Source organism: Microtus oregoni, unplaced genomic scaffold (genome assembly GCF_018167655.1).
Source record: "Microtus oregoni isolate MIOR12 unplaced genomic scaffold, Mior012 000028F_ref0000031, whole genome shotgun sequence".
Classification (NCBI taxonomy): Eukaryota; Metazoa; Chordata; class Mammalia; order Rodentia; family Cricetidae; genus Microtus; species Microtus oregoni.
Genome location: NW_024543087.1, coordinates 13741210 through 13876511, shown reverse-complemented (window position 1 = coordinate 13876511; position 135302 = coordinate 13741210). Strand labels below are relative to the sequence as shown.

The window sequence follows — 135302 nt, the reverse complement described above, 5'->3', positions numbered from 1 at the left end:
GATCGAAGTTGATTTCCAAGTTTCTACCTGGTGTAGGTGGGTGGCTGCCAGGCTGTTAACTGATGTGGGAAAATTGGGAGAAACAGTTTAAAAGGGAAAGCAAAGATGCCGCTTTAGTCCATGTGAAAGTGGAGATAGATATATGGAGAGACAATGCAGAAACCAAGAATATGGAATCTGGATTCATAGACAGGTTTCCCCAACCCAGGCAGGGCTTACAGCCTCTTAGCCCAGAATACCCAAACCTTCCATACTCAGTAAATGGCTTACTTTCACGCTAAGTGGAGACAACAATAACAAAAAGAATTTAACAAGCATATATTTGGGACTAGACAGATGGTTCCATGATTAAGAACATTGACTGCTCTTCCAGAGGACCTGGATTTGATTTTCAGCATCTATGTGGCAGCTCACAACAGTCTGTATCTCCAGTTCCAGATCTGATGCCTTCTGGCCTCTGTGTCACTGAAAACATGTGGTGCACAGACATACACATGCAGGCAAAACACCCATACACATACAATAATAATAAAATAAAATTTGAAGAGTTTGTTAGGCTGGGTGGATGATTCAGTGTGTAAGGTGTTTGCCACACAAGCATGAGAACCTGAGTTTAATCCTGGGACTCCAGCTAAGATTGAGAACCTGAGTTTAATCCTGGGATTCCAGCTAAGATTGAGAACCTGAGTTTAATCCTGGGATTCCAGCTAAGATTGAGAACCTGAGTTTAATCCTGGGATTCCAGCTAAGATTGAGAACCTGAGTTTAATCCTGGGATTCCAGCTAAGATTGAGAACCTGAGTTTAATCCTGGGATTCCAGCTAAGATTGAGAACCTGAGTTTAATCCTGGGATTCCAGCTAAGATAGAACGATTGAGAACCTGAGTTTAATCCTGGGATTCCAGCTAAGATTGAGAACCTGAGTTTAATCCTGGGATTCCAGCTAAGATAGAACGATTGAGAACCTGAGTTTAATCCTGGGATTCCAGCTAAGATAGAACGATTGAGAACCTGAATTTAATCCTGGGATTCCAGCTAAGATTGAGAACCTGAGTTTAATCCTGGGATTCCAGCTAAGATTGAGAACCTGAGTTTAATCCTGGGATTCCAGCTAAGATAGAACGATTGAGAACCTGAGTTTAATCCTGGGATTCCAGCTAAGATTGAGAACCTGAGTTTAATCCTGGGATTCCAGCTAAGATAGAACGATTGAGAACCTGAGTTTAATCCTGGGATTCCAGCTAAGATAGAACGATTGAGAACCCGAATTTAATCCTGGGATTCCAGCTAAGATTGAGAACCTGAATTTAATCCTGGGATTCCAGCTAAGATTGAGAACCTGAGTTTAATCCTGGGATTCCAGCTAAAATAGAACGATTGAGAACCTGAATTTAATCCTGGGATTCCAGCTAAGATTGAGAACCTGAGTTTAATCCTGGGATTCCAGCTAAGATTGAGAACAGGTGATACAAAGTTGTCCTCTGGCTTCAACATGCACCGTGGCCTGCACACCCCCATACATTATGCACACACATAATAAAAATAATATTTTGAAAGTAGGAAGCCAACTGGTGCAGGTATTCACTCTCTTTCTCTGCTTCCTGGGTGCTATGACGTAGACTGTTCCTCCACCGTCATGATCCTCCCTACTATAACGTGCTGAAACCTTCCAAGCCAGGAAGCAAAATAAATCTCCCTTTAAAATTTTTCAGATGTTCTGCCACTGTGTGGCTCTGCTCAGCACATGGCGTTGGTGCATGGCTCTGGCGGCTGGCTCCAGGCTTCAGGCAGTGACCGATAGCAGCGCCTCTGTACACTGAGCACCAGCACACCTGAGAGACTGCAGAGCTAGAAAGCCACATCTAATTCCTTTCTAGAACCTTTTTTAGCCTTCTCAGGTCCTATCTTTGGATATTTGACCTCCCACATTGAACACCATATGTAGCAGGCTTTCTTGGACCACCAGCCCCCAAATCATGACACAGAGACTTATTAATTTTGAAAGCTTGGCCTTAGCTTAAGCTTGTTTCTAACTAGTGCTTATAACTTAACCCATTTCTATCAATCTCCATGCTGTCACTTGGCTCATGGCGTTACCTCTCCTCCTGCATGTCCTGTTTCCTGTGTCTGGCTACTGACTCTGCTTTTCTTCCTCTCTGAGTCTTCTGTCCCCAGAAATCCCACCTTACCTCTTCCTGCCTAGCTATTGGCCATTCAGCCCTTTATTAAACCACCCACAGTGACACATCTTCCCACAGTGTAAAGGAATAGCCGTAACGTGCTAGGCAAGCAGTCTTATCACTGAGCTCCATCTCTTGCCCCCTCACCTCTGTACAATGGCTACCTCTGGCCCCACATGGCGCTTCTCAGGTTAAACTACTACACACACAGGTGTGATTCTAGGGTATATTGACTTTCTGTGGTTGCTATCACAGAGTACCATAGACTGAATAGTCAAATGGTAGGAAATCAGGACTGGAGATGAAGGGCAACGGGAGCATACTTTCCTAGCAAGCGTGAAGCCCTGAGTTCAAGCCTTGGCTCTAGACCAGGTGAGGTTGGAAGTTGATACTTTGTGTCACATTTCTGTAAAAGCCCAAAGCCAAGGTGTGGTAGGGATGGTTTCTTCTTAGCCTTCCCTGACTTCTCAATGGTCATCTTTTCTGTCTTCAAATGGTCACTTTGTTTGTTTTGTTTTGTTTATTCCAGACAGGGTTTCTCTGTGTAGCCCTGGCTGTCTTGGAGCTCACTCTGTAGACCTGGCTGGCTTCTAACTCAGAGAGATCCTCCTGCTTCTGCCTTCTGAGTGCTGGGATTAAAGGCATGCACCACAGTGCCTGGCCAAATGACTACTTTTTATCTCAATATATAGTCATATCCTTGGCAAGGATTTGGGGGAATTGCAAATAATTCACTTACAATGGTTACAGTAATTGGTATGAAAATATCAGAGAGCAGAGATCTTTCATAGATACCAAATTCTGAGGCCAGGGGTAGGATGGGCTGGGGAATGAGAAGCAGCAGAAGAGACGCCCCCAGTGCAGAGATGTCCTCCCATCCTTTCCTCCTTTGTACCCATTTCCCTGGCAAAGCAGGAAGTTAGAGGTAGTATAAATATCAGTGGTACAAGGGAAGAGTCGGCCCCACACAAGCACCACTCATAAGCCAGGTCAGTTTGCCCTCCCTGAGTCTCAAGTCCAGGCCTCTCAAAGACACATAGATACCCTTCCTTGTGTTATCAACGTGGAAACTTGAGTCTGGCCTTGGGGAACTAACCAGCCAAATTTCCCCAGCAAGAGCCTGGGCTGGAGGTGGGTCTTGGGCCTTGCAGTTCACTTACTTAGCCGATTTTACTTGACCCCTTCAGGGTCCCACAAATTGTTCTAGGTGCTATTGGACAAAACAGGTGAACATCTCTGCCACTGAGTAAGACAGCATGTGGGGGGAAGGAAGGAGGGCAGCAGAGAAAAATATATAGCTCAATAAAAACAATAAAGAAAGACAGCCTGTGCCAGGCGGTGGTGGCGCATGCCTTTAATCTCAGCACTCAGGAGGCAGAGAGAGGCAGGCAGAGCTCTGTGAGTGAAAGACCAGCCTGGTCTACAAGAGCTAGTTTCAGGCCAGTCAGAGTTACACAGAGAAACCCTGTCTCAAAATTAACTGGAAAATAAAGAAAGAAAACTGGGCCGAACGTGAGGTAGTGGCACTGGAAGGTGGTAACTCAGCACTGGAAGGCTGAGGTAGGCAGCTTGTGAATTTGTGGCCAGCCTGGGCTACTTAGGAGAACACTATCTCAAAAGAAGCAATGGAGAAAGGAAAGGAAGAAGATGAAAAAAGTAGAAGAGAAAAAGAAGGAAGTGGAGGAAAAGCAAGGAACACACACACACACACGTAACACACATGCACACATGAGAGAGAGAGAGAGAGAGAGAGAGAGAGAGAGAGAGAGAGAGAGAAAGGAAGAATAAAAGTGTATATACAGTGTGGATAGAAACTTACATGGACAGTCAAAACCATGTGGAAAGATGCCCATCTCATCAGTAACCAAATTAAGGATTGGTGGCTATGAGCCAGTTAATAACAAACACATACAGTCCTTGACAGGCATGAGTTACTTTCATAGCACAGACGAACTAAACTGTTTTTGTTTCTTTGTATTTTTGAGAGAGGGTTTCTCTGTGTAACAGCTCTGGCTGTCCTGGACTTGCTCTGTAGACCAGGCTGGCCTCGAACTTACAGAGAAGTGATAAGAAAATGAGAGTTGGTGGGGCTATGGGAAGACAGGAGTGTGTGGCAGATGGGGCTGTAAATGATGCCACCTTTTATAAAACATCTACTATCTAGTCAACCTGGCAGCTGTTTGTTTCTTCAAGACAGGATTTCTCTGTGTAGCTCTGGTTGTCCTGGAACTTGAGCTGTACACCAGGCACCAGGTTCTCCACACTTAGGAGAAAGACTTCTTACTAAAAAGAGGGGGCTGTGCCCTGGCAGGAAGGAAAAGACTGGCTGCTCTCTGCTCTTCTTTCCAGACAGTCCTGCACCTTTCAAAAACTACAGAATGTTGAGCACTTTCCCCTGGAAAAGACTCCAACATAGATTTTCAAGGACCTTTGAGGCCCATCCAGGGAAACCATAACATGGTCCTGGTGCCTTGGACCACTTGGCCAGCAGATGGCGCAAAGGCCACTGTATTGCCATAACTATGGGCTCAAACACTGTATGAAAAGTCCAACAGATTCCAAAATATGTCTGGTTGGGTTTCTTTTTATTTTTAGCTTATATTTTGAACTGCATTTCGTGTGTGTGTGAGTGTTTACATGTATCACAGCCTGGGTGTGGAGCACAATTTGGGGAAGTTGATTCTCTCCTTCCACCATGTGCATCCCAGAGACAGAAAGAACCCAGAACCCAGAGCAGCCAACTTGGCAAGCAAGTGCCTCTTTTGTTGTTCGTTTGTAGACTCTGATCCTCCTCCTTGACTCCACCTCCCGAGAGCTGGGATAATAGGCATTGCTTTATTTATTTATTTATTTATTTATTTATTTATTTATTTATGGGGGGACATGCACACCATAGCCTGTGTGTGCAGGTCAGAGGTCAGCTTGTAGGACTCAGTTCTTTCTTTCCTTTTACCTTGTGGATCCTGGGGATCAAACTCGGGTTGCCAGGTTTGGCATGAAGTGTCCTTACCCACTTAATCATTCCACCAACTTAAGATCCACCCCATCCCAGCTTGATTTGGTATAAGGGGTGCTTTTGTACTAATCTCGGCATGGAAAGAAAACAACTGGATTTATCCTTCTCCTGCCTAGAACACATTCACAAATTTAAACCATTAACAGAGAGGATCTTCGAGTTGGTTAGTACCCTGTGGGGGTGCCAGAGCTATTGGGTCAGGGCTGGGGTCAGCCTGGGGACCTCTAAGATCTAACCAAGGCCTATGCCTGTTGATAGTGGCACAACTTATGCCCATACACTGGTTTAGAACACCGGGTGTATACGGTGGAAGGAGAGAGCCAACTCCCACTCGGAGTTCTGTGATCTCGACAGACATGCTATGGCAAGTGTGCACCCAACACACAGTACATGCAGCGTGCGCACACACACACACACACACACACACACAAAAAAAGCAAAATGAGGAAAGTGTTTGGGTGGAAGCATCAACCCAGCCCCTGGCATCCATATACCCACAGAGTCTGGGATGTTTGGGTTAAGGCTTCACTTCAGCCCCTGGCACCCAGATATCCAGAGTCCAAAATGTTTGGGTGGAAAGTTTCATCCTAAGCTCCCCTCCCCTGGGAGTGGCCTCCAGACTCCACCTTCAAGAAAGCCAATCAAATGGTGACCCCTCCTCAGAGATGCTCAAGACCACTCCCACAGAGTATTTAAACAGCAACTCAGAGAACAAACACATGGTTTCCTGTCTTCCTTCCCATCTCCTGGCTGGGGAGCTGGAACAACACCCGGGAGCCCTGGCATCCATTAAACCTGGGCTTTATATAATTCGGTTTGGTTTGGTCTGATTCGGATTATTGTGTTGGTGGAGAGGTTTGTCAGGGTGCAAAAACTTTTCAGAGAAGAAAAAGAGGAACATGTCTTCATGGGAGCACTGTGGCCATGGTCACCACCCCATGTGCCTTGCTCAGACCACTTTGGCAAGGGTTCTAGAATCTGTACCTCCTGATCACCCACTACAGCAATGGGAAGGAGAGGCCTAAGAAGGACAAGGGCTTTCCCAAGGGCCCACAGGAGCTGAGATGGGTCTTTCTTCACAATTCACCAGCCCTTAGGAAATCTTTGGCTAGGCCTGCCATTGTGTGCTGTGTGGAATAGATGGGTATACAGAATTCTGGAGTGGGACCGCCTCCATGAACTTGATCTTCTGAAGTGCATAGGTGGCTGACTATCTTCTGGGAGGTGAGGGATGCACTTTTTGCAAGTGTCCATAACCACTGAGGGTTTCTTCAGCCAGAGAGGCCTTATTTCCTTTGTCAGGTTTGAGGACCATATGAGTGTCTCAAACTTGTGGAGAGCCATGTCTTAGGAATCTGCAGACAGCAAGAAGTCTAAAGCCTTGACTTTCTCTGTGGGAGCTGGGGATGGGAACCCAGTATCCACACAGTAGGCAAGTGCTTTCCCACTGAGCTGCATCCCTGCCCCCCAAAAGCTTTGAATGTACTGAATTCTTTACCCCTGATGGCAATATTATACTTTTCAATTTTTTTAAGATGTCTTTTATGTGTATGTCTGAGTATGTATGTGTGATGAATATCTATGGGTGTGGATGCCCTTGGAAGACATCATTCAACAGCAGTGTGGTGAAGACCTCGGAAGGGTGTCAGGTGCATTTTTGGCTGCCGTGTGAATGCTGAGCATGAACTCGGGTCCTCTGCAAGGGCAGCAGTGTTAACCACTGAGCCATCTCACCAGCCAATTTACTAAACCCTTTAATACAACATATTCTGCTCATATTTCCCCCGCTCCCAGATCCTCCATGCCTCCCTACCCATTCAACTTTATGTTCTTTTTCTCTTTCCTTAAAAAAACAAAACAAAACAAAACACCGGGGTCCCTTGTTAGCCCCAGAGCCGTGGATGTCCTTAGACTACTGACCCTCCTTGTGTCTCACCAGAGCAGGCGTTACAGGTAGCTGCCACCACTCCAAGCTGGAAATATGAAACATGTTAGTGTTAAAACAATTATGTTCATTCATATAATGTATTTGAAAAGGCTCAAACTGAGTGTGGAGGAGCTCTTTGCTAGCCCAGCCAGTCAGGAGGCAGAAGCAGGAAAACCACCCAAACCGCAAAATTAAAGGCCACCTTGGGTCACACAGCAAGACTCCATGTCTTAAATCTTTTTTTTAAAAAAAGGAAGAAAGAGAGAGAGTGTGTGTGTAGGCAATTGTTTACAGATATTTACTAAGTCTTCTTCGCTTTTCTTATTTATTTATCTATCGATTTATTTATTTTTGAGATAGGATTTTTCCTGCGTAATAGCCCTGATGTCCTGGAACTTTCATGTAGACTAGGCTGGTCTCAGAGATCTGCCTGCCTCTGTCTCCCAAGGGCTGGGATTAAACATATGTGCCATCATTGCCCACTTTCTTCCCTTTTCTTAGACTATTACTTTGTCTTCTAAGTGTTTAACCTATATGTATATTGGTACCGTATGCATTCCTGGTGCCTGAGGAGGTCAGAAGAGGGTGTTGGTGTCCCTGGAGTTAGAGACAGAATCCAAGCCTTCTACCTACAGGGGCAGCCAGGATTTTAACTATTGGACCATTTCTCCAGCCTCCAACTGTTCGCTTTTCTAAATTGTAACATAAAAGCCTAATTTTCCCCTTTCCATCTCTTCTTTGGATACTAGCCAAATCTTAGGCATGTGTGCCCTGACCCTCTGCCTTTCTCAGGGTTTTCTGAAGGTTCATTCCAACACACATTTTCTACTGCTGCTTGCAGACCCTAACTCAAAAGACAGTTTCTTGCCTCAGACTCCCCTCTCTTGACAGTTGCTAGGATTAACAACTTGCCTGCCATGCTGTTTTTCTCTCAAACACCAGCTCTGAAAAATTAATTGATTAATTAATAAAAGAAAATAGGAAAGAAACTTTACAAGGGTTTGGATAAGCATTTCACTAAAGAAGATCTATAGTCAGGCAGTGGTGGCACACGCCTTTAATACCAGCACTTGGGAGGCAGAGACAGGCAGACCTCAGTGATTTCAAGGCCAATCTGCTCTACAGAGCAAGTTCCAGAACAGCTAGGGCTACACAGGGAAACCCTGTGTGGTGGTTTGAAAGAAAATAACCCTGAAAGGAAGTGGCACTAGTGGGGGTGTGGTCTTGTCGGAGGAAGTGTGTCACTGTGGGAGTGGACTTTGAGGTCCTTATGTTCAAGCTACACCCAGTGAGACAGACCACTTCCTGTTGTCTGCTCAAGATGTAGAAAGAACTCCTTAGCCAAGGGCTGGTAGGAAGACTGAAGGCCATTCCCACTAGCAAGGGAGTCTCCAGAAGAAAGGTGAGGAGGACTGATTTGGTCCACTTTCAAGTTGCTTCCTAGAATGACCTATCCCCCAAACTAGGATTTGTGTTCCTTTGGGCTTTTAGCTGCTAGAAGCAAAATACAGTGATGCTAATGTCAAAGCTGGGAGGGACTGGGGGGGGGCACGGATTAGCACATCTTAATTTTTCAAGTTTTATATTGATCTTAACAAAAGACCAAGAAGGGCTCAGTGGGAAAAGGGCCTTGCTGTGCAAGCCCGTATCTGACTTTTATCCTGGGACCCACATGGTAGAAAAAGAGAACCAATTCTACAAAGTTGTTCCCTGACTTCCACACTCCTGCCATGGTTATGTGTGTGCATGTGCACACACTAAATAATAATATTTAGTAAGTTTATTTTATTTATTTATTGAGACATGGCCTCACTGTGCATTTTTGGCCTTCCTGGACTCACTAGGAAGACCAGGCTGGCCTTGAACTCACAAAGACCTTCTGTAAGTCCCTTAATTGAAAGTGGTCAGGTACCACATCAAGAGCCAGGCACAACCCCTGGAGGCACAAGTGACCCTTACTTCTGGCCCCTACAGATGTTGGAAGCCAAGCTCTGACCTACAAGGGGAAAAAAGCCTAAGATAGGGCCAAAGAATCCCACTAACTCCAGCCCACCTGGAAAGTTCTGCTCTCCACAAGAAACTCTATATAAAACTTACCTCCTCCTCCTCAGATCTTTGCTGCTTCTCCCCCAAGCAGAGGCAGCCATTTCCTTGTCTCTTTCCCAATAAATCTCTTGTGTGACTTGGCTTCCTACTACCAGGGCACCTTTCTCCTCAGCGCTGTAACATTTATACCTACCTGCTTCTGCCTCCCAAGTGCTGGGGTTAAAGGTGAGCACCACCACACATACCTTCATTTTATTCTGAAAGTCAGGGTCTTACTGTGTAGCTCTGGCTGGCCTGAACCTTACTTTGGAGACCAGTCTTGCCTTGAACTCAGAGATCTACCTGGCTCTGTCTCGTCTCCCAAGCCCTGGGATTAAAGATGTGTGCCACTACACCCAGTCCATAAACAAATATAAAGACCAAGAAGCAATGACGTTCAGAGTTTTATAGTTGATGTGTTTTTAAGATGTGTGTGACACTGTGGGTATCCCCCTGAACCTGGAAGGAGGAGTCAGTGTGGAGTCCATGGGTTCTGGGCAGCTATTCTGGGGATCAAAGAAGAAGAGGCAGGAAGAGAGAGAAGAGCTGTGATTGGGCAGGTCTGGAGGGGCCCGGCATGGACAATGAGGCCCAGAGTGAACAGCATGCCCGGTCTGCCAACAAGTCTCTTGCTTCTAGCTCAGGACTCACTTCAAGGTCCTGGTGTATTGCCCAACCTCCTTGCCTCTCTTGGCCAACAGTGTTTTGTAATATGGACCAATACTTGATTGATCCATACTCTAGCCAAATGAAGAAGGGGCCCTCTTTCTGGGGCCATCAGCCATTTATGTCACCAGCAGTACTTGAGCAAGGCAGCCTAAGCATCATCTAAATAAAAGGAGTCAAGGGTGGCAATGTGTCAGAGACAATGGCCAGGCTGTGGAAGGCATTTGTGCTGGTGGTGGCCTTGGCTGCGGTAGCCTGTGAGGCCATTAGCCAATCAAGATATGAGGATATTGTTAACCAGGCCATAGAGGCATACAACAATGGGCGTCCAGGAAAGCCCCTCTTCCGCCTGGTAGATTACACCGTGTTATCTTTTGTGGTGAGTGTTGGCCACCCCAGCCAGGGAAACAGGCAGGGTAGCAGGTTTCTTCTACCTGGGCACTGGGAATGCTGACCCACCTTGTAGAGTTTGTGCCGGTAGACATTGCTGCAATGAGTTTGTGGGTGACGTGGCCATGTCATGTCCCAATGACAGAATTTCACATCACTCCACCCCATCCTGAAGCTCTGATATTCATTCCACCGCTCTTCAGTGATGTTCCCTGTCAAGATACCATGACCACAGCAATTCTTATAAAGGAAAACATTATAAATAATTGGGGCTGGCTTACAGTTTCAGAGGTTTAGTCCATTATTGTCAGGGTAGACTGCAGGTAGACACGGTGCTAGAGAGGTAGCTAAGAATTCTGTGCCTTGGGCTGGAGTGATGGCTCACTGGTTAAGAGCATTGCCTGCTCTTCCAAAGGTCCTGAGTTCAATTCCCAGCAACCACATGGTGGCTCACAACCATCTGTAAAGAGGTCTGGAGCCCTCTTCTGGCCTTCAGGCTTACATACAGACAGAATATTGTATACATAATAAATAAATAAATATTTTTAAAAAAAGAATTCTGTGCCTTGATCTGCAGGCAACAGGAAGTGAACTGTCTCACTGGGTGTGGCTTGGGCATATATGAGACCTAAAAGCCCGCCTCCACACTGATACTTCCCCTAATAGTGCCACACCTCCTAATAGTGTCACTCCTTATGGGTCAAGCATTCAAACACATGAGTCTATAAGGGCCATATCTATTGAAACCACTACATTCCATTCCCCGACTCCATAGGCTTGTAGCCATAATAGAAAGCAAAATGCATTTAGTCCAACTTTGAAAGTCCTCATAGTCTATCACAGTCTCAACAAAAGTCCAAACTTCAAAGTCTCTTCTGAGATTTATGCAATCTCTTAACTATGAGCACCTATAAAATCAAAATAAGAAAACAGAATACAGTTGGGTGGTGGTGGTGCATGCCTTTAATCCCAGTACTCAAGAGGCAGAGACAAAGGCAGAGGCAGGCGGATCTCTGTGAGTTTGAGGTCAGCCTGGTCTACAGAGCAAATTCCACGACAGCCAGACAACCCAGAAACCCTGTCTCAAAAAAACAAAACAAAACAATAAATCAAACCTAGATTGCATACTTCCCACATATAATGGTACAGGATATACATTACTATCCCAAAATGGAGGAAAGGGAGAATCGTGAGGAAATACTGGACCAAAGCAAGACTGAAAAGCAGCTGGGGAAACTCCAAATTCTCTATCTCCGTGCTGAAGTCAAATTCCTCTTCAGGTCTCCAGCTCCTTTCAAGTTTGTTGATTGCAACACACTTATTTCTCTCTTGGGCAGGATCTACTCCCTGTTAGCAGCTCTCCTTGGCAGGTATCCCACAGCTCTGGCATCTCTAACATCTTGGGGTCTCTAAGACAACCCAGGCTTCATCTTCACAGCTTCACACAATGGCCTCTCTGGGCTTCTGTGCAGGGACAACCCTGCCACATATCTGGCCTCAGCAGCTTTTCTCAGTAACAGAAAGAGATTCCACAACGCTTTTCTTCTACCCTTGACTCTAAAGCCAGAATCACAGGGCTGAAGCTACCAAGTTCTGCAACTTGCTGGGGCTTGAACATGGCCCCCTTGCTCAATTACAGCTTCACTAGTTCTTTGTTTTCCATGGTTCCTTTCCATGGAATGCCTAAGCTTGGCTTTGGGGAACTGGATCTGTAGACCAGGCTGGCCTTTAACTCAGATCTGCACGCCTCTGTCTCCTGAGTGCTGGGAATAAAGGTGTGCACCACCAGGCCTGGACCTAAGCTCTTTCATTCCTTTGCACATGTTGGAAGCTTAACTGTGTGGTATCTTGCTCTGAGGTCTCCACTCCTTCATTCCATTTAACACCAGGCTTTCTTTAGTCTCTTTATCTCTTTGAACACCGGATTTAGTTCCATTCCACTTACCAGTGCCCCTTTTCTCTTAAAATTGTAAACTTTGTATTTTTCCTTGCTCAGTTTTTTCCTTTTCATCATAGATCTTCATGGGAATAATCACACAACAGAGTCTGCACTAGGCCGTCTTGAGATTTCCTCTACCAATGGGATTAATCCAAAACTCTTCACTTTAGTCTCGGGCAGACTTTTCAGACAAGGGCAAAAAGAAGCCACATTTTTTATCAAAACATCACAAGAACAGTCTCTAGGCCATATTCTTCTCTTAAAACCTCTCGAGTTGGGCTCCCAGAGTTCAAATCACCCTCAGAACTACTGTCTTCCATACTCCTACTAATATGGCCCATTAAACAGTGCTTAAAGCATTTCATTGCTTTCTTTCTTTTTTTTTTTTTTTGGTTTTTTGAGACAGGGTTTCTCTGTAGCTTTGGTGCCTCTCCTGGAACTAGCTCTTGTAGACCAGGCTGGCCTCGAACTCACAGAGATCTGCCTGCCTCTGCCTCCCGAGTGCTGGGATTAAAGGCGTGTGCCACCACCGCCCAGCATCTCATTGCTTTCTAAACCCCCCAAAAAACAAAGTCTAATTTCCTCCAAACAAAAGCATGGTCTAGCCTATCACAGCAATACCCCAGTCCCTGGTACCAACTTCTGTCTCATTTAGGATTTCTGAGACACTATGACCATTGCCACGGACCGGCTCAGGGAAGCCACTTAGACCGTGGGAGAAGCAGGGTCTTGGTACGCAGGAAGGCACAAGTTTGGCGAATGACAGACAGACACAACACACAAGAGAGTGCTTGGAATCTGCTGTGATTTTACTAAATTTACGTTTTTATTATATAGTAATCAAACAAAGAACAAATCAGAAGGTCATGTGTCATCAGTTGGCACAGTATGAAAGCTTCTTTTAGTCACATTACCAGGGACAGGTGTTAGACATAAAACATCCCTAGAAAAGGAAATCCTGTCCTTGGGAACTTAAACCTCAGACAAGTGGTTTTATCTTATGAATAGAAAGTTTCTGAATCATTATCGCTATCATGGCCCTTCCTCTTCCTAACCCTTTATTTCATCTAGTGACCAAATATACCTCATCAGCTCTCTGCACCTGCTGAAATATACTTTTTAGTACTTTCTTATGCAGCAGACACCATGGGGGTTGGGGTCTAGCAAGCCTATCTGTTGAAATAGGAGCAGCGGGCCTGCGTCCCCGGCACCCGGCAGCCCCCACAGCTAGCTTTACCCGAAATAATTACACGGACACTGTATTCTTTTAAACACTGCTTGGCCCATTTCTATCTAGCCTCTTCTAGGCTAACTCTCGCACCTGGACTAGTCCATTTCTTATAATCTGTGTAGCACAGCTGGGAGGGCTTACCGGGAAGATTTTAGCCTACGTCCATCCTGGGTCGGAGCTTCATGGCGCCCGGGAGAGGAGAGGATGGCGTCTCTGCGCTCACTTCCTCTTCCTCCCAGCATTCTGTTCTATTTACCCCACCCACCTATGTTCTAAGCTATGAGCCCAAGCAGTTTGTTTATTACTTAGCCAATGAAATCAACAGATTGATATATGACACTCCCACATTACCTATCCATAAAGTTCAGAGTATAATATAACAGTCTTTGTCCATCTATTCCCTTGCTCATCATACACCCTGTGTATGACAAAAGTTCTGCTATAGTCTTATACATTCCCATACTTTGCTTCCCTATCTCGGAGCTGTTCCTGAAGAGATAATCCTTGTCTTGTATATATAAAGACTATCATTATTATGAAAGAGATTGTGCAAAACTCATACCCCGCATAGCCAACTAATCAAAAAACCCGTCTATGCCTCAAGGGCAGCTAATACCGGGCTGTCTGCCATTGACCTCCAGGAAGCCTAGTCCCATGGGACATGTAGCTCCCGTCCGGCATAATGACATATGTCATGTCACACAGATGGCACTGGAGTTGGTGTGGCAGACCATGGCAACTCTTATAATGGAAAACATTTAATTGAGGCTGACTTGCTTACCATTTCAGAGGTTCAGTCCATTATCATCATGGGAGGAAGTAAGGCAGCATGCAGGCAGACAGTGCTGGTGAGGGAGCCGAGAATTCTACATTTTGATCTACAGGCAACAGGAAGTGAATGGTGTCACTGTGCATGGCTTGAGAATACAGGACACCTCAAAGCCCACCTCCACAGTGACACATTTCCTCCAACATGGCCACACCTCCTAACAGTGCCACTCCCTATGGGCCAAGCATTCCCTGAGACTTGGGTGTGGTGCGGTGATATAGATTAGCTATTTGTGGCTGAGCACTCAATAGACACTTAATCTCAGCACTTTGACCAATTGTGAATATCTGTATTAATTGCTCACCATTGCAGAGAGAAGATCCTCTGGCCAAGGTTAACAGCAGCACTAATCTATGAGTATAAGCACAAATATATTTATATTTAGAAGGCAGTTTGATAAAAACATCATTTAGAAAAACAACAGTAGAAGGTTCCTCTCTAGGGCCTGTGAAGTGCTGAGCCACATAGGCTTTGGTCTCAGACCCAATCCAAAAGCAGCTAACTGGTTATACCCATATCCTTTCTGTCACTATTGGACCAGAAGGCAGATCTTGCTTGGTGGGCCAGTACTGCAGCATGCAGGGTTGGATGCAAGGATGCCATTGATGTCTTTTCTTTTTCAGTGTCCTGCACGGTACTATACTGGCATTTCAATCGTATTTTAATAAATAAAGGCTGTCTGAAGATCTGAGAGTAAACAGTCCCACTGGTCAGCCTTACAGACCAGGTTATGGTAACACACACCTTTAATTCCAGTAGCAACCCTAGTTGCCATAGAAACTGGGCTGTGCTTGCCTTTAATCCTAGCCCTAGAGAGGAATATAGGATGGGGAAGGCAGCTCTCAGACGCGGACTCCTTCTGAGATTCTGGTAGGCAGGATCGCCATTTCAGACAGTGGTTGAGGTAAAAGCCAGTGGCTGTTTTGCTTTTCAGATCTTCAGGTTGAACCCCAATTTCTCTGATTTTTTATTTTATTTTTTTGGTTTTTCGAGACAGGGTTTCTCTGTGGTTTTGGAGCCTGTCCTGAAACTAGCTCTTGTAGACCAGGCTGGTCTCGAACTCACAGAGATCCGCCTGCCTCTGCCTCCCAAGTGCTGGGATTAAAGGCGTGCGCCACCACCGCCCGGCCTCTCTGAGTTTTTATTAATTGTGCTTCACAGCACCTTCTGGCACTATGGGAGGAAGTTTTAAGATCAGTTCCAACTTTATTTCTCTGTGTCTTGCAACCAAAGTGTACTGTCTCTTCAGCAATGAGGGTTTGGGGCCTTCCTGACCAGTAACTTATAGGGAGTTGGTGCCTTGATTTTCATTTAATAACCCTTGTCTCTTGTGGGGATCATTATCCATCCATTCAAGAGCATCTGTGTTCAAGTTACTTCAATTTTTTTTAAAATTGTAACTTTAGGTTTTTCATACATTTTTCTTTTCTTTTCTTTTTTTTTTTTTTTTTTTTTTTTTTTGGTTTTTCGAGACAGGGTTTCTCTATGGCTTTGGAGCCTGTCCTGGAACTAGCTCTCTAGACCACGTTGGTCTTGAACTCACAGAGATCCGCCTACCTCTGCCTCCCGAGTACTGGGATTAAATTTTTCATATTGGTGAATCCATCCTTACCATCTCCTTGCCTTTCAACACTTTTTTAAAGTGTTTAAATCTTTCAATTTTAATGTTATCCAACCCACACCACACCTTTATATTACGTGCTCTATCCTCTTCATTTAAAAAAAAAAGTGTTCACTTGGTTTGGATGACAAATGAATCTTAAGAAAATTGGTTCCTAGCCGGGCGATGGTGGCTCACGCCTTTAATCCCAGTACTCGGGAGGCAGAGGCAGGCGGATCTCTGTGAGTTCGAGGCCAGCCTGGTCTACAGAGCTAGTTCCAGGACAGGCTCCAAAGCCACAGAGAAACCCTGTCTCGAAAAACCAAAAAAAAAAGAAAGAAAAAAAAAGAAAATTGGTTCCTGTCAAGCTCTAAGACCCCTGCCAGCTAACTCTTGCCATGTCTGTAAAGCAAGTGCTTGAACTGCTCAGCCATTTCCTCAGCCCATGAACCCTTAAAACATATTTGAAAATTTAAAAACCAAAGTTTTGTATATGTGTGTATTGGTAATAGTGTATGCCAAGTGTGTGACACCTCCCAAGTACTGGGATTAAAGGTGTGCGCCACCTCAAAGGGCCTCACACATAAATCTTAACACTTTTTTCCCCAGGACTTTTTTGTGTGCCAAAGTTAGACTCTCCGGCTGGACATTAACAAGGAGCTAAAGTGGCAATGTTGACTTTAGGAAGTTGACATGGGGAACTAAATGTACTTTTGTGGGAGTTGAGAAAAGGGAAAAACGTGAGGGTTGTGGCCGTCTGGACAGGATCAAATATGCATCAGCAACAAGTAAATACAATCTCTGCATATTTCTCATCAGTTTTCATTTGCATGAAATAAAATACACTGGCCTCTTGTATTAGCTACTTTTATATTGCGATGATAAAACACTATGACCAAGGCAACTTATAGAAGGATTTATTTGGGGTTTAAAGTTCCCGAAGGATTTTTCCCTTATATTCATGAAAATATTTATAAATTGTCCAATATACTTTTCTTTTAAACCAAAACAAATAAAAATTTACTTCTAACATTTAAAATTAAGCCAGGAGAGGTAGGTCTGATTCAACTGGTTAAGTGCTTGCTGTGCAAACTTGAGGACCTGAATTTGAACCCTAGCACCCAGGTTAAAAACAAAACAAAACTGGATGTGGTAATGACAAGTTGCAATCCCAGTCCTTGGGGCCACAGCTGGCAGATCCCTAGGGCTTACTGGCCAGCTAGCCAAGCTGAATTGGAGAGTTCCAAGCTCATGAAGAGACCCTGCCTCAAAATCCAAGGTGGGAAGCAATTGAGAAAGATGCTCAGGGTTGCTTTGGAATAATACTTCTGTTTACTGTGAAGATGTGTTGCTCTCACAGTTAACAGAAAGCTGATTGGCTGATGGCTAGGCAGGATTTTTGGGGGCAGAGAGAATGCTGGGAGAAGGGTGAGACACAGAGTGACAGGATAGGAAGTGTGTACATGAGGCAAATGAACCTTGGGGCAGCACACAGATGAACAGAAATGGGTTAAGTTGTAAGAGCTAGCAAATAAAAGAGCCCAAGCTATCAGCCCAAGTATTTAGAATTAATTTTAAGTCTCTGTGTGGTTATTTGGGGAGTGGCTGGTGATATAGATATGAATAATTTACATTGGTATAGATTTTAAGGTCAATTTTGTTATATGTATATGTATTTCTGATCTTGATTAAGGTATTGTGATTTTGTAGTTCATTTAAAAATGTAATGTATATAGGTTAATGGATAATCATCGATAATAGTCAAGCTTGTAGTTATGTTAGTTTGATTTTCTAGATGTACATAGATATGTTTTAGATAGACATTCTTCATATCTTTCAAAGATTACAGAATAGGACATTTAATGTTTTAATAACTTAGCGTTTTTCATGACAATGAGACATTCTGCTCCTGGCAGCACCAATCTACTTCAAGAGGAAGATGGGCATCGAAGAGGCTCCTTATGGAGTTGGTTAGCTATTTGGGTAAGAAACTGCTCTTGACTGGACTATTGCATAAACTGGACACAAAGAACCCACAGAGAGAGGACTGCTGAACTTGCCTAAAGGTGAGATGATCTTTCGGGGTTCCTGATTCATGAAAGAGTCTGCGAGACATTCTGCAGGACACGGCAGATAGTGACTGAACTGCCTTTGAAATTTCCTGCTTCATGGAAATGTCTGCTGGAAACTATGGGCCTGTAGGCTGAAGATGGATGTTCCAAACCGTATAGAGGAACTTTGGGTGACTGTCCAGGCAGCGAGATGTCTCTGTCATTTCTAGAGTTTGGAAGTTGCTTATTTCTTGTTTGCTTAGGTAATATTATATCCTTCTGGAGTCTTTGATGGAGTTAAAGAATATATAGATAGTTATAATTTTCCTTAGTTATGATAAAAGATAAAGTAGATGTAAATATTGTAACTGTCATTCTTGCTTTATAACTGTTTTGTTATATGTAATTTTGCTATGTTAAAGTGAAAGCCTTTCCTTTTTGTTTAAACAGAAGAAGGGGAAATGATGGAGGAAGGTCATTGGCTAATAAAAAAACTGCCTTGGCCCATTTGATAGGTCAGCCTTTAGGTGGGTAAACAGAACAGAATGCTGGGAGGAAGAGGAAATGAGCTCAGACTCGATAGCTCTCCTCTCTGGCGCAGATGCGATGAAGCTCCAACCCAAGATGGACGTAGGCTAGAATCTCCCTGGTAAGTCACCACCTCGTGGTGCTACACACATTAATAGAAATGGTCCAAGCAGTGTTCATATGAATACAGTTTGTGTGTTGTTATTTCGGGGTATAAGCTAGCCAGGCGGCCGGGAGCAAGGTGGCAGGAATGCAGCCCGCAGCTCCTTCTACAGGCTGGCAGGACAGAAGTGATCAGTTGGTCTAGACAGAAAAGGCCACCTACAAATGGCACCCAATGTGGGGTACCTACATCCACATAAGACTGGAGAAAGCTTTAAAAAATTTCTAAAACACACAAAAACAGAGCCAAACAAGGCTTCCTGGTCTTGTGTCTCATGCCAGCTACAGTACAGAGAGGTATCTCCCAGCAGTTGCCTGCGGGATGGAGCCACTGCCAACTGCCATGCACTACTGCCATGCACTAAGCTGAGCAGTGCCAGCAGCTGAGAGCAGTTTAGGATTTGTCTCATGCAATCAGAGAACAATGCTCAGTAAGCACAGATTCGCCTACACAACGTCAACCCCTGGCCTCTATACACAGGAATAGACATACACACAGAGGAATGGACATACAACCACACCCACACAGGAATGGACACACACAATCAGGAAAAGGCGAGAGTATTAGGAGTGTTCTTTTTATTTTTCTTTGGTTTCTTAACACAAAAGACATGCGTTCTATAAATAAAAATTTCCTGTGAAACAACTGTGGGTGAAGAGGGACAGGATTCCTATTTATTTCCATCTTTATGCTCCACCAGGAAGCTGGTCTTCAGCTCTCTTCTGCTTGTGATCTTTGATGAAACTTAGAAGAACCATGCATGGGAAATGAGAAAGGACAGTGGCCAACCCTGTGTCCACCAGGTATGTTTGACCTATCTCCTTGTTACATCCTTTCCACCCTGTCCTTTGCTGATGTCTGTTTTCCCATGATCCTACTGTTCTAATGCTAAAGAGTCGGCCCAGCCACCTGCCCTCAGACTGGGATGTATGGAAATGCTCCTGTTTGCTCAAGTGTGCTCAGAGTCCACGTTAAACACTGACTTGACCTTTCTCTACGTGCACAGTGTATGTGCTGCGCTAGGAGGTGGGAGTGGACTCAGGACGGTTAATCCAACAGCAGCAGATGGGGGAAGATGATGTGTCGTCTCCAGGGATGCTGTCTGCTAGCATCACAAGGAGCTGTCCCCATGTGAGCTCACTGACCAGTTCTCAGCACCTTCGCAGTCACGGCTGTACGGTCCATTCACAGAAGAAAGGACTTCAGATGAGCACAGATACACCCCTGCTGACAGGACCAACAGAAGACCGAGACCCGTAGCCCCCTCAGACTCTATTTCAGCAGGCAAACTGAGGGGCGGGAAGAAATGCTGGCATTCCACTGTGAGCCTAGTTAAACGTGTATCAATTATCAGATTGTTCAGTCTTTAAACATAAAAACATGATTTTCAAGTGCTTATAGCAGAGGCCCAGCTCTTAAGTCGCAGGGAACAAAAGTCCTTCCTCCTGAATCCATGGCAATTGCACACACTGGTAAACTGGACCGTCTGGGGTAAGGGATGCCCCAGGCTTCACATTGTGCCTTCAGGACTGGCTTCTAGGCTGCCCCAGGCAGGCAGCAATGGGCAAGAAACCAATCAGGTGGAGAGTGGGACCCTTAGGCCCAGTTTGGGGCTAAAAGTAATTGTACCCTTCTAGTCTCTACTGGAAGAACTTTAGAAAAGCAGATTTTGGCAGCAGCAGTTGAAGGCCAGCCCCACTGCCCAGTGCACTGGTAATAGAAAAACCTCCTCTCTGGGCCCTTCTGTGCTACGGTAAGGTCCCATCCAGAGGAGGAAGGAGCATGGAGTCTCTTCACGAGGTCGTCTGCCAAGATCAGAGGAAGAAATATAAAATATCTTCTTTGCAGCAGCAAAAGACTTTTTTTAGTCTTTAGGTCTTTATATCATAAAGCCAGCGTTGCTTGAATGTAGAGGCCCACCTTGCTGGTCTGTCTGCTAAGGGATGGGGGAAAGGTGCCCCCCCCACCCCAGGGCAGGCGAGTGGATGGAAAAGCAGGGCAATGGCAGGGCACACAAGTCACCTGACCAAGGTAGTCCATGGCTGGTAGGAGAAAGCCCCTGGTTAGGTCTGAGAGGTACAAACAGCCAATGTGCCTCAGAAACATCAGACGAGTTATTCAAAGACAGTTGATGGGTAAGTGCGGATCTGGCCAGACAGGCGATTTCCTGCTGGCCAAAGAGGGAAGGAATGGATGTGGGAGTGGGGATCTGAAGGAGCGCTGGGTGGCAGTGAAAATAATCACAGGGGCGCCTATAGAGATGGGTGCAGTAATGCAGCCAGATCCCTAAGCCTCTGACACTGGGTGAGCACCTTATCAAGGTCCAGTCAGGAATGTCCTGACTTTAGACACAGTGGGGGCTCAGAGGGAACCCCAACTGCTTTAGGAGGGCTCGGGACCCTGGGACCTGAATGTGGGAGTGGATCCCACTGCTGTCATCTTTGATGGTTTTCCATTTTAACGTGTAATTGATTTTAGTATCTTTTGTTTTCTTTTTGTGAAAAATGTTCTCTTACAAAAGTCTTTTTCTTCCAGCTTTTCTCGAGTATTTTTGGTTTCCATTTCCTCCGGTTTCTTTCAAGCATCTCTATTCCCCTCCTGGTTCTCTGGGACAAGCAAAGAAAGACCTCACTGAGTTCCCAAAACATCAGGCACTGGGAAGACTTCTGCCTCCCTGCTTGCTGAGACAGGGACGACATCCCCTGAGCCCCACGACTGAAGGAAGAGCGTATGCGCACACAGCATGCTGCTGTAGCTGCCCTGTCACCGGCAGTCACAACACCAGGGCGTCCTTCCTCTCCCAGCCTTACCCCGGTTTCCAATGGGCTTCAACACTGCTGCTTCCGATGGCAAGTTGGCCACAACATGGCTGCAGACAAGCAGGTGAGGAGGAGTAGGCTGGAAGGCCACCTGCACGGGGGCACTCACAGCGCTGTGGCAAGTGGGAGCTGGGCCAGCACTGTAGCTGTGCACACTGGCCTTGGATGGAACCTGTGTACACACAGACCAGCAAAGCACTTCCGTGTCACTGGCTGTGGGACTCAGAGGGCCTTCTGTCCTGTGCTGTGCATCTTGATAACCTAAGGTCACAAGGCAGCACAGTAAGGGAGGACGTAAGCACCTGAAGACACTGTCCCTCTGGCAGGCTCGCATTTTACCCCATCTTCTGGTCCACCACTGCCTCTTCTGAGAGGACTTTCCCCTGGAAGGAAGCGCCTATGCTTGTACCAGATCCCTAACCCACCACATCCCACCCTCTCCTAGATGGTGAGAAGAGGGATGCAGCCCACACCAACCCCTCCCTCATGGCACGCCATGGGGGCCATAAATGTCCAGCGGTCCGTCTCTGGGTCATACATCTCCACCGAGCTTAGGTTTGACTGTCCATCATAACCGCCCACTGCATAGAGGCGCCCGCAGCTGGCCACGAGGGAGACCCGACTCCGGCGCGTGTGCATAGGTACTATGAGGCACCACTGGTCTGCCACAGAGCTGTACATCTCAGCAATGCTGAGGAAGCCAGAGCCATCATAGCCCCCGCACACAAACATCTTGCTTCCCAGGGAGGCGGCGCCATGTCGGCAGCGCTTGTTGAGCATGCTGGCTGCTGGGTGCCAGGTGGCCGTGTGGTGGTTGTAGTGTTCTACCTGCAGGGAGAGAAGTGCGGGGATGAGATGGTCAGAGGAAAGGCCTGGTCCATGGGGTGGCCCTGCAGGACTCAGAAACCCACATGGTGCTAGACTGCGGGAGACCAGGGAGAGGGAGCTCAGTTGACATGCGCCCTAGCTCTGATGCCACCTCTTCAGAGCTGTGTACCTGCCTGCTGACACCTTATATTGAGCTGAAGCCTTCTGGGCATGTGCAAGGAAATGAAGACTGGGCCTCTTCTAGGCGATGGCAGAGCTGGAAGGAGAGTACTACTGTCTCCTGGGACTGCCCCAAGCACTTCCTATCTCAGTACAGACTGAGTCGGAACCACTACTGCATGGCTGCCGAGCCTTTTAAAAGAGTAAGTGTCCAGAAGAACGCGATTGATGGCATTAACTTCTGGCATATGACTGAGCTCACTTTGGTAGACCTTTCAAAAGGCTTTCCAGCATTTCAAGGAAACCCAAATGGGGCAAGTTCAAGATGACTACACACAACACTTCCTTGTGTGTATGGGCTCTCTAGAAGTGAGTTCTAGATGATGCAGGTGACACCCTGGACCTTCAGGAGATAACTTGTGTGCAACAATGGCAGGATTCAAGGGTTTTTGTTTGGGTGGTGCTGGGAATTGAGCCCAGGGTCTTGTGCATGCTTGACAAGCAGTATATAACTGGGCTGTGCCCCCAGCCCAGAATAGATTTTGGGGAAAAAAAAAAAACCCAAGGCTGGAAGAAGTCTCCCGGGGGGGGGGGAGGGGGCAGACTCACAGTGCTGAAGATTTGCAAACCATCATGGCCACCTGACACGTATATCCTGCCCTCGAAGATTGTAACCCCAGCAGCGCTGCGGTTTGAGCTCATTGGAGTCACCACCGTCCACCTGCAGAAGACAGCAGAAACAGGAGGGGGGATGAGAGTCAGTGTTCATGGCCTTCCCAGACAGCTTAGCCAGGCCCAGGTGGCTGTCTCTATGCCGACCATGTCCTGATCATCTAACGCCTCATCACCTCTCCCACCACCTATGCAGCTGCGCTGCCGCTGTGCCTCTCACCCAAGCCAGTCCCCATGGGCAGGCAAAACCAGCACATTTCAAACAAGGCCCCCACACACATCTGCAATGGCTCTGCATCTCTGGGTCTTGTTAATAGGACATCCAGCCACCTAGTTACTCTGCTTATAAAACCCAAGTGCTCACTTGGTTTCTCCTCCCTCTCTCAGCATTTATATATATATATATTTTTTTTTGTAATTTACATGTTTTACCTACATGTATGCCTGTGTGAGGGTGTCAGAGCCCTGGAATTGGAGTTACAGAAGCTGTGAGCTGCCATGTGGATGCTGGGAATTGAACAGAAGAGCAGCCATTGCTCTTAACCGCTGAGCAATTTCCAGCCCCAGAGATGATCTATTTATTTATTTATTTATTTAATTTTTGAGACAGGGTTTCTCTGTGCAGCCCTGGCCGTCCTGGAACTCACTCTGTAGACCAGGCTGGCCTCGAACTCAGAGATCTGACTGCCTCTGCCTTCCAAGTGCTGGGATTAAAGGCTTGTGCCATCATCACAGGGCATGTATGTATGTTATGTATATGTATGTATTTATTTGTTGGCAGAGTCTCACTACTTCATCACTGCTAGTCTAGGACTCTCTATTTGGACCAGGCTGGTCTTGAACTCAGAGATCCACCTGCCTCCTGAGTGCTGCAACTAAAGGCATGTGCCACACCTCTCTTGGCATTCTTGTGGTCCACAAGTACTTACTGGTTTACTTCCTAGTACTTACTTGTTCCAGCTCCTACTACCACTTGCCCAGCTCTGCCTCCCACCTAGAGCAGTGCATGGACCTCCTTAGATGTGGCCTTGCTTTTAGGCCATCTTTACCCCAATCCCACACTGTCAGTGGAACTGGATTGCTCTTCCAGCAGCTGTACCACGTCCCTGAAGTGACAAGTACCTCGGTGTGATTTGTTTGTTTAGTTTTTTTGAGACAAGGTCTCACTCTGTAGATCAGGCTGGTAATGTGGGATACCTCTATGTATTAGTTGCGAATGTGTCTTATTATCATTGGTTAATAAAGAAGCTGCTTTGGCCTATGGCAGGGCAGAATATAGGTAGGAGGGAAAACTAAACTGAAAGAAGGGGAAAAAAAGGTGGAGTCAGAGACGCCATGTAGCTGCTGAAGGAGAAAGATGCCAGAACCTTACCGGTAAGCCACAGCCTTGTGGTGAAACACAGATTAATAGAAGTCGGTTAATTTAAGATATAAGAGCTAGCTAGGAATATGTCAGAGCTGTTAGCCAAACAGGGTTGTAATTAACATGGTTTTTGTGTGATTATTTGGGTTTGGGTGACCAGAAAACAAAAGTGCAGTCTCTGGGGCAATCCTCCTGCCTTAGCTCTTGAGTGCTTAGTTCATCAAAGGATGAACTTCTAGGCCTGGCTCTTGGTGCGCTTCTTTCCCATGTGGTTTCCCTGTCTTCTAGCTTTGCCCACAGCACACAGTGAGGACTTTCTTATTTGAACCCCTCCCTGCCTGCTGTCCCTTTGTCTGGGATAAGCATTTACCACTGTTTAACCTCTGCAAAAAAAAAAAAAAAATCCGTGTGTGGATTTGCTTATATGTGTGAGCTCACATACAAGTGTGACTGTACACATGGAAGCCAGAGGAATGTTGGATATTATCTCCAGGACCATGCTTTATTTTTTGAGACAGGGCATCTCATTGGCCTGGAGCTCATCTATTAGGCTAAACTGACTGGCCAGAAGCCTCGAGGAATCCTCCTGTCTCCACCTTCTCTGCTAGGATTCTAAGTGTAAGCCACCATGCCTGGCATTGTTATGTGGGTTCTGGAGATTGAACTCATGCTTGCTAGGCGAATTCTTTATAAACTCAGTCATCTCCCAGCCTCACAGTCTATCCGTTATGAGTCTGACCTTGCACCCCTGCCCCAGGGAGAGCAGTGCTCACCACTCTGGGCCAAGAGCTCCAGACACAGGCCTCCAGGGCAAGCTGAGCATAACACACTTACGGCCTGCCAAACTGAGTACTAGGGAGGACCAGCCTCTTTTCTACCTGTTAATAACCAGGCAGTCAAGGGTTAGGTAACAGAATGTCATCTTTAGAACATCATGGGTCCTTTCAGCCCATTTGTTGACATTCTGTCACCTAAGATGGGAGGAATCGAACCTTAGGATGAGGAACCCGGCCTAGCAGTGCCAGTGTGTCCTAGTGTCCCACAAAGATTGCAGTGGTCTTACAGAAAACCCAAGTTTAGACAGGATCCCTCACTGACAGCTTTTCTAGAACTCCACAATGTCACATACATGATAGGAAGACAAGGACGATGAGGAGCAGATATCAACATTCCCCAAGCTTTCTGGCCATACATTTTATTTCTTTCAAACAGGTCTCCCTGTCTTGGGATGTGCTGTCCAGCTACTTCTTAGCCACGCTGTTTGCACTTACACTACAATGGACTGATTTAGTGAAGAGACAAAGACCAATAAATAAATGTTTCTAAGTATCTGTACCTTCTCTTTGTTTGAAATGGGTGCATATAGCCTTGAGCTCCTGAGGGCTGGAATTATAGGCATGAACCACCATGCCTGGATTCAGTTCCTTTGAAATTTAACCAAAAGATTCATTTAACCAAGGATTTTATTTTTTTTTGTTTTTGACACAAGGTCTCACTTTGTAGCCCTGGCTGGCTTAGAATACACTATGTAGATCAAGTTGGTTTTGACCTCACAGAGATGTCCTTGCCTCTGCTTCCAAGTGAAAGGATTAAAGGCATGTGCCACCATGACTGGCCTTTAACCAAAGATATTTAAATCTATGATATGCCAGTATTGTTAAGTCACTTCCTACTCAGAAGAAGCGTTAAGCTAGGTGCCACAGCATGACTGAGATATCAGAGTCTTTGAGTTTAAGACCTCTTCCCCCACAAAGCAAAGCAAAACTAAGCAAAAGGTGTGTGGGGGGGATCTAGCAAGCATAAAGACAGGTGTGTGTGTGGGGGGGGATCTAGCAAGCATAAAGACAGGTGTGTGTGTGGGGGGGGATCTAGCAAGCATAAAGACAGGTGTGTGTGGGGGGGGGGGATCTAGCAAGCATAAAGACAGGTGTGTGTGTGGGGGGGGATCTAGCAAGCATAAAGACAGGTGTGTGTGGGGGGGGATCTAGCAAGCATAAAGACAGGTGTGTGTGGGGGGGGATCTAGCAAGCATAAAGACAGGTGTGTGTGGGGGGGGGATCTAGCAAGCATAAAGACAGGTGTGTGTGTGTGGGGGGGATCTAGCAAGCATAAAGACAGGTGTGTGTGTGGGGGGGATCTAGCAAGCATAAAGACAGGTGTGTGTGTGTGGGGGGATCTAGCAAGTATAAAGACAGGTGTGTGTGTGTGGGGGGGATCTAGCAAGCATAAAGACAGGTGTGTGTGTGGGGGGGGGATCTAGCAAGTATAAAGACAGGTGTGTGTGTGTGGGGGGATCTAGCAAGCATAAAGACAGGTGTGTGTGTGGGGGGGGATCTAGCAAGCATAAAGACAGGTGTGTGTGTGTGTGGGGGGGATCTAGCAAGCATAAAGACAGGTGTGTGTGTGGGGGGGATCTAGCAAGCATAAAGACAGGTGTGTGTGTGTGGGGGGGATCTAGCAAGCATAAAGACAGGTGTGTGTGTGTGGGGGGGGATCTAGCAAGCATAAAGACAGGTGTGTGGGGGGGGGATCTAGCAAGCATAAAGACAGGTGTGTGTGTGGGGGGGATCTAGCAAGCATAAAGACAGGTGTGTGTGTGGGGGATCTAGCAAGCATAAAGACAGGTGTGTGTGTGTGGGGGGGATCTAGCAAGCATAAAGACAGGTGTGTGTGTGGGGGGGGATCTAGCAAGCATAAAGACAGGTGTGTGTGTGGGGGGGGATCTAGCAAGCATAAAGACAGGTGTGTGTGTGGGGGGGGATCTAGCAAGCATAAAGACAGGTGTGTGTGTGGGGGGGGGATCTAGCAAGCATAAAGACAGGTGTGTGTGTGGGGGGGGATCTAGCAAGCATAAAGACAGGTGTGTGTGGGGGGGGATCTAGCAAGCATAAAGACAGGTGTGTGTGTGGGGGGGGGATCTAGCAAGCATAAAGACAGGTGTGTGTGTGGGGGGGGGATCTAGCAAGCATAAAGACAGGTGTGTGTGTGGGGGGGATCTAGCAAGCATAAAGACAGGTGTGTGTGTGGGGGGGGGATCTAGCAAGCATAAAGACAGGCTGTGGGAAACGGTTTACTGCGTATAATGGTTTATGTCTGTAATCCCAGAACTCAGGAGGACTGCTGAGAGTTTAAGGCCAGCTTAGGTTACATTATGAAGCAGAAAAACCAACACACACACACACATACACACACACACACACACACACACACACACTCAGCTTAAAGATCACGCCGCAGTTCTAATTTTCATGTGGTGAAGTCACCCTTACTTGTCCGTCTCAGGTGAGTAGGTCTCCACAGAGTTGAGGGAAGAATTGCCATCGTAGCCTCCACAGACGTAAATCTGTCCGTCCAGCACGACTGTCCCCATGGCACTGAAACAGACAGAATGGTCATCTCAGAAGTCTGTCATACCCACCGAGAACTTAACCAGCCAGCTGCCTCTTTCTAGAATAGACCCAACCCCAGGGACACAACCAGCTAGGGCAGAACACCAGGAAGATGTTCCGTGGTTCCTCTGCCTGTGCTGGCTCCCAGCTGGTCTTCGGCTCAGTGGCAGGTTACCTGCCCTCCAGGACTTCAGTTCCTGATCTGCCTGAAACTCTCATCTCACTGGAGGAGGGTTTAATTTACTTTTTTGTTGTTGTTGTTTATGTGGGGGAGGATGGCTCTGAATTCCTAATCCTTTTGCCTCTACTTCCTAACTGCTGAGATTACAGGTGTGTATCATCACAACCAGCCTGACTTACTCAAAAATATGTCTAGGGCTGGTGAGATGGCTCAGAGTTAAGAGCACTGGCTGCTCTTTCAGAGGACTGGGTTCAATTCCCAGCATCCACAAGATGGCTTACAACCATTTAGAACTCTAGTTCCAGGCAAAACACCCATGCACATAAAAATAAACAATAAAAAAATTGTATTGCCATTATTAGTGTCTGTGTGCCAGCACACACACATCCCATGGCATGCATGTAGAGGTCAGAGGAAAACATTTGAGAACTGGCTCTCTCCTTCCATTGTGGGTTCTTAGGACTGAACTCAAACCATCAGGACTACACAGTAAGCAATTTTACTCACTGAGCAAACTCAGGGCCTCAGCCCAATCTAATTTGGCCTAATCATACTCAAGGAAGGGCCCACACGCTTCAGAATTACTGTCTCCTAAACAACCCATGCCGGGAGTGGCTTCTTTATTAGGACATATGTTACATGCATTCATTCACCAGATTTTCATCAGCCATGTGCAAGGCCTGCTGCTCGAGATACGAGCTTATGAGCAGAGACTGGGAATGGGCATGGCGGTGCACACGTGCGGTCCCAGTCTGAGGAGGCTGAGGCAGGGAGAGCTCAAGTTAGAGGCCAGCCTGGGCTACAGAAACAAGAGTCTATTTTTAAAAAATCAAACAAAAAAGGAGTAAGTGAACAGGCAAAGTTCCTGATCACAGGCACTTATGTGTCACCACGAGGTGCTAGGACGCTCTCCGTCAACTCTTAATGCACAGGGAGCCTTTGGAACACAGGAAAAGGTCTTTATTGTGACTTCATTAGTGATGTGCGGTGTCTTCTACACAACAGGTCTGAGCCCCATGTGCTTGTGTGTTTCCTCTGACCTCCTTAGTGTTTACAAGTGTTCCTACTACACACGGCCCCACACAGCCCCTCCGTCTTGGTGGGTGAGCCGCTAGCTTCTGTTTGGTGTGTACTTACTGCATGTGCTACCCTTACCATAGCCTTCAAAGGAGCACCACTGTGATGGCCGGCTGGCTGAACTGCTTGGAGAAGACATGCCCGAGAGCTAAACAATACAAGTCCAGAGTTCCCTGTTCTACACATAAGTTTCCCTAAAATCCTGATTATCCAAGGCTCTAGATCATAATTTAACCTTCCGTCCTACGTAAATAAAGCCTTATGCAAAATTAAGCAAAAATGCCAAGCCGCCAGACTCAACGGTTTCACATCTGACACTACAGAAGACTAAAAATGAAGCTGGGGTTGAACAGGAAAGAGAAAAATACCAGATAACTGCCACTTTCCAAGTATACATAGCAAATCAAACTACAGTAACAGACCCCTGAACCTGCCCGAAGGGGAGAGGGCCTTGTTTCAGGCAAGGTCAGTAAGAAGATGACAAATTTACTAGGCATAAATCCCTTTCTAGAATGGACAAAAAACAGACATGAAGTAACTACATTTCCTTTTTCTTGGTAGTACTGGGGATTGAACCTAGGCCCTCGCTCTTGCTAGGACAAGCATTCGACCACTGAGCTACAGCCTTAGTCCCAAACACAAGGTAACTAAGTCAGGAGTTGAGGAATGATATGGGAGTGAATCAGGAGGTCCCAAACTATAAGAGTTTTTTTTTTTTTTTTTTTTTTTTTCGAGACAGAGTTTCTCTGTGGTTTTGGAGCCTGTCCTGGAACTAGCTCTTGTAGACCAGGCTGGTCTCGAACTCACAGAGATCCGCCTGCCTCTCCCAAACTATAAGAAACAATCAAATGAGAATTAAAGACAAACGCTGAGAGAGGGGAAGTGCCGACCAGAGTGGGCTGGGGCGATATGGTACAAGAACCCGGAAGAAGGCTCCTGGCCCACAAGACAACAAGATGGAAAGAGGACGGAAAGGAAGCTGCCACTCACTGGCAGGATGGAGAGCTATGTGGGATGTTAGAAGAGACGTGACTAAGACTATTTTAAGGTAACCTGCAATTTCAAAGAGACAAATGGAACTGGACCCATCTTGCTAATACCAGGGCATTAACCACAGCGAAGGAGAGGAATACCCAAAGGATTTTCCTTCTCAAACCCTCTGACATCAAAGTAAGAAAGTCTCTCAGAGTATACACACAAGGAAAGCCAACTGGCCTCAGCCAAGGTAAAAGAGTCGCTTGTGGTTGGGGATATGGGAAATGATCACAACAAGCTACAAAATGTTCAAGAGGTGAGGGGGAGGGGACACAGCAAGGTGTGGAGGGAAGGAAGAGAGAACTCAGAGAGCATCCTTGGAAGAAGTACATCTCATGCACACACTGTTTCTTCTAAAATGAATGTGCAGAGACCCTCTGTAACTCTGGTCTGCTTGCTGCAGAGCACATTCCTCTGGCTCATGGTCTCACGCTAACACTGCTGAATGAGGAATGTACGCTTCCCTTTATGCGGCAAAGCCCTCCACACTAACTACTTCCTCGCCACACAAACCATCACTTGGCCTCTTTCCCCCCTTTCCCAGTCACGTGATCTTCTAAGTAATGACACAGAAGTATGGAAAAGAGAATGGGTTTGTGAGGCAAAAGTTAGATCACAGAATTATACAGAAAGACCACTAAAGAGCAACCTATCCTTTAAAACTGCACACAATTCTCCTTCCTAAAATTGGGCCATGTCACAGACACTCAAAATGCAGGCCAATCTATTCTAGTGAAACGTGCAAGGGCCTTGAGCTTCTTTCCCTCTCAGTCCCTATGAGGAGAGCCAGAAGAGTAATATTTGCAACTGACAGGGCACAGTGTGGAGGAAGCTAAGGACGCCCTTGTAGCACGGGCCCCTACCAGTGCAGCACATGCCTGACGTAAGGAATGACGCTGTCTGTCATCTCTGCACTGAGAAGATTAAACACAGGCACTACCATGATGTCCTCCAATCACACTTCTCATTCTGGAAATGTGAGCAGGCAAGGGGTGGAGGATGTGAAGAGCTAGAACATGTTCAATGATGTGCAAGTTCACTCTACCTTGCAGATACACATGTGCTCACATCTGGAGAACGTGTGTGACACTGCCTAGTTCGTACACTTCCCGGGCAGCACGCACGTAAGTACAGAAAGAGAGCACAGAGAAAACGCTTTGGGGTTTTTACTACTAATGAGGTTAAATCTCCTTATCCTTCAGGTTTCAACTTTAATCCCACCTCTTCCCTGAGATCTTCCAGATGGTCCAGTCCAGTTTCTCGCCCTCCTGGAATCTTCCAGAACACACATTTTCAGTCCTTAGCTGGCACTTATATAACAATACAACTTCCACATGTCCGTGTCTTGGCTCCCCAAGTTCCTCAAAGGACAAGGCAGGTATTTTAAGTTTAAGCAGGTGGGGGCTTGCTCCCAGGAGGTGCTGGCAGTGGCTGGCCTGGCAGCAGGATTTCCCCAGGCCAAAACTTGCATTTGCTTTATTATGTGCCCCTACATGGGGCTCCCCAGATGCTCAGTGTGCGTGTTCAGCCTGCACGTGGCTTCCAGAATACCTTCGCTTGCTATTCATGCTCCCCACTCTGGTCCATGTGTCCGTCTCAGGATTGTAGGCCTCCACAGTGCTCAGCCGCAGCTGACCGTCATATCCTCCGATAGCATAGAGAAGCCCGTTCACCACAGCCACACCCACACGGCTGCGGGCTGTGGTCATGGGATGGCACTTTTCCCAGCGGTTGGCGATGGGGTCGAACACTTCCACCACATTCAGGGAGTCACCTGCATAAAAATTTGCTACTCAAATTAAAACAAATGAGACCACTTGTTTAGATTACAGCTACTGGGTATTGATTATATGGGTATCTGACTGGGTTCTGCTATATCTTCCCATGAATTACTCAGAGCAACTGGGCCCACTACAGACTAAAGATTTCAGAATCAAATGCGAAACATTTGCTCTTCAGTAGTTTTCATTATAATCATTATAATCAGGTAAGCCCTTTGCTGAAATTGACAATAAAGGCAAATGCATGGGATATTTGCCTGATGCAGGAAGCATGCTAGAGCCAAGGGTCCTAATGCTAACTGCCACTTACTCTAACGACCAGACAAGCTGCTCTGTGTCCTCATCATGTTTTGATTTTTGTTTTTTTTTTAAGATTTATTTATTTATTATGCATACAACATTCCTTCCATGTATGTTTGCATGCCAGAAGAGGGCGCCAGATCTCATTATAGATGGCTGTGAGCCACCATGTGGTTGCTGGGAATTGAACTCAGGACCTCTGGAAGAGCAGTCAGTGCTCTTAACCTCTGAGCCATCTCTCCAGCTCCCCCCCCCCCCCATCATGTTTTGAATGTGAACTTTAAAGCTAACAGAGCTGCCATGAGGATTAAATGACATAATGGATGTGGCACCCAACGTGGCTCTAGAACATACTTAGAACTCAGTAAGGTAGTCATGGAGACCAGGAATGGCAATTTGCACCCTCCTGCTCTCCTCAGATGATGATTAGCAACTCACAGGATCCTCCTTCCTGGTGGCCTGGGAGCCTAAGCACTCACTCCCCTCTCATATTTATTACTAAAGACTTCCCTTTTCTAGGCCAAGCTGTTAACAAGCAGAAGGCTGCCGCCTACCTTTTAGAAACCTTAACTGAAGGCAAAGCTGTGAACTCCCCCTGACCCTCAAGAGGTTTTCCCAGAAATGTGACTGCATCTAATACAAGAACTACTGAAAATGGCAGCTTCTATTGCTTTGTTCTGGAAGCTGAGTCTCAGTACCTATAACCTGAGCTGGCTTCAAACTCAAGACCCTCCCGCCTCAGCCTCTAAGCACTGGGATTACAGCGTGTAATCAAGCTACTGATAGCAGGTGAATGTAAACACGCAAGGGCTCCACAGGAGGCAGTGTGAAGAATCAGAAAGAATTATAGACCTGGGATATTAGCAGATCTGGGGTACTGGATTATCTTAGTCTGATCCAGACTGCCAGGGCAAATGTGAACACCTGATTCCTTACTGTGCTCTCTCTAGAGTGAGTGCATGCTGCAGATAATAAACACTAGGGCTCAGTGCCTGTCCTGGCTCTGACCACAGCAGAGCGTGTACACTGCCCAAGCTCTCTGGGTCTCAACTTCCTCATCTGTAGATTTCAGTTGTGGTGATTCCCATGACTCTGAGACAGAATCCCACTATGTAGCCTAGGCTGCCCTGGGCCTTGGGAGCCTTCCCAGTACTGGGATTACAGGTGTGTGTGCCACAGTGCCCAACCCCACCCCCTTTCTGTTGCTGCTGAGACAGGGTCTAGCTATGTGGCCCTGGGTGGCTTGGAAGTTGCTATGTAGATTGGCCTTACTTGCAGTAATTCTGCTGCCTCTTATTCTCAAGTACTAAGACTATAAGCATCACCAAGCTTTTTTCTTTCTTTCTTTCTTGAGACAGTCTTACTGTGTAACTCAGAGTGGCCTCAAAATCACAATCCTCTTATTTCCAAGACCCAAGCGCCGGAATTCTAGGCATCTGTCAGCACTCCGGGACTATCAAAATTAATTCCTTAAGGACCTTTAGCACTGACAATAACTCAATATTATGAATAAGCTATACTCTATGGCAACTATATTAAAAGAAGAACAGCATAAAGAACAGCATAAAGAAGAAGAATTAGAAAAGCCCGGCTAGCCTAACTGTGCTTGTTCATCCAGAGTCCTAGGAAGGGCTCTGCAAAGGGGAGTTGCAAGATACCTGCTGAGTTGAGGCCCCCCACGGCATAGATGAGCCCAGCGATGGATGTGCAGCATCGGGGCCGAGTCCTGAAAGCTGGCAAGTGGGGCCGGCGCTCTGGCATGAGGTGATAGTCCTTTGCTTCATCTACCAGGTCCCTGAAATAGAGAGCAAGAAGCTAAGGGAGGAGACCTCCCACCTTGTTCCACATTTACACTGGCTCCTCCATACCTAAATGTAGGAATATCTGGGAAAAGTCTTCTGGAAAATATGACCTACAGTGTCTGTCTGTCTGTCTCTCTTATGCTGGGGATTAAATCTTGGACCACACACATGTCAGAATGCTCTACCTCTAAGCTATATCCCCAACCCTTATGTGAGGCGTAGTGTCAAAGAATTCAGGTGAGAAGACGGGAAGCCATGCAAGGTTATTGAGACATGCTCAAAAGTGAAGACACCAAAAGAGCAGAGGCCAACCCAGCTACCGTAACCAGAGCATCTCCTTCTAACAGGCACCAATCAGGTGTGATTTGAAAACCGGTGTGGGGGCTAAAATGGAGGTGCTGGGGGAAGCTCCACAGCCTGCTTCCTATCGGCATTCAGCTCTCCCTTCCGACCCCTAGGACCATCCCATGGCTTACATCCTCCAATCAATCACCCATCACCTGCACTGTGGCAACTGCTGCCAGGTGCTCCAGACGGACTTCCCCACCTCCAGTCTGCCTCTCCAGCCCCTACAGACCACATGGCTTCTTCTAAGAGCCTTCTCTGATAGCTATGTACTACTGACAAGATAGTTCATATGCCTCGCTATCACCCTTCAGGCTGCTCATCACAGGGCCATCCTAGCTCCCTCCAGCCACACACCCCCACTTCCTGTCACACAAAGCCTGCGCCATGCCACGAACTTCCCCCGAACCCGCTGATCCCAACTATGGGCAAAATAATGCAGAACTCAATATATGAAACATCCTGTCAGCAGAGGAAAAACCAAACCGAGCACTGCACTGTGAATCTAACAAGCAACTGGAAAGATAGGCCTTTTCTCTGTTTTAACTGAGTAACAAACCCATCTTCTGAGCTGTGATGGTGGTTCTGGGTGGAAACTGCATACACCAGCACACAAGACCCTCCTTTTCAGTCACCCACTCATCAGAGGTTACTGCTTATTGAAGAAAGTGAGGAGCCCCAGGAAGTCCTACTTGTACTATCAAGTCAGCTGCTGGTGTGAGGAAGGTCCAGCCAGGCAGCGCAGACACAGGACACTCATGGACTCAGAAGATGAAGAACACAAAGATGACTCAGGGAAGAAAAGGTCCCTTCTGCTCCCGCGTGAGTCCTGTGCAATTCATGCACCATGAATTAAGACTGACTGCTTCAAATCCTTCCTTTCTTGAGCTAAGTCAGGTGGCCAACTCCTCTTTATGCCTAGACCCTGGGTAGTGTCCTGGACAAGGCCACCTACACTCACCTGCACTGGTGGCAGCAGCGCACCAGGTCAACTTGCTGCACTAGGTCTGACAGGAACTGGGGCCGGCAGAGAGGCAGGCGGACATTGGATAGGAGCTCCGGCAGGCATGGTCCCCTCTGCTCCCGGTCGTATCTGACCCAGGCCAATGCAGCTTCAAAAACCTATGAGACAGAGATCAGATGCTCTGGCAGCAACAGAGACCACACTCCTGCTTAGGCTCAGTTTTCCACTGCCTGTACCAAAACAGGTCCTCAGGGGACACCTCTTTCCTCCTGCTCATGTCTGTGTCCACTTCTCCAGCTCTGCTCTTAGGTCCAGCCTTGTTTTCAGACAGGGCTGTCTGTGCAGTTCAGGCTGGAACGACAGATGTGGGAGACCGTGGCAAGCTTAGGTCGAGTCTTTTGTAATGTGGGCCTAGGTTACTGTAAAAGCTTCCTGGCTTTCACCATCACAGCAAAACGTCTATTTCTCCTCCTTCCTGCTGCGCTTACCCCCCCAGTTCTAAATTCTCTGTACCAGGCAGGCCAGGCCAGTTCCTCTGCCCCACAATCAAAGCCAGGTGGCCATTTTCCTCCTTCTCTGTATTTAAGCCTCTACCCTCTAAAGTCTAGCTGAAGACGTATGTTCTCCTAGGAGCCTTCCTTAATATCTTTAACCACAAAAATATTACTTTCTGAAGCCCCTCAGACCTTACAGATTGCCATTCAAATGAATGTGGACCACCCAAGACACACTAATTAGCAGAAGAGTATAGGGGCAAACACTCCACTCTTAGGGTAAGGTCCATGCTGAAAGGCCAGGACCCGGACCCATTTCTCTGCTGATCACCGATATTCAAGAGTGGGGAATCTTCAGATATTCAAGAAATTTAGGCGAGTTTGTGCTAATGTCCCAGTGACTGCTTCCTAAAAAGTCCTAGCCAAGCCAAGACTCTCTCAGAGGCAGAGACAAAAGGATAAGGTGAACGCTGATTCTATTCCTTGCCTGGGGCAGACTTGCAAAGGTCCAGTATGAGGCTGGGGCCAGGCCAAGGTATTCGGTTTTTTGTCCCTGGGAAATTAACTTTCCACCCTAAAAGACTGGTTATCATTCCTGAAGTAGCTGTGTCTGAGGTAGCCTGTGTTATCTTGTCAACACTGCCGTGGACCTCAAGCCAGAGCCCCCACCCCCAGGATGCCCCACCCCCAGGATGCCCCACCCCCAGGATGCCCCACCCCCAGGATGCCCCACCCCCAGGATGCCCCACCCCCAGGATGCCCCACCCCCAGGAAGCCATTCTTGTTCTTTTCTTTTTTCTTTTTTTTTGTTTGAGATAGTGTTTCTCTGTGTGGCTCAGCCTGCACCAGAACTCACTCTGTAAACCAAGTTAGTCTTATCTAAACCCAAGTGCTGGGATTAAAAGCATGCACTACCACTGCCAGGTAGGATGCTACATGTCTTAATAAATTCATTGACATAAGCTATGCCAAACTAAGACATGGTTGCTCTTTCCTGAAAAAGGCAGTATAGAATCATCTGCACATAGGTTACAAGTGGGGGCATGTCCTAATCCTTGAGAAGCAGAGGTTTAATCATAAACAACAACCAATCTAGTTTGTCTTTACGAGAAGATGGCTTTTAGCTTAAGATGGAGGCAGGTTGGTTCATCTGCTTTCTGATCCCGTTTAGGAGAACAACAGTTCCTTAGCAAAGGGCTGGTAGGAAGACTGAAGACCATTTCCACTAGCAAGGGAGTCTCCAGAAGAAAGGTGAGGAGGCCTGATTTGGTCCACTTTCAAGCTGTTTCCTAGAATGGCCTATCCCCCAAACAGGGATTTGTGTCCCTTTGGGCTTTTTAGCTGCTAGAGGCAAAACACAGTGAGGATGATGTCAAAGCTGGGAGGGACTGGGGGGGGCACGGATTAGCACGTCTTAATTTTTCAAGTTTTATATTGATCTTAACAAAAGACCAAGAAGGGCTCAGTGGGAAAAGGGCCTTGCTGTGCAAGCCCGTATCTGACTTTTATCCTGGGACCCACATGGTAGAAAAAGAGAACCAATTCTACAAAGTTGTTCCCTGACTTCCACACTCCTGCCATGGTTATGTGTGTGCATGTGCACACACTAAATAATAATATTTAGTAAGTTTATTTTATTTATTTATTGAGACATGGCCTCACTGTGCATTTTTGGCCTTCCTGGACTCACTAGGAAGACCAGGCTGGCCTTGAACTCACAAAGACCTTCTGTAAGTCCCTTAATTGAAAGTGGTCAGGTACCACATCAAGAGCCAGGCACAACCCCTGGAGACACAAGTGACCCTTACTTCTGGCCCCTCCAGATGTTGGAAGCCAAGCTCTGACCTACAGGGGGAAAAAAGCCTAAGATCAGGCCAAAGAATCCCACTAACTCCAGCCCACCTGGAAAGTTCTGCTCTCCACAAGAAACTCTACATAAAGCTTACCTCCTCCTCAGATCTTTGCTGCTTCTCCCCCAAGCAGAGGCAGCCATTTTCTTGTCTCTTTCCCAATAAATCTCTTGTGTGACTTGGCTTCCTACTACCAGGGCACCTTTCTCCTCAGCGCTGTAACATTTATACCTACCTGCCTCTGCCTCCCAAGTGCTGGGGTTAAAGGTGAGCACCACCACACATACCTTCATTTTATTCTGAAAGTCAGGGTCTTACTGTGTAGCTCTGGCTGGCCTGAACCTTACTTTGGAGACCAGTCTTGCCTTGAACTCAGAGATCTACCTGGCTCTGTCTCGTCTCCCAAGCCCTGGGATTAAAGATGTGTGCCACTACACCCAGTCCATAAACAAATATAAAGACCAAGAAGTGATGACGTTCTGAGTTTTATAGTTGATGTGTTTTTAAGATGTGTGTGACACTGTGGGTATCCCCCTGAACCTGGAAGAAGGAGTCAGTGTGGAATCCATGGGTTCTGGGCAGCTATTCTAGGGATCAAAGAAGAAGAGGCAGTGTAGTAATAAGGGTGGCGGGGCTGCGTTCCCAGCACCCCGGCCGCCTGCTCAGCTAGCTTATGCCCTGAAATAACAACACACAAACTGTATTCTTTTAGACACTGCTTGGCCCTTTAGCTCTAGCCCTTACTGGCTAATTCTGATATCCCGATCAACCCATCTCTAATAATCTGTGAGCACCGGTCTTACCAGGAAAGGTTCAGCATGTCTAACCTGACGGCTTGCTTCATCGTGTGCGTCTGCCCGGGAGAGTGGAGCATGGTGTCTCTCTGAGGCGTCTGCTCCAGAGAGGAGAGCTGTGGAGTCTGAGCTCACTTCCTCTTCCTCCCAGCATTCTGTTCTGTTTACTCCTCCCACCTATCTTCTAACCAATGAGGGCCAAGCAGTTTCTTTTTATTTAACCAATGACCTTCCTCCATCAAGGCAGGAAGAGAGAGAAGAGCTGTGATTGGGCAGGTCTGGAGGGGCCCGGCATGGAAAACGAGGCCCAGAATGAACAGCATGCCCGGTCTGCCAACAAGTCTCTTGCTTCTAGCTCAGGACTCACTTCAAGGTCCTGGTGTATTGCCCAACGTCCTTGCCTCTCTTGGCCAACAGTGTTTTGTAATATGGACCAATACTTGATTGATCAATACTCTAGCCAAATGAAGAAGAGGCCCTCTTTCTGGGGCCATCAGCCATTTATGTCACCAGCAGTACTTGAGCAAGGCAGCCTAAGCATCATCTAAATAAAAGGAGTCAAGGGTGGCAATGTGTCAGAGACAATGGCCAGGCTGTGGAAGGCATTTGTGCTGGTGGTGGCCTTGGCTGCGGTAGCCTGTGAGGCCATTAGCCAATCAAGATATGAGGATATTGTTAACCAGGCCATAGAGGCATACAACAATGGGCGTCCAGGAAAGCCCCTCTTCCGCCTGGTAGATTACTCCGTGTTATCTTTTGTGGTGAGTGTTGGCCACCCCAGCCAGGGAAACAGGCAGGGTAGCAGGTTTCTTCTACCTGGGCACTGGGGAGGTAGCTCAGTTGGTAGAGTGTTTGCCTTGCATGCATGGAACCCAGCACTCCGCAGGTGGAGGCAGGAGGGTCAGAAGTGCAGGGTTAATCTCAGCTATGTAATGAGTTCTAGGCCAGCCATTTCTTCTACTCACAGGAAGGACAAGTCTGTACTGTCAGCCGTCTCCTGGCCTGAGACCCGAAGGGAAGGTATTTTTATTCCTATTTTATGCAGGATGGTATTCAGTATAAGGGCAATTAAAGAGTGTCATACAGCTATCTGTGTTAAAGACCACGACTCCTCCCATTTTTGGACAGAATGGCAAGCAGCCCAGGCTGCTTGGAACTAGTAATGTAGCTGAGGATGACCCTGAACGCCTGATCCTCCTGCCTCCACCTCCCAAGTGTTGAGACTACAGGTGTGGGCCACTATTCTCAGTTGTACTCTTTATTTTATTTATATCACCCTGGCCTGCAACTAGCTCTATAGACAAGGCTGACCTTGAACTCACAGAGATCTGCCTGCCTCTGCCTCCTGAGGGTTGGGATTCAGGCATGTGCCACCACGCCCACTGACTGTGCCCTTTGGGTTTCTGTTAACAGGCATTCAGGGAGCCCCAGACTGTGGTGGACAGTGTAGGCCTGGACTAGGCTGACACAGCAGTGTCCCCTAAGCCCTCTGTGCTTTGCTCCCCGAGCCTGGAGGAGAGACAGACGGTCATGAGTTCTCTGTTGCTCCCTTAGGATTCCACCAACAGCGTCTCATTGAAGTTCAGGATTAAAGAGTCAGAGTGCATCTCCTTCCTGGATAGTTAGCATCCAAACTGCAGCTTCCTGGAGGATGGGGTGAGTCTCCTTCTCCCAGCACCCAGACTGCCTTGCGGGGGAGCAGAAGCTCACTCCTCCCTAGGCTCCCTCCACATCACCAGCAGCAGTTTTAACTGGAAGCTCTTGAGTGCTCAGTGCATAAAGGAGCCTGGAGCTGACATGGTGATGACAGGTGACCCCACAGTTGCCCTCTGACCTCTATAGGCCTGCACTCTCACACACGCCCACACAATAGTTAGAGAACAGAACAAAAGTAGACCTCTTTAATGCATTTGCTTACTATACATTACTGTAATGACTTACGAAACAGCAGTATGTGGCTCAGTGGTAGTCTCGCTTAGCATGTCAGGACCCTGGGTGTGAATCCCAATGCCACACAGACGGTGTGGGAGGAGGCATTACATGCTAAAAATCTACTAAACATAAAAAAATAGCAAAATGACAAAGTGTGTCTGCAACTCACCTAGAGATGTTGCTTTTTAAAAACAGAACCAGAGAGTAACTTGTTTCAAATGTTCTTTTACCAGTCAGATTTAAAGCACTGGTTACATTTACTGACTCACAACCTCATTTCCCAGGGGCAGGCATCAGCTGTTCTTGTCTTCTTCACCCAGGACCTTCAACAGACATGGTTCTCTCTAGACATGATAACTTCTAATAATTTATATGAATATTTACATTACTGGGTGTGCATCTGTCCCTCCTGTCCACTGTCTCTCTCTTCAGAAATGTGACATGACCCCTCTAGCTCCTGTGTCTCCCCCCACCCCACCTATAGGAGGAGCGAAACTGCATAGGTCAATTCCTCAGAAGGTGGTGGTCAACCTCCTTGACCTCGATCTGTGACAGGGATTGCGGTAGAGAGGTGAGCAGCTCGCTGCCCCCCACCCCACGTCACTCCAGGCTTCCCACTGCGTGGTCCAATCCCAAGGTTCCCCATCCTCTCCCGCTGGGCTCCTCTTGGGCCCTGGAAGACACTGACTGGCTGTGTATGTGCTGCACACACGTGATCTTCATCTGGATACAGAGCCAGCAAGGCCTTGGCAGCAAGTGTGTGGGAAGGTGTGGCGTGTGCTGTCAGCATGGCTTACACTTTCCCGCTGGGAGGAGAGGAGGGGCCTGGAAGAGGTCTAGAGGGGCCTGGTGCCCTACAGCACCAATTCTCTGGCCATGAGGCAGCCAGTGCGAGCCCATTTCCTCCAAGTTCAGGTCTGCCCAGGCCCTCTGGGTTCTGGTGGATGGAGGCTAGGCCTCCATCTCCCACCATTCCCTGGTTGCCTGTCCCTCTCTGTTGTGACAGGGCTGACTGTCTGCATCTCCCTGCAGGCTGCCCCGCTGTACAGTTATTCTGATTACCCTGTGGAAGATGTCCCTGACGATGGCTAGTTCAAAGATCTTCCTTCTGAGATCAGGAACATGTACGAAAACGCCCAAGTTTGACATCATCAACAACATCCTTCGTAATTTCTAGGGCTGGAGAAGGGAGGGGAGGCTCTACCTGCCACTAAGCCCTCCTCTCCCACACTATCCACCTCCCTCTGCTGTCTTCAGGACACTGCTTACTGCACTTCCCAGGAAGGTCTCAGGAATCCGCCTGCCTCTGCTTCCCGAGTGTTGAGTACAGGCGTGCGCCACCACCGCCAGGCAGGTGTTATATTTGTTAATAAACTCACTTTACATAAGTCATCTGAGTCCCAGCTTTTTATCTTCTTTATATTCTCAGCCCATGACAGAAGAGGAGCATGGATTTCCTGGAGCTATAGCTACAAGCAGTTGTAAGTCACCCAACATGAGGAAACCAAACTTGGGTCCTCTGGGAGATCTGCCCAATCATAGCTCTTCTTTCTCTACCTGCCTCTTCTGCTTTGATCCCCAAAATAGCTGCCCAGAACCCATGGACTACACCCTGAGTTCTTCTTTCAGGTTCACAAAGAGATGACCATTTGGAGGCTACACTCAGGGGGATACCCACAGTGTCACACACATCTTAAAAAGACATCAACTGTAAAACTCTGAACAGCTTTTTTGTTTTAAAGTTTTTTGTCTTTAAAACTGTTTATGGACTGGGTGTGGTGGTACACATCTTTAATCCTAGTACTTAGGAGAAAGAGCCAAGTAGATCTCTGTGAGTCCAAGGCCAGACTGGTCTCCAAAGTAAGGTTCAGGCCAACCAGAGCCACACAGTAAGACCCTGACTTTCAGAATAAAATGGAGGTATGTGTGGTGGTGCTCACCTTTAAGCCCAGGACCTGGGAGGCAGAGGCGGGTGGGTATAAATGTTACAGCGCTGAGGAGAAAGTGTCCTGGTAGTAGGGAGCCAAGTCACACAAGAGATTTATTGGGAAAGAGACAAGAAAATGGGTTCTTAACCACTGAACCATCTCTCCAACCCACAAAATCCCACCTCTTCAAATTCAGTGTGCTTCTTATTCTGTACCTTCATCAACAAATGACATCCCCAGGGACAGTCATCAGGGCCTACTCCCTAGCAAGCCCTTCCCACATCCCAACACTGTCTGTCTCATACACTTCATTCCGCTAAGATGTCACGCTCATTCTCAGCGTGACAATCAGGGCAGAATGTCAAAAGAGACATCTCCTGGCACCTCCCCCATAGGCTGCATGCACACCAGCTCTCGCGGGGGCTCCTATGGGGCACATGGCTTTTGTTCCAATCTAAGGCTCAGCCCCTGTTGCTTAGACTCTGATTCTTCTCACTTCAAAATACCATCCAGTCACCATTTTCTCGTTTCTCTTGCATCACCAAGTCCCCCCTCCTGTGGAAAGTCCCACATAGAATTTTTCTCGTGTTAACAATAACAACAGTAACAATGACACTCCAACTCTAAGTGCTTGATTTCCAGTTTATGGCAATATTATTTCTAATAATAAACATTGGACTTAAACCAAGCTCTAACAATAAGGGAAATGTAGCTGATAAATATACTGTTATTTAGAGATACTAAAATAAAGTCTTTAGGAAAAATATATGTAACAAAGCAAACCCCACAATACATAAAAATTGTATATTCATCATTTGTTTAAAAAAAAAAAAGGAAGGAGAGAAGGAGGGAGGCAGGGAGGGAAGGAAGGAAGTCCGGACAGACAGCTGCTGTGCTCACCCACCTGCTCCTCTGACTTCACATTCAGCTCATCCCGAGACACCAGCTCAAGCACATCTTCCAAGGGCAGGGCCAGGAACTCTTCAGACAGAGACACCTCCACAAAGTGCTGGTGGATGAAGCTGTTGGCTGCATCATACAGCACAGCGCACATCATCGTCTCGGCAAACTGGCGCACACCCAGGCAATTTTTGGGGTGAAGTCTTTTGTTATAAGATGAAAAAAAGAAAGTTAAGAGGAAGTAATGCTATCTTCAATCATTCTGAAAACGGTTTTGAGTACAGACATGGAAGAAAAGCTCTGCTTTGTTCCCAGCTTTCTAGGAACCCCTATGACATCAGACACCCCTCTCCACAGTTCACTTCTAACGGTATTACATTAAGATGGGTTAGCCTCAAGTCTTTGCTTCTTGGGGCATGGCCCTCTGCATGTTGAAGTGGAGGGACTCTCGGGAGTCAGATGAGAAGACAGGGAAGCACGGACTGGGAAACCCTGTCACCACATCCCGCTGCTGTGGTTTGGAGGGTACCCCGGGCACTAGTCCACCTCTAGGCCCCAGGAAGGCACAAAGGCATAGAAGAGACACCTTCTTCAACACAGGGAGCATTATACATTTCCTTTTCTACGTAGGCTCCATGAACCTACGAGCTCAGCCCCCCTAGAAACAACATAGCAGCTATTAATAGTTTATCATTTTAGTGACTAAGATACTTTGCTAGACTTTTTATACCCATTCTGCAGGATCATTCTACCTTAGAAGGATTTAATTTTATCACCTGTAACTATGTATATGTGCGTGAGTATGTGTACACATGTGCAGATGCCTGCAGAGGCCACAGGAGCAGGATCCCCGGAGCTGGGTTACAGGCAATTGATGGCTGCTCTGTGTGGGTGCTGGAAATTCAACTCTGGTCCTTTGGAAGAGCAGCAGGGGCTCTAATTGCTGAACCATCTCTCCAGTCCCTGTTTATACTTCTTTGAGGTGCCAGAAATTAAATACAGACCTTGTACATGTAGGCACACACTCTACCCGTGAACTCCATCTTCAGTTATTCAACAATGTTTTTTAAGCGCTGGAGAGACGGCTTAGAGGTTAAGAGCATTCACTGCTCTTCTAGAGAACTTGAGTTCAGTCCTCAGCACCCACATTCGGTGTCTCACAACCTCTTGTAACTCCGGTTCCAAGAGATCTAATGTACTCTTCTGGTCTTGGAGGGCACACACATGGCACAGGTGCACCACACGCATACACATGTGTGCACACACACACATACATGGAAAGAGTCATATACAAAGAATCTTTTTTAAAAATCAACCCTAAGGCTGGAGAGATGACTCAGTGGTTAAGAGCACTGGCTGCTCTTCCAGAGGTCCTGAGTTCAATTCCCAGCAACCACATGGTGGCTCACAACCATCTATCATAGGATCTGATGCCCTCCTCTGGCACGCTCTTATGCAGATAGAGCACCATATACATAAAAATAAATAAATCTTTAAAGAAAAATCAACCCTGCAGATTGCTCTCTTTTTACAGTTGAAGACAGAGGCCCAGGGAAACCAAGAAATGTGTTCCCAGTACTTTGACAATAAGTAGAGGCACTGAGGTTGAAGTCAGGCCTCTGGATTCTGTGGCTATAAGACCATGGCAGGCCTGTACTCTCAGAACCTGGATGGTCCTGCTGCTGTCCCTTTCTGCGGAACCTGGGCATGTTGGGATAGTAAGGCAGGAGAATGACTTGCGCTCAGAAGTTTGAGGGCACTCTGGGCTACATAATCTCTACAAACAAACGAACAAACAAACAAAGCCAGGCACAGTGGTACACACCTGTAATCCCAGCACTCTGTAAGTGGAGGCAGGAGGATCAGAAATTTCAGGTCAACCTGGACTACATGAGACCCTATCTCAAAGAAACAAACCATGTCCAGGGCTCAGTGGATAAGACTGAGGTTGACCCCCAGGACCCACAAAAAAAGTTGTACGTATCCATTGGATATCACAGTGAGATTGGAGGGGGAGACAAGAAATCTGACCATCATGGGCCAGCTAGCCTGGAGTTCTCACCACAGTAGCAGAAACAAGAGAGACCCTGCCTTAACGGGGTGACATGAGGTTCATCCCATCCTGAATGCTGTTCTCTGACCTCTGTTCATTTGCTGAGGTATGTACGCCCCACTCAAAATAGATAAGTAACAACAGCAAACACAAAAAAAAAAGATAAAACTTTAAAAAACAGTGTTTTCAGGCCGGTGAGATAGCTCAGCAGATAAAGGAGCCTGTTTCCAAGTCTGACAACAACCTCAATTCAATCCCTAAGACCTGTATGATGGGAGGAGAGAACCAACTCCATAAGCTGTACTCTGATCTCCACATGTACACCATAGCATGTGTATACCTATGTAAACACATAAACATACACACACAATAAAAATGTAAAAACAGTGTTTGCTTCAGCAGCCTGTATAAATAAAACAGGAGCGCACAGAGATTTGCACAGTCCTTGTGCAAAGATAACATGTAAAGCCCTGGTGTCCTTTCCAAAAGTATCTAAACACGTGCGCGCCCGCGCGCGCGCGCGCGCGCGCGCACACACACACACACACACACACACACACACATATTGGTAGCGCTAGGTTTATGGGAGCAACCTAGTACAGAAACAGTAATTACTGGGGAGAAAACAGAAAGTAGGTCAAGCCTCTGGGGCTTATGGCTGGGGAGGAAGGCAGTAATGACGAAGGGGCCTGGGTCTCAGAACAGGTCCTGCAGGAATGAATGAAAACACTCAAAACAGACTCGAACCAACCATCAGGTTTTAAGCTTAGGGACTTGTTCCTTAGATGTGACTACAACAAATAAAAACTGCACTGATCTGATTTGGCCCAGGTGAGGTGGAATACACCTATAATCCCAGCACGTGGGAGGTGGAGGCAGGGGGACTGCCATGAGTTTAAGGCCATCCTGGGTCACATGGTGAGTCCTAACTCAAGAAGAAAAGAAAATAATTGTTTGGCATCTTTGTTGTTGCTTGTTTGAGATAGGGTCTCAAACTGTGCTGACCTGGCCTGAATTCGATATGTAGACCAGGCTGTGCCTGCCTTTGCCTCCTGAGTGCTAGGATTAAAGGTGTGTGCTACCAAGTCCAGCTGCTCCGTGGTGGTTAGTGCCTTATGATACGGTGAATTTGAGTGATGACCTCAAGAGCCCCTAGGTGGAGCTGTCCTCCCATGATGAAGCCTAAGAACGGTGACTGGAAGAACCCACTCCATCTGAAAGCCATTTCCCAGAGAACAAAGACATCAATCAAGCGTCCTCCCTCCGTGTGTGTGTGTGTGTGTGTGTGTGTGTGTGTGTGTGTGTGCGCGCGCGCGCGCGTGCGATGTGTGTAGGTGTCTCCATCTGTCCGTCCTGGTGTGCACCCCTTGCCAGGGCAGGGACAAGCCTGGCTCTGGAGCTGCACTGCCACTAACTACAAGGTTTCCATTTGCAACACCGAACACAGCCACTGACTGACTGTGCCTCAACATCTGAGGCGTCCTACCATGATGGTGTGTGGGCATGCACACAGCAGTGCTCGGTGATGTCTACGGGCACCACAAAAGTAGGATGAGGTCAGCCTGCAGGGGCTGCAGCCTCTCAGTAGGATGGTAGAGTGGAGATGGGGGAGGGGAGGTCAGCTCGGAGAGGATGATGTCCTTGAGGCCAGAGCTGAGGAGGAAGGGATGACCGTGGACCCTGGGCTAGCAGGAACAACATATCGCAGGCATTCTTCTGGCTTTTCTCTGCCTGTGTATGGTCCAGCGCTAATTCTCATCTCCAAATCTCTGGAGATTAAATGACCTTTAGTTTATGACAGTGCTGTCCCCAAGGGGAAGGAAGAGCCTTATCTGATCAGTTAAAGGTCACAGGAAAACTCAGGAAATTCTTTGCTAAAGGGCAGAAATAGTGGGAGCATAGTCCGTGGCCACCACTCTAAAAGAATGCACGACTATTGCCAGTGGACAGACAGGACAGAAATATAGGTGAGCTCTCAGTGAGCTGCAGTATAAGAAGGTCAAGAAACTCACAGAGGGTTAAGATGTAAACACAGAGATGGTTATGAAACAGTTCAGGAGTGTCAAATAAATTACTAAATAATTTTGGTGAGAAATTAGCTAGATTATGAACAACACTAAATGAACTCAGCAGACTGTATTTAAACATACATACAAATAATAAAAGAGAGGGAGTTGGGGGGCAAGGGAGGAGTTGCAGTGGGGATGGGAATGATGTAAACAAACTGGGCAGAGGTGGCACATGCCTTTACCCAGCACTTGGGAAGCAGGAGCAGGCAAAGTTCTGTAAGTTTGAGGCCAGCTTGACCTACAGAGCAAGTCCAGGAGAGCCAAGTCTACAAAAAGAAACCCTGTCTAGGAAAACAAAAAACAAAACAAACAAAAAGATGTAAATACAGACCTCATATTAAAAAAAAAATAAAAAAATTTAAATTTAAGGAAAACAAAAGAGGAAGAAATGAACTAAATTAACAGCTGGTGAGTCAGATTGGAGAAGGATGGTCAAAAAGGGTCTATGCCATGCCACAAGAGGCAGGGCTATGGAAATGCCCAAAGAGATGGTCCCTGCACAATACTGATCCCAAGAAATGCCATCTCTACAGAGTAACATACCCAGCTCACTGTTCAGAAAATTCCAGATACACTACTGACTCAGCAGCACAGCAGAGGGTGCCCGACTGAGCATGATCCCCATCATCGGCTTTGCTCACCTTTCTCGGAGGAACGTGCAGCAAGCGTCTTTGATGCTCTGCAGCTGCAGGAAGCTTGCCCCCATCAGCAGTGACTGCACATTTTGCTGGTCTATAGCAAGGTTGCCATTGTAAGCAAAGTTGATGAGAGCCTCCAGGGCACTGGAAGGAAGACAAAAAGCACGAGAAGTTCTTCAGAGATGAGGCTTGGCCACAGGAGTCACTTGGTCCTAACTGGACTCATATGACTACCTGTGGTGGTTAAAATGGCCTCATAGGCTCATATATTTGAATGCTTGGTCTTCAGGGAATAGTACTATTTGAACGGGTTTAGGAGGTGTGTCCTTGTTGGAGGAACTGTGTCACTGGTGGTGTGTTTTGGGGTTTTAAAAGACCAAGTCAATACCACCAGTGTCTCTTTCTTCCTGCTGTCTGCAGATCTGGATATAGAACTCTCCAGGACCATGTCTGCCTGTGTGCTGCCCTGCTTCTGGTCATGACGATAATGGACTAAACCTCTGAAACTAATAAGCCCCAGTTAAATGTTTTCCTTATAAGAGTTGCCATGGTCATGGTGACTAAGACACTACCTGAAGAACAGATGTGCCCTGTGCAAAGATTCCTTTAGAGGCTGAGAGTGCTTACTGTGCAATCATGGCATCCATAGAGCAAGTCAGTGTAGGAACCTGATTCCCTCTTCCGGCCTCCACAGGTGCCTATTCCAGGCACACTCTCCTGCACTTACATACAAGTGGTTAACTTAAACAGTCACACACACATGCATATAAAAAATCTTTTAGGGGCTCAGCGGTTAAGAGCACTGACTGCTCTTCCCGAGGACCCGGGTTCAATTCCCAGCACCCACATGGCAGCTCACAACTGTCTGAAGATCCAGTTCCAGGGGATCTGACACCTTCACACCAATGCACATAAAATAAAGTTAAATAAACCATAAAAAAAATTTTTAAAAAAAAATCTTTTAAAAAATCCATGTAGGGCTGGAGAGATGGCTCAGAGGTTAAGGGCAGTGCCTGCTCTTCCAGAGGTCCTGAGTTCAATTCCCAGCAACCACATGGTGGCTCACAACCATCTGTAATGAGGTTTGGTGCCCTCTTCTGGCCTGCGGGCATACACACAGACAGAATATTGTATACAATTTAAATAAATATTTTTAAAAAATCCATGTAGCTGAGTTGAGTGTGGAGCACATGCCTATATTCTAACATTGTGAGTTTACGGCAGGAGGATCCCAAGTTCAAAGTCCAGCCTAGTCTACAGTGAGACTACATTGGAAAACAAGCAAAATCTATTCTAAGAATATATTTAAATGGAATAACTATTTCAGAGATTCATCCAGCCAGGTGTGGTGTACACATCTTTAACCCCAGCACTTAGGAGTCTAAGGCAGGTCAGTCTGCTTTACATAGTGACACCCCATATCAAAACAAACAAACAAACAAAAACCAAGAACTAAATAACTGTCAATTCACATAAGATTGGACAGATCATAAAGTGATTTATTAAGCCCTTTCTCATTCTGCTACACAGGTGTTATGCTTACTGTTTTGGGTGACTGCTATATGGTAACACTGAAACACATTCTAATGTATTGCCTTTATTAGCAGGCACCATAACTATTATTCTACTGCCATTATAATTTTTAAAAATTATTGTTGTTTGTGAGTAAATCTTAGAAAGAAATTTCTAACTTGGTATTTTTGACTGCCCTTTCTCTTGGAGAATAAAATCCAAATTCCAGTCAGAGAGTGCTGGCCTCTCCATCTCTCTGATCTCTTAACCTTTAACCCTGCCTTATCTCACTGTGTCCCAACACACTAACACACTCTCACCTTTTGCCCTGGCAAGTAAGCAAACCTCCTTTCATTTAACCCTCCCTCAGGTCACTGGCTGAGGCGCTCATCCATCTATGGAGTCGTCCTGTTGCATACTGTACTCTACTGCAGACCTTCATGTGGTCCAGAGCTCAGGTGGGAGCTGGCCCGGGGAAGCACAATGGCAGGGGGTTTAGTACCTTGGGTCCATTCCTTGCATTACAATCTCATCCTGCTTGCACTCCATCATATCATTAGTAAACATAGCATGGAAGTATGGGATGGAGGCTGCTAAGACAATCCGGTGGGCACTGAACTTGTGGTCCCCGATCTGTGGGTCAAAGAAAATACAAAGGTAAATATTGAGAACACAAATAATAGAGCCCAATCTGCCCCTTCCACAGTTTACTCCTCTGTTTATGGCAGTGACAATGTTGGCGTCCCAGGTATGACAGACAAGGCTTATCATAGAGATCTTTGAATATTTAAATGTGGTGGTTGCATTTATTGATTCAGTTATGGTGGCCGAATGCAACCACCACATTTCAATGAGGTGTTGTGGAATACTAGTTTAATTTAACTATGTAAAGATGTGTTGCAGGGGCTGGAGAAATGGCTTAGTGGTTAAGAATGCTTACTGCTCTTGCATAAGACCAAAGACTGGTTCTCAGCATCCATATCAGACAGTTCACAACTATCTGTAACGCCAGTGTTAGAAGGATTCAATGCTCTCTAATGACCTCCATGGACACCTGCATCCTCACATACACCACACACACACACACAAAAAAAAAAATTTAAAGGGGCTATTTTCAGAAGTTAAGAGAACTGGCTGCTCTTCCAGAGGATCTGTGTTCAATTCCCAGCACCCACCTGGCAACTTACAACTGTCTATAGCTCCAGTTCCAGAAGATCCAGCACCCTCACACAGGCACACATACAGGCAAAACACCAATGCACATAAAATAAAAAAATTAAAGATATATTTGTTAATGTTGTGGAATATTAGTTTAACCATGTAAAGATATGTTGCATTTGCTTACCTTGCCTGCCTAAGACACCTAAGTTGAAGGCCAATAGCAAAGGAGGAGGTATTGGTAGGATTTCTGGTCCGGGAGAATAAGTAAGAGGAAGAATCTAGGTTTGACAGAGTCCAAGGGAGACAAAAGGAGAGAGGAAGATGCCAGGGAGATGCTAGGGTCTGGCCAGCCAGCCAGACACAAAGGAAGCAGTTAAGTAGGACTTACAGAATGAAAGAAAGGCATAAAACCCCAAGAGAAAATGTGGATGAATAGAAATAGGTTAAACTAAGTTAAAAGACCTAGCAGGACAAGCCTAAGCTATAGCTGAGCACCCCTAAATAATAAGTTTCCATGTCTTTATCTGGGAGCTGATTGGCAGCCCAAAGAAAATCCCAACTACATATGGTGTCCAGGGTGGGGCCTGAGAAAGCTAAAAACAAACAACAACAACAAAAATGGATGTATCTCTTTTAAGAGGCGTTGTTGTATAGCAGAGCACTTGAACAGCTGCACACTAAGGAGAAACAGAGAGCTAAGGAAAAACACCTGCCACAGTGCAGGCACCAGCTTCCTAGAGCTGGGATAGTTAAACGCAGCCCCTCAGCCAGGCCCACAGGCTTCATGCTTAGTTCTCACAGACCTGAGAAGGGGATGAGCCAAACGGCAGAACTGCACAGCGGAGGGCATAGTTGCTGCTTAGCAGTGTAAGGTTTGGCTCACATGGTCAGAGAACACTAGAGATGCACAATAAAACAGGTCCAAATTTAAGAAAAAAAAACTTTTAAACAGATTGTAGTATACATGGGTGCTTAAGAAAGAGAAGAAAGGGCTGGAGACGTGGCTCAGAGGTTAAGAGCACTGACTGTTCTTCCAGAGGTCCTGAGTTCAATTCCCGGCAACCACATGGTGGCTCACAACCATCTGTAATGAGATCTGGTGCCCTCTACTGGCCTATAGGATATATGTAGACAGAATACTGTATACATAATAAATCTTATTTAAAAAAAAAAGAAAGAGAAGAAAATGGGTACAGACAGTCATAGGGAAAAATAAATAGTTTAAAAATAAGTAATGTCTTGCCGGGCGGTGGTGGCGCATGCCTTTAATCCCAGCACTCGGGAGGCAGAGGCAGGTGGATCTCTGTGAGTTCGAGACCAGCCTGGTCTACAAGAGCTAGTTCCAGGACAGGCTCCAAAACCACAGAGAAACCCTGTCTCGAAAAACCAAAAAAAAAAAAAAAAAAAAAGTAAAAAGTAATGTCTTTAAAGAAAGAGTAAACTAATATAAAAAGAATAAGCCACATTAGGATGGAAAATACATAGGGAGTCTGGATCCCATATGGTGCTTTGTAGACTTTGGAGTTTTTGAATGCTGATGAGTGAATGGCAGCTGCTGAGAGGCATGGGATTGTAAAAGGACTGCTGAATTAAACCAGCCTAGATACTTTAAGGATGTCTTAACTTTAAAATGGAATTCATAAAATGTATTGCTTTGAGAGAGAGGTTATGCTTTTGTCTCCACAGGAAGTGAAAGGCTCTGGATTCCTTCAAAATTAATAGAAACCAGATTTGATTGGCAGAGACCCCCTGAAAATCTTGGCTACAGACATAAAGAAATAAACATAGAAAAACTACAAGACAGGTGACATATATGTTAATTCCTTGACATGGGAACAGCTCTGAGAATGGATGACACATGGTAAATCTTGTTGGTTACAGAATCCTCATGACTTATTATCACATGCCACTCTTTCATATAGCATGGCTAGAGGTTTGGTTATAGAGTCCAAACAAACTTATAAAGTTAACAGATGTCTTTTACCTGCTCAAATATAAAACAAAAAGTCATCTTTGGTAGGCTTGTGATAATATGCACTTGTGTCTAATAACTTGTGTTAATGCACAAATGTGTACTGTCTTTGAAAGCTTGTGTTTTCAGAGCAAGAGAACCAGACACCAACAAAAACCAAGTGATCCAGTCTCTCAGATGCCTCTGTTACAGTTTCCTCAGTTCTGCATTCAGAACAACTTCAAGGCTGCTAGCTGAGATGGTCCAGCCTCACAGACTATTCCAGACAGGACTTCAGCTAAGCCTTGCACTTTCCCGGTACATAGAGACTGAACAACAAATGTTATAGCGAGTATTCTTCGGAATTGACCATTATCTCAATTTTCTCAGGGTCCCCTGGGGATTCCATCATCCCCAGACAACAGGAAGCAGTCCTGAGAACATAATGCCCACATTCCCAAGAGGTGGGGTGGGTGGTTTTTAGTCATTCCATGGATCAAGGATGATTGTTAGTGGGGATGTAGGAAAATAGGGTAAAAGACAACTCTTCATCTCAAATATTTTACACTGTTATGGATTTTTTGTATATTGATAGAAATTTATGTTATTTTGTATATATGTTTATATTCTTGTTTAAGATATTGTACCTATGCAGCTCATTTAAAAATATAACAAAGTTCTAGTTCTTGAAAGCTATTATTACAAACTGTTTAAGATAATTTTTTAAATGCAGGTTAGTAGTTAGTCTTCTATAGCAATCAAACTTGTAGTCATATTAGGTATGTTTTCAAGGTCAAACACACACACACACACACACACACACACACACACACATATATATATGGTCTCCAAATGATTCAGAGACCTACAGAACATGGCATTTAAGATGTTTAGTAACATAAGGCTTTTCGTGACAGACATTTCTGCTCCTGGTAGCACTAATTTACTTCAAAAAAGGATGATGGGCACCTCCATATGGAGTTTACTTTCTTTGTGGCAAAGCTAGCTATTTGGACAAGAAACTGCCTTTGTCTTGACTGCTGACAGTATGCTGTCCAAACTGGACCAGCAGGACACAAAGAAAAGTGACTGCCAAAATTTGTCCAGACAGGGTAGGACAGTCCTTCAAAATTCCTGCTTCACAGAAAAGTCTGTCAGCTATTCTAGGCCTGCAGGCTGAAGAAAGATGCTCCAATGTTGCAGAGGAGCCTTGGGGTGACTGTCCAGGCAGCGAGATGTCTCTATCATTTCTCAGTTTTGAAAGTTGCTTGCTCTGCATTTTCTGTTTATTCAAGTACTATTTTATCCTTCTTGGATCTTTAATGGGGTTGAAGAATAGGGGGTAACAGTTGTAGTTTTCCTTAGTTATGATGGAAGGTAAGTTAGGTACAGAGCCTTGAACTCATCAAGATAGAATAAATAATGGAGTATTTTTCCAAATATGCCAAATACAAATGGACTAGACATTGTAAATGTAATTCTTACCTGATAATTGTTCTTATTGTTTATAGTTTTATTGTGTTAGAGTTAAAACCTTTCCTTTTTATTTAGACAAAAGGGAGAAATGTTGTGGAATATTCCTTTACACTGTTTGGTTTATTTTTTTAATATTTATTTATTTATTATGTATACAATATTCTGTTTGTGTGCATGTCTGCAGGACGGAAGAGGGCACCAGACCTCTTTACAGATGGTTGTGAGCCACCATGTGGTTGCCGGGAATTGAACTCAGGACCTTTGGAAGAGCAGGCAATGCTCTTAACCACTGAGCCATCTCTCCAGCCCCTCACTGTTTGGTTTATTAAAAAGCTAAATTATCATTAGCTAGGCACGATTTTTAGAACAGAAAGAATATTGTGAAGGAGAAGAAAAGCAGAGACACAGGACGATGCCAAAATTGAGAGGAAGCAGCATGGGCAGTACAAATGATAAAGCCATGAGGCAGAAAGTAAGTGAACAGAAATGGGTTAATTTAAGTTATAAGAGCTAGTTAGAAGCAAGCCTAAGCTATTGGCCAAGCTTTCATAATTAATAAGTCTCCATGTGGCTATTTGGGAACTGGCTGGTGGTTCTAGGCTCAATCCCATTACCAAACACACACATACATGAATGAACAAACACATAAATGAGAAGCCATAGAGGCAGATGAAACTTCAAAACTAAGCTAGAAAGAGGGTAAATATAAGATGTTTTAGGTAAAACAACATATCGTGGTAGATAAGAATAGTTGGGCATGATGACACAACCTTTAATCCTACCACTTGAGGTAGAGACAGGTGGATTACCAGGTTTAAAGCTGGCTTGGCCTATATACCAAGTTCCAGCCCAGCCAGGGCTACATAGTAAGGCCCTATCTGGAGAAAGAACAAACAAACAAACACACACTCTGGAGACAAACTATCAGGTTCAAATCAAGGTCCCATCTAACTACATCTGTGTGCCTTAATTATCCATTTGTAAAATAGGGAAAACAGTACTTCTCTCAGGGGTTGTGAGGATTCAATTCAATTAACATCTGCAAAACAGTTAAAACCATGCACAACAATCCTTGATAGATAAATTAAAAGGATATTTTATGGGCATTATTTTATGACTTTCATGGAGAAGCTGCCAAACAGTGTGCTGAGGGTCAGATCTGCCCCACCTCCTGTTCCAGTGTATGGCCTATGAGCAAAGAACAGTTTTTACACTTTTACATGGCGAGGTGTAAAAGCTAAAAGAAGACTAACATTTCCAGATGCTAAGGTCTGGTCAGGAAGCATCGCCCACGGCTCACGTGCAGAAGGCTTGGTCTCAAGCTGATGGTGCTCTCTGAGGAGGTTCTGGAAGTTGAGATGAGGCCTAACTGGAGGAAGTGTGTGCAGGAGTGTGTTCCCAGGGATGTCTTGGCTGCCCCTTCCTCCTCCATTTTCTGCTTCCTGTGTACCCTGAGGTGAGCAGCTCTGCTCTGTCACACCCTCCCTACCATGAAGGCCTGAAACCGTGAAGGGAATAAACCCAGCCTTCCTAGCTGCTCTGCCAGTTGTTTCCTCACACACTGGACGCCGAAGTGGAAAGACACTCAGATTTCAGCATCACACATTGCCCATACTATACTATACTCATACTTTGTTTTTTTCTGTGAGGTGCTGTGTATGCTGTGTCCTGTGTGCTGTGTCCTGTGTACTGTGTGTTGTGTCCTGTGTGGTGCTGTGTGTGCTGTGTCCTGTGTGCTGTGTTGTGTCCTGTGTACTGTGTGTTGTGTCCCGTGTGATGCTGTGTGTGTTGTGTCCTGTGTACTGTGTGTTGTGTCCCATGTGATGCTGTGTGTGTTGTGTCCTGTGTGCCGTGTACTGTGTGTTGTGTACTATGTGGTGCTGTGTGTGTTGTGTGCTGTGTCCTGTGTGCTGTGTCCTGTGTGTGTGTTGTGTCCTGTGTGCCGTGTACTGTGTGTTGTGTACTATGTGGTGCTGTGTGTGTTGTGTGCTGTGTCCTGTGTCCTGTGTGTGCTGTGTGTGTTATGTCCTGTGTGCTGTGGTCTCGCACGCACTAAGCAGGTACCCTGTGCAGGGGCAAAGTTCAGTAGCTCTGAGTGACCAATGGCCTACAAAGCCAAAAATAGTTACTATCTGCCCTTCTACAGAAAGCATTTGCTCTAGAGTCCCGAGAAGGAAGTGAACACATCCTCCAGAAAGGAGGAAGTGGTGATTCTTATTTAAGATCCCATACACACCCAGGGATTCCTCCCCTAGGACCTCTCCCAGCTGCTGTTCTCCTCACTTTCCCTTAGTAAATCTGTATGTGCTCCACTAAAAACAAATATCCCTAACCTCATCACTCCTGACCTCCTGCTGGTGTTCATGGGCTCTCTTAGCTGAATCAGCAAAAATGACCTGTGGTCTGTAGAATTCAACACTGATTCTACACAAAATGCCTGCTTCTTTGTAGATGCAAATAAGCCGAGCCTAGAATAAAGCCCTTTACACTGGGACGCGTGCCCTTCGTTGAACAGTCTCCGGTAGTCCCAGTTGACCTTGAACTTGCAGTGTAACTAAGGCTAACCACAGACTTCTGAGTTTCCTGTTTCGGTCTCCCAAGTGCTAGGATTATAGGTTTTACCACCATGCCTTTGCCTTTTGAGACAGGGTCTTGCTATAGCCCTAGCTGGCCCTACCACTCACCAAGTAGCTCAGGCTGCCTTCAGCTCACAGTAATTCTCCTGACTCAGTCTCCCAAGTGATAGGATTATAGGCATACGTCACCATACTCAGTTCAATATTACATTCCTTTTTTTTTTTTTTTTTTTTTTGGTTTCTCGAGACAGGGTTTCTCTGTAGCTTTGGTGCCTGTCCTGGAACTAGCTCTTGTAGACCAGGCTGGCCTCGAACTCCCGGAGATCCGCCTGCCTCTGCCTCCCGAGTGCTGGGATTCAATATTACATTTAAAAAAAAAAAACTCTAATTATACTTTATGTATGAGTGTTCTGCATGTACACCTGCATGCCAGAAGAGGGCACCAGATTTCATTATAGATGGGAATCGAACTCGGCCCCTACAGTTTTTCTTTAAGTGTGTGTGTGTGTGTGTGTGTGTGTGTGTGTGTGTGTGTGTGCGCACGTGCACACAAATGTAGATGCCCACAAAGGCTAGGAGTATCGTGTTTCCTTGGAGCTAGAGTTACCTCATGAGGATGTGGGAGCTGAACTGGGCACTCTGCAAGAACAGTACCCATTCAACCTCTGCAAGAACAGTGCCTGTTCAACCTCTGCAAGAACAGTGCCTGTTCAACCTCTGCAAGAACAGTGCCTGTTCAACCTCTGCAAGAACAGTACCCGTTCAACCTCTGCAAGAACAGTATCCGTTCAACCTCTGCAAGAACAGTGCCTGTTCAACCTCTGCAAGAACAGTGCCTGTTCAACCTCTGCAAGAACAGTGCCTGTTCAACCTCTGCAAGAACAGTGCCTGTTCAACCTCTGCAAGAACAGTGCCTGTTCAACCTCTGCAAGAACAGTGCCTGTTCAACCTCTGCAAGAACAGTGCCTGTTCAACCTCTGCAAGAACAGTGCCTGTTCAACCTCTGCAAGAACAGTGCCTGTTCAACCTCTGCAAGAACAGTGCCTGTTCAACCTCTGCAAGAACAGCGCCTGTTCAACCTCGGAGCCACCGCTCTAGCCCTATTCAGTGCTTCTTTTTCTTGAGTCTGAATGTGTGGGGCGGGCAAGCAGGTAAGACATTCAGACCCATTTCTATCTTGTAATTTCTGCCCCATCCCTGCAGTGCTGAGGACTGAACCCAGGAAAATGAAATCTACTTTTGTTCTTCTTGTGTTGTACTGGGAATTGACCCTATGGACTTGCACACCTAAGAAGGCGGTCTCTATAACTGAGCTACATCTCCAGCCCTCTTGCACACCTAAGAAGGCGGTCTCTATAACTGAGCTACTTCTCCAGCCCTCTTGCAATCTTGAAGCAGCACAGTTTCTTGGGGAAGCCTAAAGTTTTGCTCTTAAAACTTCAAAATGGAAGTTGGAGAGATGGTTATGTGGTTAAGAGCATGTACTGCTCTTACAAAGGACCCAATTTTGGTTCCCAATACACACATCAGGTGAATTTACAACTATCTATATTCCAATTTCTAGGGATCTGAGGACCTCTTCCAGCCTGAGTCCTACCTACACTGATGACTTAAAAAAACAACAAAAATCTAAAAAATGAAACTTTAAACTGATCTGATGAGAGGCCACCTGCACTATTGAAAGGTCAGCCGTTGTATGTAGTCTGTTGGTTAAAATGTTAATTACACTAAAAGTATTTTTTTTTCTTTTTTTTTTTTTGAGACAGGGTTTCTCTGTGGCTTTGGAGCCTGTCCTGGAACTAGCTCCTGTAGACCAGGCTGGTCTCGAACTCACAGAGATCCGCCTGTCTCTGCCTCCCGAGTGCTGGGATTAAAGGCGTGTGCCACCACCGCCCGGCCACTGAAAGTATTTTCACAGCAGCGGTGTACGGCCAAACAACTGGGCACTATAGTCTACTGACACAAAGTGATACATCAAAGTACTCATCAAAACACATGTCAATGCTCATCTAAGCACAGCTACTTTGGAAAAGAAGTTGGCAATTTCTTCTACACAGTTACCATAAAACACAGCTATTGTACCCTTGGACATGTATAAAAAGAGAAGAGAGGAAGACAGCAAACTATACTAATGCATAATCTTTTATGTAAGGTCCACGGCTTTATTTGGATTAGTCAAAAATGAAAATATCCTTAAGTAAATGATTAAACAGATTATCATATACTACTCAGAAATATGAAGAAAGAAAATCTGTCAGCACAGTTAACTTGGGCGGACTTCTAAGGCATTGTGCGTGTGAAGAAAGCTATTCTTAAAGTGCCACACCTGCTGTGACTCCACTCGCAATGCTGTTCAGTGAAAGGTGAAGAATAACTGAAGCTGGCTGTGGTGGGCACCACCTGTAGTCCCAGATACACGTGAGGATGAGGCGGGAGAATTATCTGGGCCCAACAGGTAAAGACCAACCTGAGCAACAATGAAACAAAAAGAAGGGCATCTGGAGAGACGGCCAAGTGGTTAAGGACACTTGTTGCTCTTCGGAGGACCCAAGCTTGGTTCCCAGCACCCATGTTAGGTGGCTCACAGCCACCTGTAACTCCAGCTCCCGGGGATCATCTCCACCAAGGGGATCCCAGCCATCAGACTCGGGCGGCCAGGCTTCTCACCTCTCACCAACGAGGCAATCTAGAAGTTTCTGGATGAGTACACTCAATGTGTAATTGTGTCTGCTCATATCAATTCCCATCATTTGGGGCATAAACCTCACCTACCCTATCTGCTTTACTCAATTCTACCCACCTCCATAACTCTCCTTTAAGCTGCTGGAAATTCCCCAAAATGTCTCTGTCTCCTCCGCCTGGATCTTTACCTCACAGTTTTCTCCCTAGTGGATTACTCTGCCGCTTTAGACTCAGCTCAAATCCTCTGAGGCTGCCCATGATCTCTAGGCAGTCAGTGCTCTTCTTTGCGGGCAGCACACACGCGGTATTATCCCTTATGAATATCCCTCCACCTCCACCTGGCTCAATGTTCTTCCCGCATAGGAAGGGTTGTATCTAGCCCACAGCATGCGGTTCATATATAAGTGTACCTAATGAATCCTAAAGCTTGTTTCATAAAAAGCCCTACATCTGAGACAGGTAATAGAATTGTCAACAAATCATCTTTTTAACTGCCCCACTCTGACTCCAGAATGGTGGGATCTCACTGAAGTGGGAGGTAAAGATGGCACAGTTTAGAGACTGCCACTCTCCATCGTCATCTGAAACCAGCTGGCATGGCAAGGGTCAGGCTGGGGCAGCTTGACTTCAAGGCTACAATGCACTCAGTCCTGAGGAAATAAACGACTACACTAGCTACTTTGTTCAGAGGGGCTTCTTACAGGCTAGTGTGTAAGAAACTGTCAAGGAAGAAGGGACGGTCCTTTCTCTTCAGTGCTGGTGATCTGCTCACCAGCCCAGAACAATTCACAGAGGAACAATGCCCAGCTCACCATAAGGAAAAATGAGACCAGTCCTCAGAAACTCACAGGGCTGGGAAACTGATGGCAAGTGTTTTCGAATACACTAGGTTCAGCCTGAGGTTTTAGCAGTGTTTCAAAGAACATTCCACCAAAGTGGGGAGGGTCATGGAGGCACACACCTTTAATCCCAGCAGGTGGACCTCTGCGTTTGAGGCCAGTCTGGACTACAGGCCGAGTTCCAAGATAGCCAGAGCAACACAAAGAAACTCTGTTTTGCAAAATAAAAAACTAAAAGAAAGCAGGAACATTCTCAACTATTGATGAAGCTTTAGTCTTTCTCTTTATGGACCCCACTGTGTAAAAACTCGGGAAGGCAGGGAGAAAGAAGTTGGCCAGTTGACCATGACATGTGAGACTATACTCCCACATAAAGAACTGGTTAAAACATTTAAGCATAGCCCCAGCCCTTCTGAAGCCTCCCATGAGATCTTACCACCCATACTGAATAGGATAGAATGAGAGGAGAGGGAGGGAGAGGAGGGCAGAATCCTTAGGAATCACTACATCTGACCAGACCAAGATCACGTGATCAGAAGCTATTTCTTACCACCTCAGAGTCCCATCATGAGAATTCAAGTTCCCATTCTACGTCCCTCTCACCTTGTACTTTGCTCCACTAAAACCTGATGCTACTTTCACGCCTAGGCCTTTGCACAGCCTCTCTCTCCCTCAGCCCAGAACACCTCTTCCTATCTTATCTAAGGTCTACTGATCCTTCAATGTACCAATCACATACCATTCTTTTCCATGAAACAGGCACAAACGTCCATATTCTAAGTGCCACCCTTGTGTTTCCTCTAGGCTGCTGGTTACATCTCCCCAGTCATGTATTTATCACTCTAAGGTGGCCTCATTCGGTGCACACTGCCCCATGCACAGTTAGCCAAGCACCAGGCACAAGCAAGTGTACTTGGATAGTGTGCTGACTGAGGCACATCACAAACAGAACACCTCGGCCCTGCGGGCTAATCCAGCAAAGACTTCTGAACATGGCAAACATTCAAAGAAAGACAGGAGGTAAGGGAAGTTCAGATGCTTGCAGAGCTCACCCTCTAGAGGAGAAGAGCAAACACACCTACACACCTACAGTTAAGAGAGCAGGAGCAAGCCAGATGGTGGTGGTGTACACCTTTAATCCCTGCACTCGGGAGGCAGATGTAGGTGAGTTTGAGGCCAGCCTGATCTACAAGAGCTAGTTCCAGGACAGGCTCTGAAGCTACAGAGAAACCCTGTCTTGAAAAAATAAAAAAACAAAACAAAAAAGGACAGCAGGAGCAGAGTGCCAGGGCTTTCTGTGCACAGCACGAGAACATCGCTAGGTCCAGTTCAGGAGGCTTGAGCTGGCCTGAAAATTCTGCATTTCAAACAGGCTTCTAAGCAGTGCTGATGCTATTGGTCTAATGACAACAGTCGAAAGTTGCCTTCTATTTTTTTTTTTTTATTGAACCCCGGTCTCCCGTGTGACAGGCGGGGATACTCACCACTATACAAACGAGGAGAAAGTTGCCTTCTATTGAAGGGACACTAGAAGAGGAAGTGATTAGCTACACCAGCTTTACTAACCACCCAGTATGTTAGGACAGGGCAAAAGGAAAAAGAAAACATGGGTCATTTCCAAACTGAAACACACAGTTGGCAGGGAGAGGGGCATGTGAACCTGTGACCACAAGAGAACATTAAACACAAATGCAGAGTGCTCTAGGACCCCAATGGCTACACACACACAACACCTGAGAGATGGTGGCAGGATCCTGAGTTCAAGGCCATCTGTGACACAGACAGTTTGAGACCTTGCTTCTGAGAGAAACACGCAAAGCAAAGCGCTGCTCAGCAGAGTGGGGAAGGCTTGGTGCTTTCTTTCTCCTGGAGAAAAGATTAAAGGGGCCCTGAGGCGTAGACATGACCCTGCCCAACAGATGTGCCTGGAAATTTCAGAGCAGGAAGCACAGACCACAGACAGCCAATTACTTACTGCAGGAGACTGTGGGCCACTAGGGGAGAGAAGCAAGAGGGGCGAGTGGAAAGCCTCTGAGGACTGAAAACACAGCTAGCAGCTCTAGAAGCCTTGGCTGGGGCTGCCTGCCAGCACCACAAGTCCATAAGCGCCTTCTGCCTGCTGGAGTCAGCAGGGGCTGAGGAGGATTTCCGTGAGCTGCTTAGAGTAGTCAGTCATTTCTAACAGCAGCCCTCTCCTAAACCCTCCTGAACACTGGCCACCACCTGCTCCTTCTGCATTTCCCACTACCTCTTCCCAGTGTGGAAACTTACAAGTTAGTCTAAAAAGTAAACAAAACAACAACAGCAGCAAGGCAGGATTTACCCAAAATAAGGCAGAGGTACCTTGGAAGCGCTAACTGCACAAAGTTCTGCTCCACCCCTGCTCCCCCGACAAGCATGCAGGAGGGAGAGAAGACTTCCCTGGGGGTGTGGGGATGACTCAGGGGTGAAGAGCTTGTGGCACAGCACAAGGACCTGAGTTCAGATCCCCAGAACCACAGAAAACTCAGGGTGAAGTGGCACGTGTCTGGAATCTCAACCCTGGGGAGGCAGGACAGGAGGATCCCTGGAGCCCACCCAGCTGCCAGCTCCAGCTCAGTGAGGGTGAGTACAGAACAACTGAGAAAGATGCTTACTGTAGACTTCTGACCTCCGTATGTATGCACACACGCAGGGGCACACACAAATACAACCATACACACACATGAATGAAATGAAGTAAATTAAAAACATAAAAGATTGCCTTCAAGAATTAGCTGTTCTTGCTCTGGTTATTACCGCCGTCTCCCCTAACAAAAGGATGGAAAGTGCTGTTACAATTCTCTGCTCATGCCGGAAAGGTGGTGGCACACACCAGCACCTGGGAGGCAGAGACAGGCGGACCTCTGTGAGTTTGAGGCCAGCCTAGTTTACAGAGTTCCAGGACAGGCTCCAAAGCTACAGAGAAACTTTGTCTCAAAAAAAAAAAAAAAAACAAATGAATAAATAAATAATTCTGTGTTCTCTTCAGGAACTGGGGAAGACAAATTCTACCTTTTATGCTACAGGCTTACCCCTAACACTCTGCCCTGGCTTGCAGATTAGTGAATAATTACTGCTTGGCTTCATTCATTCATTTGTAAAGGTGCTGGGACTGAAGCTAGGACCTGAGGCATGCTGGATACATGCTCTCCCCTAAGCTATGTCTCTAGCCACGCAAAAGATATTTAAAGAGTCATAGTTTTAAGCAAAGAATTAGGCCAAGTGGGAAAGAGAGGAACCTTGGCTGACTTCATGTACTTCCTCTTTCTTTTTGGTTATTCTATTTTTATCATGCCGACTCCCTGCAGGGTCCACAAAATAACGAACATGCCTGCCTCTGCCCGTTTTATTCGTCCTTCTACTACATACACCCCTCTGCTCTGTGATGAATTACTCCCAGCTGGTAGATCTCTATCCAGAGAGGCTGCTCTGGCCTCTCGGACAAAAGCAGCATTCTCAGTCTCCACACTCTGCTTTAATTTCTTCAGGTACTCATCACTATGGGACGTTCAGAGCAGTCTCTTGCTGTAGTGCTTGCTGTCCTACTGTGAGCACAAGCTCACATTCACAAAGACCTTCCATGAAAATGGAAGACAGAGACCAATCTGCTGAATAAAATGGAAAGCCACCCAGAAAGCAGAACAGGATCAGAGAGCTGAACGTGTGTGTGTGTGTGTGTGTGTGCACCCTCACACAGGCGTGTGTATGCACAGAAAGCAGAACAGGATCAGAGAGCTGAACATGTGTGTGTGTGTGTGTGTGTGTGCGCGCACGCCCTCACATGGGCGTGTGTATGCACAGAAAGCAGAACAGGATCGGAGAGCTGAACATGTGTGTGTGTGTGTGTGCGCGCGCGCGCGCGCGCGCGCCCTCACATGGGCGTGTGTATGCACAGAAAGCAGAACAGGATCGGAGAGCTGAACATGTGTGTGTGTGTGTGTGCGCCCTCACACAGGCGTGTGTATGCACAGAAAGCAGAACAGGATCAGAGAGCTGAACATGTGTGTGTGTGTGTGTGCGCGCGCGCCCTCACACGGGCGTGTGTATGCACAGAAAGCAGAACAGGATCGGAGAGCTGAACATGTGTGTGTGTGTGTGCCCTCACACGGGCGTGTGTATGCACACATGTCAATCTGTTGGATACACAATGATCATTTCTTAAATTCTACAAGAATTCTCTGGGAAGGCCAGCAAGATGACATAGCAAATATTTATCAAGCACATGCTGTATAAGACTGATGGCCTAAGTTCAACACCCAGAACCCATGTAAAACCCAGAGGTATAATGTGAGCATCTGTAATCCTAGCACTGCCACAGGGAGAGGGGTGGCCTGGACAGGAGAATTCCCTAGAAGTTAGTGGGCAGTGAGCTTGGAACACACAGTGCGACATGGGCAATGAGCTTGGAACACACAGTGCGACAGCAGATGCAAGAGAAACCCTTGCTTCAAAACAAAGTGGAAGGAGAGAACTCACAAAAAAAAAAAAAAGACTTCAGACCTCTACACACTATGAACACCTATTATATAGATATGTTCGTAAAAAATGCATTTCAGAGCTCTACACACTATGAGCACCTATTATATAGATATGTTCGTAAAAAATGCACTTCAGAGCTCTACACACTATGAACACCTATTATATAGATATGTTCGTAAAAAATACACTTCAGAGCTCTGTAAACTATGAACACTTATTATATAAATATGTTGGTAAAAAATAACTTCAGACCTTTACAAACTATGAACATCTATTATATAGATACGTTGGTAAAAACAAATCAGTTTCAAATACTGCTTCCATGGACTATAAATATTCACAAAACTATAAATAATCACATAACTACTATTGTAAAGAAAAAAGTACCACAAATACATATAAAAGAGAGAGGCTAAAGCTGTGGTTGGTGGTGTCTGCCTCTAACAGTGGTAACCTGAGACACAGTGAAATCCCATCTGAAGAAACAAAAAAGAGGGGGTGGGAAAATCGCTCAGTTGTTAAAGAGTGTTTGCTGTTCTTAGAGAAGACAGGAGTTCAGTTCCTAGCACCCACATCCAGTGGCTCACAAATGCCTGTGATCCCAGCTCCAGGGATCTTACTGGCTCCCACAGGTACCTATATACACATGTGTATACACAGACGCACAAATAAAACATGATTCTTAAAACATGCCAAGCAGTGGTGGCGCATACCTTACTTAAATCTCGGCACTACAGAGGCAGAGGCAGGAGAATCTCTGAGTTCAAGGCCAGAGTGAGTTCCAGGATGGCCAAAGCTACACAGAGAAACCCTGTTTTGAAAAACCAAACCAAACAAAGGCGGCAAAGAATAATGAATGAACATAAGCTAAAGCCAATTCCCGAGTTTTAACTGGGTACAATTAGATGGATGATTTGTCATCCTTGAACAAAGGAAACTACAGAGGGGAGAAGGGCGAGAGGCTGGCACTGCGGAGGTAGCTCAGGGTACAGCATTCGTGGAGAAGGGCGACAGGGTTCATTCAGACATAATGAGTAGAAGGAGGCACAGGACAAACGGAAAGAGAGAGATACAAATCTGGAGATGAATGTTCAATGGATAACTTATTCCAATGCACTGCTACATGGAAGACTTGCTCCCACGGCACACTTTGGTGATCACTAGATAGATAGCTCTACCATGGTAACAGGACACTTAGATTGTCTAAATCGGTCACAAAGAATAAGCTCACAGTATGCATCATGTAAATATGCCATCTCTTTGAAGTCAATGTTTTACGAGGTGGGTGAGGTAGGGAAGGCCTTTAACCTTTAACTAGGAGTAGTAGGGAACAGAGGCAGATGGATCACTGTGAGTTAAAGGCCAGCTTCATCTATAGTGAGTTCTAGGCTAGGTTAGAACTACAGAGTGAGACCATGTTAAATTAATCTGTGTGTACAGTATATGCATGTGTGTAGAGGTGTGTATCCAGGTGCACTTGCCCATGCTGTTATAAGTGGAGGCCAAAGGTTAATGCCAGGAGTCTTTCCTTGATTGCTTTTGCACTGTTTTTTAAAGACAGGGTCTTTTTTAAAAAATTATTAGTGCTATATCATCATCATCATCGTCATTGAGACAGAGTCTCACTATGTAGCCCTGGCTGGCCTGGAACTCTTTATTTTTTATTTTATGTGTGTATGAGTATTTTGTCTGCATGCATGCTTGTGTATTGTGTGCATGCCTGGTGCCCAAAGATGTCAGAAGAAAATGTTGGATCCCATGGAACTAGAATTAAAATGGTTGTGAGTCACTATGTGGGTGCTGGGAACCAAATCCAAGCTTTCTACAAATGCAACAAGTGCTCTTAACTCTTGAGTCATCTCTCCAGCCCCCAAGATAATAAGCTGTTATTTCAGTTACAATAGATGGCCAGGGTCCATCTAACTCCATCCCTTATCACTGGAGTTACAGGCATATAATGTGACCAGGTTTCATGTGGGTTCTGTGGATCCAAATTTAGGTCCTCATGCTTGTACAGCAAGTATTTTATCCGCTGAGCCATCTCCCCATCCCAGAAGGCAATTCTTTTAAAGTGACCTTAGAGCTGAGCTAATATAATTTGTGTTTCAATTTTTTTTTTTGAGGAAGGGTCTCACATAGTCCAGGCTAGCCTCTCAAATTGGCTATGGAGCATGGCATGAATTTCTTATCCTCCTGCCTCCATCTCCCAAGTGCTAGAATTAAGGGTGTGCACCACCGTTCCTGGTTTATAACTCAGCTCCTAACAGCTGAGTTAGCAGACTACCTACGTTAATTACTTTTGCATTGCTTTGGCAAAATATCTGCCAGAAACAAGTAAGGAAAAGTTATTGTGGCTCATGGTCTGAGGAGATACAGTCCCTCGTGGTGGAGGCATGTCAGCAGGAGCCCGGAGCCGCTGACCACACTGTGTATTAGTTACTCAACACCCCCTTTCGGTTTGGATTGTTTTCTGGAGTTGATTTTCTATTGCTGTGATAAAATGCCATAACCAAGACTACGTATAGAAGGAAGTTTATTTGGGCTTACAGTCAATGATGGCAGCATGAGGGCATGGCAGCAGGAGGCTGAGAGCTCACATCTTGAATCACAAGCAGCAAGACAGTGAATTGAGAGTGACTCCAGTCTTTCAACTCTCAAAGCCCATCCTGGTGATACACTGCCTCCAGCAAGACCACACCTCCTAAATCTCCCAAACACTACCACTAAGAAGCAAGTATTTAAAATGCTGGAGACTATGGGGATGTTTCTCTCTCAAAACACCATACTATGTCTACAATCAAAAAGCAAAGAGTTGGGCTGGAGAGATGGCTCAGCGGTTAAAAAAAGCAAAGAGTTAATGCTGGCTTCCTCCTTTCCCCCTTTTCATTCAGTCCAAATCCCAGCCTCGGACACAGCACCACTCACAGTGAGAGTGGGGGCTTCCTTCCTCAGGTCAACCTTGCTGGAAATTCCCTGGGAAGCACACCCAAGAGGTGTATGTCTTGGGTGATTCCAAATCTAGTCAAGTTGACAATGAAGGATAACAAGCCCATCACAAGTTCACAAAGAGCGGGTGAGATTACTTCTTAGTATGAAATGGTTTTGGTCGTTGTATTTGGATCCAAGGCAAATTTTGCTTCGGTGTCACAAAGCACTATAAATATTGATCCTGAGTTTGAACTCAGTCCAGTCTCCATAGTGAGGTTACAGCGAGAGAGAAAAGAAAAAGATTCATGAAATAGTGAGAAAAGGCATCTGCTGTCAAATCTGACATCTTGAATTCTGTTCCCGGTACTCAATAAGGTGGAATGGAGAAATGATTTCCACATGTCATCCTCTGACCGTGTACTCTGAGACATATTCTTGCCCCTTCTACAATAATAAATGAATGTATTTTAAACTCTTAAATGAAAAGTATCTTTAATCCCAGCACTCAGGAGGGTTTAATCCCAGCACTTGACAGGCAGAGGCAGGTGGATCTTAGTGAGTTTGAAGCCAGCCTGGTTTACAGAATGAGTTCCAAGACAGCTAGGGCTACACAGAGAAACCCTGTCTCAAAAAAGGAAAGGAAAGGAAAGGAAAGGAAAGGAAAGGAAAGGAAAGGAAAGGAAAGAGTATGTCTCAAAAAACTTTTTGAGCTGAGGATGTGGCTAATGCTGATAACCTCAGAACTCACGAAACTGAAGAACTGTCAAGGCCTACCTGGGCTACATAGTGAGTTCTAGATCAGCCTAAACTACAGAATCAGATCCTATCTTAGAACAAACAAAAACAAAAACTAAAAGCACTTTATTTGGTGTGTATGTGCATGTGTATGAATAGGGTGTGCATGTGTGTACACAGGCGCGGATGTACGTTTATGTGTATGAATAGGGTGTGCATGTGTGTGCACAGGCGCGGATGTATGTTTATGTGTATGAATAGGGTGTGCATGTGTGTGCACAGGCGTGGATGTATGTGCATGTGTATGAATAGGGTGTGCATGTGTGTACACAGGCGTGGATGTATGTGCATGTGTATGAATGGAGTGCATGTGTGTACATGGGCGTGGATGTACGTTTATGTGTATGAGTGGGGTGTGCATGTGTGTGCACAGGCGCGGATGTACGTGCATGTGTATGAATAGGGTGTGCATGTGTGTACACAGGCGTGGATGTATGTGCATGTGTATGAATGGGGTGTGCATGTGTGTGCACAGGCGTGGATGTATGTTTATGTGTATGAATAGGGTGTGCATGTGTGTACACAGGCGCGGATGTATGTTTATGTGTATGAATGGGGAGTGCATGTGTGTGCACAGGCGTGGATGTATGTTTATGTGTATGAATGGGGAGTGCATGTGTGTGTGCACAGGCGTGGATGTATGTGCATGTGTACGAATAGGGTGTGCATGTGTGTACACAGGCGCGGATGTATGTTTATGTGTATGAATGGGGAGTGCATGTGTGTACACAGGCGCGGATGTATGTTTATGTGTATAAATAGGGTGTGCATGTGTGTACACAAGCGTGGATGTATGTGCATGTGTGTACACAGGCGTGGATGTATGTTTATGTGTATGAATAGGGTGTGCATGTGTGTGCACAGGCGTGGGTGTATGTTTATGTGTATGAATAGGGTGTGCATGTGTGTGCACAGGCGTGGATGTATGTTTATGTGTATGAATAGGGTGTGCATGTGTGTACACAGGCGCGGATGTGTGTGCATGTGTATGAATAGGGTGTGCATGTGTGTGCACAGGCGTGGATGTATGTTTATGTGTATGAATAGGGTGTGCATGTGTGTACACAGGCGCGGATGTGTGTGCATGTGTATGAATAGGGTGTGCATGTATGTGCACAGGCATGGATGTATGTTTATGTGTATGAATAGGGTGTGCATGTGTGTACACAGGCGTGGATGTATGTTTATGTGTATGAATGGGGAGTGCATGTGTGTGTGCACAGGCGTGGATGTATGTGCATGTGTATGAATAGGGTGTGCATGTGTGTACACAGGCGTGGATGTATGTGCATGTGTATGAAGGAGTGCATGTGTGTGTGCACAGGCACGTAAGAGGACAACGTTTGGTGTCACTCCTCAGGTACTGCCCACTCCTTTTTTGGAGACTGTCTTTTACTGGCCTGGAACTTGCCAATTAGGGTAGGATAATTGCCAGTGAGCCCCAGATATCCGTTTGTCTCTGCTTCCCCAGTGCTTGGATTACACCACCATGTACAGCATGTAACACATATAGCATGTTACAGCATGTAACCATGTACAGCATGTAACAAGCCTTTGGTTCTGGAAACCAAACTTGTCCTTAGACTTACAAGCCAAGCACTTAACCAACTAAGCTATCTCCCTAGCCCCATTTTAGCCACTTTATGCCAATAATGACCTGTTATTCTGCAAGTAGCTTGGCCTCCCCAGCTTCAAGTAAGACAGAAAAGGAGTCTGGAGCCTTTTATTAACAATTTAAAAATTCTCAGCCGCGGGGGCTGGAGAGATGGCTCAAAGGGTAAGAGCACTGGCTGCTCTTCCAGAGGTCCTGAGTTCAATTCCCAGCAACCACATGGTGGCTCACAGCCATCTGTAATGAGACCTGGTGCGTTCCTTGCCAGCAGTACATTGTATGCTTAATAAATAAATAAATCTTAAAAAAAATTTTAAAAAAAATACTCAGCCGCATGCTCCAGTAGAGATATAAGACTTTACTAGCAAAATTCAAGTTTTAATAGTAACTTCTCCTAGATGGGTTATTCATTCACCAACCAGAACAACAGATTCGGGTTCACCTGCAGTAGCCTGGAAATGGAGAATTTTTCACGAAGTCATCTTTACTGCTTTTCTTTCTCTGGCACAGAGACAGAAACCAACCCCCCTCCCCTAAGCTAAGAGGGTGTTCTAGAGCTGAACACCATCCCTAGCCCCTCAGCCACACACTTTAGTAAGAAAAATTTCTCATCCCCAGACACTGTACATGGGGTCACAAAGCAACTGCGATCATAACTCACTCCAGAAACTTCAGCTCTACATTAAACACACCCAGGCCGATAAGCTAGAGCTAATTGTGTTTGTTTCACACTTGCCTTTGTCAACAGTTTTATCCGAACACAGCCACGCCAGTTCTTACGTGTTCTGTGCACAGCTGCTTGAGTAGTCACAATGAAACTATCACCTGCAAATCCCCAATACTGACTAGGATTGCTAACATGCGGTTCACACACATTTTGGTTCATTCATTTTGTTCCCAACTGGAATAGGTGATGATGCAGTCAGCTGTTTGGGTATTCGCCCTATGGCTCTGCTGGTACATAAACTAACCACAGAGAAGCTGGATGGTTCCATGCCAAAGAGTCGGCAAGTTCAAAGCAGGAAAGGTGGGGGCCATGCTTGGAAATTAGGAAAGTCTGGGAATACATCGTTAAAAAACAATATGATTTCATTCTCCCTTCATCAAGCTAAACCAGGTGTGGCTAAGGAGCAAACAAAGAAGTCTCATGCACAAAATATTAAAGGAACTATCTACAATTAAAAGTATCCCCAACCATGGGCTTCTGACATTCACCCAGCCATGGTTCAGAAGCATCAGGATGAGTCCCATGGAATTCACTCTGCAGGTAACAGGTTTTCCAGGCTGCAGCTCCTCCAACTTTCCACAATCCTGAATCTCAGGCAGCATTGTGTGTATGCTCTGTCTGTCTGTCTGTCTTTCATCTGCTTAGTCAGTGTCCAAATGGTAACAGCAGTATCCATAATGCAATTCAAATGAGAAAGAGATCAAAATCCTTTCTCCCCTTCCTCTCTCCCTTTCCCTAGTGCTTTGAAACAGTATTATGTTGCAGTCCAGGATAGCCTGGAATTTACTAAGTAGCCCAGGCTGGCCTTGAATTTGTGTCCATCCTCTAGTGCTGGGATTGCAGGCAAGAGCCATGACACCTAGGCAAAAGTAAGCTTGTGATGAGTACCAAATTCTTACCACAAGTGCCCTGCTCCTCTACCTATTTTAAAACAACGGAGAGGTTGGAGAAAGTCTCGCGAATCAACTATTCAGCGAGTATTCAGAAGTTTAAATTTCTGTATACGATAAGGAATCCAACACATATGTCTACAACTGGTCATGACAGCTCTCGTCCACAATTTCAGTACTTAGAGGCTGAGGCTGGAAGATCAAGTCTGAGGCTGTCCTGGCAACACAGCGAGTTTCAGGGCAGCCCGAATACAGAGTGGGACTGTCTCAAAGCCTCCCCACCCCTACCCCAAAAAAGAATTTATATTTATAAAACAGAAAAGGTCTTCATTTTCCTCTCTACTGCAACAGATGTGGGGTATAGAATTCAGACACACTCACACCACTCTGGGGTGTGGAATTCAGACACACTCACACCACTCTGGGGTGTGGAATTCAGACACACTCACACCACTCTGGGGTGTGAATTCAGACACACTCACACCACTCTGGGGTGTGAATTCAGACACACTCACACCACTCTGGGGTGTGGAATTCAGACACACTCACACCACTCTGGGGTGTGAATTCAGACACACTCACACCACTCTGGGGTGTGAATTCAGAAACACTCACACCACTCTGGGGTGTGAATTCAGACACACTCACACCACTCTGGGGTGTGAATTCAGACACACTCACACCACTCTGGGGTGTGAATTCAGACACACTCACACCACTCTGGGGTGTGAATTCAGACACACTCACACCACTCTGGGGTGTGAATTCAGACACACTCACACCACTCTGGGGTGTGAATTCAGACACACTCACACCACTCTGGGGTGTGAATGTAGTACACTCACATCACTGCCATCCGCGCTCACAGGCGACACTAACAATGGGTTGGTCAGTTGTATCCTGCTCTGCTTCATGCCATCCGAAGCGCAGGTGAGTAAGTCAACAGAGGACGTAAAAGCATTGCTTTCACCCATACAAAAATAGCCATGCTGGATCTCAGCTAATAGTTTTGTGCCTCAGACAAATCCCTTAATAGCTCTAAGCTTCGGGGTTTTTCAATCTACAAAACAAATGGCTTTAATAGAGACCTCTATGGATTCTTTCTAACATGGCTACACTAGCTCTGTGATTATCCCTGTGTAATACACTATAGTATACATAACAGAAATGGCATGCACCAACAAGCTCTGACTTCATTTCCTTCCCCACCTACTCTCCTATTACAAACAGGGCACGATTCCAGGCTTGCGTGTGCAGCACTTAAAGCCAGTTTCTGCCAAGGTTCTGTACCTGGATTTAGTGGATCAAAAGAAAATACTCTAATATTGTGTCTTTCGTATTTCTTTCTGGAGGCTACATTCTCAGATCCTAGTTCAAAACTTTAGCAGGAACAGGAGAGATGGCTGTCAGGTCAAATGTTGGACATACAAGACCCTCTGATTTGAGTTCAACCCTCACAATTCATATAAAGATGGGAGAATCGGCTCTACAAAGTTGTATTCTGACCTCTCCACATACCCCCACACACACCCCACACACATCACACACACACTCACACATACTCCACACCCACCCACACATCACACCCACGCCACACACATCACACTCACACCACACACACATCACACCCACACCACACACACATCACACCCACACCACACACATCACACTCACACCACCCACACATCACACCCACACCACACACACATCACACCCACACATACCCCACACCCACCCACACTACACACACATCACACCCACACCACACACATCACACTCACACCACACACACATCACACCCACACCACACACATCACACCCACACCACACACACATCACACCCACACCACACACACACCACACCCACACATACCCCACACCCACCCACACTACACACACATCACACACACACCACACACATCACACCCACACCACACACACATCACACCCACACCACACACACACATCACACCCACACCACACACACACATCACACCCACACCACACACACATCATACTCACACCACACACACATCACACCCACACCACACACACATCACACCCACACATACCCCACACCCACCCACACCACACACACATCACATCCACACCACACACACACATCACACACAGTCCTCCTCTCTCCCCTTTAGGTTTACAGGTCTGAACACTAAATAAGCAGGGCTGGTGATATTCTTCCCCTTCTGTTTCACAAACACAGAAGAAGGGTATGTGAGTTGAGGGGAACAGAAACAAAGCACTTGTTGACTTGAGATCTCACGAGGGAGAAGAGAATACTCCCTGAATCTGGGAGCTGGGGCTTCTGCCCAGCTGGCTGGACCCAGATGAACCTGATGCACACTGCCTAACCTTGGGTGTCTGTTGGAGGAATGGAGAGGAAATGGGACGAGGAGAACCTCCATGGATACAAATGGCTATCCGGACCTCATCACATCCCATAGGTTGCCAAGAAGCCCCGTACTAACTTCTAGCCACATGCCATGGGGAAAGGACATGCCAAAGAGAAGAAACATGGGTATTTTTTTTCTAATAAGAAGTTCAAATTATTACAAATAGAAAGGGGGCTTTACTCTATTTTTAATAATTAATTAATTAGTTTAGAGACAGGCTATCACTGTGTAGCTCTAGCCTGGAACTCACAGAGATCTGCCTGCTTCTGCCTTCACAGTGCTGGGATTAAAGGTGTGTTACCTCCACACATTTAAAAAAATGAATATATTACTCTTTTCTGCCATACTCCTACCTAACTATCCAAATGGTTACCAAGGAATTTAAATTTAAATATTTCCAAAGGCAAAGTGAGTCTATGTCCAAGCACCAGCAGTGAGCTTTGAGGGTGTAAGAGCCTTGGATGCTCACTCTCACTCTGCCGTGGGGAGAGAGGGAAGAAGAGGACGTGTAGGTTAAGAGTGGGTGCACATGAACTGATGTGGCTTAATTCAAAGTCACAAATGTGTAACTGAATTCAGTGCAGCCTGTGTCTGTCACAAGAGCATGGAGATTACATCTAACCCTACTTTAGCCTAATCCAGCCTGTGACCTTGCACAAGCCCTTTCTGGACTTGGTCTCAACTGTTAAATACTAGCATTTCAAGTAGATCAGTGGATTATTTGCAAATTTTTTGCAGGCAAGGAATATAAATAAACTCAGATGAATTCGAAACTGTACCCTAAGACCAAGTGTGGTGAGGCATGTCTTTAATCTGAATACCCGAGAGAAACAAGAGGATCACAAATTCAAGGTCATTCTCAGTTACTTAGCAAATTCTGGCTCAGGACACTTGAGACCCTGTCTCAAAAAAAACAAACACAAATAGCCAGGGTACTGGTGCACGCCTTAAATCCCAGGACTTGGGTTTTTTTTTTTTAATTCTTTTCTTTTCCTTTTTTTTAAAATTATTTATTTATTATGTATACCGTATTCTGTCTGTGTGTATGCCTGCAGGCCAGAAGAGGGCACCAGACCTCATAACAGATGGTTGTGAGCCACCATGTGGTTGCTGGGAATTGAACTCAGGACCTTTGAAAGAGCAGGCAATGCTCTTAACTTCTGAGCCATCTCTCCAGCTGAGACAAGGTTTCTCTGTGGTTTTTGGAGCCTGTCCTGGAACTAGCTCTTCTAGACCAGGCTGGTCTCGAACTCACAGAGATCCGCCTGCCTCTGCCTCCACTGCCCGGCTAATCCCAGCACTTGGGAGGCAGAGGCAGGCAGATCTGTGAGTTCGAAGTCAGCCAGGTCTACATAGTGAGTTCCAGGACAGCCGGAGCTACATAGTGAGACCCTGTCTTGAAAACAAACAAACAACAAAATACAAAGAAAAGAAAGAAAAACCCTGCAAATGGAACACATACATTTATTTATACTTTTTCTGGAAACATCATTAAATTATTATTAATGAGTCAGATGTAACAGTATGTGCCTATAGTTCCAGTTACTTGGAAAACAAGGCAAGAAGACAACTTGAGCACAAGAGTTTTGGGCCAGCCGGTTCAACACATTAAGATCTAATCTCTTGAAATATCACTGTTAAGGGCTGGAGAGATGGCTCTGTGGTAAGAGCACTGGCTGCTCTTCCAAAGGACTCAGGTTTGATTCCCAGCACCCACATAGAAATTCACACCCATCTGTTACTGTAGTTCCACAGGATCCAATGTCCTCTCTGGCCACTAAGGGCACCAGGCACACATATACACACATACAATAAACAAACAAACAATAAAACACAAATACCTACTATTCACTGAGCATTTATTACATGAAGTTTGAAGCTCATTAAGTAATTGAATCTTTAGTACTCGGGTAGGTGATGACATCCATTTACAGAGAGATAAACTGACTCCCAAGCATCGGAATTGAAGTCCTGTCAGCTATGAAGTGGCAGACCCAGGATGCAGATCCGTGCAGTCTGCCATAACTGCCTCTCAGATCATCACAACAGCAAAGTTCCCAAATACAGCACAGCAAGAGATTAGAAACATCAACAAATGATTACAAGATGAAAACCAGACAAGCCAGCGCCTGACTTGATGGAGAATTCTGAGCAATGCGGAGGTCAAGCCTCCAGCTCTGAGCACTAGGAACACCAGTCTCCTCTGAAGGTGTGTCATGAGGAGAGGCCCCAGACTGGCAGTACTGGTCCCTCGACCAGGCAGGCAGCTGCTCTGTCATTGCCCTAATAAAAAACAGGTGGATTACCCTCTGATTAGGATGAACTCATGACTCCAGACTTGGGTAACTGGGGCATCCCTGAATACAAGGAAGATTCACTGATTCTGAATATACTCTGAAAGGACAGGTCTTCTATTCTATAGCTTGGTTCTTGGAATGTAGAACGAGATGACAGCATCGCTGGTGAACTTGACAGGGCCCATGCAATACCTATGAGTCAGAAATTCTCGGGTGAGCTCTAAAGAACAAGGCCACCAGGTGACTCTAATACCTGCTTAAATTTAAGAACCATTACCCTAATGGGGGCAACTAGTTACTAAATCATCACATGCCAAAAAGCCTCTCACAGTTCTTCAATGCCGGTTTACCTGGGAAACAGCCAGAACTCATCAGAAGTTTGAGGAAAGACTTGACTATGAGAACAGCTCTTGTGAGCAGTAAGATGTAGGCTTTGCCTTTCTATGGCTCTCAGCACCACTGAGCTCTCTGAGGCTGTATAGAAGAGTCTACAGTCATGTCTAGTTCTAACCTAGGCTTTTTGTTTATAGAAGAGTCTACAGTCATGTCTAGTTCTAACCTAGGCTTTTTCTTTGTTTGTTTTAAGATAGGGTTTCTCTGTGTATACCTGGCTGTCCTGGAACTCATGCTGGAGACCAGGCTGGTCTCAAACCCATCTGCCTGGCTCTGCCTCCTGAGTATTGGTTCTAAAGGCATGTACTACCATGATCTGGAACAGCCTAGATCTTTTAAAAGACATTTTTATTCATCGTGTGTGTGTGCTTGTGTGTGTGTGCCACAGCATATCTGTGGTGGGCAGAGGACCATTTCCAGGAGTCAGTTCTTTCCTTCTACTCTGTGGGTCCCAGGGATTGAACTTAGGTCGTCAGGCTTGGCAGCAAATACCTTTACCCAATCAACCTACTGCCAGTCCACAGCCTAAATCTTACCCCAAAACTTCTTTCTTATTACTGTTTTTCACTGGTCCCCAATCATCTCAAATATTACTGCCACAATTAAGCCATTCTTCAGTGTCTAAATCCCCAGTGGCCTTGCCATCTTCTGCATCCTTTAGTCCAGCTTCGTTTTCTTAACCCGCTAGGTTTCCAACTTTTACCTGGGAAGATCCTAGCTAGCCCTTTGTAGACCATTTTAGTACTCTAATAGAAAGCCATTTCTTTCAGGATTGATGAAAAGGTTATGACAGGTGTCATACAAAGAATACCAAATATCCCATTTATTACTCACTAATAGTGAGATTTAAGAATCATCTTTATCTTCACATTTGGAAAGGGTAACCTTAGAGAGATTAAGTAACTTGCCCAATTTACAGCCAGTATTTTAATGCAAATTCTCTTGTCTCCAAAGCCAGACTTTTAGACTCTTTTGTTTCTTAAAGTGCCAAACTGTTAGCCATCCTATCCTACTTAGCAGTCTGACTCGAATATGCAGAGAAGCAAAGTTTCCTTAACTAAGTAGAAAATAAAAGCTAAAAGGTGTCTGTGTCTTTCTGCTGTTTTGAAACAGGAAGAGGGAGCGCCAGCACAGACACTAAGAGCCTTGCAGGCCAGCCAAGTCAGGCAGGAAAACCCACAGGCAAGCAGGAGCTCCCCACCTGGAGGGGATCCACCTTGCTCAGCCGTGTAATCAAGGAGCAGCCCAGCATGATTCAAAACACAGAACACCAGACCAGAATGCTGGTAGGGAACAGGTGGCGAATACATCCTTTCCCCAAGCAGTCCATTAGCCTGCCCTCCAGGACCTTTAGGTGGTGAATGTAGGTTGTTTTCTAGTGTGGAGCAGAGCAGTCCACATCAAAAGATCTCTAGATCCGATTGTAAAAGCGCCCAAGGGCAGGCAATGACTCCCGAAGAGAAGGCTTAGCCTCTACAATAGCACCGCCAACTTCAAGGAGCACAAAAACATGACTTTATGACAAGACAAGACGTTTTAGTGGTGTCCATCGGAATGTGGATCCAGCCACGGCCCCTTCCTTCATAGACTAGCCATAAGAACATTTTCTCTTGTCTGTGTGACAGAAAAGAAGGCGGATACCCCAATGTCTCCTTTTCTTAGGGCGTCAGCGGCACAACTCTCAGTCTTTCCTTCCAATGGCTGAACGGCTGCTCCTTTTCCTCTCCCAACTTGGCCTCAATCCCCTGCTCTGCGCTTGGCACCGCTGTCTCTCCTCTCTATTCCCCCCTAACCTCTCTCCACCCTCAGTCCGCTGGACCTCTCTTCCCCAGTCCACCACCCCTTTTTTCTTCCCGCTCGGTCGCTTTCTCCTCAGCCAGCCACCGCCCAGACCACGGTACCTTGAGAGTCACATCGCACAGCTTGCCCTGCCGCCGGATCTCCTCCATGACGCCGTAGCCACGACTAGGCAACTCCGACACGGAGAAATGCACTAAGTCCTCCAGCTCCTCCGCGCCGTCCTCCACCATCTTCCCCTGCCGCCGCAACTGCGCAGGCCTGGCCGGTAGGCTTCACATTAACTAGGGCGGGGCAAGGGAGCACGCCGACGGCAGCTCGGAGCGCGAAGGAGAAAGCCCGCGAGCCTGCGTGGCCACCGTACTTGCAAACTCCTCTGCACCGGAAGTCTTGCTGCCCCGCTTCCTGGTTCATACCTTCGTAGCCTTCTTTTCCCCCCAACAACCTAAATCCCAGTTTCGCTTATACAGCTGCTCTGAGCCTTTCAAGTTAATTGACTCCATCTCCGTCTTCTTTGTTCAGCCCTGACTTTGCCTGTATCTTCAATAGAGGAATGTGGACTTCGATTCGCCACCAGCTTATAGTACTTCCGGAGTCTCTGGAAGCGTCCTGTTGCCATGGCGACTGTATACACAGCCGGTCGGCTGGCTGTCCAGATCGTGAACAGAATCCCTCAAGTCGCTGCAGTTATAGCGGTCGCTCTACTCGAGTGCCGCTGCCTCGCGAGGTGAGCAGTGTTCACGCGCCGGTGGGGCTAGGTAAAAGGGAAACCTGGTGAGGATATCCTGGGTGCTGGCAGGAGCTGGGTTCCGAACCCCTCTTGGCGCCTTTATTTGTAAAAACCGAGGAACCTCTAAAGAGCGTGTTATCGTTGTGCCCCTTTCAGCCTGATAGCGGCTTAGAGGAGCGTGGAGTTTCTGAACTCATGTTCTCTAGTCCCACGAGTGTCCACCGGGGTCTCACGATTCGCCCTAGATAAAGAGGACGTGGGGTTGAGTGGCAGAGGTCGTTCAGACACTTCACTCCTCAGTTTTCGAACTGGAGAGACCTTCGGCATCATCATTTCGAGCCATTCGGGCTGTAGAGGAGGAAAACAATCCAGAGGAGCACAGGAATGGGGCCGATGGTCCCAGCCACACACACTTTAGAAAAGGATTCCGCTCACTGGGTGAGAAATAAGAGAAAGGCCAGTTTTGCCCGGATGCCAATTTTGGGTGATAGTAGGTGTTGTGGGTTTAGATGCTGTTGTTTCTTGGGCAGTTGTTTCTTTGCCCCTGATCTAAGTAAGAGCCTGGCAGATTGGGACCTCTAGTGCCTATCAGTCATCCCGTCGAATGGTCTTTTACCTCCAGTCAAGTCTTCAAGGGTTATGAATATTCTGCTCATTCCCAGGCCCAAAACAAATGAAGAACTCAGCGCATAGGTCTCCTAGTGGCTACTCAAATTCACTTTATCATACCAGAAATACCTAAGGATTGCGTTCAAATGACTGGGGTTGTTCTGTGCAAAGTTCTGAGGGAAAGGTACAGCACCTAGTGGGGAGGGTGTGTCGAAACTAAACATGGCTTCTTGTACCTGGAAATCAGAGTTCCCTCAAGAAGCCTGCAGATCCAGGAGTTAGAGGTAGCGTGGAAGACGAGTGACACTGTGTACCTTGGAACTTTCTCAGTAGTGACTGAAGATGGACCCACGCGTGGAGCTTCAGTCACCCTCTGATTCCCAACCATGAGTATCACCACCAACCACCATTTCCTGAGCAGCTGCTGTGTTCTGGGCACTGCTCTGGACCCTGTGGGGGGAATCACAAAAGATACAAGGCACAGTCCTTGTCCTCAAGCAGCTTGTAATTTGCTTTGGGAGCTGAAGTCCACATAAATGAAGCGACATAAGAATGGTAACAAGCAGTATTTCAGTAAGTGCAAAATGGCATGCGGCTTTGATGTGCTGTTGAGTAGTAGGCTCGCAGGAGGAGCATAGATCATCGGAAGGGCCTGTTGCAGGCTGCGTGTGACTCCAGGAATGTTTGGTGGCATGAGCCTCAAGAGCCTCGGGGACAGCTGGTGGCTGATTACTGCATGTGCATGTGCATGTGCATGTGCATGTGCATGCGGGACATTTCAGGGCAGAAGAGGAGGAGAGCTAGGGGAAAGTCCTTGAGCTGGCCTGGAACTTGCTTCCAGAGCTCCCTGGATTCTTTACGATCCCTTCCAGAGGTTATACTCAATGGCACTGGAATCTTCCTGGGCAGGAAGATAGGCTCTTGTGGTTTGTGCTGGGGAGGGTTTCCCAGAACTGTAGATAATTGAGTAGAAAGTGCACCCCTCACCTGGAGGCGCTGTCCCAACCCTTGGGAAGCTAAGGCAAGAGGACTGTGTTTCAAGGCCAGCCTGGGCTACACTGTGACACACTATCTCAAGGAAAGCAGTTTATAAAATTGTGACCAACAAACCACTTCTCTCTACTCTTCAGTTTCTCGGTAACATAAGTCAAAGCGGAGCTGGAAATGAAACTTTCCCTTCTGTTTCCTTAGTCTGGGCCTCACATTGAGCTACGTTGGAATTTTTTTTTCCGTCGAGCTCAGTTTTGCAGACAAAAATGTTCAACCAAGCCATGTCCTGTTCTTTTCTTTTTTGTTATTTGTTTGTTTGTATTTTGAGACAGGGTTTCTCTGTGTAACAGCTCCAACTGTCCTGGAACTTGCTCTGTAGACCAGGCTAGTCTTGAACTCACAGAGATCTGCCTACCTCTGCCTCCCGAGTGCTGGGATTAAAGGCGTGCGACACCACTGCCTGGCACGCTTTTTTCTTACACCAATATTTTTTTGGAATAATTTTCTAGCAACCAAAAGATTCTAAAAGTTCCAAGAGTGCTAGGAAAAGGCTCCCATGAAATAGTCATTGAAGGATGTAGAAAATGCTCACATTGGAAGAGGCAATCTGGGAGTGCTGTGCTCGCTTACCTAGTTTACCTGCTCTGCATATGATGAGTGATGTTTTCATTGTATCCACACTGTCAAAACTGGCAGCTGGCAGAGCAGCACCTTGGAGTTAATTTGTTTCTGTAGGATACATAACACCATGGTAATGATGTAATTGTAAGAGGAAATGATCCCGAGCTGTGTTTAGAAATGTGAACACCACTAATACTTTTAAAATCTAGAATAATTTTTGTTAGGTAGCACCTTTGCACATCTATTAGAAAAGTACATGTAAAATATTACTATTAATTATTTAATATGCTTTTAATATTTTTATAGTTTACTAAATGTGTGTGTGCATGTGTGTGCACGCATGTGTGTGCCCGCACGAGTGCCCATACGTGCCAAAGAACATGTGTGAAAGTCAGAGGATAGCTTGGAGTAATTGGGTCTTTTCTTCCACTGTCCGTGGAAGTCCTTGGGAGTCAAACTCAGATCGTCAAGCTTGGTGGCAGGTGCCTTTACCCATGCCATTTTGTTGGCCCTTTTATTCCTTTTTCTTTTTCTTTTTCTTTCTTTCTTTTTTTTTTCTTTTTTTTTTTTTTTTTTTTTGGTTTTTCGAGACAGGGTTTCTCTGTGGTTTTGGAGCCTGTCCTGGAACTAGCTCTTGTAGACCAGGCTGGTCTCAAACTCACAGAGATCCGCCTGCCTCTGCCTCCCAAGTGCTGGGATTAAAGGCGTGCGCCACCACAGCCCGGCCTTTTATTCCTTTTTCATGTGTTTATTTGTTTGACCCAGAGTCTTACTATGTAACTTTGGCTGGCTTGAAACTCAGTATGTAGAACAAGCTGGTCTCAAACTCATAGAACCTCCTGCCTCTGCCTTCAGAGTGCTGGGATTAAAGACATGAGCCACAACATTTGGTGCCTTATATAATTTCTATGAGTATTAGAAAAGATTCTGTTTCACATGAGAATGTTTTTCTGTAAAGGTTTTTTAAAAAATCATTACACATCCATCCAGTTTGTTAGGAGACTGAATCAACTTCCTTTGTCTGACATTTCCCTAACTTTTCATAAATTCAGCCAGTTTTTTTTGCTGATAAATGCTTGTTTTTCCTTTTCCCCAATCTTCTTCTTCCCTGCCTCCTCCCTCAGTAAAAGTACAGGTTACTTCCGGGGGTGGGGGGGGAAGATGTTTTATTCCTTCTTGAACCGGCCCAACCCTGATGGGGCAATTAGAGGGGAAGTGTACAGCGCAGCCTACATCCTGCTGTATGGACCTTTTCTGTATTTAAATTTTGTTTTGTACATTGTACAATAATAGTTACAAATGGTGTTGGGGTTTTTTGTTTGTTTGAGACAGGGAGTTGTTTACCCCAGACTGGCCTTGAACTCTCTACATAACTGAGAATGACCTTGAACTTCTGATCTTCAGGCTTCCACTTCCCAAGTGCTGCAATTTTAGGCAGACACCGCAGACCACCCTAGGGGTCTGCCCCCACCCCTGATTTAAGAAGGGCCCATCTTAGGGCTCTGAGATGTCTCACTGGATAAAGTCCTTGCCGCTTCAAGCATGAAGACCTGAGATTGCATTCATAACTCCCACATAAAAGCTGCTCGCTGGAGCTGAGAAACATGTGCATCTTTTGGGCTTCCTGGCCAACAAGCATAGCCAAAATGGTGAGCTCCAGGTACAGTGACACCCTGCTTCAGAATATAAGGTGGAGATCAATACCACAGACATCCTGTTTCCACTCTACTTGTACACACACTCACAGGTAAGGATACACGCACACATATGTGCATACACACATGCACGTGCACACACACAGAGTGCTTCAGCTTAAAACTGTACTATTCAATTTTCCTAATAATCAAATTATTTAGTATATTTTTATAGTCTTTTCTTGAGTTTTAGTGTAAATTAGCTAGATTAAACAAAATAGATGATTTTTTTTTTTTGATTTTTCGAGACAGGGTTTCTCCGTGGCTTTTGGTTCCTGTCCTGGAACTAGCTCTTCTAGACCAGGCTGGCCTCGAACTCACAGAGATCCGCCTGCCTCTGCCTCCCTAGTGCTGGGATTAAAGGTGTGTGCCACCACCGCCCGGCAAAATAGATGATTTTTATAAGTAGATTTTACTTACCTTTTCTTAGAGTCTTAGGATTTTGTGTCATTGTAGTCCTCTATCATCTCTATACAGCATGAAACACTTGAAAAAGTGACCAAGTTTTTAGTCCCCCTTAAAGTCATAACAGTTAACTGAGCATCACAGTATCCACCTGTAATAACAACAGCTGGGATGTGAAGAGAGAAGGCTAAGGAGTTAAAGGCTAGCCTTGGGCCAGGGAGATGCCTATGAGTAAAGGAATACTACTGGCCTTGCATGTCTGGTGATCTGCGTTTCCTCCTTGGAACCCATGTGTTCTGACTTCCACACACTTAGTTAGATTAATTAAATTAATTTTAATTTAAATTTTAATTTTAAAAAATAAATTAATCAATTTTGAAAGGCCAGACTGGGATACATGAGTCTTGGTCTGAAGACAAAACAAAAGTAGTTGGATATCAATGCCATTCAGTCACTTTTTTGCTTCTCCACTGTGGGACTTCAGTGCAGCTGTCCCATTGGTGACATCTCTTCTAACTAGCATTTGGATTTCACTTAACTTTTAGTTTCTGTGACCACAAGGTCTTGTCTGTTTTGAGAGAACTGTTCATAGTTAGAGAAGTCTTTTAACTAAGCTTGCCTCCCTATCACAGCTATCCCATTCTTTTACAGTGTCCATCCACAAAGCTGCAGCAAACATTTACATATATATAGTTATGATATAGTGAATAAAGACATATATATGTGTAACTCCCTGTTTTGAGGGGGCTGGAGAAATGGCTCCACAGTCAAAAGCACTGACTGCTCTTCCAGAAGACCTGTGTTCAGTTCCCAGCACCCACATGGTGGCTCCCAACTGTCTGTAACTCTGGTTCCAGAGGAATCCACCACCCTCTTCTGGCCACCACAGGCACAGCACATATGTTGCGTGCAGACATTTATGCAGGAAAAACACCCACAAACATAAAATAAAAATAAGTAAATCTTTTTTTAAGTGTTAGGAGAGCAAGAGGGGGTACAAAAGACTGTTTTTTTCATCAGTGTGAGATGAGGAAGTCTATTTGATTATGGACTAGATCAAGAACACTTAATGAGGGGCTTGAGAGATGATTCAGCGGTTAAGGTGCTTATTGCTCTTCCCAGCACCATGTCAGGCAGCTCATCACTGCCTGTAACTCCAGCTCCAGATCCTCAGACACACTCTTCTGGCCTCCAAGGGTCCTTGCACACATGTGACATATACTCACATAGACACACATGAATGAAAAAAAAGAAAAAAGAATATTTATTCTAGGGCTAGCAAGGTGGCTCAGCAAGTAAAGTGCTTGCCTTGGAGCCCTAAGGACACAGGTCTGATCCTGGAACCCACATGGTGGAAGCGAGAACTGACTGCACTGACCTTGGACCACTGCCGCTTGCTAAGGCAGTTGCCGCTCATCCCTAATAATATATACATATATATGTATATATATTGAAAGATACTTTATCTATTCTGAAGTTAGTCTGATGGAGATGGAGGCATGAAAGAAAACCTCTTAATGAAGAGAAGGCAACAGACTTTAGCATGTTCCAAGCAAGTATGTCGGGAGAAAATAGAGTAAATGAAGCAAAGCATGTATGGGCTCATCTTAGATATAGGGCATTTCTAGAAACAGCGGCTACAACCAGGCCACTAAGGGAGCATTCTTTTTGCTTTCGATTTCAGTCTCTTTGGAGTTGAGGTAGAAAGTAGCGAAGCAGCCTAGAAGGGGGGGGGGGGGTATGTACTTCATGTACTTAGTGGGTGGTGTTGGTGGATTGCAGCTGGTCTCTTGTAGCCCAAGCTGTCCTCCAGCTCACAATGGAGCTGAGGCTGGCCTTGAACTCTGATCCACCAGCCTTCACTTCCCAAGTATTAGGGTTACATGTGTGCACCACCATGCCAGGCGTTCATTACAATCTTGACAAATGACTTCTCCCTTCTAGTTGGTATTTGATGCTGGCTGCTAAATCTGTTGTTGTTCTCTTCTCTCTAGCTAGAATGGGTACTAGGAAAAAGGTTCAAGCGTTCGTCCGTGTCAAGCCTACTGATGACTTTGCTCATGAAATGATCAAATATGGAGATGACAACAAAGTAAGTGCGATGTGTTTGCTTTCACCTGTCCGGTCCTTCCTTCCCCAGCTCAGTGTGACCTGTTTCCCAGCAGCCATTTCAGGATCAAACAGAGAGACTGGAGAGATGGCTCCGTGGGGAGAGATGCCTGCCTGCCTGCCTGCCTGCCACCAGGTATGAGGACCTGAGTTCTCCTCCCTGGACCCACAAGTGGATAGAGAATCAACTCCTCAAAGTTGTCCTCCAGATTCCATACGGATGCTGTTATATGCACATTCACACACACACACACACACACACACACACACACACACACGCTGCAGCACAAATGTGGGTGTCAGAGAGCAGCTTGTGGGACTGTAGAGTAGATTCTTTCCTTCCACCACGTGGGTCCTGGGGAACCAAACTCGGATTGTCAGACTTGGTGGCAGGCACCTTTCCTCACTGAGTCATCCTGCCAGCCTACAGGTAGACCCTTTTTAAACGAATAGTTCAAGAATGAATTGCTCAGGTCTTGAAAGTGCCGATAGTCAGAAAAGCCCTCAAGGACCCTGGATAGCATGCTCCATGGGCATGATTTTGACACACAGGGAAGCACAGAGCAGGAAACTTGGGAGGCAATGTTTAATATGTGGTGTTGCTTGTTTGTTTTGATTTTTTCTGGAGACAGGGTCTCATGTAACCCAACTGGCCATTTAACAGAGAATGACTTGGAACTCATGATCCTTTTGCTTCTCCTTCCCAGGTTCCGGGATGATAGGCGCACATCACCACACCTGGTGACCCCTTCTGCCTTGGCCATAGTTTTCTTCTCTAGGTGGCTAGGTCTTGGAGCTTGGGTTCTAGCAACCAGTAGAAGATTGCAGTGAGAGTCCCCATCAAGAGCTGGGAATTAGTTGGCATGGTGCTATACTGTGAACAGCTGAGAGACTGAAAGGAAAAGTCCAAATACCTAAATTCAAAGCGAGTCTTTGTATTGCAAAAATGTCTTCAAAAATGCTTGGGAACTTACTGGGAATTGGTTGAAGGTACATCTAAAAATCTGCTGATTAGTTGTTTTAACTTCTGCATGGTGGCTATGCCTTAACATGCTGCTATATCAGCCAGCAATTGCAACTCCTCAGTTGCCAGTCTGCTTCTCTAGCAGCGGCCTGGCTGCTCAGGCCACAGAGTGGTGGGAATTCTGTTCCCGCAGGCACCTGCTCTGTCCCAGCTGCTAAAGGCAGCTTTAACTAAATCTCTGTCATTCTATTTATCAATAAGACTCAAAATTCAAAGACTGGGGTAAAAACCTGCTACATCAGAGAGGCTGGGTCGCAATTAGCTAACCTTCTCTCCTTGCTGGTGTCTCCCAAAGACCCATGCTTTGGTTTCCCCAAACCAGAAAAGGCCTCACCACTCCGAACCCACCCTGCTACTTCCAGTGTCTCTCTATCTCCCCCGGATGCCCTCAGGTACTCTATGATCACTTCTGTCAACAGGTTGCAAACACAGCCTCCTAACCCAAGGTTAATTTTTTTTAATTAATACAAATGCAAACTTGGAGTTCACAGTGTGATTAAATATCCCCCAACATGCAATTTACTTTAACACAAGTGACTAACTATGTTGGAAAAGTTCAGAGACTTATGTGCCCATTTCATCATTACTCCCAGTGATTCACAACTGTTTGTGAAGTAAACCCTGAACAGTGGATAGAGGGGCGTCACCACCTGTGGCCACACAGAGGGAGAATAGAGGGGTGTCACCACCTGTGGCCACACAGATGGAGGATAGAGGGGCATCACCACCTGTGGCCACACAGACAGAGCCTGAGCCAGGGCCATTGTTTCCAATTTCACTGCTACTCTTACCTAATTCAAAGCTTCTATACTTATGGGATGTAGCTAAATCTGATTTAATCAGAATCTGATAAATTGGGACTGGAGAGATGGCTCTGTAGTTAAGTTCTATCCACTGGCTGCTCTTGCAGAGGACCTGAGCTTCATTCTCAGTACCAGTATGAGAGTTCACAACTGTATGTAACTCTGGTTCAGGGGATCTGACACCTTTTTCTAAACTCTGCAGGTACCAGGCACACATGTGGTACACACATATACATTTACATGAAATAGTCACACATGTAAAATAAATCTTAAAAACTTTAAAAATTTCACATCCTTTGTTTTCTCTGTCATTCCTCAGTTATCAGTGATTATGTATTTGTTTATTTGATACAATCTCCCTCTGTAGCCCTGGCTGTCCTGGAACTCTCTATGTAGACCGGGCCGACTTTGAACTCACAGAGATCCACCTGCCTCTGTTTCCTGAGTGCTATCAGAGATCATTTTACAAATGTTTTCTAAAAGTAACTCCAACTGCCTCTTCTTTGACGTTTCTCACTATGTAGACCGTCCTGAAACTCCAGCTCTTCCTGACTCAGCCTTCCAGCGGGGGATTTCAGGTGTGTACCATCCACACCTGATCTCTCTCTCTCTCTCTCTCTCTCTCTCTCTCTCCCTAGAGCATTGATATTCACTTGAAAAAAGATAGTCGGAGAGGAGTTGTCAATAACCAGCAGACAGACTGGTCATTCAAGCTGGATGGAGTTCTTCATGATGCCTCCCAGGACTTGGTTTATGAGACAGTCGCCAGGGATGCAGTTTCTCAAGCCCTTGATGGATACAATGGTAATTTAATCAGTTGTCGTTTTATCTAGGACTCTGCAGAGACCCTCCTAGAGGAAGAGGTACAAGAGATACTTTATTCTGAATAAAATAAGACCTAAGACCTTTGCCTACTAACATTATAAGCTTGTCAGCCTGTGCTCTAGTGGTAGAACATCTACTGTAGGCATGGTTCTATCCAGTCTCTTACCTTTGTTGGATTGTTAGAAGACCCTAACTTTTCATGGTTCTTAGGTTACCAACTATAGTCTTGTTTCAAATCTCTCAAACATCGGGGTTTTGGGAGGGGGACCTAATCTCAGTCTCAGTCTCACTATGTAGCCCTGTCTGGCCTAGAACTCACTGTGTAGACCAGGCTGACCTCAAACTCACAGACAACTACTTACCTCTGCCTCCTAAGTGCTGGTATTAAAGGTATAAGCAACCATGCATAGCCTAAAAATAACTTTATTGGGAATTTTTAAAAATTACATTTATTGCCGGGCAGTGGTGGCGCACGCCTTTAATCCCAGCACTCGGGAGGCAGAGACAGGCGGATCTCTGTGAGTTCGAGGCCAGCCTGGTCTACAAGAGCTAGTTCCAGGACAGGAACCAAAAGCTACGGAGAAACCCTGTCTCGGAAAATCAAAAACAAAAAAAAATTACATTTATTTATTTTATTTTACATCTCAACCAGTTTTCCCTCCCTCCTCTCCTCCCTTTCCATCCCCAACCTCCCCTCTGCACCTCCTTCCCTCCCTCCATCCACTCCTCTGTTTCTGTTCTGAAAGGGGAGGCTTTCCATGGGGATGAACAAAACAGCATATCAAGTTTTGATGGAACTAAGCACCTCCCCTTGTATTCAGGCTGAGCAAGGCAGTCCAGTATGAGGAACAGGTTCCCCAAAGCCAGTCAAACAGTTAGGGACCCCTAATCCCACTGTTAGGAGTCCCACGAGTAGATCAATCTACACAACTGTCACATATATGTAGGTCAGTCTCATGCAAGCTCCCTGGTTGTTGGTTCAGACTCTGTGAGTTCCTATGAACCCAGGTTAGTTGTTATTGTGGGTTTTCTTGTGGTGTCCTTGACCCCTCTGGCTCCTACAGCCCATCCTCCCTCTCTTCAGCAGGATTCCCTGAGCTTGGCCTAATGTTTGTGGATCTGTGCATCTGTTTCCATCAGTTACTGGATGAAGGCTCACTGATAACAATTGTCCAGGCACTCACATGATCTACAGACAGACATGCAGGCAAAACACCCCATACATTTAAAAATAAATCAAAAACAAAACAAAAAACCCAGCACCTTGGGAGCGTGATGCAATAGCAAATTCATGTAATTCCAGCACTTGGAAGTAGAGGCAGTAGGATCGGGAGTTCAAAGTCATCCTCGCTACTACCAGTGAGATGCCAGCCTCAGCCACATGTGGCCCTATCTAAAATTTAAAAAAAAAAAACTTAAAAATGAAAATAAAGTTGCAGTTTACAGACTTTGCCGTCTGGTGGCCACTGATTAGAGTGTTCTCTATTTTGCAAGGGTTTATTGCTGGTTGGTTGCTTGGTAGGAAGTATAAAAACCAAATATTAAGCACATGTTCTATTGCTGTACACAGTTCCAAAAGTTTTAGATTTTCTATAGGAATGTCCATAAAGAGAACCAGGCATGGTTGTGCATGCTTGTAATTCCAGCACTTGGGAGGTAGAGACAGGCTGATTAGGAATTTGAGAACAGTTTGAATTATATAGCCAGACTCAGTTTTGTAATGAAAATCCAGTGAGTCTTGAGGTGCCAGCATTGCAATATATTATTCATGTGAAAAATATGCATGGTCCTCACTGACCAATGATATTTTCATGATTTTCTGAGAGGCTGTGGCCTAGAGGTAAAGATGGGGGGATTACGAATTAAGAAGCTTAATAGTCAGGTAGTTGGTGCTGCAGAACTACAGATGGGCTCTGACTGCCAGCTGAATGACTTCTGGTTCATTAGCAATGGGCTCACTGCTAACTGTTTCTGGCTCCAACTCAGATGCTGAATTGGGGCCCCTCATTTAAAACCTACCTCCAATCCCGGCACCCAAGGTGACAATGGTTTGCGTCCCAGAGCCTAGTATAATGATAATGTAAAAGGTGCAAATGGAAGTCTTGCCAGGTAGGCAGTTGGACACAGGTCATGGCCCAGTCATGGTGACCCATTTCTGGAAGTGAATGGTACTAACTAGTAGCTTTGTAGTCTATTAAAAATTCTTTTAGCAAGGAGTAGGGTCACAGGCTGGCTATCCCAGTACTTGGGCAGTAGAAGCAGGCAGATTAGGAGTTCAAGTCATTCTTGGCTACATAGCTTGATGCCAACGTGGGCTACGTGAGACCATGTCTCAAACAGATCAACAAAAAAGCTCATCCCTCTTACTCCGTCTCTTTCTGGAAACTTGTCTCTGTGGGGTGTCTCCTGCTAGCTCTCAGACCCAAATAGTTCATGGCTTTGAGAAGGACTGGAGTCTAATGCTCCGGCTTCCCTCCTATTCTCTTCAAGAAAAGCTGCAGCCACAGCGTGCCCTAACCCTAGGACCAGGTCATTTGGGGAGAGAAGAGTATAGAGCTCTATGTAGATCACAAGTTGAGGGCACATGTTCATGTTCTGACTGTTTATGTCCCTGTTCTCTGTGTACTTGCCCTCTTCCAGTCCTGATGTCTTTGGATGTTTCTACTAGCTACCTTAACTTCATCAAGTGTCCCAGATGGCACCAAGCGTGTTGAGGATACAAGAGTTGTCCATGAAGTGACTTTTTCTGAATGTCACTCAGACATATCTTGAAATGTTTGCAGGTACCATCATGTGTTATGGGCAGACAGGAGCCGGCAAGACATACACCATGACGGGGGCAACTGAGAATTACAAGCACCGGGGTATTCTCCCTCGTGCCCTGCAGCAGGTAGAGAATGGGCCCCTGGTTGGGATGCCACACAGCTACCCTCTTCTCTCCAGGTTGGCTACTAGAGACAGTGGCTCAGCCTTCAAGTGAACTATAACTAGCATTGGCTCTGGAGACAGAATGCTATGACTGAGCTTGGATAGAGTCAGAGTCCCGAGAAAACCGGGGCTTTGATTTTCAGGCAGACTCTCACTGACTTATTAAGCCTGCTTCCTTATTTGTGAAGGAGAGAGCAGGCTCGCTAATCAGGCTCCTGCTGCTCCCATGTCTGTGACCCTGTAATTAAGGATTTGGAGGGCCTAATCATGCTTGTTGCTGGTTTTAATGAAGGGGAGCAGCTCTTTTCGAGCTTATGTATTATCTTGCTGTGGCTTCTTCCATTCAATAGCTCCTGAAAGAAGAAGGACAAGAAACAGGGCATGGCTGAGCCTTTAGGACTATGGCAGCCATGGTTCTGGGATTAAAGCAGAAGCCTGGGCAGAAGGGCCTTCCCTTGGGACCTGCTAGTCCAGGTGTTGTGAGGATGCAAAGGCCTTCCTCCTGCTGGGCTGGCACGGTTGTCCGTGCCTTTAATCCCAGCACTTGGGAGGTGGCAGAAGCAGTTGGATCTCTGAGTTCAAAGCCCATACTGATCTACAGAGTAAGTTCCAGGATAGCCAGGGCTACACAGAGAAACCCTGTCTCTGGGGTGGGGGAGCCTTTCTTATAAACTCCACATGCTTGTTTTTCTGAAGTAATATTCTTACTATCCCATTGTCAAAGTTTCAATATCTAAAGGCTGATCGTGTAGCTCACTTGGTAAAAAGCTTTTCTAACATGCCAAAGCCCTAGCACTGAAGGACCAAAAAGGCACAGTAGCATGTGTTTGTAATCAGGAAATAGAGGCAAGAGGATCAGAAGTCCGAGGTCATCTTTGGTTACACTGAGATTTCCTGAGCAATTTAGGTTCCATGAGACCCTGTCTCAAAACAAACAGCACACTTGAACATCTCTAGCTGGGCACGATGGCTCATACTTGTAATTCCAGTACTTGGGAAGACTGAAGCAGGGAGCTGGTGAGTTGGATAATCAACTGGGCTACATTTTGAATTCCAGTCGGCCTGGGACACAGTGTGGAAGCCTGCCTCAAAAAGCAACCAAAACAATAAAAACGGAAGTCGATAGTCTTATACGGTAGACTGACAACACTGGGTGTTGATGGCAGCCATTATCATGACATCAGCCAGACTGTGAACCCCTTCAGGACAAGAATGGTGCTGCACTCCTGATGCTCTCTCCTAAGATAGACGCGGGGCTGACATTCACTAGTTGGCTGCTAGAGTTCTACTCTTAGTGACTGAGGTCAAATTCCCATCTAGGTTTTTAAGATGATTGAAGAGCGCCCCACACACGCCATCACTGTGCGTGTTTCCTACCTGGAAATCTATAACGAGAACCTGTTTGACCTCCTGTCGACGCTACCCTATGTTGGACCCTCAGTCACACCAATGACCATCGTGGAAAACCCTCAAGGGGTCTTCATTAAGGGCTTGTCGGTCCATCTCACAAGTCAAGAGGAGGATGCATTCAGCCTTCTCTTTGAGGTGAGGTAATCAGAGAGTCCCTTCCCTCCCTTGCTCTCCCCTCTTCCTTCCCCCCTTCCTTATCTTACACGTCCCTACTTCCTTCATATTTTTATTTACTTTGATAATCAGAATGAAAATTCATGTGTGTTTATTTAGAAATCTTAGTGTTGAGTAAGAAGAACCAAAATTCATAAAATGTCTTTCATTTAAAGCAACAAAAACATATATTTTAGATTATGTCCTTCCGGTTCTTTCTTTCTGTGAGGTTGTTTGTTTGTGGTGCTGGAGGCTGAGCTAAGGGTTTTATACATGCTAGAAAAGTCCTCTGTTACTGAACTATATTTCTTTTTCTTTTTCTTTTTTTTCTTTTTTTTTTTTTGGTTTTTTGAGACAGGGTTTCTCTGTGGTTTTGGAGCCTGTCCTGGAACTAGCTCTTGTAGACCAGGCTGGTCTCGAACTCACAGAGATCCGCCTGCCTCTGCCTCCCGAGTGTTGGGATTAAAGGCGTGTGCCACCATCGCCCCGCCTCAGGTAGGCTTTGAACTTGTGACCCTCCTACCTTCACCTCTTGAGTAGCTGGTGTTATAGATCTGCACCATCATGCCTGGCCTTACATAGATGAACTAATTGTGTTCTTTTTCTCTCACCCTCTTAGCAGTGCTGAGGACCAAACTTGTTAGGCAAGTTTAGTGGTCTGGAAGTCCAGCTCCCAAGCCACTATCCAGGGTAACTCAGAAGACTTCTCAGGAGCAAGGATTGAAAGATTTCTGTAATAACTTTACATATGGTCTGAGGGTCATATGGATTTGGGAAACAGAGGCAGATGTATCTTATTGAATTCAAAGCTATCCTGGGCTACACAAGATCAATACAGAAACAGATCGATGTGGTAGTGCACACCTTTAATCTCAGCACTTGAGGCAGAGGAAGGCAGATCTCTGTGAGTTTGAGGTCAGCCTGGTCTACAAAAATTAGTTCAAGGACAGGCCCCAAAGCTACAGAGAAACCCTGTCTCAGAAAAAAAAAATCCCAGCACTAAAGGGGAATATAAAATGGGAGGAGACAGAGGTTCAAGGCTCAGTCTGCAATTGCCCAGTCTTGGTAGAGGTAAGACTTTTCTAGTGGCTTGGCTGTTTTGCTTTTCTATCTTCAGCTTGAACCCCAATATCTATCTCTGAGCTTTTATTATTCATGCTCCACATAACCACCATGCCTCTATTGTACCAGGAGGCCTGGCAGGTCAGTATTATAGCATTCAGGGTTCAGCACTAGGTAAGACCATTGATGACCCCCACCCCCCAGTAAACTTGCACAACATCTTCTTGAACAAGGCACTTCCTTTATATCTATGAGTATTCTGCCTTCATGAATATATGTGTACTGTAACTGGAGGTTTTTCTCTTATCTGCCAGTTCCTGAGACAAACTATTTGGCCTATTAGCTCAGGCTTATTATTAACTAGCTTTTATATCTTAAATTAACCCATTTCTATTAGTCTATATTTTACCATGATGCTCGTGGCTTATTACTTCACATCTTGCTTCTCCAGTAGCTGCTGGCATCTCCCTGACTCTGCGTTCTTTCTCCCTGTATCTGTTTGGATTTCCTGTCTAGCCTTATTCTGCCCTGCCATAGGCCAAAGCAGTTTCTTTATTAACCAATGGTAATAAAACATATTCACAGCATATAGAAGGGCATCCCACTTGCTTGCAAGACTCACTGAAGTCAGAAGAGGGCACTGGATCCCTGGAACTATAGTTAGAGACAGTCTGCTATGTGGGTGCTGGGGATCGAACCTGCCAACTCTGGAAGAGCAGCAAGTGCTCTTAACTACTGAGCCATCTCTCCAACCCCTATCTTGCTTCTCACTGTGTCTCACTTTTCAGAAAACACCAGTTTATACACTTCACCCCAAATATCGGGTGGTGAAAGTATAGGACCAAACTCCAGTTTGTTTTCCTTTTATTAGCTTTCAAAAGACATTTTCCCAGAAGGCCCAGCTGATCATAGTGGTGTGAGTGTTAGAAAATTACTCAGGTATTCCGGTTTTCGAAATGCTGCGTATAATTTCCTCTTTAGGGAGAGACCAACAGGATCATCGCTTCCCACACAATGAACAAAAATTCATCCAGGTCACACTGCATCTTCACCATCTACATGGAGGTAGGTGCGCGTTCCTTGTTCAGCATGGGGATGGGTGACTCCCGGGACTGGTGACTCCCGGGACTGGTGACTGGACGCTGCCCAGCCAGAAACTCCTCCCGCTGCATTCTGAATTCTGTTTGGATATTTCTGTAGGCCCACTCTCGGACCTTATCAGATGAAAAGTATATCACTTCCAAAATCAACTTGGTAGATCTGGCTGGCTCAGAGAGGCTGGGGAAGACAGGGGTAAGTAAGGGTTGTGGGGTACCCTGTCAGCAAGCCATGGACCTTGTGGCATAAAGCCTGTGTATGTACCTCCCAGGCCTGTGGCATAGAACCCGTGTATACATCTCCCACACTGGATGCTTGGGAACAGCCAGGTGAAGTGGAGTGCAGTAAGCGTCACTGGAGGGAGAGTAGCTGCTGCCGGGCACAGTTAGTACTCTACAGGGCTTTTCTAAACCATTCATGACATGACTCCCCTTAATCTAGTGCCTGTGTTGGAAACAAACCCAGGTTTAGGACCTCACCATCATCACACAAAATGAAAGTAAACTGGCAAGTAAGCTTTTACTTTTGCCAAAGGGTACACTGCTTCTTTCAGGTAACAAGTATACCCAGCGAAAAATACGATAGGTCTTTTTCCTAACAGAGTACTGTGTCATTTCTCCATTGGCTGGGGTCTGACCTCACAGACTTTGGTGACTGGCTACTTTTGAAAAGTGGTGCAAATCAATTGGAGGAGAGTGTGACCTCTCTGGGTCATCACATTTTGGAAATACAGCGGAGGTTTTTGCATAAACAGTTTTTACACGGTAGGGAGATGCAGGAGCACCACAAAGGTTTCGTTCCTGTGAACATTCTTTGGATGGGAACGATTTGGGTTCCTTTTAATTATCCCTCCCCTACTTTCAGTATTGCTCAACAAATGCTCCACACTGGTATGATGTTTCTCTGTGTTTGGATAGGAATATTCACAAGCATGTTTAATTTTAAGCATATTTTTGCAAAAGTATTTTAACACAAAATTTTACGCGAATATTTTGAGGAGCATTTGCGTATGTGTGTATTACTATATTTCTGTAAATATTATACTTGCTCAAGTATTCCGTGTACTTTTGTATTTGCATCAGGGTACACCTTGGAATGAGTATCATATGAATATTTACGTATATATTCTTTTGGTCTGTTTTCTTGTTTTTCAAAACAGGGTTTCTCTGTGTAGCCCTGGCTGTCCTAGAACTCCCTGTGTAGACCAGGCTGGCCTCGAACTCAGAGATCTGTCTGCCTCTTCCTCTTCAGTGATGGGATTAAAGGCATGCACTACCACTGCCCGACTTGAGTGTATGTATTCTTGTTCGCATCAACCTTCATGTGAATGTTCCAGTGAGTTTCTTGTTGTTTGGTTGGTTGGTTGATTTTTTAAGACATGGTTTCTCTGTGTAGTCCTAGCTTAGTCCTAGCTGTCCTGGAACTAGTTCCGTAGACCAGGCTGACCTCAAACTTACAGGGATTCTGCTGTCTCTGACTCCCGAGTGCTGGAATTAAAGGCATGCGTCACTACTGCATGGCTCCCTGTGAGCTTTACTATAACAGTTATCAGTAGCCCAAGATGGAAAACACTCCTAACTTGGAGAAAAAAAGTCCTGGCTCTGGGAAGGAGGCCCCAGCCTGACTGTAGACTTTTGTATCACTGTAAACTAGGAAGGGTAGACGATTTTAATAGGGTAGCCTCCCTCCTCTGTTTAGAGTGACCCAGACATTTTGTTTGCAGTCGGAAGGTAGAGTCCTAAAGGAAGCCACCTACATCAACAAGTCACTGTCGTTCCTGGAGCAGGCCATCATTGCCCTTGGGGACCAAAAGCGGGACCACATTCCTTTCCGGCAGTGCAAGCTCACCCACGCCCTGAAAGACTCATTAGGTAAGGGTGTGGCCAGAAAGGAGGGTCTCATCCTGAGGAAGACTAGGCTGGTCTTATCTGCCCTTAGGGATCAGAGACTCACTTTGCCCCGTATTGAAGTTCCTTGCCACTCTTGAGGAATGATGCCAGTCAGACCTACAGGCGAGGCAAGCCTTCTTGAGGAATAATGCCAGTCAGACCCACAGGCGAGCCTTCTTGAGGAATGATGCTAGTCAGACCCACAGGCTAGCCTTCTTGAGGAATAATGCCAGTCAGACCCACAGGCTAGCCTTCTTGAGGAATAATGCCAGTCAGACCCACAGGCTAGCCTTCTTGAGGAATAATGCCAGTCAGACCCACAGGCTAGCCTTCTTGAGGAATAATGCCAATCAGACCCACAGGCGAGCCTTCTTGAGGAATAATGCCAGTCAGACCCACAGGCTAGCCTTCTTGAGGAATGATGCCAGTCAGACCCACAGGCTAGCCTTCTTGAGGAATAATGCCAATCAGACCCACAGGCTAGCCTTCTTGAGGAATGATGCTAGTCAGACCCACAGGCTAGCCTTCTTGAGGAATAATGCCAGTCAGACCCACAGGCTAGCCTTCTTGAGGAATAATGCCAATCAGACCCACAGGCGAGCCTTCTTGAGGAATAATGCCAGTCAGACCCACAGGCTAGCCTTCTTGAGGAATGATGCCAGTCAGACCCACAGGCTAGCCTTCTTGAGGAATAATGCCAATCAGACCCACAGGCTAGCCTTCTTGAGGAATGATGCCAGTCAGACCCACAGGCTAGCCTTCTTGAGGAATGATGCCAGTCAGACCCACAGGCTAGCCTTCTTGAGGAATGATGCCAGTCAGACCCACAGGCTAGCCTTCTTGAGGAATGATGCCAGTCAGACCCACAGGCTAGCCTTCTTGAGGAATGATGCCAGTCAGACCCACAGGCGAGCCTTCTTGAGGAATGATGCCAGTCAGACCCACAGGCTAGCCTTCTTGAGGAATGATGCCAGTCAGACCCACAGGCTAGCCTTCTTGAGGAATGATGCCAGTCAGACCCACAGGCGAGCCTTCTTGAGGAATGATGCCAGTCAGACCCACAGGCGAGCCTTCTTGAGGAATGATGCCAGTCAGACCCACAGGCGAGCCTTCTTGAGGAATGATGCCAGTCAGACCCACAGGCGAGCCTTCTTGAGGAATGATGCCAGTCAGACCCACAGGCGAGCCTTCTTGAGGAATGATGCCAGTCAGACCCACAGGCGAGCCTTCTTGAGGAATGATGCCAGTCAGACCCACAGGCGAGCCTTCTTCCACTCTTGCTGCTCGCACCTTAGAATCTCTCCTCAGACTTTTGCCTCTGTGTTCCCCCTTGTCCCTGAACTGTTTGGCAGAGACCTGTATGGTCTTGGAGACTTGGAAAAAGGGCCTCTCCCATCATTTCCGTCTTTTCCTTTATTTCTTCCTGGACACAACAGTGGGAGCCATCTTTTCGCCCCCACTTTAGGCCCGCTTTGTGTTGGGCCTAATGACACAGTCCTTGGATTCTGCTTATGATTCCTGTGATGTCAGGAGAAAGGCCCTAACCTGTACCTTCCCTCCTGAGCTTTCTCCAGTTTCCTGAGTTGTCGTTCTCTCCTGGTTCCTTCTTGGTACATCTTACGGTCTCTCTCCATCCCTACCTCTCTGTCTCTTGCCTCCTAGCCTCAGGCAGAGTAGGGTTGTCTCCTCTGCCTCTAAGTCAGCATGGACTGTTAAAACAAAGTACCATAGATTGGAAGGCTTAGATGACAGACTGTTTCCTATAGTTATGTAGACCTGCCAGGCCAAGATCAAGGTGCCAATAGATTCCATCCCTGGCTTGCAGCTGGCCATTTCTTGTAGAAAGAATGGGGTGTGTGTGTGTGTGTGTGTGTGTGTGTGTGTGTGTGTATCTTACAAAGACAGTAGCCCCATCATAGGAGCTGTACATGAAAGCCATCATGTCATCTAAGTGTAATTACCTCTCAAAGGCCCCTCCAGATACATCAGACTGGGTGTTTGCAGTTGGAATTTCAGAGGTTATGAGTCTTGTAGGGATACAAACATTGAGTCCATAACAGAACCCTAAGTGGGTCTTGTGTCATAAGGCATACATGATTGTAGACTTTCCTGTGTTTTGCTTTCTGCAGGGGGAAACTGCAATATGGTCCTTGTGACAAACATCTATGGAGAAGCTGCCCAGTTAGAAGAAACGGTATGTAGAGACAGCCAATGCAACCAGGTTGCAGTTTCCTCCCACAGGTGCTGGGTGGGTGGGGGGGGCGGAATTGAAGTGGGGGGTGGAGTAAGGCTGACTTTAGACTGGCTCAGATGGTGCACTATCCATGGCATTGTCAGGGACCCCAGGGATGAATCCAAGCCACAGTTGCTGAGGGTGACAGAGGCCAGGATCCAAATGCCAAGCAATAACCCATATTAAGGAAAAAGCTAGCCAGGTGGTGGTGGCACACGCCTTTAGTCCCAGCACTTGGGAGGCAGAAGCAGGCAGATTTCTGTGAGTTTGAGGCCAGCCTGGTCTATAGAGCTAGTTCCACGACAGACGCCAAAGTTACAAAGAAACCCTGTCTCAAAAAATCAAATAAATAAAATGAAAAAAAAAAGAAAAACAAAACAAAAAAACAACAAAAAAGAAGAAGGAGAAGAAGAAGAAGCAGGGCTGGAGAGATGGCTCAGTGGTTAAGAGCATTGCCTGCTCTTCCAAAGGTCATGAGTTCAATTCCCGGCAACCACATGGTGGCTCACAACCATCTGTAAAGAGGTCTGGTGCCCTCTTCCAGCCTGCAGGCATACACACAGACAGAATATTGTATACATAATAAATAAATAAAATAAATATTTAAAAAAAAATAAAAAATTAAAAAAAAAAGAAGAAGAAGCAGAAGCAGCAGCAGCAGCAGCAGCTAAGGTGTGAGGCAGGCCTTAACCGTGGAGCTCATACAAGGAGAGCATAGCAGGTTTTGTGGATAAAGAGCATGTTTCCAGGGGTGCTGCTCTCACAAGGTAAACAGTTAGTAGACATCTGTCAGAGCCGCATCCACAAAGGGAAGCCCCAGCCCTAGGTCATGGTAGGGTCCTGAGTGGGAGAAACCTTCAGAAGAGGCCAGGGAGGGGAGAGGATTTTTTCCTGAGGCTAAGGTGGGCACCGAGGTGGGTGGCAGTAGAAGATTGGCAGCAGGCTGCACAAGTTCCTGCTAGAGGTGACAACAGGACTTGAGATGAGACTCATGCCGGGAATGCCATGCCACCCGGCAGGAGGGTGTAGGAGGAAAGAAAGAAAAGTTGCAGAGCCTTGCTGGGTCTCGCCAGGCTGAGCCCTTGGCTCTTCTGCACATGGCTGGAGCCACGACAGAGTTTGAAGAGGGGAGAGTTGTGGACACACGTGATTCAGAGAGAGATCCAGGAGCAGGACACAGGTGGTCTGAGGAGGGGCATTCATGAAAATGCCAGACAAGAGTAAGTGTCCGATATAGTAACATAGCTGAATCCACTCTAGGCTGGGCTTCCCTCTCTCCTGTAAAGTACCCTTGTCACAAGACAGGTCTGGAAAACGGTCCCTAGCCATTTTACTGTTGTGAATGTTGAGGCAAGCTTCAGCTACCTGGAGGATTCACTTAGCTGAAATGGGTCATTTCCAGGGATGCTGTGAGGCAAGACATGCCTGTAGGGCCTGCAGTCTACGCTTCAGGGACTGTCCCAGCACAGGGCGAGTGTTCCTGCTGCACATCCAGTGCCCTGGGACTTGGGAAGCCAAGCCAAAGAGCCCTCGCTGACGTGAAGTAGCATCCCCAGGGAAAGGCTTTAGGAGCCTCTTGGTCTCATCTTGCAACAAAGCACAAGGGAGCCCCAGAGGGGCTGTAACAGCTTTGATCCCCTGGCTGCCTGTTGAGATGGATACCCTTGAGAAATCTGCCCATGCAGCTTTGGGGAGATCATCACACATGCTAGGACCTTTTAGTCATGGACCAATTTTGGGGTCACCCTATGCCTTTCTGTGATAGGAAGACATGATATCAAATACAGGTGTCAAGACAGGTGACTTTGTAATAACCATTCCTATTGTAGTGTTGCTTTAAGAATGTGCCTTGGGAACTGGGCAGTGGTGGCACATGTCTTTAATCCCAGCACTTGGGAGGCAAAAGTAGTCAGATCTCTGATTTTGAGGCCAGCCTGGTCTACAGAGCTAGTTCTAGGATAGCTAAGGCTATACAAAGAAACCCCATCTTGAAAAAAAAACCCTCCAACAACAAAAACAAAGAATGTGCCTTGGGGTTGGGTGGTAGAGGTGCATACCTTTAATCACAGAATTAGGGAGGCAGAGGCAGGCAGATCTCAGTGAGTTCAAGACCAGCCTTGTCTACAGAGAGAGTTCCAGGACAGCGAGAGCTACACAGAGAAACCCTGTCTTGAAAAAAACAAAACAAACAACAACAACAAAAAGAATGAGCACAGGGCTGGGTGGAGGCAGAGGCAGGAGGATCATGGGAGTTTGAGGGCAACCTGGTCCACAGAGTGATTTCAAGGCTGGCCAAGACTACATAGTAAGACCCTGTCTCAAACAAAACAAAACAGATGAGCCTTGGGGTCAGTCAGTTGATTGTCCCTCTGGACATAATTCAAATGTCACTAAAATGCACGCGAAGGAAGGGGAAAGTGTCTCTAATAACGTGAAAGGCAGTTCTTGCTACTAACTAGGCCTGGTTACTCTAATAGTCTGGAGATTCAGCGACCATCACTGTTTTCTCCTGAGTTGGTAGTACTGCTAGCCAGTGATTGTATATGCTGAAAAAGTGTCTTCATTTCTGAATACCTTTCTTTCTCTTAATCTTTGTGCTTAAAAATCTATTTAACAAAATCTTTAGTAAACCCCAACTCCACTTCCTAACAAGGAAAAAAAAAAAGGAAAGAAGAAAGATACCTTCCAGCAAGGCTTATAGCCCTTCCCTCTCTTGTCTCCATCCTTGAAGTAGCCAGAGCACAGGAAGCAACTCTCCTGGCACCTGAGACCTCCAGGGTCTTGTTCCCTCACTGCTCAGCAGCTCTGCCCCAGGCCTGAACTCACAGACGGGGAGAAGGGTCTTAGGGGTTTGGAACAAAGATATATGAGGGGTGTGGATGCTAATGAGTCTCAAGTTCTCTAAATCTTAAAAAACAAAAACAGGGGGCTGGAGAGATGGCTCAGTGGTTAAGAGCATTGCCTGCTCTTCCAAAGGTCCTGAGTTCAATTCCCAGCAACCACATGGTGGCTCATAACCATCTGTAATGAGGTCTGGTGCCCTCTTCTGGCCTGCAGCCATACACACGGACAGAATATTGTATACATAATAAATAAATAAATATTTTAAAACAAAAACAAAAACAACTCGGGCGGTGGTGGCGTACACGTTTGATCCCAGCACTTGGGAGGTAGAAGCAGGAGGATCTCTATGAGTTCGAGGCCAGCCTGGTCTACAAGAGCTAGTTCCAGGACAGGCTCCAAAAGCTACAGAGAAATCCTGTCTCGAAAAACCAAACAAACAACAACAATAATAATAATAATAATAATAATAATAATTTAAAAACTCAAAACCTGTTTCTGTCATGAATTGTATTACTTTGTGTACTAACAGTAGTGTGTTGGGGGAACCAGTGCCCTGAAGCAAAAGCAACAGTTACTCTTGGAGCAGGAGTCTGAATTGGATTTCCACAAAACTAGTGCCTGTGACCACAATTAGGCTTCCTTCTGAGAGCTCCCTCTTCAGAACACATCAGGAAACACACCACTGCGACTCCCAGGGACTCACAAGGGGGATCACCCATCCTTGTACAAGGATGTGGTAAGAATTATGGAAGGTTACTCAAATGACCACAGCAGAGCCCTTAACCGCCAAACTACACCACTGAGGAAGAACCTTACCAGTCCTTCCTTGAGGCCACTGCAGGGTGACCCATCCCCCTTCTAAACCTGGTGTTCCTCATAGCAGGGCCTCTTCATTGACACTCAACCCAGCATAGTGTGAGGCTCCATCCTCAGGGCCTGCCTTGTGCTCCACCCTCATCTAACATCTGTGCATGGAGGCTATCTCCAGGGTTGCTGCTCATGGCCTCTGGCCATAATTGCCCCAGAAGGGTCTCCAGATGTCACTAAGAGACAGCAAGTTTGCTTTGGAAATTTCTGCTTCTCTTCTTCTTGGGAGGTATTTCTTGAGAGAGTCTCATATATTCATGTATAATAGCTGTTTTTGAGCGTTGTATATAGCCGTAAATAATCATGATCCTCCTGCTTCCACCTCCCAGATTTTGGAATCACAGGCATGTGTCTCCATGCCTGCCCTGTTTTTGTTTTTGGCACTGCAGGGGTTGATCCCAGAGCTTCACACATGCTAGGCAGGCGCCTTACCACTGGGCTATGTGTCTGGCATGTTTTTCACTTTTAAATGTGTCCTTACATCGTTGGGGAGGGTGCACATGTCCAGGGACAGCTTTCAGGGGCGAGTTGCCTTTCTCCGCTCTGAGTTTCAGGGATTGAACTCAGGTCATCAGGATTGGGTGGTGCCCTTGGTTTCTTTCTATTGCAGTGATAAAAGATTGGGCATGTGGCGGCCAAAGGAGGAGGATGTAAAATGTCTTCCTCTATTGCTATCAACCTTATTTCTTGAGGCAGATTCTTTCAATGAACCTAAATCTCACTGTTTTGGCTAGGCTGGCCGGCCAGGGAGCTCCTTGATTCACCTGTCTCTGTGTCCCAAATACTGGGGTTACAGGCACACAGAGCCAATGCCTGGCTTTTATGTGGGTGCAGGGGATGTGAACTGATGTCTCACCCACTGGGCCATCTCTCCAGTCCCCACCTTGTCCTTTAGGACAGGATGCCTCATTAACCTGGTATCCCATTAAGATTAAGACGGCTGCCAGTGAAGCAGAGAACCTACCTGTCCCTTCCTCACCAGCTCATGCGTCCACACAGCCTTCTTCTTTTTTAACTTTATTTTATCTTATTTTTTTTTAAAAAAACCAAACAATCTTTTTTATTTTACATATAAATCCCAATTCCCTCTCCTTCCCCTCCCCCTGATCCCTCCATTCATTTCTCAGAGAGGGTGAGGCCTCCCATGGGAGTCAACAAAGTCTGTCACATCACTTGAGGCAGGACCAAAGTCCTCCTCCCTGTGTCTATGCTGAGCAAGGAATCCCTCCATAGGGAACGGGCTCCAAAGAGCCAGTTCATGCGCTAGGAATAAATACTGGTTCCACGGCCAGTGGCCCCACAAACTGCCCGCGTCACACAACTGCCACCCACATTCAGAGGGCCCAGTTCAGTCCTGTGCAGTTTCCCCAGCTGTCTCCAGACTTGGTGACCTCCACTAGCTCGGGTCAGTTGCTTCTGCCACACAGGCTTCTCTACATGCATTCTGGGATCAAACTCAAGTTTTTGTTCCTCATTTTTGTATAGTCAAGTATTCTACCGTCTGAGCTCTTCTCCCCAGACCCACACATGGGTTTAAAAAATTATATTTTCCAGGTATGGTGGTGCATGCCTTTAATCCCAGCACTCTGCAGCAGTGACAGGTGCAGCTCTATGAATCTGAGGACAGCTGGTCTACATAGAGGGCTCCAGGATAGCCAGGGCTACAGATAAAGTCCGTCTCATGAAAACATACAAAAAAGGAAACAAAAGAAAAAATAATTATGAATATGGTTTGTGTATTATTTCTTTTAGACCTCATTAATATAAAGCCAGAGAAGTGGATAAAGAAGGGTGGGGGCACCCTCCTGAAGGAGGAACACCATGCCTGTGCCTTCCATATGAAGGAGAATCAGAAAGGCTTCATGCTGGAAGCTGGCTTCTGGTCTGACCTTAAAGAACAGAGAGCAGAAAGACAAGCAGGGTAGGAGGAGAGGAAAGCGTTCTTTAGGCAGGGGGTGGCTCGAGCTTGGGCATCTGGGTGGAAGATGGGTAGGTGTGGATTAGAACAGTATGGGGCTAACAATGCTCATCAGTGTAGATAGGTGGGCCAGTAGGCACAAGGCCCTGAATGTGGTCACCAGCACTGCAGAAAGAAGAAAAGAATAAGAAATAGACCAGTGTGCAGCAGTGTGGTGACGCACTGCTTTAATCCTAGCATTGGGGAGGCAGGGCAAGGCAGGTGGATCTCTGTGAGTTTGAGACCAACCTGGACTACATACGGGATGAGGTCCTGGCTAGAGCATATGCCTCTGTCAACTTCCTATTCCTAAGGCTCCACTCTCCACCCTACAAAAGACCTCACTGCCAAGGTCTTATTTGTTTAGTAAGATTTCTTTGTAGTTATTTACATGTATGTGTGTCTGTGAATATTGTGAATATGTGTGTGCATGTGAGTGCAGGTAACCACAGAGGACAGAAAAGGGCATCAGATTCCCCCAAAGGTTGAGTTGTGAGCCTTCTGACATGGTGCTGGGAACTGAATTTGGGTCCTCTGGAAGCACACCAAGCTCTCTTAACTGCCGAGCTTTCTCTCCAGACCTATTTATATATTTTTTGATAGTGAGTCTAACATAACCAAGGCTGGCTTCCAACCTGATATATAGCTGAGGATGATAAACTCTTGATCCTTTTGTCTCCACTTCATTTTTGTCTTTTTTTTTTTTTTTTGGTTTTTCAAGACAGGGTTTCTCTGTAGCTCTGGAGTCTGTCCTGAAACTAGCTCTTGTAGATCAGGCTGGCCTTGAACTCACAGAGATCCTCCTGCCTCTGCCTCTCGAGGTCTGGGACCTCCACTTCGTAAGTGCATGTGTCACAATACCTGGTTTACCCTTTAAATTTTGTATTTTGTTTATCTTTTGTTGCTAAGGATTGAACCCTAGGGCCTTCCACATGCTAGTCAGGTTTGATATCACTCATCTACACCCACAGAGTACCAAAATGCCCTTTTGATCAGTGTCCCCTTGAAGGCCCTTCAGGAAAGCCCCCTGAAGAGTCTGAAGAGGACATACCATCTGAGAAGGCTGATCTTTGGGGTCTCGTGCATGGTGAGCCGCCTGACATCTGCCTGATCTGTTTTTCAGCTGTCTTCTCTGAGGTTCGCCAGCAGGATGAAATTGGTCACTACTGAGCCTGCCATCAATGAAAAGTATGATGCTGAGGTACTAAGGGGCTGGTGAGAAGCTTCCCAGCCCTGGGAATGATGTCTGTGTGCTTGCTGCCACCTGAGTATCTGGTGGAGGTCATACGGGAAGCCAGGCTTGTCTGGTTTCCTTCCTGCCTCCACTAACGTTACATGTGGGCCCTGGGTCAGTCCTTTTCCTTTCAGGGGTAAGCCAATGTCTTTAAGAATCCCTGGAGGCCCTGCTAGACTGCCACAAAAGAGAAAGGCCTAGATGATCACATGTAGGGCTCTGGGGATTGGGTACCTCAGGATCTCCTTGTGATTTCTTCAGAGCTGAATCACCATGCACTGTCTTCTCAGCCTTGCCTGCCTATCACTGCAGAACCCCACCCCCTCCACATTCATTTATTTTGAGTGTATATATGTGTGCTTGTATATGTGTGGGCACATGAATGGAGGTCAAAGGACAAGTTGCAGGAGTCTGATCTCAGGAAGATCATGAGTTCACATGAGACACAGTCTCAAAACCCAACCAACATGCTAGAGAAATAACTCAGCGATAAAAGCATTAACTGCTCTTAAAAAAGACCTGGATTCCATTCCCAACACCCACATGGCGCTGTCTATAACTCCAGCTGTAAGGAATCTGATGCCCTTTTCTGTCCTCCCTGGGAAATAGGCACAAACATGGTGGGCACACACATGTGCGTGCATGCACACACATACATGCAGGCAAAACACTCATATGCGTAAGATAAAAATAAATCATTTTTAAAAAATCAACCAAAGATGCTCATGAAATCATGGTGACTGGAGTGGGCTTGTACATGCGCCCATGTTTCTGGCAGAAGGGCTCGATTGTCTAGGATCAACCCTGAAGGATGATGCCATCATGGAACCATGCTTTAGCAAGAAGGTAGAGATGAGTTCTGGTTCCTAAGCTCAGTGAGGGTTACAAACCCCTGGCTGGCTAAACCCCGTCTATTCTGAGCTCCTGAGTCTGCAGGTGATGGACCCTGTGTGCTTGCTTTCTTCCTCCCTTTTCCTTCTGGTCCCTGCCCCCCCTCCATTTTGTGACATGGTCTCATTACATAGCCAAATCTGGCCTCCAATTCCTGATCTTCCTGCCTCAGCTCCCTGTGTGCTGGCATTACAGACTTGTGCCACCACCACCAATGAGGATCTGTGCTTTTGAGTTTCCAAGTGCTGCATGTGCTGTTTCTTTTTTTTTTTTTTTTTTTTTTTGGTTTTTCAAGACAGGGTTTCTCTGTGGCTTTGGAGCCTGTCCTGAAACTAGCTCTGTTGACCAGGCTGGTCTCGAACTCACAGAGATCCGCCTGCCTCTGCCTCCCGAGTGCTGGGATTAAAGGCGTGAGCCACCATCGCCCGGCTTTGTGCTGTTTCTTTTTGAGTGACTTGTTCCATCCCTCATTACCTGTGAAGCCTCGGCAAAACTGTCTCTCACAGATTCTTCTTGTGTGCAGTATGTGTGTGGGTGATATAGGAGTGCTTTCAGGATCCTGAACTGTGGGGTCTGCTGCTCCAGTCCTGTCTCCCGGCAATGAGAGGCTGCTACACCTGTCAATCATTAGGAGAAACAGTTTCCTTGTTGGCAGGGTAAGCTGGAGGTTGCTTCCCCTAAGAGGGTTCACTACCCCACTCACCTTCTCATTGGACCACGTGTCCAATGACACACTATGTCACGCTACATGACACACTGCAGTCATCCAGCGGCACTGCCAACATCTCAGCCAGACTTTCTGTATCTGGGGTATAGTGGATTCTCAAGAGTGAGGAGGATGAGGTGGCTGAGAACAGCCACCAAAGACAGTCCATACTAGAAAGAGACCTGTTTGGGGCTTCCTAAAAGGCCGAGCCAGGCAGGATTTGGATTCTGATAACATGCCTTAAGTCTCAGGCTTTGTGTCTAAATTGCCACAGAGCCACCACGATGCCAGGGTCTGTCATAAAGCATGCACGGTAACAGGTAAGCCTTAGTATCCAGGCCATGTGACTAGATGAGGCTAGACTATAGCAGGCTGTGGACTGAGAAGACCTTTGGATCTGAGTGGTCACTAGTTTTGGAAGTAGCTCCCTCCAGTGGTCATTTTGTGACAAAGGCAAGCCTGTCCATGGTGAGAAGTCTCAGGGAGAAATTCCTTGAGCATCTTTTACAAAATATACTCAAATATCAAATATAATTTGGCAAATTATGTTGGCCAAAATGTATCATTTTTATACTTACTTAAATCTGTGAGGTGTTCTCTATATGCCAGGCATACAGAGAACTTTCTCCTCCCTCCCTCCCCGTTCCCTCTTTTTCCTCCATTAAAAAAAAAAATTGTGACAGTTACAATAGAGCCCAGCTGGCCTCTTTGCTGTGTAGCCAAGGCCGACCTGACACTGTTTATCATTGCAAAACAAGGAGGTAAAGACCTGGGGAAGTGGCTCAGCTGGTAGAGTGTAAACCAGGTGTGTTGGAACAGACTGTAACGCCAGCATTTGGGAAGTAGGAGGATCAGAGATTTTTATCATCATCATTGCCAGTTACATAGTGAAGTTTGAGGCCCGCCTGAGATACATGAAGGTTTGGTGAATTAATGCTAGCCATCACCACTGGCGGCACCTTGGTTTGCTGCCCAGGATCCATATGGTAGAAGTCTCTTTTTTTTTTTTTTTGGATTTTCGAGACAGGGTTTCTCCGCAGCTTTTGGTTCCTGTCCTGGAACTAGCTCTTGTAGACCAGGCTGGCCTCGAACTCACAGAGATCCGCCTGCCTCTGCCTCCCGAGTGCTGGGATTAAAGGCGTGCGCCACCACCGCCCGGCTGGTAGAAGTCTCTTTGCTGAAAGAAGCCATCTTAGACCAAGCTTATTCCAGCTGGAGAAGGTTCACCAACAAGGATGGAATGTCCTAGAAACTGAGAACACTCTATGGTTTACCTGGAATAACCAGGATATCTGGGTCCAAATTAAGAAATTGAACATTTGGCTGGGTATGGCGGTCCATGTTTTTAGTCCCAGCACTCCGGAGACAGAGGAAGGTGGATCTCTGTTAGTTTGAAGCCAGGTCAGCATACACAGTGAATCCAGAACAGCCAGAGCTACACAGAGAAACCCTGTCTCAAAAAACAAACAAAAAAGAGAGAAGAAGGAAAAGAAATTGAGCATTTGTGTTGACAGAAATTTCTGTCCTACCCAGTCCCTCTGTGTTAGCCTTGCCACCCACAGCCGTTTAGTCCCAAATAAACACACAGAAGTCTACATTAATCATAAACTGGTTGGCCAAGTAGCTCAGGCTTCTTATTAATTAATTCATTAACCTATTATTCTTGTCTATGTTAGCCACGTGTCTTGGTACCATTTTTCGGCGAGGCAGTCACATCTTGCTTGCTCTATGTCTGGCTTCCTTCTGCAGACTGAATCTTTCCTCCTCCCAGAATTCTCCTGTTCTCGTTGTCCTGCCCATACTTCTTGCCTGGCTACTAGCCAATCAGCATTTTGTTAAAATACAGTTGACATGGTACAGACCATTGTCCCACAGCACATTTGGTGTGAAGAAGTCAGGTATTTATTTTTTCTGATGACCCTCTTCCTCACTACGTATATTTCCCTGACAGAGAATGGTCAAGAACTTGGAGAAGGAGCTGGCATTGCTCAAGCAGGAACTGGCTATCCATGATAGCCTGGTAAGGGACTGGATATGGGGGAAGAGGGGAAGCTGCTGCAGACAGAGACCAGGGGCAAACAGCATGGTGGGTTAAGGCCAGGGGCTGTAGGATGGGTTAGGTAGCAGGAAAGGATCAGTGGTAGGCATGGTGGGGCAGGTGGAGTCCCCCAGTGGCCTACCTGGGCTTATGGTCCTGGTTCTAGTGGTCCTCAAGGCAGAGCCAGCATCTCCTACCTTGTGGTTTGCTGAAACTTCTGGTTTGAAAGAGCAGGCTTCAGGTACAGTGCCATTTATTCTCCCCCTTCCCCCTTGCTCTCTGACACATGCGCCTGGCCTGTTTTCAGGCCTTCCCTGCCAGGACCAGACAGTAAAGCGAATGGCCAGCATAGGCATCAGATACTGTACCCTAGGTTCATACTTTGGCTCTCAGAATGGCCTTTGCTGCTCCTGCTTGGGCTCAGGTTCTTATGTAGCACATATTCTTCATCCTTCAAGGCCAACCGCACCCTCGTGAATTATGACCCCATGGATGAAATCCAGATTGCTGAAATCAACTCGCAAGTGCGGAGGTACCTGGAGGGGACACTGGATGAGATTGATGTAAGAAGCCCTGCTGTGGGACCACCATGCTCAACTAGCTTGGACTTCCTGTCCTGAGTACTGCCATAGATGGAATGGGTGCAGTAGATGGGAAGTGGTGTAGACCCCAGTCAAGGGCCCTCAGCCCACCATGGCCTTAGCTTCCATGTTTAGGGCTACAAACCTATGGAGCTACATACAGTGTTCAGTGGGCTGGAATGCATTCTTATATCAAATGTGGTTGACGTTAGGGACATGGACACAGGCGCAGGCCTTGAAGCAAAGCTGCTCTGATGGAATGTCAGGTGCACTAGCCCTAGATGCCTCCTCTGTGCAGTAGAGGGAACACAGGCTTGGCTGTGTCTGGTGACATGAAGCTGATAAAGGGTGGTGGTCAGGTTGATTGTCATTGAAGGAAACCTGCCTCTCGGGGCCCACTGGTGGAGTATAACAGGAGAGAACAGTGGGCACGCAGGAAGAGCTCGAGAGGGGAATGACTCTTGTTTTTACAGTGCAGCCATAAACCTTCCACCAGGGAACTACATGGGCTGCTGTCCCACTCATGGCAGTTCCGGGAGATCTGGTGTCCTCTTCTGGTCTTTGAGAACCAGGCAGGCAAAGCACTCATATACATAAAAATAAAAATTAAAAAAAACTTGAAAAAACTTAAAAAATAGTTTTTAATAAAGGCTCGACAAGTACTTAAAGCTATTAATCAGGGACTAGGGATGTAGCTCAGTTGGTGGAGCGCTTGCCTATTGTGCAAGAAGTCCTGGGTTTGCATCCCCAGCATCACATACACAGGGCCTAGTGGCACATGCCTGTACTTCCAGCACTTGGGAGGTAGAGGCAGGAGGATCAGAACTTCAGGGACATTCTCAGGTATACAGCAAGTTCCAGGATAGCCTTAAATATATAAGACCCTGTCTCAAAACAGACAGATAATCAAACAACAACAACATTTTTTCTTTTTTTCTTATTTTTTACATACCAATCCCAGTTCCCTCTTCTTTTCTTCCCCCCATCTTCCCCTCACCCCGTTAGCTCCTCAGTGAGGGTAAGGCCTCCCCAACAACAAACTATTTACTAAGTGTATCTGTCTCTACATAGTGATAATACTTTGCTGAGAGGCTTTTTATTTTATTTTTGAATTTTTTCGAGACAGGGTTTCTCTGTAGCTTTGGAGCCTGTCCTGGAACTAGCTCTGTAGACCAGGTTGGCCTCGAACTCACAGAGATCTGCCTGCCTCTGCCTCCCGAGTGTTGGGATTAAAGGCGTGTGCCACCACTGCCCAGCTCTGAGAGGCTTTTCTTTTTAAAAGATATTATTTTGGGGGCTGGAGAGATGGCTCAGAGGTTAAGAGCACTGACTGCTTTTCCAGAGGTCTGGAGTTCAATTCCCAGCAACCACATGGTGGCTCACAACCATCTGTAATAAGATCTGGTGCCCTCTTCTGGCCTGCAGGTATACATGCAGGCACAACACTGTATACATAATAAATAAAATCTTAAATAAAATAAAATAAAAAGATATTATTTTACAGCCGGGCGATGGTGGCGCACGCCTTTAATCCCAGCACTCGGGAGGCAGAGACAGGCGGATCTCTGTGAGTTCGAGACCAGCCTGGTCTACAGAGCTAGTTCCAGGACAGGCTCCAAAGCCACAGAGAAACCCTGTCTTGAAAAACCAAAAAAAAAAAAAAAGATATTATTTTACTTTTAATTATTCTGTGTATGGATGGGTATCTGAGTGTAGGTTTGTATACTTGCATGCAGTACCTATGGAGGCTGAGAGAGGGCATCATATCCCCTGGAACAAGAGCTAAAAAGTTGTCAGTGATGCTGGGAACCAAGTATGTCCTCCGCAAGAGAAGTATATCTCTTAGAGCCATCTCTCCAGTGTCACTGGGAGGCTTCTGCACATAAATCATTCTCAAAATGAGATGGTCCAGATTCAGTCAAGGGCTCCTGACTTCTCTGCTTAGACCCAGCCTTGTTCCTAGGTTCCATTGTCTAAACTCAGTTTTGCTCTCTTCCTGACAGATAATCAATTTAAGGCAGATCCAAGAGGTGTTCAACCAGTTCAGGGTGGTACTGAGGTAAGTCTCATTCTGCTGCTCCTTGTCATTCTTTCTCACAGTTCCATCTTCATTTGCTATGGTCTGGGCACTTGCCTTCAAGAAAACCCTTGGATGTAGAAAGTGTGTGTGTGTGTGTGTGTGTGTGTGTGTGTGTGTGTGTGTGAGAGAGAGAGAGAGAGAGAGAGAGAGAGAGAGAGAGAGAGAGAGGAGCATTCTGCGCTATGTGAGGAACCAGGTCTGAGTGTTTAGGGTGTGCCCAGATCCCTTTATTGGACAGGAACTCTCTGGAGTGCCATCTGTGACTGTGCCCAGAGCTGGGCCTCGTGGATCTTCCATATCCCCTACCTCAAGGAACACTTACAGTTTATTTGGGTGCAGATTTACCCATTGCCTGAGCAACTTGTGCTAGTTGGTATCAGACTGGTCACTTGACTCCTAGGATCCTGTTAGAACCTAGTTGACAGCACAGTCCTCTTGCAGGTTTACACGCGCTATTAAACATGCAGGTTTACAGGCGTTATCGTCTTAGAGCTGATATCATAGGCATGTGATGTGGTTCTATAGGTTTCGGGACTGGATGATGGGGAACGCGTGCACTGTGAAAGGAGTGGGCCCTTTGGTCTGCATTGTCTTTTGGCTTATGATGAGGCTGTGACTCCATTACCAAGGCTTTACCTAATCAACTCTTAATCTAATGCTGGGGTCTTAGTCCAGTGGACTCAGCATAGCCCCCATTACAAACTGTTATTACTCTCTCCCAAGCCAACAGGAACAGGAAGTGGAGTCTGCCTTGCGCAGAAAGTACACCCTCATAGACAAGAATGACTTTGCAGCCATTTCTGCTGTCCAGAAGGTAAGCACAGTTGCCTCTGGCTAACAGCACTGCCTCAGACTTTCCATCTTTGGTCAGACTTTTGCAGAAACTTTAAGTGTCATGCATCAAACCAGAACTAAGAATTCCCAGACCAAAAATAACACCAAGCTGAGCATGAATGACCTGTGCAAGTACACCTTAGGGGCTGGAGAGAAAGCTCAATCAGTAGAGTGATTGGTGCGCAAACATGAAGCCTTCAGTTCAATTCCCAGAACCCATGTAAAGCTGGGTGTGGTGCATCCTTGTGGTGCAAGCTCTGGGAAGGTGTAGACAGACAGACCCTGGGGCCCACTGGCCTGCCAGCCTGGCACAGTTTGTGAGTTCCAGGCCAATGAGAGACCCAGAGTAAACTTCCTGAGGAATAACACTCAAGGTTGACCTCTGGTCTCCACACCCACATATACACATACACAGAAAAAAATAGTGTACTACTTTTACATTGAGAATTATGTCCATAAATTGGAATATATATATTGCTTGGAACCAGGTTGGAACTAGGCCTTAAAGATCCTTACAGAATATTGGTACACACCTTTACTCAGGAGGTAAAGGCAGGCACATTCCTGTAAGTTCAAGATCTGATCTACAGATCTGGTCTATAGCCTGGTCTACATAGCAAGTTCCAAGACAGCCAGAGCTGCAACACTGAAAAACCATGTCTCAAAAAAAAGGAAAGTAGACATTAATTTTCTAGGACTCATGGACAGCCTGAAGCTGGCAGCAGTGGCCAAATCTGTGTGTGTGTGTGTGTGTGTGTGTGTGTGTGTGTGTGTGTGTGTGTAACATGCTCACCCCAAGTTGTAGACCATGAACACTTGCATTCCTGAAAGGCCAAGAGCTCTAATATAACCCATGTGCCTTGTCCTGACCTTTCTTTCCAGGCAGGGCTCGTGGATGCTGAAGGTCACCTAGTAGGTGAGCCTGATGGACAAAGCTTTGGACTTGGGGTTGCTCCTTTTTCTATCAAACCTGGGAAGAAATCCAGGTCTAAAAAGACACTGAAAGATCAGCTCAGGTGAGAGATCTTCTCTTTGCCTCCTAGCAAAGAGCCTAGCCTCGCGCCTGGGCTCCCTCATGGAGGGAGGGCACAACATGGCCTCCTGCTCTCCCATGGTGCCCAGTTACCAGTGCTCACTCCTGCCAATGCCAGGAAATCTGTGAGGTTCAGCTCAGGGCGATACCCTGAGTGTCACCACTCATCCTCATGGCACCTCCAGGGGAACCAATGTTTCTGCTTCACTGAGTTACTTCCTGATGTTCTGTCACTGTTGAGTAGCAGGGTCGCAGGGACGAGCACTGCCCACACTAGGGACACACCAACCACTGTGCTTGCTGGTACTTCTGTGTTACACCCCCCACAGGTACCCCCATTGAGATTCCCTCAAGCCATCTAAATCCTTAACTACCTTTTAGGTGAGACTCAGTTTGTTGTTGTGCTTTTGGTGTGTGTGGAGGGTGTTGAGAAAGGGTCTCACAGTGTAGCTAAGGATGGCTAGGCTCAGACTCATGATGACCCTCCTGCCTCATGTTCCTAAGATCTTACATTATAGATTGGTGCTGTCCCACTCCCAGCTAAGACTCATTTTTTTAATATTTACTTATTATTTATGTATACAATATTCTGTCTGTGTGTATGCCTGCAGGCCAGAAGAGGGCACCAGACCCCATTACAGATGGTTGTGAACCACCATGTGGTTGCTGGGAATTGAACTCAGGACTTTTGGAAGAGCAGGCAATGCTCTTAACCTCTGAGCCATCTCTCCAGCCCCTAAGACTCATTTTTAAGTAAAGTAGGAGAAAGCATTTTCCCCAGTCTGCTGCCCAGGCCACACTGGGTAGCAGTAGCTGACTGAGTATAGGTTTCAGAGTTGAGTCCTGGGTTCATTTCCCTTCTCTATGCTTCTTACCCCTAAGAGACTTCCTTGTGTTTGGTATGAGAACTGATCTATACCTGTGTCTGTAGCTCTAAAATAGGAATATTGATATTAATAATGATATCATCAGAGCTACTGCCCTTGTGGGGAGGATAATCTAGGAATGCAGTCCTTGCACATGAGCTCACTGGACTGTAGGGAAGTGCCACATGCAAGCCAGAAGTCATGGAGAGAGGATGCACTAACACTGGTTACCTCCTGTCTGCTGTGTCCCGAGCCCTCTGTTCTGCTGCAAAGAACAGGTGTAATAACACAGAAGCTAGTCCTTTCAGCAAAACCTGTTGCTGAGTGTTACCCATGCCTGCAATCTCAGCACGTAGGAGGCTGAGGGCATAAGATTGTGTGTTCAGGGCTGGTGAGATGGCTCCACGTATAAAGGTGCTTGCTATACAAGTCTAAGGACCTGAGTTGCATCTGTGGAATTCACATAGAACTAGAAGAGAACAAATTATACAAAGTCATTCTCTGACATCTTCCCCAAATCATGGACTCTCTCACAGACAGTAATAATAAAGTTTAAAAAAGAAGATTATAAGTTTGAGGCCACTTGGGGTACATGGTACAACCACCACCCCCCCAAAAAAAAGAAGGAAGGAAGAGGGAAACAGAAAGAAGGGGGCACAGACAAAGGAAGAATGAGACGGAGGTGTGGGGATGCAGCTCTGCTGGTGGAGCGCTTGCCTAGCAGGCACAAAGGCCTGGCTTTGGTAGTCAGCACCACATAAACTGACATGGGATCATACCTGTGTATTCCTGTAAGCACCACATAAACTGACATGGGATCATACCCGTGTATTCCTGTAAGCACCACATAAACTGACATGGGATCATACCTGTGTATTCCTGTAAGCACCACATAAACTGACATGGGATCATACCTGTGTATTCCCATCAACACCACATAAACTGACATGGGATCATACTTGTGTTTTCCCATCAACACCACATAAACTGACATGGGATCATACCCGTGTTTTCCCATCAACACCACATAAACTGACATGGGATCATACCTGTGTATTCCCATCAACACCACATAAACTGACATGGGATCATACCTGTGTTTTCCCATCAACACCACATAAACTGACATGGGATCATACCCGTGTATTCCCATCAACACCACATAAACTGACATGGGATCATACCTGTGTATTCCTGTAAGCACCACATAAACTGACATGGGATCATACCTGTGTATTCCCATCAACACCATATAAACTGACATGGGATCATACCCGTGTATTTCCATCAACACCACATAAAGTGGACATGGGATCATACTCCTGTATTCCCATCAGGAAGAGGGAAAGGACAAAATCTCCTTAGCTACCTAGGGAGTTCTAAGAACCTGAGATACATGCAATCCTCTTACTCTAAAAGAAGGAAGGAAAAAATGCATATAGCTCATGGAGAGGATCTGAGCTCAGGACCCAGTACCCATCAGGTGGTTCACAACTGTCTATCTCCAGGGACATCTGACATCTGACCTCCTAGGGTACCGCCCTCAGGTACATGCCCACATACATATACATATTTTTTAAAAGATAGGAGTGGCCAGATGCAAGGTATAATAGTGTACTCCTTTAATTTGAACACTTAGGAGGTAGAAGCAGGCAGATCCCTGTGAGTTCTAGGCCAGCCAGGGCTACATATAAGACTTTATCTTGATAGATAGATAGATAGATAGATAGATAATAAACAATACATAAGTAAAATAAACAGGCAAACTGAATGTGGTAGGTTGCTTGGTTTAGTAGACGTGAACAAGCTCTCATCCTAGGTCTTAGTTCTCACTTCCCATTCCATTGATGGGAATACACGGGTATGATCCCATGTCCAGTTTATGTGGTGTTGATGGGAAAACACAGGTATGATCCCATATCAGTTTATGTGGTGCTTATGGGCCTGAGCCATGATGTTTCCCTGACTGTTTTTCAGCTCCTCAGCAAGAAAGGAAGGTGCCAGCAGCCCTGTGAGTGGCAAGGACTTAGATGTGATTTCCATCTCCAAGACCCAGCTGATCCCCCCATCTTCCAAAGATGGGGATATCAAAGACATGTTTCCACGAGACAGGGAGACGTCCAGTATTGAACCCCTTCCCTCAGACTCTCCTAAGGAAGAGTTGCGCCCACCCAGGTAACCATCTAAAGACGGGTAGGTCTTCCACCAGATCAGATCACACCAAACCAGAGTGTGATCCTTATATGGTAAGTAAAAGGTGTGTACAACAGAAAAGAAATAAACGGGGACAGAGAGAGGCCAAAAGGAAGAAATGTGGTAACATATATGCATGCAAAATAGTCCAGCCTCAGTCTTCCAAGGTGCACAAAGAATCATTTTAGGGGCTGGGGAAATAGCTGAGTCAGCAAAGGCACTTGCTACCAATTCTGATGACCTGAGTTCAATACCCAGGACATACATGGTGGAAGGAGAAAACCAACTCCCACAAGTTGTCCTCTGACCTCCATACATGTGCTATGGTGTGCATGTGTGCGCATACACAAATAAATAAATTGTGTTAGAACTTCAACACGTGTATCAATTATTTTACACCGAGAGCCCACTAGTTTCTGTTGGCAGGCTATTACATTTGTTCAATCTTGTGTTGTCTTTTTTAAAATGCATTTCAAATAAATTGCCAACATCAGTCCACATCCCTCTGTGCCAAGAGTTGTATCACATTAACTGTGGTTCCCAGAGAGTTTTGTACATGGGATTATGTATGGTGCAATCACATGAGTGTACCTATGTGTGTGCATGCTAAGGCCTGAGCAGCACAGTGCACCTAGTGTCTTCCTTCCCCTTGCACTCTGCTGTAAACCTTGAGACATAACCTCTCACTAAGTGGAAGCTAACCTGGCTGATAGGCACCCTTTCACATCTGTTTTTGTGGCCTAGTGCTGGAGGTATAGATATGATGCTTGGCTTCTTATGTGGGTTCTGGGGTGTTGTATGAGACTTTTCTTGAGGAGACATGAACCGGTATCTGCTTACTCTATCTAGATAGGGAACCAGTGAGCGGACAAACTAACAGTGCCACCAAGTTCAAGGTAGCAAACCAATGACTCCGTTGGGGTTTCTTACAGGAGCGTGGGTGACTGACTTAAAGGCACCTGCATCACCAAATGCCTACCCCAGCCTTGGTGATGACTCATAACAGCTACATCCCTAGAACTGTGTGACTTGTAGACAGCTGGACAAGTCCAGCAGTTACTGTTTCTATAACCTTGGAGAAGAGGGACTGGTAAATCTTTTAGTCTCAGAAACTTCCTGAGAGTTATGAGTTATTTACTTTCTAATTCTCATGGATTTTTGTGCTGGTTTGACTAAGAATGACCCCATGTATCTGAATGCTTAGTCACCAGGGAATGGAATGAAACTCTTTTTTTTTTTTTTTTTTTTTTTTTTTTTTTTTTTTTTTTTGGTTTTTCGAGACAGGGTTTCTCTGTGGCTTTGGAGCCTGTCCTGGAACTCGCTCTGTATACCAGGCTGGTCTCGAACTCACAGAGATCCGCCTGCCTCTGCCTCCCGAGCGGAGTGAAACTCTTTGATAGGCTTAGAAGGATTAGAAGACCTTTGTTGGAAGAAGTTTGTCACTAGGAAACTTTGAGGTTTCTTTATTTTTTTATTTTTTATTTTTTTGTTTTTTGAGACAGGGTTTTTCTGTGTAGCCCTGGCTGTCCTGGAACTTGCTCTGTAGACCAGGCTGGCCTTGAACTCAGAGATCCACCTGCCTCTGCCTCCTAAGTGCTGAGATTAAAGGTGTACACCACCACCACCTACTCAAAGAAATTTTAATACCATGAAATAATGCCTCAGTGAGAAAAAGAAAAGATCATATAGTTTGTGTGGCTTCACCCATTTAAAAATGTATTAAAGAAATCTTAAGAGATTCAACAGATTCTGGATCCAGATAGGTGATGGTGATTTTGTTTTCCATTTCTTTCCTTTCCTCAATTTCTGCAATGGGCATGGTCCATAGAACAGAGATGAGGGACTGATTTCTACAGACTAACTTCCATCTGAAACAAATAATGCCTAGGACCTCAGAAGTCATAGGGAAGAAAGAGGAAGTACCTTTGCCTCTAAGGCAGCTGTTCCACTTCTTGTTCCTCTTTGACTTCTCCCTCTGTCCCCAGACCCAGCACCCCACCCTCTAAACCTGTGGCCTTTGAAGATTTTAAGAATGAACGAGGTAGTGAGATCAACCGCATCTTCAAAGAAAACAAATCCATCTTGAATGAACGGAGGAAAAGGGCCAGCGAAACCACCCAGCGCATCAATGTCATCAAGCGGGAGATTGATGTGACCAAGGATGCACTGAATTTCCAGAAGTCACTTCGGGAGAAGCAAGGTAGATGTGAGGGGAAGATGGTCAGGGTGATGTGGGGACTCAGATCATCATAGGGTAAGTGTGTGGCAGCCTTGAGCACTAAAGGACCAAGATGGGAAGGGACCAATAGAGGGCTGTAGGTTACAGACCTATGTCATCTACTAGGCTCTAGGCAGCCCCTCCTGACAGCTAGCCTTTGCCAACATTCCTGCTTACTGAATCATTTCAGAACTAACTGCTGAGTCTTCCTCCTGAAATGTGCTGTTATTCATGGAGAAACTGGCCCTTGACCCTGCAGGAACAAAGTTCCACACACTCCTAATGAATGCTGGAGGCTCAGTAGAGAAAGCGAGGCAATTCATTTTATTTATTTATTTTTTTAAAGATTTATTTATTTATTATGTATACAACATTCTGCCTCCATGTATGCCCGCACGCCAGAGGAGGGCGCCAGATCTCAGTACAGATGGTTATAAACCACCATGTGGTTGCTGGGAATTGAACTCAGGACCTCTGGAAGAGCAGCTGGTGCTCTTAACCACTGAGCCATCTCTCCAGCCCGGCAATTCATTTTATAACCTGCAAAGAGGACATTGACAGAGATGAAAATGGCAAAGAAAGTTGGGTTTTTGTTTGTTTGGGTTTTTTTTGTTTGTTTGTTTGTCTGTCTGTTTTTCAAGACAGGGTTTCTCTGTAGCTTTGCAGGCCTGTCCTGGAACTAGCTCTTATAGACCAGGCTGGCCTCAACAGAGATCTGCCTGCTTCTGCCTCCCTGTGCTGGGATGAAAGAAAGGCATGCGCCACCACTGCCCAGCTTTTGTTTTTATTTTTAGAGACAGGGTTTCTCTGTGTGGCCCTGGCTGTCCTGGAATTCGGAATTCGCACTGTAGACCAGGCTTCCACCTGCCTCTGCCTACCACACAAAGAAAGTTTTTAATAACCCTGAATGCAGGTCTCCCCTCACTTTCCTTACTGGCTGAGTATTCAGAAGGGTAGGTTTTTGTTTGTTTGTTTGTTTTGAGACAGGGTCTTTCTGTGTAGCTCTGGGCGTCCTGGAACTCTCTGGCCTTGAACCCACAGAGCTCACCTGAACTCTACCCTGGAGGGTACACTATGATAAATCATCAGACACTAAATTTCTTAATTTCTTAACAAAGACATGCATGGGTTTATGTCTACATTTTACATTCTGTTTATTGTAAAGCTTTTTGGGAGCATAAACCCATCATGTCTGCAGGTCATGAAGCAATTTTGGCAGTTAATACTTTAGCCAATGTGGGCAGGGACCCAGAGTCATCTTTTCACCCACAGTTGGATCTAAGCTGATTGAAGGCACCTTTGAAAATGGACCATTAGGCTTTCATATTTTTATGACCCGGAAGCAGACTCCTCAGGAGATGGGCAGTTAGTGACCCCTTCAAGTCTGCTCTCCTTTTGCTGACGGTAGTTCAGTTGTGGTAGGCATACTGCTGGGAACCTCAAGAAATGAGAATAAGGGCGCCAGAAGGCCGACTGATCTGACATCAGTGAGACTCCTGACACTTGTGCTAGCCTGGCAGGCTTGTCCCCTAGAGCAGGAAGTCTTTTCACCAGGTAGAGAGAGTGAGCAAGAATCCTCCATGGAGACAGTGCTGACATGGGTGGCCTGAACTTGACCTCCCAGTGTTGCACATCGTCTACACCTGTACTGTGGGTCGGGAACAGTCAAGCTGAGTATGCTGAGGACTGATTTGTGACAGCTCATCAAGGGTAGAGTTTTTCTTTCTTTCTTTCTTTGTTTTTTTTGTTTGTTTTTTTTTTTGTTTTTTTTTTTTGTTTTTTCGAGACAGGGTTTCTCTGTGGTTTTGGAGCCTGTCCTGGAACTAGCTCTTGTAGACCAGGCTGGTCTCGAACTCACAGAAATCCACCTGCCTCTGCCTCTGCCCTTCCAAGTGCTGGGATTAAAGGCGTGCGCCACCACCACCCGGCTCTTTCTTTGTTTTTTGAGACAGGGTTTCTCTGTGTAGCTTGGAGCCTATCTTGGAATTCTCTTTGTAGACCAGGCTGGCCATGAACTCAGAGAGGTCCACCTGCCTACACCTCCAGAGTACACCACAACTCCCAGCTTGAGCCTGCATTTTACTGAGTGATAACCTGACTCTGGAAGGGGGATTCAGTTAAGCATGGGGATGCATTGTTATAATCCAAGCATTTAAGAGGAAGAAGTCAGAGGATTGCCACACACTGAGGCCAACCATAGTTGTCTGAGACCCTGGGTAAGAGATTAAACTAAACTTTAAACGCTGTTGGAATGGCTCCCTGGAGGCTGCGAAGATGGCCCAGGGTTAGGACTTCTCTCTGGCCTCCCAGAGACCACAAACTCACACAGTAAAAGGACAGAACTGACCCCTATAAGTTGTCCTCTGACCCTCACCTATGCCCTCTGGTACAAACATAGACACACACACACACACACAGAAAGAGAGAGAGAGAATTTTTTAACTTAAAAGTTTTTTTGTTTTTTGTTTTTTTGTTTTTTTTTAGATTTTTGAGACAGGGTTTCTCTGTAGCTTTGGTACCTGTCCTGGAACTAACTCTTCACACCAATACAAATTTAATTTTTTTTTTAAAAAAAACAACCTTTAGCCAGGCAGTGGTGGCCCACACCTTTAATCCCAGCACTTGGGAGGCAGAGACAAGCAGATCTCTGTGAATTCCAGGCCAGCCTGAACTACAAGAGTGAGTTCCAGGATGGCCAGGGCTACACAGTGAAACCCTGTCTTGAAAAACAACAACAACAAAAAAGCCAGGCAGTGGTGGCGCACGCCTTTAATCCCAGCACTTGGAAGGGCAGAGGCCGGCGGAGCTCTGTGAGTTCAAGGCCAGCCTGGTCTACAAGAGCTAGTTCCAGGACAGCTAGGGCTATGACACAGAGAAGCCCTGCCAAGAAAAAAAAAAAAACAAGAAAAACAAAACAAAAAAATGATAACACAGACCCTGATGATAAATTTACTTATTTAAAGGGATGCATGCACTGTGACATAATTTATCCTTTAAATTTTTTTAAAGTATGTATATGTTTGTATATAGGTATGTACACATGAGTGCAGGTGCCTGCAGAGCCAAGAGGTGTCACTTTTCCTGGAATTGGATTATAGGCAGTTGTGAGCCATCTGGTGTGGGTGCTGGGAAACATAATTGGGTCCTTTGCAAGAGCAGTAAGCACACCTAACCACTGAGCCATGTCTACAGCATTTTGTGACACCGTCTTGAACTTGAGATTCTCCCACTTCTGCCTTCCACCTAACTCAGTGAAAATGGATATTTCTCCAAAGTGAAATGATGGTGAAATAAGGATTTTTTTTGAGACAGGCTCCCAAGTGAGCTAGGCTGACCCAATATGTAGCCTAGGACGACCGATGCTTGTCTGCCTCAGCTAAAATTACAGGCATGTGCTCATCTGTGGAATAAAGGGTATTTTTAAAATGCTTTAAAATTTGCCAGGATGGTGGCTTATGCCTATAATCCCAGCACTTGGGAGGCAGAAGAAGAATCACTGAATGTTTGAGTCCAACCTGGGTTATTTAATGAATTCCAGGTCAGCATGGGTTGCAGAGTTGAAAGAAACAGAGAGAAAGGAAACACACATACATGTCATGTCTTTCTCTGTTCTGCTAGCCAGCTCCCAAAATGACATGTAGACTTTATATTAATTATGAAAACTTGGCCTTAGCTGAGGCTTGCCCCCAACTAGTTCCTATAACTTAAATCAATCTGCTTCTGTTAATCAATGTTTGTTTTTTTTAACTTCTTTTCCACTTCTGTATAGCCAATTTGTTCCCTGTCTCCTGGCATGTCTCGCATAATCCACACATATAGATTTCCCCTCCTCTTCCTTTCTCTCTTCCTGGAAATCTTATCTTGCCTAGCGATTTGCCAGTCAGCGCTTTAGTAAACCAATCACAGCAATACATCTTCTTATAGTGTACAAATATTCCACAACACATACATGCATATGTGAGTATATATTTGATTTTATCACTATCAAAACATTTTTCAGCTGAACATTAGTTGTTTGGTTTTTTTTAGAGAAAAGGGGCCTAGAGAGAAGGTTCAGTAGTTAAGAGCACTGGCTGCTCTTCCAGAGGACCCAGGTTCAATTCTCACCACCCACATGGCAACTCACAACCATCTGTAACTCCAGTTCCAGAGGTTCTGACACCCCCACACAGACATACATACAGGTAAAACACCAATGCACATAGAATAAAAATAAATAATTTTTAAAAGAAAAAAAGGAAATCATCTTTCAGTTTGTCTTCCCCCTGAGGAGGCAACCAGAGAACCCCTGGGTAGGGCTGGAGAGATGGCTTAGAGGTTAAGAGCACTGCTTGCTCTTCCAAAGGTCCTGAGTTCAATTCCCAGCAACCACATGGTGGCTCACAACCATCTGTAATAAGATCTAGTTCCCTCTTCTGGCCCACAGGCAGGCAAACCACTGTATACTTAATAAATAAATAAATCTTAAAAAAAAAAAGAGAACCCCTGGGTAGTACTAAAGATGTCCAGTCAGGGCAGTGGCGGCACACACACACACACCTTTAATCCCAGCACTTGGGAGGCAGAGGCAGGCGGAACTCTTGTAAATTCGAGGCTAGCCTGGTCTACAAGAGCTAGTTCCAGGACAGACTCCAAAGCTACAGAGAAACCCTATCTTGAAAAGCCAAAATAAATAAATAATAAATAATAATAATAAATACAAAATAAAATAAAATAGCAACCTAAAGTTCTTGGGCTGGAGAGATGGCTCAGAGGATAAGAGCACTAGCTGCTCTTCCAGAGGTTCTGAGTTCAATTCCCAGCAATCACATGGTGGCTCACATTCATCTATAATGAGGTTTGGTGCCCTCTTCTGGCTTGTAGGTACATATGCTAGAATACTGTATACATGATAAATAAATAAATCTTAAAAAAATATGTCCAGTCACCCCTCCATTTCGAAGGAGAACTGTGCATATCATGTCAGAGATGTCCCATGGCACAGAGCTCACAGCAGGTCTCTGCAGTGAGGATGAGGGACCTGACTCCTACCCCAGATCCCAGATCCTTGAGTTGGGAGCCTTGCATCTCCATTAATGATGCAGGGTCATTTTCATGTCTGAGTCTTTCCCTACCTCCTTATACACATGTGTGGAAGTCAGAAGACTGCTCTGTAGGATCTGGGGAGTGCTCTTGCACCCTAGACACACATCCCAGGCCATATGCAAACCACACATCAGGGACGGAACAGTTTGATATGACTCCTTTGTTAAGATTCCAGATGCTGTCGGGCGGTGGTGGCGCATGCCTTTAATCCCAGCACTCGGGAGGCAGAGGCAGGCGGATCTCTGTGAGTTCGAGACCAGCCTGGTATACAAGAGCTAGTTCCAGGACAGGCTCCAAAACCACAGAGAAACCCTGTCTCAAAAAACAAAAACAAAAACAAAAAAAAAAAAGATTCCAGATGCTATGGGTAGTAGCCAGCCAAGGGAGTAATTTTTCAGACAATATTATTTTATTTTAACCTAGCAACTCTCACCAAACTGACAAAGTCAATGGCTAATAGCACAACTAATCCCTGAAGCCAGAATGGAGGAAAGCCAGCCAACATGCTACAGAGTTCTAATCTTCCCAGGTTTGATAGAAAAAAGGAGGGGCTGGAGAGATGGCTCAGAGGTTAAGAGTACTGCCTGCTTTTCCTGAGGTCCTGAGTTCAATTCCCTGCAATCACATGGTGGCTCACGACCATCTAGAATGAGATCTGGTGCCCTCTTCTGGCCTGCAGCATACATGCAGGCAAAACACTGTATACATAATAAATAAATAAACCTAAAAAAAAGAAAAAGAAAAAGGAGCAACCCCAGGTCCAAAGCTTTGTCCATCAGGCTCACCTACTAGGTGACCTTCATCCATGAGCCCTGCCTGGAAAGAAAGGTCAGGACAAGGTGCATAGGTTATATTAGAGGTCTGGGCCTTTCAGGAATGCAAGTTTTCATGGTCTAAGACTTGGGGTGAGCATGTTACACACACACACACACACACACACACACACACACACACACCAAGATTTGGCCACTGCTGCCAGCTTCAGGCTGTCCTATAACCCTAGAAAATTAATGTCTACTTTCTATATTCGCCTCCTACTAATTCCTGAGGATTGACTGATCTACCTACCTACCTTCCTAGCTGTCTATCTTATCTATCTTTATTTATCTTAATTTTGTGTTTTGGTGTTTTGCCCTGCACGTGTATATTTATGTGAGGGTGTCACTCCCCAGGACCTGGAGTTGCATACAGTTGTGAGCTGCCATGTGGGTGCTAGTAATTAGAACCCAGGTCCTCTGGAGGAGCATCCAGTTCTTAACCACTGAGCCATCTCTCCAGCCCCTATTTATTTATTTGACTCTAAAGAAAAAAGTCTTTAAAGAATGAATATCTTGGGGGCTGGAGTGATGGCTCAATGGTTAAAAGCACTTGACTGCTCTTCCAGAGGACCCGGTTCAATTCCCAGCACCTACATGGCAGCTCACAGCTGTCTGAAGATCGAGTTGCAAGGGATCTGACACCTTCACACCAATGCACATAAAAGTTAAATAAACCATAAAAAATTGTTAAAAAAAAGGGGGGGGGGCTGGAGAGATGGGGCTCAGAGCCTAAGAGCACCAGCAGGTCTTCCAGAGGTCCTGAGTTCAATTCCCAGCAACCACGTAGTGGCTCACAACCATCTGTCATGAGATCTGGTGCCATCTTCTGGCATGGAGCTGTACATGTAGGAGGAACATTGTATGCATAATAAATAAATAAATCTTAAAAAAAAGAACGAATATCTTTGGCTGATGGGATAAGATCAAAATAAGCTTGATAAATGACTCCTCTCTGTCCTCTCCTTTGTCCACTATCCCTCCTGTTTGTTCTGAAATACCAGTCAGTCCCCACTGAGCTAATGAGCACCTACCTGTGGGTGTGCTGGCATGGCCTAGCCTTCTTGTGCTTTGCCCACTCCTTGTTACACCCACCCATGCCTCTGCCACATGGGATCTGTCAACATTGTCCTTTTTTTTTTAGATTTATTTATTTATTATATATACAACATTCTACCTCCATGTATGCCCGCATGCCAGAAGGCACCAGATCTCATTACAGATGGTTGTGAGCCACCATATGGTTACTGGGAATTGATCTCAGAACCTCTGGAAGAGCAGCCAGTGCTCTTAATGACTGAGCCATCTCTCCAACATTGCCTTCTTTTTGGAACAACTTCCTTCTCCTACTCTGAATGACAACTGCCTCATTCCTGACCTCTCCCATCACCCGGCAGGTGAGTACGAAAACAAAGGCCTGATGATCATCGACGAGGAGGAATTTCTGCTGATCCTGAAGCTCAAAGACCTGAAGAAGCAGTATCGAAATGAGTACCAAGAACTGCGAGACCTCAGAGCTGAGATCCAGTACTGCCAGCGCCTGGTGGATCAGTGTCGCCACCGCCTGCTCCTGGGTATTCCAATTGGGGAGGTTTGCTGGCGCCTTGAGGTCAAGAGAGGCCTCAGGGCAAGGCCAAGTATCAATTCTGGAAGTGCTCTCTGACTTGTTCACTGAAGAGCCAGGGCTTAGTCAGGGGCTTCAGGAGTGTGGTTTTCAGGGCTATGAAGGCTGGGATGGGGATGAGAAGAGGGAGCTGTTGGAGCAGGAAGTAAATAGAGGTGAGCCTGCCATAGCTTTTGCCTCCTTCCTCACAGGCTCCCTCCTACCCATAGTGCTGTCTCTCTGACTCTTGCAGAATTTGACATCTGGTACAATGAGTCCTTTGTCATCCCAGAGGATGTTCAGGCAGCACTGAAGCAGGGCAGCAGTATCCGGCCAGGCATGGTACCTGTCAACAGGATTGTGTCTCTGGTGAGCAGCACAAGGGTATGAAGGTGGTGAAGAGTTAAATACAGGGAGTTAAATAAAGCAGTAATGTGGGTAATTCTACCTCTTCCATAAATTGATGTCTAATGCTGCCAGTGCCCAGGTTGGGAGGCAAGTGTACATTCCTCAGTTATTGAAAGGCAAAAAACAGAGCTAGAGGGATGGCCCAGCAGTTAAGAGTCCTTGCTGCTCTTCTAGAGGACCTGACTTTGGTTCTCTGCACCCATGTCAGGCAGCTCACAACTATCTGTAATTCCAGCTCCAGTTCCAATATCCTCTTCTGGCCTTTGCAGGCAATAGCACACATGTGGCATATAACAACACAGACATACACATATAAATTTAAAAAAATCCTATCTTGGGCTGGAGAGATGGCTCAGAGGTTAAGAGCATTGCTTGCTCTTCCAAAGGTCCTTAGTTCATTTCCCAGCAACCACATGGTGGCTCACAGCCATCTGTAATGGGGTCTGGTGCCCTCTTCTGGCCTGCAGGCATACACACAGACAGAATATTGTATACATAATAAATAAATATTGTTTAAAAAATCCTATCTTAGGGCTGGAGAGATGGTTCAGTGGTTAAGAGCACTGGCTGCTCTTCCAGAGGTCCTGAGTTCAATTCCCAGCAACCACATGGTGGCTCACAACCATCTGTAATGAGATATGGCGCCCTCTTCTGGCATGTGGGCATACATGGAGGCAGAATGTTGTATACATAATAAATAAATAAATCTTTAAAAAAAAAATCCTATCTTAGTTAGGTTTCCAAAGCAACTGTGGGGAAAGAGAGGGCTTATTTCAGCTTATGGTTGTAGCTGTAAGCTAGATCATGAAAGGAAGTTAGGGCAGGAACCCAGAGATAGGAACTAAGGCAGAGACCATGGAGGAATGATAATAGCTTGCATAATTGCTTGCTCCCCATGGCTGCTCAGCTTTTCTCCCTACCCCTTTGTCTTTTTTTAAAAACACTGTATGTGTATGAGTGTTTGCCTGCATGTATGCATGTGTATGCACTACCTGTGAGCCTGGTGCTCAGAGTTCAGAAAAAAGTGCTGGTTCCCATGGAACTGGAGTTCCTACAGCTCTAAGCTGCTATGTGAGTGATGAGAGTGGAACCCAAGTCTCTGGAAGAGCAGCCAGTGCTCCTAACCTGAGCCATCTCCCTAGCTCCTCAGTCTGCTTTTTAAAAAATTAATTATTATGTATACAGTGTTCTGTCTGAATGCCAGAAGAGAGAACCAGATCAAATTACAGATGGTTGTGAGCCACCATGTGGGTGCTGGGAATTGAACTTAGGATCTCTGGAAGAACAGCCAGTGCTCTTAACCTCTGAGCCATCTCTCCAGCCCCTAGTCTGCTTTCTTTACAACCCAGGATCACTTTTCCTTTATTAATCAAGAAAATGCCCAGAGACTGGCCTAAAGGCCACCCTGTGGAGCAAATTCCTTAAGTTGGAGTCTTTCTTCCCAGACATATCTAGGTTTATGTCAAGAAGACAAAAACCAGCCAGAACAAACCTTAACCAGAGATACATAGGGGCTGGAGAGATGGCTCAGAGGTTCAGATCACTGGCTGCTCTTCCAGAGGCTTTCAATTCAATTCCCACATCCACATGGTGGCTCTCAACCATCTATAATTATAGTCCCATGAATTCCAATTCTTTCTTCTGGTGTGCAGATGTACATGCAGACAAAAGCTCCTGCTTTTGTATATGTATATTATATAAATTTTGAGAGGGAGAGAGTCTTAGTTAGCATTTCTGTTGCTGTGAAAAAACACTATGGCCAGTGTAACTGGAGGTTTCTCTCCCACCTGTCAGTTCCTGAATAACTATTCTGAGACTTAATATTAATTATAAACTGTTTTGGCCTATTAACTCAGGCTATTATTGACTAAATCTTGTATCTTAAATTAACCCATTTCTATTCTATATTTTGCCACAAGTCTTGTGGCTTGTTACCTCATATCTTGCTTTTCTGGCAGCTGCTGCATCTCCCAGACTCCACCTTCTTTTTTCCTGTATTTAGTTTGGCTTTCCCACCTAGCTATATTCTGCCCTGCCATAGGCCAACACAGCTTTATTCATCAACCAATAAAAGCAACACATATTTGCAGCATATATAATGGCTTTCCACATCACCATGGCAACTGTTATAAAGGAAAATGTTTAACTGGGGCTTGCTCATAGTTTCAGAGGTTTAGTTCATTATCATCATGGCAGGACATGGTGGCATGTAGGCAGACGTGGTGCTAGGGAAGGAGATGCTCTGTGTGGATTTGCAAACCCGGCAAGGGACTGTGCCAATGCTCAGTACAGGCCCTGCCAGGGTTCATTGTGATGATGCCAGGCTGAGATACGATGCTGGGTTGGGTCTTTCCCAGGGAGAAGATGACCAGGATAGGTTCAGCCAGCTGCAACAGACTGTACTGCCTGAGGGTCCTGATTCCATCTCCTTCTACAATGCCAAAGTCAAGACAGAACAGAAGGTAACTTGGGACATTCATGTCTGTGAGGGTGGGGGCCCCAAAGACTTTGGAGGTGATGGCACCAGCCCAGGGAGATTGAGTGCCACCCTTAGTCTATAGGTGCTTTCTGCTGGCTCTAGACTGGAACAACGCTTGACTGTGGAAGTTGGGAAAGGGGGATCACATAGATAATGACCAGGTCTGGACATGGCTGGTAAATGCTAATTCAGCCATGTATGGTGGTTCACAGCCCATGACAGTCTAGGAAAGAAATCCTCTAAGATCACTGTCTGTGGGCAAGGGCCTGTCCAAGGGGGCCATCCTGCACAAATGGCAGGGGACAGAGGACCACATGTAGCCAAGGTGGAACTAGACCTGGTGAGCCACAAGTGGAGCCTGTGGTTCTCCCGAGTCTCCAGTCTACCAAGGTCCTGAATACTGTGCAACCCTCTTGTGCTCTGGTGGGTATTCTTGTTATTTGTTTGGTTTGTTTGAGACGCTTCCCAGGCTGGTATCAAACTTGCTAGGTATCCAAGGATAATCTTGAACTCCTGATCCTCTTGCATCTACTTTTCAAGAGATGAGATTACAGCCGGGCGGTGGTGGCGCACGCCTTTAATCCCAGCACTCGGGAGGCAGAGGTAGGCGGATCTCTGTGAGTTCGAGGCCAGCCTGGTCTACAGAGCTAATTCCAGGACAGGCTCCAAAGCCACAGAGAAACCCTGTCTCGAAAAACCAAAAAAAAAAAAAAAAAAAAAAAAAAAAAAAGAGATGAGATTACAGGTGCGTGCCACCGTACTCCGCACTGTTTGCTATTTTTCTTAGTTTCTTTCATTGTGTGCATATGTATATCTAGTGTGTATATATGTCTGTGTTTGCATACCTGGATTTTTTTTTTATATTTTATTTATTATGTATACAGTATACAATATTCTGTCTGTGTGTATGTCTGCAGACCAGAAGAGGGCAGCAGACCTCATTACAGATGGTTGTGAGCCACCATGTGGTTGCCGGGAATTGAACTCATGACCTTTGGAAGAGCAGGCAATGCTCTTAACCACTGAGCCATCTCTCCAGCCCCCCCTGAATATTTTTTAAAAATTAATTTGCATATGGGTGTTTTGTTGGCATGTATGTCTGTGCACCATTTGGATGTTTGGTACATGTAGAGGCCAGAAGAGGGTGTAAGAGTCCCCAGAACTGGAGATGGTTATGAGTCACCATATGGGTGATAAGAATTGAACCTGAGGGGCTGGAGAGATGGCTCAGAGGTTAAGAGCACTGGCTGCTCTTCCGGAGGTCCTGAGTTCAATTCCCAGCAACCACATGGTGGCTAACAACCATCTGTAATGAGATCTGGCGCCCTCCTCTGGCGTGCGGGCATATATCGAGGCAGAATGTTGTATACATAATAAATAAATAAATCTTAAATAAAGAAAGTATTAACAAAAAAAAAGAAAAAAGAAAAAAAAAGAATTGAACCTGGGTCCTTTAGAAGAAGAGCCAATGCTCTTAACCACTGAGCCATCTCTCTAGTCCAAGCTAGTTACAAGCTCATATTTGATTTGACTTCAGGACTGCAAACATATAAATTGAACTTACTTTCTTTCTGGAAGAGTGCACACTTGTTTTGGTTTATGAGGGTGGCCTGGTAGGGGTTGTAGTTTTGTTTTGATTTTTTTTTTTTTGTTTTTTGTTTTTTTGTTTTTTGAGACAGGGTTTCTCTGTGGCTTTGGATCCTGTCCTGGAAGTAGGTCTTGTAGACCAGGCTGGCCTCAAAGTCACAGAGATCTGCCTACCTCTGCCTCCTAAGTGCTGGGATTAAAGGTGTGCGCCACCACCACCACCAGGCTTTCTTTTGATTTCTTAAGACAGGGTCTCCTCTCCTTAGGAGACAGAGTTAGGAGAATCTCTTTGAGGCCAGCAGAGAGTTCCAGAGAGAACTCTCAATGAGTTCCAGGCAAGAGCTACATTGTGAGTCTTTAAGAGACACCATCTCATTTAGCTTAGGCTGGCTTCAAATTCACAAGCTCAGGATGACCTTGACCTTGAACTCTTCTTTTTGTTTGTTTTTGGTACAGGGTTTCTTTGTAGCCTGGCTGTCCTGGAACTCAAATCTGTAGAATCAGCCTGGCCTTGAATTTAGAGGTCCACCTGCCTCTGCCTCCTCAGTGCTGGGATTAAAGGAGTGAGCAAACGTGGAGGGTTTTTTTTTTTTTTGCCTTCTTTGCAACAAAGTTTCATATAGTTCAGGCCTGCCTTGAACTTTCTAGGTAGCAGAGGGTGGCCTTGAACTCCTGCTCCAGTCTCCCAAGTGCTGGATTTTAGGCTTTCACCACTACACTGTTTGTATTTGCTTTTTGTAGTTACCAGAGCGTATTATCAACCCAGGACCATTTATATCCTTCAAGAATTTCAGCTTGAATACTAGATATGTAGCTCAGAAACAGAGCATTTGCCTAGCCTGTGTAGACCTTGGTTTCAATACCAAGAATCACAGAGAGGAAAAATTCCATCTTGAGTCAGGTTTATGTCAAATCCTGTAATTTTAGCATTTTGGGGGCTGAGGTGGGAGTATCTTGAGTTCAAGGCCATATTGGGCTATATTCAGACCCTATGTCAAGAAAGAAAAGAGAAGTCCAGCTTAGTGTTGGCACTGCAGGTTCAGCCTCTTACCTGGGGGATGCTAAGTTCCTTTCCATAGTCCAAACTAGCTTTAGCATTTGCTCCTTTCCTGCCTGCTGCTTTAATGACAGCCTTTTCTTCCTGCTCTCAAGGAGCCTAGCAGTGTATTAAAAGGACAGAATGTAAATTTAAAAAGAAAGGGAAGAATTTGTGAATAGTGCAGCTATAGAGGGAGGGCTACTGTTGCAAGCCCAACCTCTGAGGTAGAATCCTGTTGCTATGACAAATACCTGAGGGAAAGAGCTGAAAAGGATTAAGCAAAGCTGCTACCTGTGCCTCTTGAGTGCTGGGAGTGCTGGAGGCAAGAGGATCTGGAGTTCAAAGTCATCCTTATTTGCACAGGAGGGTCAAGCCAAGCCTGGGTTTTATGAGTCCCTGTCTAGAAACAACAGAAACAAAGGAAGAGCCAAGAAAAAAGGTTTATTTTTGCCTCAGTTTCAGATTGTGCTCAGTTCCATTGTTACAAGCTTGCAGATCAGAACAGGGTGGCAACAGAAGAGCACAGGGAGAGCTGCCTGTCTCAATGTGCTCAAGCAGAGGAAAATAGGGCTAGGGGACATGATATACCGTTAAGGGCACACCCCCATTGGCCTACATCCTCCTACCAGGTCCTAACTCTTGTGCCCCACCACCTTCCAATAATATTATCAGGTTATGATTCATTGGTGGATAAATCCATTTATTAGTTCAGAGCCTTTACTTTCCAATTACCTCTCAGTGACTCAATGATCAGATCTACCACTGGAAACTAAGCTTTCAAATACAGGAGCCTGTTGAGGGATTTTTTTTTTTTTTTTTGGTTTTTCGAGACAGGGTTTCTTTGTGATTTTGGAGCCTGTCCTGGAACTAGCTCTTGTAGACCAGGCTGGTCTCGAACTCACAAAGATCTGCCTGCCTCTGCCTCCCAAGTGCTGGGATTAAAGGCGTGCGCCACCACCGCCCGGCTGAGGGATTCTTTAATATCCAAAACATGCATGCCTCCTTTGTCTCCCTTTCTTTCTTCAGACAGGGTCTTACTATGTAGCTCTGCTGTCCTGGAACTCACTATGTAGACTAGAGCTCAGAGATACACATATCCTCTGCCTCCTGAGTGCTGGGATTAAAGGCATGCATTACTATGCCCAGTGTATATCTCCTTTTAAACATAACTGCCAGGTATTTCAAAAACAGTTTTATACATTTTCCTTAGATTCAAAGAATGACAGTGTTCTAATGGAATGTTACTTTTTATAGAATTTGAGCTATCCAGAGAGTGTCTGCAGGAAGAATGATGAAGTAAATGTGAGTGTCATAGCTTGTGAGTCCTTGCTAAGACCTGATCAAGTTCCCTTTTCTTCCAGCACAATCATATGAAAACCATGGTGGGCCTCCAACAGTCACACAGAAAATAGTCTCATCAATAGCTTGAAGACCAGCGACTCTTGTCGGTTCTAAGGAAGCTGCTAAACCACGTGCTCAGAGCTCCAGCCACTTGCTCTGCTGCAAGCTGGGACCAAACCCAGAGAACACACAGTTGCCTGCCTGCTAGGATGAACATCCTCCAAAGGACACCCTTGCTTGTCTCCACAGAATATTAATAGAATCCACAGAATTTTGATATTAATTTGCTACCACATGTAAAAATCAAGATAAAATTACTTTCTTAACTGCTAAGCCATCTCTCCAGTGATAAAATTACTTTCTAGTTTGGATTTATTTATTTTTTTTATAATTTATTTATTTATTAAAGATTTCTGCCTCCTCCCCGCCACCGCCTCCCATTTCCCTCCCCCTCCCCCGATCAAGTCCCCCTCCCTCATCAGCCCGAAGAGCAATCAGGGTTCCCTGACCTGTGGGAAGTCCAAGGACCACCCACCTCCATCCAGGTCTAGTAAGGTGAGCATCCAAACTGCCTAGGCTCCCCCAAAGCCAGTACGTGCAGTAGGATCAAAAACCCATTGCCATTGTTCTTGAGTTCTCAGTAGTCCTCATTGTCCGCTATGTTCAGCTAGTACGGTTTTATCCCATGCTTTTTCAGACCCAGGCCAGCTGGCCTTGGTGAGTTCCTGATAGAACATCCCCATTGTCTCATTGTATGGGTGCACCCCTTGCAGTCCTGAGTTCCTTGCTCCTGCTCTCTCTCCTTCTGCTCCTGATTTGGACGTTGAGATTTCAGTCCGGTGCTCCGATGTGGGTCTCTGTCTCCGTCTCCTTTCATCGCCGGATGAAGGTTAATATTCAGGAGGATGCCTATATGTTTTTCTTTGGGTTCACCTTCTTATTTAGCTTCTCTAGGATCGCGAATTATAGGCTCAATGTCCTTTATTTATGGCTAGAAACCAAATATGAGTGAGGACATCCCATGTTCCTCTTTTTGGGTCTGGCTTACCTCACTCAGGATAGTGTTTTCTATTTCCATCCATTTGTATGCAAAATTCAAGAAGTCATTGTTTTTTACTGCTGAGTAGTACTCTAATATGTATATATTCCATACTTTCTTCATCCATTCGTCCATTGAAGGGCATCTCGGTTGTTTCCAGGTTCTGGCTATTACAAACAGTGCTGCTATGAACAGAGTTGAGCATATACTTTTGTTGTATATAGGGCATCTCTTGGGTATATTCCCAAGAGTGGTATTGCTGGGTCCAGGGGTAGGTTGATCCCGAATTTCCTGAGAAACCGCCACACTGCTTTCTAGAGTGGTTGCACAAGTTTGCATTCCCACCAGCAATGGATGAGTGTTCCCCTTTCTCCACAACCTCTCCAGCAAAGGCTATCATTGGTGTTTTTTATTTTAGCCATTCTGACAGGTGTAAGATGGTATCTTAAAGTTGTC

The 135302-nt window shown here is 45.9% G+C and overlaps 2 protein-coding genes across 4 annotated transcripts; one reads left to right on the top strand and one right to left on the bottom strand.

Annotated features, from left to right (window-relative positions):
• Positions 1–19174: 19174 nt before the first annotated feature.
• On the bottom strand, positions 19175–78767 carry Klhl18 (kelch like family member 18). 2 transcript variants are annotated; one of them, XM_041677489.1, is made up of 10 exons: positions 78630–78767; positions 49993–50123; positions 47982–48122; positions 43223–43421; positions 35318–35478; positions 33868–34004; positions 31680–31917; positions 27716–27820; positions 23021–23132; positions 19175–22252 (listed from the first exon to the last, which is right to left on the bottom strand). In XM_041677489.1, the coding sequence occupies exons 1-10, from the start codon at positions 78756–78758 to the stop codon at positions 21866–21868; spliced, it is 1740 nt and encodes a 579-aa protein (XP_041533423.1). In that variant the 5' UTR covers positions 78759–78767; the 3' UTR covers positions 19175–21865. The 2 variants fall into 2 exon arrangements, with proteins under 2 accessions (XP_041533423.1, XP_041533424.1); XM_041677490.1 differs by having other exon boundaries at positions 31680–31902.
• A 1493-nt stretch (positions 78768–80260) lies between these two features.
• Kif9 (kinesin family member 9) lies at positions 80261–134034 on the top strand. 2 transcript variants are annotated; one of them, XM_041677283.1, is made up of 21 exons: positions 80261–80437; positions 85569–85666; positions 88149–88314; positions 91119–91225; positions 92584–92808; positions 94870–94953; positions 95089–95181; positions 96710–96857; positions 99005–99069; positions 105900–105977; positions 109559–109627; positions 110104–110208; positions 112230–112285; positions 113030–113120; positions 114023–114156; positions 117017–117214; positions 119218–119432; positions 126748–126924; positions 127207–127322; positions 129719–129823; positions 133828–134034. In XM_041677283.1, exons 1-21 carry the CDS (start codon positions 80401–80403, stop codon positions 133876–133878), a joined length of 2418 nt encoding a protein of 805 aa, XP_041533217.1. In that variant the 5' UTR covers positions 80261–80400; the 3' UTR covers positions 133879–134034. The 2 variants fall into 2 exon arrangements, 1 of the variants encoding a protein (XP_041533217.1); XR_005976512.1 differs by lacking the exons at positions 96710–96857; positions 110104–110208; positions 112230–112285; ... (6 more) ...; positions 129719–129823; positions 133828–134034 and having other exon boundaries at positions 109559–109572.
• The last annotated feature ends 1268 nt before the right edge of the window (positions 134035–135302 follow it).

Excerpts from the sequence above, each read along its gene's own strand:
- Klhl18 (XM_041677489.1), bottom strand. The coding sequence starts at position 78,758 with ATGGTGGAGGACGGCGCGGAGGAGCTGGAGGACTTAGTGCATTTCTCC. Across the intron at positions 50,124-78,629 it reads TGTGCGATGTGACTCTCAAG|ATCGGGGACCACAAGTTCAG; the intron begins GTACCGTGGTCT and ends TTTGACCCACAG. Across the intron at positions 43,422-47,981 it reads TGCACGTTCCTCCGAGAAAG|ACTTCACCCCAAAAATTGCC; the intron begins GTGAGCAAAGCC and ends TTATAACAAAAG.
- Kif9 (XM_041677283.1), top strand. The coding sequence starts at position 80,401 with ATGAAGCGACATAAGAATGGTAACAAGCAGTATTTCA. Across the intron at positions 95,182-96,709 it reads AGAGGCTGGGGAAGACAGGG|TCGGAAGGTAGAGTCCTAAA; the intron begins GTAAGTAAGGGT and ends TTTTGTTTGCAG. Across the intron at positions 112,286-113,029 it reads CAGTTCAGGGTGGTACTGAG|CCAACAGGAACAGGAAGTGG; the intron begins GTAAGTCTCATT and ends CTCTCTCCCAAG.